The 144,179-nt window shown below is 44.7% G+C and overlaps 2 protein-coding genes across 3 annotated transcripts; both read left to right on the top strand.

The window, feature by feature from the left end:
- The first annotated feature begins 24,470 nt into the window (after positions 1-24,470).
- LOC119659979 lies at positions 24,471-104,399 on the top strand. Of its 2 annotated transcripts, XR_005250393.1 has the most exons (4): positions 24,471-24,705; positions 24,800-25,022; positions 35,731-35,856; positions 35,913-36,334. XR_005250393.1 is itself a non-coding variant. In XM_038068348.1 (3 exons), the coding sequence occupies exons 1-3, from the start codon at positions 24,668-24,670 to the stop codon at positions 104,297-104,299; spliced, it is 312 nt and encodes a 103-aa protein (XP_037924276.1). In that variant the 5' UTR covers positions 24,471-24,667; the 3' UTR covers positions 104,300-104,399. The 2 variants fall into 2 exon arrangements, 1 of the variants encoding a protein (XP_037924276.1); XM_038068348.1 differs by lacking the exons at positions 35,731-35,856; positions 35,913-36,334 and adding an exon at positions 104,275-104,399 and having other exon boundaries at positions 24,774-25,022.
- A 112-nt stretch (positions 104,400-104,511) lies between these two features.
- On the top strand, positions 104,512-105,008 carry LOC119660262 (chymotrypsin inhibitor-like). Its single transcript, XM_038068720.1, has 2 exons — positions 104,512-104,649; positions 104,719-105,008. Exons 1-2 carry the CDS (start codon positions 104,577-104,579, stop codon positions 104,925-104,927), a joined length of 282 nt encoding a protein of 93 aa, XP_037924648.1. The 5' UTR covers positions 104,512-104,576; the 3' UTR covers positions 104,928-105,008.
- Positions 105,009-144,179: the final 39,171 nt, after the last annotated feature.

Below are 144,179 nucleotides of genomic sequence, written 5' to 3'. Positions count from 1 at the left end.
GGCAGGCGGGCGGGCCGGAAATTTTCACGAATCTTAGACCTCTGATAAGGCTTAACGAAGACCCCCTGTGGCCAAAAGGAGGATTGGACGATAGCATCGAAGTCATGGGGGGGTCATGGGAACAGTTGTTTCGGTGGCGAGGCGAGGTCCAATAGGTGCCGCTCGGACGACATGAGGTCGGAAGGGCCTGCGGTTCAGCGGTGGCGGGCGTCGATGATACACAGATTGCATAGGGATCCATCCTAGGGCCGGGTCTCTGGAACGCTTCCTAATATAGTCTGCTGAGAATCGATATGCCCTAAGAGTCGCGTCTGTTCGGTAATGCAGACGGCGTTGCGGCACTTGTTGCTGGACGTACTATTGAATAGGCGCAAAGCAGACATGGCATATTGATGTGACGGGTAAGCGGATGGATGACTGATCATGGTTCAGCCTTGCGCTGGAAAAAAATCGACAACAGAAAACAATTTTAAATCTTCTGCATAGAAAAGGCTAGGATTGGTAAACAAGAAAGGAAGGTCATTAACGAAAAATGAGAACAGAAATGGAAAGAGACCCTTGGGTTACTCCTGGTGACGGAAAAATGGAGACTGGATGCAATCGTTGAAGAAAACACGATTTACTCTACCATCTAGGTAAGATCCTAACCATGAGAGAATACTTGTCGAAAATCCATTCGATCGCAATCTGGCGAGAAGCAAGGAGTGGTCAATGGAATCGAAAGGTCTGTGGAAGTCAGTATGGATTTTATGGACGTCTCTTGAAGATAGAGTTCTGCTGGCTTCATGCTGGATGCTCTATATTACGAAAGGTGTAGCAATTCGAGTTGCTCTGAACCGAGGGAAGTTGTTACGCTTTTGACCCCGATGGACCTCTTGAGCTTATCAGCCGGGGGTTCCACGATACTTCATAATAAGATTTTGGTCCACCAGATATGGTACATATATATATGTAACCACAGATTTCGGTTGTACTATGTATGTAGGGTGATGAAGATATCAAAATCATACTTGGGGATTTTAACAGCCAAATTGGGACGGAGTCTGAATTCATGCTATACGTTGACTCCCATAGTTTTCATACAGATACCAATGATTACCGACTGTGGATTATTAAAATAGCAGTGTCCCCTAAACTGGTTGCTGGAAATGTTCGTCCACAAACAAACATGGACCTCTCCAGACGGGATCACTTTCTAGCAAATTGTCCATGTGTTGATCTTTCAGCCTTGATGAATGTCAGAACATGTAGGGGAATAACAACACCACCTAGAATCCCCTCTGACAATTAGATGAGAGATAAAACTGAAGCCATCCAGAATACAGCCCTCTGTAACACCTCTAAGTGGGAAATGGATGTCGTAATAACCGCAGTCGACAGTGGCCCTGGAGATGTAGCATCAACAAATGATCTTTGCATATAGCCAAAAATATACTTGCCTCCAGCTGCAAGAAAAGTTGGAACGGTTTTTTTTTTTGTCGATGAATGTAAGCCGAGTAATGTTGCATTCTCAAAGAACGTGGGCACGCGCAGAGACATATCACGAACTCCGTCGAGCGGAGAAGCGACTTCACAGGCGGAACAGAGAACGAACAGGTCTGTGAACTCGAAGAGTACAGGGAGCAACCGCACCAGGCTCGCAAGTTTTACCAACAAATCAACAGGATGAAGTCCTATACACCTCGATGGTGCCTGATGACTGGTAATGGGGCATTATCTGTCCCATACATAAAAAGTGAGATATTACGTAGTGCAGCAATTATAGAGGTATCACGTTGCTGAGTTCCATCTATAAGATATTCTCCGCTAGTATGATCATTTTCTAGACTATTCAACATCAACAACGGTCTAAGACAAGTGGGTGTCCTATCATGCGTCCCCTTTAACTTGGCCCTGAAGAAAGTGATCCGTGATGATGGGGCAAGTGCGAGGGACATCGTCCTCTTTAAGTCCACCTACCTACTGGCCTATGCTGACGATATTGAAATCATGGGAAGAACAACTGAGACGTAGAAACTACCTTCATCCAGTGAAGGCCTTGCCTTACCTTCTAGGAGGGGTTCTTTTTTCATTTGGTCTAAGATCAGCCAAAATGCAAGCAATGAACCCAGATGAGGCTGAAGGCTACCCGTACATATGTATAAGCTAGATAAGTTAGCAAAATTTTAAATGTGCTGTTGTACTTAGGGAAAGAGGTCGCAAGGTGCATTTGGGCAGTACAGTAGGATGGAAATCATCTTTGGGGCTTCTATGGGCCAAACACCTTTGGGGGTGGTCGAAGTTGCAGGGGTCAGGTCTTCTCAGGGTGGCTAAATGGGTTGCTCCAGAACGATGTGAAAAGCCCTGGTTCTAGTCCTTAATGACACAGTTTCTAGTCCTATAAATAGGTGAGACCAAATTGTCGAGTACTACACCTACGCGCGGGTTGATAGATATTTCGCAAGAACTGCATTGGGAAGCATATGGACATAAAGAGTGAGCGTTTTTATTCTGTTTATTACAGAGTTCTCCAGTTTACTTGCTTACTTTTCCTATTTTATCATTCGAATAGCAATTCGCCATCCGCTAGCAACAGTAATGAAATGTAAACTATGTAAGCCTTCACAAAGAAAAACATTCAACGATTCTTCCGGTAAACTTGTGTGGATATTTTGGAAGCGCTTGGATGCAACCAAATTGAATTGCCCACTTATGCCGCTGGTATCTTTATCATAAAGTGCAGCACAAGATTTCATGCATAAGACTAAACCATTTTAATTTCAATCCATCCAATAAGATCCACCGTTAAGTCAACAACAAATCTACTTCATGCTAGAGCGAAAAGTCCGGTCCACAAACAACTAAATCCAAATTTTCCTAACTACGTTCAAATTAAAAATGGAAACATCAGTTAAATATTTCAGTTTTTGGCTTTCATCCATTTCGAAACAGTTAACTTCGCCGATTGTCTAATGGAGAAGCTAAACAATAACGGAAACGACTAAGACAATACTTCTTCCGAAAAGATACTAATAAGAAAGATGTACATGCAGAGGCGATGTATCTTGTTTATTATAAATGTTGTCTAGATGTTGTGAAGATTCCACCTGGTCATGGAAATAGGGAAATGGAAGAAGAAAGAGAATCTTTCATTCATAAAGTTTTATGAATGGAGTATCTTATTGAGCTGGGTTGGGTCCAGTTTTGATTAATTTAGCACATGAATCTTATATAAAGAGTTACCCATAATTAACGAAAATGTTAATGGGATAAAGCCAGTTTTTCTTTCCAGCTGTTCAAAATACATAGAATAGCAACAAAATGCTCTTATACTGAACAATTTAGAGCAATGGCCTAACAGATGTAGCGAGTTGAACGGAATGTCAGTGAAAACACATCTTATTGCCCATTTGTGTAGGCACTGTTATTATCGCGTTGAAAGTTTCAGAATTTACATTCAGTACATTGATTCTTCCTGCCTTTTTAGGGTTATGCAGGCCCTACTTTGGAATCGTGGAAAGATAAAACTTCGAAATCCTCCTCCCCTTAACTTCGCAAATTTGACTTTTTGACGATCTTTTACCGAAACTTAGTTACGAATCAAATATTTCTCAACAATGGCGGTAGTGGAGATAACGCCCTATTGCGTCCCTTTCAGTGTTAACTATTATATAATATATTGATCAGTCTAAACGTAATAGAAATTTTAGGGTGTTTTCTACTTCTAGGCCTTGTATCTGATATTAACTGTTCTCGCAGGTGAGTTTCCTTACTTTTTTTTTTTTTTTGTGCGTACACGGAGGTGGAAAATCTTAGAAAGATACGTTCGCCGCCCGAACGCCGGAACTACAGCGGGCGCGTGTATTCACACCCACTAAAAACCACCCCCGGTCTCTCCAGGCCCAGCCCCGCGGGACCACCATTAAGGTAAGGTATTACCTTTGCGGGGTAGGTTTGCCCTTAGGCACTCATCCTTCTCCTTCACACCCACTAAAAACCACCCCCGGTCTCTCCAGGCCCAGCCCCGCGGGACCACCATTAAGGTAAGGTATTACCTTTGCGGGGTAGGTTTGCCCTTAGGCACTCATCCTTCTCCTATTTGCAGCTTTCCTCCTTCTTTGTTCCTTCAGCAACTCCTCCTGCATTTGGATGATTGCGGAGCCAACCGCAAGCTACTTCTCCTCGGACTCCAGCATCTCAGTAACCAAGCTCTCCGGGATCCCGCTCCTGCCCAGCACCTGGTTTAAGTTCCTTTTCTCCATCGCAAATCGTGGGCAGTGAAACATCACATGCTCTGGATCCTCCGGTATGCCATCGCATCTGGAACAGTTCGGAGAATCATCCAACCCAAAGCGGTGCAGATACTGCCTGTAACAACCACCGTGTCCCGTGAGGAACTGGGTAATGTGGTAGTTGGTCTCCCCATGTTTTCGCTCAACCCACACCCTAATGTTGGGAATGAGCCTGTGCGTCCACCGACCTTTCGTAGACTCGTCCCATCTGCGTTGCCAGAGATCAAGCGACTCTGACCTTGCCGCATTTTTACCCTGTGCATGTCCCGCCATACGTCTTGCATTGTACAGAACACTCATTTCTCTCATCATGCCTGCCACCACCAATACTGCCTCATCTGATGTGGTTCTAAAAGCACTGCAAACCCTCAAAGCCATCCGCCAGTAAACCGAGTTCACCTGCTTCCGTCTCTGAGAGTTTGCAAGTGCCTCCGCCCACACAGGCGACGAGTAGAGCAGGATGGAGGGCACCACTCCGGCTAGCACCAACCTTCGGCAATGTTTCGGTCCACCGATATTTGGCAACATTTTTACAAGTGCCGTGGTGGCACCGGCTGCCTCTACATACTCTAGGTGTTCCCTAAAACTTTATTGGGTGTCAATTATTACCCCCAGGTATTTAATAGCCGGCTTTCATACGACCGTATGTCCACCATCCACCATCCGTCCCGTACCAGAGAGTCCTCTCTGAGAGGTAGTTTTCCACCAAATTCGTTAAGTATCCGGGGACACCTATGTCAGCCAACGCCCCTTTAATTCTATTCCAGTTGGCCGAGTTGAATGCGTTTTTGACATCCAAAGCCACTACGGCACAGCAGCCGCCAGAAATCAGTGCACCTTTTGCCAGGTTTACCACCATGCCAATTGCGTCTACCGTAGAGTGGGCGCGTCGGAAACCAACCTGGCGTTCCGACAAACTATTGCTGGCTTCGACGATGGGTTGGAGTCTTTTGTAGATGACTCTCTCCACCATCTTCCCCGTTGTATCCAACAGGCAGATAGGACGATACGACGCTGGGTTTCCAGGTGGCTTGTCAGGCTTCGGAAGCAACACCAACTTTTGCTGTTTCCACTGGACAGGGAATATTCCTTCTTTTAGGCACGCCTCGAAGGTGTTGGCGAAAAGGTCGGATCTAGTCTTCACTGCCAGTTTCAAAGCTCGGTTGGGGATGCCATCCAGACCTGGGGCCTTGTTGTCACCGAACCTACCAGATATTTCCCGCAGTTCCTCCACAGTTACAGGCGGTATTATGAGGTCATTTAGCTGGACAAAAATTTGCCTTCCCCTATTTTCGTGGTGAGGGAAGAGAGCGGTAACAATCTGTTTCAGGAGGCGCGGACAGGTCACCTGGGGTTATTTACGCAGCCTTTTCATCACCAGTCTGTCAGCCTCGCCCCAAGGGTTTATGTCGGCATGGTCGCACAGCTGTTTGAAGCAGTTCTTTTTGCTCCTGGCTTCCTTTAGGCGGCCACGCAAATGCTTGTGCGCCTCCTCTCGACCGTCGCCACCGGGTTTTCCCTTGAGCCTCTGGCAAAACCTCCTTGCCCGAAAATATGCGGCTCGCAAACTTGCGATTTCGTTGTTCCACCAGTAGTTGGGTTGCCTACTGGGGAGCAATCGCCTTCTGGGCATAGTAGCATCGCATGCTTTCGTCACCTATCGAGTGATCTGGGTGGCTTTCTCTCCAGCCGTACCATTCAGGGATATGTCGGATTTGAGCACCGCGGAAAACGTGTCCCCCTCGAAAGCTTTCACTGTCCAGCCAAGCATACCACCCGGTATTCTGCGAAAACTCTTTTTCGAGCTCGATCCGCCCTTGATGTCTATGCAGATTGCCTGGCGGTCGCTGTGAGTATAGTCCTCACTGACATGCCAAGCGATTCTACTGGTTAAAGTGACACTCACGTATGTCAGGTCCACTGTAGGCCCCAGGCCCCTTCCCCGGAAAGTGTACGAAGACCCAACATTCGCCAGTACCATGTCCAGCTCCGCGAATGCTTCGAGGAGAACACGTCCCCTAACATTAGTTATCCGGCTGCCCCATTCAAGAGCCCACGCATTGAAATCGCCTCCTATTGTGATCGGCCAACGTCCTCTTGCATCCAAAACAAGAGCAGCAAGCATCCGCTCATACTCGACGAGTGTAGCGCTGGGTGGAGCATAGCAGCTGTAGATGTGGATGCCCTTAACCTTCGCTCTGATGAAGCCCTCCTCCGGGTGCTCCATTATTTCCTCGAAGGCTTGTTTTCCACAAGTCCACAGCGCTGTTTGGCCCGTTTGGTCTTTGGCCCAAACGCTACCACCATGGTTTCGGTATGGTTCACTTAGTATGGACACATCGATGTTTTTCTCGCGGATGGTTTGCGCGAGTAGATCCGGCGCCGCTTCGCAGTAGACAATTTGGGTCAGCTCCGCAGTCCTTGCTGATATGGCCTTCCACTCCGCATCTCCTGCATTGCTTTGACTTGTCATTTGGGTTAGTGCATGCCTTCGCAATGTGCCCAAGGCCAAGGCATCTAAAGCACCGTTTTAACGCCACCTGTTCCCTAAGGCGACACATAACCCAGCCTATTCTCACTCTCCCTGCTATTAACAGTTTGAGTGCGTTCTCCACTGGTAGGCTGATGATGGCGGTTTGTGTTGCCCCCATAGCCTTTCCTTAGCGTTTTCACCACTGACTCTTGTAGTCCGGCAAGATCGAACTGTTTCTCCAACGCTTCGCGAACCTCTTCCTTCGTCGTGATTTCATCTATATCTTTGCAGATTATAGTGATCTGCGGCCTGCTAGCTCTTATGTCGGTTTCCTGCCCTAAAGTCTTCCCGATGTGGCTTAAGAATTTGTCAGCGGTTACCTTGGATTTCTTAAGTTCCAACATAAGATCTCCCTTCTGGGACCGTCTAATGCGGCTGACGTTGTCTCCCAAATTGGTGAGTTCGAGGTCTGCCTTCACTTTCCTGAGAATGCCGGCGTATGACTCTTCGCCCCGTTTGGAAATGAAAATCACCTCCGGTCTAATCTTCCTCCGATAAATTCTTTTCCGCGGTTTTACCTTCCTCCAAGCTTCCGTCTCCGCCTTTGAAGGTTCGATCCCTTTTCCCGGGGTAGCCACTGCAATATTTTCACTAGCAGCTTTAGACGTACTTTTCATGAACTCCGCCTTTTTGGGAGTTGAGTCCATTTTGCTTTTCGGGGATTGCTGGCCTGTTGAGTCATTCAGCTTCTTACGCAGCCTCGTCCCCGGTTTTTCCCCTTTTGTGTTTTGATCCGGCGTTACTTGAGTTGCCTGGTTCACTTTTCCAATTGGCGACTTCCCTACTCGTTCATCCTGGGCCTTGCCATACGTCAAACGGGTGCCTCTTATCATGGCCCTTATATTTTGGTGAATGTTCCTGCGCTCCTTTATAAACTCACACAGCTCCATGATTTTTTTACCGAGGGCAGTAAAGGCAGCTCCAGACTGATCATTGCCCAAAACATCGCTCGGGTGAATCGGCGTCAGCGATTCTTCCTCATCGAAGGCTCCCGCTATATGCTTCCCACTGGGGGTAGCGATCGTGGGGGCTTGTGCCCGTGTGGGAGGGGATCTGCGAAAAATCGAGCTCGTTCTGAACGGGTCCGTCACTGGAGCCAGTTCAATTTCCTCCCGTACGCTTGTAACATTGGATGCCATAGTAGCCAAGGTTCCCACTACTGAGGCACTGCGGTCGTTGGATATCGACGGCCGGGAGCTCGCTTGCTCACTCCCAAAAACCGCTGGTACTGGGTTTCCGAAGTCCTGCACCGTAACTTTATCCTTCTTCTGTTCCTCCATGTTTGGCTTTATTTCTGGGTATCCTTCCCATAGCCAATTTTTATCCACGGGTGGGCGTTTACTTTCCACCTACCCGGCCTGCGCATAAACATGCCCATACACGCACATCTCCGGATGCGTGCATGTGCATGGCCATGACACATTCGCCGAGCATTCCCTTATCCGAAGGGACGCGGATGATGGGAGATTTGGCAACTCCACACAGGAGTTTCCTTACTTTGGACAGGTCCCAGATACTCTTCCCATAAAATCTCCACACAATATCCATAGATATTCAAAGCTTCGACAGGAGGTCGTTGAACCAGCTGTAACCTTTTAAGCTTGCATTGCTCTTAAACCCAAATTAGAAAATATATATTCAGTGTGTCTTTAAGAGTTCCTGACTGAAGACTTCATTGCTGCCAAGGTTTAATTGGAAGCAAGGAGGAGAGAACTCAGGAGGCAGCGATGGCATGGGAATACTTCCCAGGGAACGACATTCCGATTCCTCTGAAATTAGTCGTTAGATTGGTGAAGTTCTGCAAGAGGATTGCGTTTTCATTTTTCCTTAATTGCGATGTCAGCGCCCATAATAAGATCTGGGAAGTAGTGACACCAACCGAAGGGGTGGTACCTTCTTGAATTTATTTTTAAGAAGGAGGTCCTAGGCATAACTCTAGGTAATACTCCATCAATGGACTGGTCAAGAATTGTATGAACTGTATATGTCAGATGACAGAATAATAAAACCCAACATTGCGGGCAACTCTAAAATAGAAAGAATAGTTAGGAATCCCAGAAGAACAGATTGGGACTATTATATAAGACACCTAAGTGTTACTATGGCTCATCTTCTGGGCGGTGATATCAGCAGGTGGGTCGATCAACACGCTCTGCAGAAGTGGCGATAACACATATCCTTTCATGCAGCATTACGTTGCTTCTGTTGTCAGGCAGTAATCAAGACTTACTTCACTATTATCAATCAGTGGGTAAGCATCACATAGTTCACTTATCATCTTTTTTCTGAGGACATTGCAAAGTTGATAAAGTTGATAAACCAGTAGCTTATTCCAAACTACAATTTTACAACTTACTGCCTTCATCAATACAAAGCTACTTTGTTTTTGGAAAAACGAACAGCCAAGGCCTTGCATCTTGTATTCGGTTTTCCGAGCTTCGTCTATTGTCTTTGAAACGGAAAAATGAAGAGCAGACTCGCAGGACTTTGCGCGTTGATAAGCATTCATTTAGTGGGTGAAATTTAAGCATTTTTCTTCATTTGCAGCTGTGATACCTAACAAGTCCTTCCAAATATTTCAGCGAGAATGATGTTAATCAGTCTGAACTTCTATGGGTTTATGTAGTGCTCCCTGAAGACCATCTTCATTTTTTGCCAAGAAGTGAGCACGTAGCTAAGTAGCAATCCAAAAATCCATTTCCATTTTAACAAATTCCAATTTGTATTTAATAACAGTTCTCTAATACTGCAAGCGAATATTAACCGGCCAAAATGTACGTTAAACCTTCTACTCCAATCGGCTTCGTGAATCGTTGGAAGTTGTCCCTCCAGAGTAGACTTGACAGTAGATGGCCGGATGCCAGTCCTTTGGCGAACCAATCTGTCAGCTTCCTCATTGCTAGCGATGTTTGAGTGCCCTGGCACCCACACAAGGAATGTTTCGTTCAGTCGGCCAAGTTTCAACAGCACCTGATGGTGACGCCACACCAACTGACTTGATATGTCGTTGGTATTTAGTGCTGATAACGCTGTCTGATTGACGGAACAGATTCGAATGGTGCGACCCCGTTATTTTTGTCGCAAACATTCTTATGCTGCTAATAAAATGTAGTATACGAGTATCTCCGTCTGGGTTATTGTTGCCATTTTTCCGAGAGTTCAGGCTAGTTCCATTATCGGATTTTCATCTCTGCTGCCGATCGTCCTTCCACGGCTAACCTGTCGGTAAGGATTAAGTCTGTAATCCGAAAACACTCGTGGCTATTGACAATCAAATCCGGAATGACGTGATATGATCGGCAGGCATCATAACCACATGATTTTATCAAGGTATTTCCAAATGGTCGTATGATTGGCCGCGTTTCCAAGTGTCAATGGTATCAAGCCTCTATCCGCCGTTAGCTTTTTTCGGTTTTACCTTCAAATGAGTGGAAGAGGATAGAATTATGATAGCTTATATTGCCCCGGTCGTCGTAGTATTCATTGCTTCAGAAATACTTAGGCAACTGAGCCTCTGAATTCGTGCCAGCAGCTTGCTGGACTTAGCAAAGTTCAGTCTCGTCACCAGGCGATTCATGTAGACTTCAAAATGGGTTTTATTATGGATGTATACTTTCAATAAATCCATTTTAGTGAAAGTTATCAGGTCTTAACTACCACAGTTCTACAGCACCAAAGCAATCTGAAGGAATTCTGATATTGTTCCTGGATATGGTGCTTTCATAATAGCTCAGAGTGGAAATGTATTCCTAGATATTGTTTGCACCAGCTAAATTTCTACCCCAGATAAGGTGGATGACGTTCCAAGTCAAGATAATTAGTCTAGTCTTTCTAGCGTTCCCGTGAACTTGTTACGGGGGCGCAGACTCTGGATTACCTGACCAGTTGCATTCAGGCTAGATCATCCACAAATGCTTGTGCAAAGGCCTTTGTGTCTCCAGGAGTCACAGCAATTTGTCCATCCATATGCGCAGTCCGTAAAACATAGTGCTTTTTACTCTTTCCAGTGATACTATAATACTTTACACGCCAGAGTCCAATCTTTTGGTTGAGGGCTGTATGCACCCGTTGGCCCTGAGATGAGATTTTGGATGCCGTTCGGGAGGTGCACTTTAAGCAAATGGTTTGCCATTTCTTCGTCGTTTTCTGTGCCCCTTCTGCTCTGTAAACGTAAATAATCCAGCTGTTGGTGAAGCTCTTTGACATGGATACGAGACAGTTAGCCTCTTCACAAATCGCTTATTGGAACTTATGCTATTTTTTAGAGCTTTCTGAAGTTTTTTATACCGATTCCAGCTAACGACTGAATCAGATTTTAGAGCTCGATTAAGGAGCGCCCTTGTCGTTTTCCCTTGTTTTGCTAAATCACGCTTTGGCGTCTTAAGTGAACAGCTCTATTCGAAAGCTTCTCTCATGCTTACTGTGATCATTTGGGTTGTCTCTTTAATTTCAGCAATAGATTTGATGCACCTCCCTCTAATCCTAGCTAATATAATAACAATAATCGTTGGATATTGGATCAGGGCATTGAAGTGTGTTAGAGCATTTCATTCAAGACCGTAACGGTATACTAGAGTAAACTGTAGGTGGTAATGTGGTCAGCATTGCGATCGCCCGAGATTGTTACCCTGATTTGACTCAGGTACTCATTCACAGTTGATTCGACTGGTATCCGACATCCAATCACGATAACAAATCCCTCTGCCACCAGTGAAAATTGAATAGCAATCTTCCGCTACGACATCCCAGCGCTCCAACCACTTGAGACATCCGGTAGTTAAGATTCTCAGATCTATTTGGTACACTCTCCAATCTATCTTCGGCGGATTCCGAAATAGAGTGGTAGGAAGTAGATCCATGCCCAATACGAAATCAATGTTCCTGTGATCAGAGAGTATGATAGCGTTTGATACTCTCTACTCCCCGACAAGATCCGTAATGTTACGGAGTACCATCGTAACCCGTTGAAGAAAGCGTGTTTATTGTTTATTCTAGATGCTCTGATAGTCTCGATCCACTCGAGTTGACTTGGAACTTCACAAGCATATATGGTGGACGTTAATAACACATCCTGGTGTGGCGGCACATCGGAGACGCGATACTGAGCGTCGCTGCATTGAACGGCCGTGGAATCAGCTGACGGCCAGACAGGAGACCGAGGCGAGAGATGTCAGAAAAAAAAACTCTCGAGTGAGTCAAATACAGAGAAGAAAAATAAAGTAAGAAAAAAAAATATTATAAAAACGGATGCTTTTTTATTTTGCATTTGGCGAAAACGTATCCGAAGTAGTGGTGACCCCAAAGTGATCGCTTAAGTCGATGGTGCCAACACTGGCCGACGCGGTCACAAAGTTGGCTGCGACGGTTGGTACTTTGCCTTCGGAAAGTAGATCTCGATCGCAATTACGATCGGGGTTTGCTACCTGAAATGGGTGTTCGGGTAGTCGCACACCGGGACCCTCATCGGCCTCGACGATTTGCTGGTATCACCGTAAATACGGAGCTGCAGCAACTAAATGCACCATCGGATGCACGTTTAAAAACAACAAACGACTAGGCTCGCTGGGTGCCTCGGCGACGGCTACCCGAAGCGCAGTACCACGTGGCTTTTCGTTCTGGCGAACATTAGCATCCCCACATTAGGCGCAGACTTCTTGTGTCACTATGGGCTACTGGCAGACTTGCAGAACAAGGCTTTGATAGACTCCGCAACTTCATGACCGTCATCATGGAAAATTTCTACCTGCCAAAATGACACTCTTTCGATAATTTTCGAGAACGTTGCCAACCACCGCATTCGCCCATTCCTTAGAAAGTACCGTAACATTTCTACGGAAAGTAGTTCCTCTTAGCCGGTTAAGCACAATGTGCAGTACCACATCAACGCTAAGGGCTCTCCAATCTTCTCAAAATTGCGTCCAGTTTCGCCCCCAGATGCTTGCTGTTGCGAAGAAAGAGTTTGAAGACTTGATGAACCAGGATATCTGCGACAATCCAATAGCTCCTGGTCCTCTCCACATCATTCGGACCCTAAGCCAAACGGGGTGTGGCGGTCATGTGGACCAGTTCCAGACCGATATCCCATTCCACTCATCCATGATCGCCCTACTAACTGCCGTGTTTTTACGACCTTGGATCTAGCCAAAACGTACAGCCAAATCCCTGTCGCTCCTGAAGACATTGCGAAGGCGGCTATCTGCACACCGTTCGGACGCTTCGAGTTTACTAAGATGACTTTCGGCTTGTGCAACGCTGCGCAAACTTTCCAGAGGTTCATCCACTCTGTATTACAAAACTTGAACTTTTTTTTCGGTCGCTTCCTCTTCAGACTCTGAGCACTTGCAACATATCGAATGCATTTTTCAAAGTCTATTTGAGTTTGTCTTATCCTAAACGTTGAGAAAGGTAACACTGCTGGCATTTCCTCAGCCAGATGCACTCTTAGCTGTGTTCGTCGATGCCTCAGATACAGCGGTAGGAACCGTTCTTCACCAACGGGTGAATCAAATCTGGCAACCGTTGAGCTTCTTTTCAAAACAGCTCAACCATGCTCGATGCAATTGTAGCGCTTTCCATCATGAGCTGCTCGCCGCATACCTCGCTGTAAAATACTTTTGTTTCTCCCTTGAGGGCAGGCCGTTCACTGTGTTCACGGACCACAACCCCTTACTTTCGTGCTTAGAAAAAAGCCCGACAAAACATCTCCTCGCCAACTTCGGCATTTACCAGTTTATTTCTGATATCTAACACGTGCCTGGAAAAGACAATGTTGCTGCAGACGCTTAGTCTCGAATCTCAAAGGTCATAGTCCCCACCGCGGTCGACTGTACGGCAATCTCCGAGGCACAAGAAGACGGCACAAAGCTTCAAAGCGTGAAGTCAAACTCCAAATACAAATTCAAGGGGTTTCCTATTTTCGGTTCAAATTCTTATTTACTTTGCGAGATCTCAGATAAGGGAGCCAGGCCATTCATTCCGGCCGATTTTCGCAGGAAAGTATTTAAAGCAATAAACGATCTTATGCATCCAGGCATTAGGATGACAAACCGGTTAGTCACTGATAAATACTTCTGGCAGTCCACAACAAGGACGTAAACTCTTGGGCCAGACAGTGCATCATGTGCCAGATATGCAAGGTCAACAAGCACGTTCGAAAGAAAGTAGGTGTATTCCCAAGGTCAACCAAGCAATTCCACACTATGCACCTAGACATCATCGGTCCTTTTCGAGATTCGCACGGACTCAAGTATTGCCTCACAATTATCGACAGGTTTTCGCGGTGGCCTGAAGCAATATCTCTGTCTGACATAATGGCACAATAATGTGCCGAGGCCCTCTGGCGGAGAGTAAATTCTGCGTTTTGATGCTCCAGCCGTTGTTATCACGGACTAGGAAATGCAATTCGAATCTACTCTTTTTGCGGTGTTGGCTTCAAACGGTATAGGACTACTGCATACCATCCACAGTCCAATGGTATACTGGAACTTTTGCACCGGACGCTGAAGGCCACATTAATGGCTCGCGACGGTGCGTCGTCCTCGCGGTCCTTGCCTTTCGTCCTCCTCGGCCTCCGTGCATTCCAACAAGAGGAATTCACGGCTAGCCCCGTGGGGATGGTGTACGGAGAGAATCTGCGCCTTCCTGCCCACCCTGTGCTTAGCATCAGAGCAGGGTTAGGCGACTCTGGAATGCTGCGTCTGGTCATGGAGCGGTTTCGAAGCTGCGAACGACTCCACCTTCCCGGCACGGGGCAAAGGAGGTCAACACCCCCAGGAACCCCGAGACGGTCCCCATTAGAGTGGACGTTCCTTGGAGGCCGCTGCATCCACCATACGAGGGCCTCTTTAGAGTTCTGGATCGAGGTGAGCACTCGTTCAAGCTGGACGTCCGATGTGGGGCAAGTGGGTGTCCTTGTCGAGGCTGAAGGATTTTAACGAGCCAGCGGCCGCTTGGAAAAATTGCTCGAGAAGCGTCAGATTCGCTCAGTGGCCCCCATCGCGAGATCGTGCCGACCGTTTACTTCGCTTAACAAGCGTGGTCTCAGTTGGGGCGGCGCAAACCTGAGCGACACCTTGAATTCACCTCTGGCGCCGCATGAACGACCGTGGAAACAGCTGACGGCCTGACATGAAACCGAGGCGGGAGATATCCGAAAAGAAAGAAACTCTCGAGTGAGTCAGATACGGGGAGGAAAAATAAAGTAAAAAAAAAATATATATAATAAAAACGGATTTTCCAGCTGTCTGAATATCTGGGTGGTTAGATCACAAGGCTATCGTACGGAAGGTCGCGGTTCAAATCTCACTGGATGCGGTGGATTTGTGTCATGCTTTGACGTCGGATACTAGTCGACTCAGCTGTGAATGAGAACCTGAGTCAAATCAGGGTAATAATCTCGGGCGAGCGCAATGCTGATCACATTGCTTCCTACAGTGTACTGTAGTGTACCGTTACGGTTTTGAATGAAGTGCTCTAACAGACTTCAAGGCCCTGATCCAATATGGATTGTTGCGCCAGCGATTGTTATTATTATTTTGCATTTTGCAAAACGTATCCCAAACTGTTATTACCCCCATGCCTTTGCTTTTTGCATATTAGATAGCTTTGATGAATATTCCACTGGGAACTTTGTCGATGTCATAAAGGGAATAAACAGAGTCCCAAAAAATCTCCTTTACCCTATGATAACATTCTATGGTTAGTTTGACTGTTGTGGTGTCGCAATTAAATAGATCGTTAACCAAGATAATTTAGAGGTCTTTTGAACCACAATGCAGGAGCACGGTCTATCACTTTCGTTGGCATGTCTCAAGTTCACATGTCGACCCCTTACTTCCCCACAAAAAACCAGTGGTTCTTGTATGAGGTACATAAATGTCTTACTGCTATTGATTCGACGACTGGTAAATGCAGTGACCGCTTTACAATGCTGCAAATTTATTTAAGAGGTATGTTACTTCATCTACGCTTCAAATGGAGTTTATTCCTGATCCCCGTTAACATCCGATTCAGGAATGCCGATAGTAAGGACAGTTCCCCGCCTATTGGCTCATTTTCCTGCTTTGTTACCCAGAGGTTCTTTCGGACATCAAGTTGGTCCCTGACCTCAATATCGTTATGCTCCTCCCCTGGAAGTCAGAGAAAGAACTTTTTGAGCGATGACAGTTCAGATAACTTCTTCAGGGTTAATTGTGTAACCTCCTACATATCGTTGTGGGAACTTTCAGCTAGGTGGAGTTTCCTCCTAAGTTCGTACTACGAGGTATCGTAACCGGATGGATTGGGGTCGTCATACAACACCCATCCATCGGTTTCGGTAGCCTTGATTGCAAATGAAAGCTTAGCCGTTACCTGCTGAGCCCTCTGTACAGTTTTTTGGGCCGAAGATTTGGGGTTGTCAGAAGGCCGCTGGCGCTTTGGATGTGCCCTTACTTGCAAACACCCCGTAAGATCCTTTTCCCTCAGCTTTGCACTTCAGCAGATGGCGCCTACTGGAGCCCGTGGTCAGGAATACTGATCGAGGGGGACAGCTTCGGCTCGTCCGGTAGGGACTGGGTTCCAATTGGGTTAGTTCCTACTTGTGGTGAATCTAAATCCAGACTCAGGTCAGCTCAAGGCTAGTTGAAACGCAAAGTCGCCTGGTACTTAGAGTTTACCTTTTACGGCCACAGATTAACCCCTGTCACCATTTACCCCTCGCCACCTTGCCTTGGAGTTTTGATTACCGCTTAGCTTCATGTCCCTCACCACGACACGGTAGGTAATCAAATAGGTAGTTGATTTTAGGAAAGGTTAGCTTAGGTTTGCCGCCAAATTGTTCTAAAAGTCGGTAATGAATTTGAAACAACATCATGCAAGGCATGCTTGGTTAAAATACATACTATCCTTGTTGATTTACTTTTGTGGGGAATGTTTGTATATCTGCAAGATTATCAATGGACCTATCGGCAACAAGCGTAGAACACAAACTCATTTCAGAAACGAAACCATGTAGTTATTGGTATGCAGATGGGAAGAGTTCTCGAAGGGTCGCTGAACGTACAAGCTTATGCGTCATATTAGCTAATGGATTGCGAGGAGTCGCAGATAACTTCTTTCTTATATACATAATTGGTTGCAAGTCACTCAGGCTACGGATAGTATCTGTACCAGAGCTGTGAACAGAGGCACGCCCCAGGGTGGTGCCATCTCATCGGTGCTCTGGTTAATAGTAATGGACAAAATTTTACGTACATTGGACAGCAGCGGGGTGAAGGTGGTGGCGTATGCCGACGACTTGGTGATATTAGTATCAGGGATGTTTCTGTCCATTATGAGCGACATCATGGAAGGAGCGTTGCGAAAGGTGTGCCTGTGGGCCGCAAGATGCGGACTAAGCATAAACCCAACCAAAACACAACTGATGCTATTCACCACCAAGACAAGGATACCTGAATTCCATCTACCACGGCTGATTGAACAAAGATTGGTTCTTTCCTCTAATGTAAAGTATCTGGGTGTAATCCTGGATCCTAAGCTAAATTGGAGGTTGAACATAGAACTGAGGGTTAAGAAGGCCTGTATAGCCTTCTATGCCTGTAAGAGAACCTTTGCGAAGAAATGCGGTCTCCGGCCGAGGATGGTTCTCTGGATGTACACCGCTGTAGTGCGTCCGATCCTGACGTATGGATCTATTGTATGGTGGCAGGCTTTGAAGAAGAAATACAATAGAACGAAGCTTAAGAGGATTCAAAGAACCGCGTGTGCAGGTGCTACGGGGGCTCTGCAGTCCTGCCTGGCAGATGCTCTCAATGTACTCCTGCATCTCCTCCCCCTAGACCTCCACATTAAATATGTTGCAGCGTACAGTGCTGTCAGACTACGTGAGTCCGGATGCTGGACAGCGAAGTCCTACGGCCACAGCAATATTCTAGATGAAATACCTCGAGAAATCTGGGCATCCCCCACGGACTATGTCACACGCAAGCTGAACTTCACGAGAAACTTTGCTGTGGACCTTCCAACCAGGGCAAAGTGGAAGACCGGCGGCGTGTTGCAAGACTATGACACGGTATTCTTTACGGACGGATCAAAGATGGCCTATGGAGTCGGCGCGGGGGTTTTCTCGAATACACACGGTGTATCCAAGTCGTATGGTCTCCCAGGTTTCACCAGTGTATTCCAGGCGGAAGTACTGGCGATATTGGAAGTCTGTCGATGGCTGGAGTGTGATTCGAGCCCCAAGCGTAACATAGCCATTTTGACCGACAGCCAAGCGGCCATCAAGGCCTTGTACTCAACGACGACATCTTCCAGGTTGGTGGGTCAGTGCAGAGACACGCTCAACTATCTGGGCGGCACGCTCAAGATCACTCTCCTCTGGGTTCCCGGGCATAGGAACATAGAGGGGAATGAGCGGGCTGACGGATTGGCCAGGCAAGGCTCTGCTCTTGGCAGTCCCTCGGGGAATACAGTCGGTGTTCCGCTGCCGGCTGTCGGGGGCCGAGTCTACTCGCACTACCTAGCAGCCGCGGGACTAAGATGGCGAAGGCTTACAAGCTGTGCCAAATCAAGGAGAATTTGGCCCGCTTATAACATAGCCCGATCACGAGAGCTCCTGTGCCAGACGCGTGCAAATGCATTCAAGATTACGGCGGTCTGCACGGGGCACTGGCCCATAGGGGACCATGCCGCTAGGCTCGGCTTACCCTACAACTCGCATTGCCGAAGCTGCGGAGAAGGAAGGGAAACCCTCATGCACTTTCTCTGCGATTGCCCAGCTCTGGCTCGAGTCAGGCTGCGGACACTGGGTAAACCATTCTTTGGGGACCTCAGTGAGATTTCTAGCTGCAGGGTCGGAGAGCTGCTTTCCTTCGTGAATGCTACGTGCTGGCTCTGAAGATCCGAGCCAGCTGGACTCTGCTTCCCTGTTGCGATAACAACAGTCACGGTCTTAGGAGTTTGTGGCATCAAAACGGCGCACCAAAGCGCTAATTGGGCTCCTCGGAGTGGCCACTGATACCTACCTACCCTATCATCTGTACCGAAATGGCTAAGTTGGGCTAGTAAATCGGAAGACCCAGGACGGGTGTCGTTTCAATGCTGGAGGATTGTCGCTGGAGGAGACGATGGAGGTGAAAGTGAGGGAGTTCCTGAAAACTAAGGTTGTTTTTTGTTTTATGGGAGAGAACTGGAGTCAAGCCCACTCCAGTTAGGGCACCATTGTAGGTCTTCGAGTTAATAAAAATTCTCCAGAGCTCGTCACCATGCCTTCATTTTTTCTTTCAGTTTCTTTCAGTTTTTTCAGAATTTAAGGAATTTTTCCGGCTGAGTTTTGGAAAGGATCTCTCCAGAAATTAATGGCTGGATCAATTTTTGTCTTCTCGTGCAATTTTCCCAGAGTACAATTTTCTTTGCAATCCATTTTGCTTTGAAATTGAATGCAACAATGAATAGACATTAGCATATTCAATTGTTCATAATTATAGTAGAAACCCAACTATTTCAAAAGATTTCCATTTTAGTGACATCCGGCCTTCCTACAAATTTAGTTGTTACTGTCTTACCTATAAATCTTTCGTTGTTTCAGATTTTACTTTCAATGATTCACTGAATAAATGATTTCTGGTTTGTGGAGTGCATATTGAGCGGAAAAGGTGATGCGTTTTGTGTAGGCCAATTCGTTTGTGTTAGATGAAAATGAAATAATAAATCCCATCTTGCATTTATATTTTGTTAACGAAAATGTCAAAGACCAAGTAACCAGGTTAGACCGCATAGGGTGGTGCAGTTTATCTACTAGATACTTCATACTTCCGAACAAAATCCAATGATTTCGGTTACTTTTTGAACCAAAATTGATGTACAATGGAAGCCTTCCTCTGGCTCAACTAAGCTCATTTTCATTGTAAAGTTCTTAAATAGTCGAGTTGGCTTCGAGGGGCTAGAAACTCACCCATCCTGTACTCCATTCGAAGCAAAATCGGTAATCTCATCACCATATGCTACCTGGATAAATCAACATTACAATCGCATATCCGATTCGCTATCGCGTGGAGTTTTCAGTTTTCAGTTTTCGATCATGGGCGTAACTGCAGCTCCGAGCGCAGATATTATTGAAAATGGCAAAGAAAGCGTTAAATCTGAACATCGCAATTTAAATGCCATTCTTCCACGGAATCGGGCAATTGATGAACATAGTGAATGCAAATGGCATTCGATTCGGCCACAAACAAAATCAACGCTCAAATATATGAAAATTGCCTGGGATTTTGGCGAAAAAGTTGGCGAAAAGATGGTCACAAAGAAAGGTAAAAGTGCCTGATCATGGAGGTATGGACGAGTAGATCGTGGAACCATGGAAATCGATTGACAATCGCTAGATTGCCTTTTTTTAGGCGGTCAAATGGTCTTTGCCGAATTTTGTTACTAAATTCATTTCACTTCCTTAAGATGTGGCCATTCTTCGTAATTGCAATGATATGGAAAATAAAAGTTGGCCAAATAACCCATTTCGGGGTAATAACGTACGACAAGCATAACTAAAGAAATGGTTGTTTATTAAAGATATAATATTAGATGCTTTCAATTTAGACCAAGGTGGTTTCGTTCTACTTTCCAAGGAAAAGTGTGTAAACGAAAGATTGGTGATTGAATGAACTTGTGCATTGTGGGTTTAGACCCTCCTTAACTATTGTGGCTGGGATATTATTTTTTAAGGTTTTTCCTAAAACAACTGTCTAACTGTCTGTTGGTTTAGATCTATCGGCCGGATCGTAGTCTCTTTTGAAGAAATTCTAAAGTGATACGCATCAGGTATCTGGGGGCTCCTAATTTGCTTTCTACGAACAATTAAACGTAGTTAAGGGGCTTCCCAAAAGTGACATTGGGATGGTGATGGAATTTCTGTAACTTCCATCGCTTAGTTATTGGTGGCACATTGTTCGAGCACAGAGCCTGCCATAAAGTCAGCTGAGTTTCAACAGACCGATGCTGTACGAACTATCAGATCGATCACTTCGCGATCAGTGGTATATTTAGGAGTTGTCTAATGGTCGCTTATGTTCGCTTGCGTCTTGCATTAGTTAACGTTAATGATAGACTTTGCTATTTGGTAACGTTTATTTATCACACGTTGCAGAAGGCCAGACTATACAGACTGGAGGTACTCAAACAACTGACTTGTTTCTTACATTCTAATCTCTTAAATAGGATTATCTATGTCTAATGAGTAGATAGGGAAAAATACATAACACATTTCCCTATGACCCATGATCCTAATTATTTTATTATTAGTATGGAAAATACACAACCTTCTTGGAAGAAGGGTCGTTTGTGATCATCCTCTCATCACGTGATGACTTACAACATAAGATACACAAGCACACAGCAGATAAACGTTGCTGTGTTGTCGTTAACATGTGTTTCGGCATCCTTCTTGGAAGAAAGGTCGTTTGTCATCATCTTCTCATCACGTGATGACTCATTCACCACTTCTCATACGGTTGGAGAGCTGCGACCCCAAGTTCAACATCGACCGCTAGTATGGTGCAGCTGTCACTCGAAAATGGGAGCGCTATCTTGCTGATCGAGCGGCAGCTATATTGAGTAACCCGCCTGAGAATATCAATGAGCATTGGGCGGCCATTAAAAATGCTCTTTTCTTGGGTGCTACAAGGGTCGTCGATCATGTCCCGACGGGGCGTCATAAGATCTGGCTGAGTGGGGAATCTTGGAAGTGGATCGATAAACGGAAGGGGTTTAAGGCTGTACTGAACACTGCGAGCGATAATGGGTCGTCACGCATTGAAAATCTGATATTGAGCGAAATCACTAGAAATTTAGCATAGGATGCGCCGGGACAAGAGAGAATTTTCTATTGTTCTGGTCAGGAAAGCGGAAGATGCCGCTGAATGCAATGATTTTGCATCACGTCGCAAATTTTTCGATGGTCCTGTTAAGGATCTTAACGGTCGACTTCTCATCCACGATACGAACAACTGGAGAGTTGGAAAGAATACTTCACCCCGGTTTTTAATCGTATCACATCCGGTGAAGTTCGTCTTCTTGTGGATGAAGTGGCTAGTCACCGTAACACGTGAATACGGATTGTTTCTGCAAGTAGAAGAGAAGTCATTCCGGCGATTCATGCACTCAAACGGACTAAAACCGCTGAGCTTCACGGTCTTCCCGCAGAGTTATTTATCGCTGCACCTGCAATTACTGCAGATCTGCTACTTTCACTCGTATAGAAATCTTGGTAATCCCAGACCCCAGACCCAAAGAAGGGAATCCGTGAAAATTTGAAGAGTATCTGCCTGCTCCCTGGCGTTGCAAAGATAACAACTGAAATAATTCTGGAACGCATCAAAGAACATCTTGAAGACTTGATCGACGAAGAACAGGCTGGTTTCCTCCCAGGATCATTCTGCATTAACCGCATCAACACCCTATGAATCATTTTGAAACAGTGCACGGAGTTTCGATTTTCATTTAAATAGCGTGAACAGAGAGTGTATCTGGAGTGCTCTTTTATCAGAGCGACGTATAATTGCGAAAAATGTTACGTTTTGCACAGAAGCAAAATTTCGGCGGATTTTGTGGTGCAAAGTGGAGTCCACCTGTCACCAATAATATTTCTTCTTGCTATCGTTGACATTCTTCATGCTGCTTTGTCCGGAGGACATGGAGGAATTCAATGGATGACGATAACTCTCCTCACACACCTCGACTACGCTGATGACATCTGTTTTCTCACTCACCGGGTCATGGACATTGGCCGAAAGTATATCGATTTGGAAAGAAGGAAGAACACCATCTGACTGGCAAGAAAGTACCACAGTTCAAATATGGAAAAAGAGAGGTAGTCCAGAAGAATGTTCGAATTACCGTCCGATCCGATTACTTTCTCATACCATGAAGATTTTTAAACGCATTCTTCACAACCGTATTTGCGAAATCGTTGAAATAACCGTCAATAAAGCCGGATTTGTCAAAAACTGCGGAATTACTGATGCAATACACGCTGCGCGGTAAATCATGGAGAAACACCGTGAGAAGCATCGTCCTCTTTACATTGCATTTCTGGATCTGGAGAAAACGTTTGACCGTATACCACACGAACTCATCTGGTATGAGTTACGACAACACTTATTGCCAGAAGAACTCGTGCGCTGTGTTCAATTGCTCTACCACGATCCGAAAAGTAAAGTTCGAAGTATGGCGGGTGTATCAAAACCGCTTCGTGTCTCTATGGGTGTTCATCAAGGAAGCGCCCTCTCACCACTCCTTTTTGTTCTTGTTATGGACACCGTTACACGGGACATCTAACGTCCTGCGCCCTACACACTGCTTTATGCAGATGATGTTTTCCTAGCATCAGATAGCAAAAATAATCTCGAGCAACTTGTCCAAAAATGGAATGATCAACTCATGCAACACGGTCTCAGATTGAACCTAAACAAAACTGAATTTTTGAAGACCGATTCCCATAAACCAGGCACAATCACCGTCAGCGGCAGTGATCTGCCCAGAACTGAGCAATTTAAATACCTAGGGTCAATGCTATCAGTCAATGGAGAACTACGTTATGAAGTTGCTTCACGCATTAACGCAACCTGGATGAAGTGGGGTTTCACAGCTGGTCTTCTTTGTGACCGACGTATCAACGAATGTCTTAAATCTAAAATTTACCGCAATGTCCTGTCACTCTCTATGGTTCTGAGTGTTGGCCAATTATAAAAGACAATGAACGGCGCCTTACGGTAATGGAGACGAAGATGTTATATTGGACTAGTGGCGTCACACGTTTTGATCACATCCGAAATGAGGATATCCGCGATCGTTATGGGGTTGCACCGATCGTGAAAAAGTTGCGAGAGAGGCGTCTTCGATGGTATGGTCATGTAATTCGTGCTAACGAGAATTCACTTGGCAAGATTGGTGTAAACATCGAAGTCGATGGTAAACGACCAAAAAGCAGGCCGAAACAACGGTGGCTTGGCACGCCGGATGGCGATTTAAAAGCCTCAAAATTGCACAAAGATTAGGTATTCGATAAAGTCAAATGGCGAAACCTATCACGACGAGCCGACCCCACTTGTGAACGGGAAAAAGGCTGAAGAAAAAGAAGAAGAAGAAGCATGGATTCTGCCGACGGCCCGACACGTTAACAGCACTAGATCCGCTTTCGCTGCCCTGTCTAAAGATGAATTTGAGGGTTTTCTTTAATAGTGTTCTTTTTGTGCTGTTATGTGGGAGTAGCATATGAAAATTACCTCCGCTGTTATTCAAAGGCTCCAACCTTTCGTCAATACCTGTCTGTTTCGTAACATCGGAATACGCTGGTCTGATACTATATCAAACGAAAACCTTGGTCGGCACACAGGCCGGCACTCGTACGCACTGTTATCGGGAGAAAAAGTAGCAGTGGATAGGTCACACATTAAGGAGGGGTGACAATTGCATTGCTAGCTACGCCATGCAGTGACCGACACGTGGTTTGTTTTAAAGGCATTTGGCGCAAAACAGTAGAGAAGGAGTGCATGAGTCTCAGGAAATCATGAAGCGTACTTCAGGTAACCGCGAACGACGGCGCGTAGGTGTCGTTGACGTGCTATACCCCACTAAGGGGTAAATTGATACTATTCACCGATATTATTTGTCAAACTTTTATTGTTTTTGTCAAATTCAATATTGTTATTTTTTTTGTGAAATGTCACTTTCTGCTCTTTTATAATTTTTTGTGCCTTTTTAAATTTCCTTTTATATACGAGATAAACTGAAATTTCCTACATCAGCGTCACAGCATCCTGCATCACCGCCGCAACCCAACACATCACTGCTAACAAAGATCTGGGACTCCCCTGGGTGTTTCGATCCCCCAATGTTGAACATATTGTCAAGAAGGCCTGCAATTTTTTGGTGGGTTGTGTGTTTCTCTCTAGTAACTTCTCAATTTTCAGCGTGAAATCTTCGATGGTCCTTATCAGCTACCCATTCCCTCTTTCCTTTTCAGTTTTGTCCTTTTCTACATCCACAGCCTCTCTAGCTTTTCGGGCCAAGGCACAAGCAAAATCTGGATGTCGTTCGGCCTTGAAGTGGACGCTGATCCAGCGTTCAACCAAGCGTCGAATGGGGAGGAGAAGGAAGAACTATAAACATAACATCTACTTGACTTTGGGCTGGAAATTCCCACTTTTCTGCTCCACGGACGAAGATGACTTATGGTTTCATACCAGGTATTGTACCGAGCCTAATTGTTTCGCAATTCGCACTAATAGTACCTAAACTCCAGCATAAGCCAAGATTCTGATAACTCGGAAATATGATACTATCGATACTTCGATCTTCCTCTGCACCTGAATACACCTGGGCTCCTTTTAAAAACTGTAAGCCCACTTTGCGGCCAAAAACGCTTAACTTCCATTTTGTACCGTGTCTTGCTTCTTATCGTTTTGAGGTTTGAAGTTGAAATCTACCAAGCCTCCAATCCAAAATAAACGAGAAAACTCATGGACCGTTTATTTGCCAGTCAATTGATTGATGACCTCTGACAGTTCTGTCCTACATTCATTACTCCCTCAGTAGTGGCATCGGAGTTTCGAAAGGTCCGATTGCTAAAAGTTGGGCGAGAATGCCAGGGATATAGGCTGGAAATTCTGAATCTAATTGTTGTAAGATTGTGCGATTCGATAAGGATTTAGGGGAGAAGGATGCATGCATTGCAGGCGATTTTATGAAAATTACATTGGGACCATAATATAGGGCTTGCAGGGCAACTTTTACTAGTGTAGAGCCTGCCCTAGCTTTAGACTAATTTCCGCTGAATGTATATTTAAGTAGGTCGGCCTCATTGCGTTCAACAGTTCCTGAATTCGCCCCAAAAATATCCAATATTTGATGGTGGTCTTCTATGGATGGTGTACAACTATCTTTTAGCATTCTGGACTTAGTCATCCATCATCCATGTCTTCAATCGATCTGAGTATACCTTATAGTCGAAGCAACCGGGTTGTTGACCCGGCAATATTGTCTGGATCCTTACTTGGGCTTCCGATTTTTCAAAAAAATCTTTCCTGTCCGTTTTCAATATACATTTTTATTTTATAATGTTCTTTATATGAACAAATTATAGTTCAAAAAGCCCACGGACCCTCTTCCCGCCCAACCGGACCGAGGGGCGACCAACCTAAGGATGGGCTGAAGGCAACATCCAAAGGCCCGCATCACAGCGATGATGCGTTTTAACGCAAAGTGTGTGCGACCATGCGAAAATGTATTACTACATCCCGATTGTCGCAAACACTTCAGCCAATGACGCGGAGGTTCTACACTACAGAGACATGGATCTTATATTGAAGACAGTGCGGATCAAGACTGAAACCCATTAGGTCAGATTGTCACTGGACAGGACTTTTCGGACTATAGCACAGGTTGCAAGGATACCCGCTTTTTGCATCTCCATGTATAGTCCAGCCCTAAGATCGAGCGTTTTCAGCGCTTTATGTAAGTTCTGCGGGACTAATCCCGTCGCTGAAATTACTACTGGGACTACTTCGATCTTTTTTAGTCTCCAAGTTTGCTTCATATCGTCTGCCAAGGGGCCGTAGTTCCGGATTTTTTCGTGCTGTTTTTCAACAGTGTTCCGGTCCAACGGTACGGCTACATCGATTATAAAGCACGCTCGTTCTTCCTTCAGAAGCAGAACTAGATCGGGTCTGTTATGATTAACACTGTGGTCGGTGGCAATAGTGTGATCCCACAGTAGTTTGACCCGATCATTTTCCAAGATTCTCTGCGGAGTATACTTATAGTAAGGATGGTAGGTTGCCACTAAGTTATACTTCAACGCAAGGTTTTGATGGAGAATCTTGCAGACGGAGTTATGACGATTGGTGGACTCGGTACCGCTCAACATCCTGCACGCAGATGTTATGTGCTGGATGGTCTCCTCTTCACAGTTGCATAACCTACAACTGGAGTTGGTGATTGAGGAGTCGTGAAGAATGTACCGTTTATAATTTTTTGTTGGGAGCGAAGCATCCTGAACTGAAGTTAGGAATGCTTCGGTCTCATAGAAAAGTACACCATTTGTCAACCATTTGTTGGAGGCTTCGATGTCAATGCCTGACAACAACAAATTTTTGATATGACCTCCGTGAATGGGTTTCTCTTTCCACATGTCGATCTTCTGTTGGACTGAAGTAACATTCGACATGGGATCCCATTCTCTGCTTCTCAAGTTCAAAGGAGATAATTTATTATCTGCCATGACGGTAGCCTGATGTATTTGGCTAGAGGATTGTTTCTCATAGAAAAACTCACGAAGAGAATGTACTTGATTGTAGTGCAACGTTTTTAAATCAAGTACCCCCCTTCCTCCCTGATGACGTGAGATAGTAATCCTCAATTTTTCGGCAGCTCTGTTATGCATGTTGTTGTTTGCAAGAACTACCCTTACCCGTCTATTGACAGTTTCTAAATCAGTATTACTCCACTGTATCACACCGAAAGTGTATAGAAGGACGGGAATGGCGAAGGTGTTGAATGCCATGATTTTATTTTTCCCGTACAGTTCAGTTTTAAGGACAAGATCCAGACACCGTTCAAATTCCCCCAGCAACTTAGATTTGATTATTGCCACAGCAGGTGTTGTTGCTTGGAATATGCCGAGGTATTTGTAGACGTCGTCCGAATCCATGCCTTCAATTCGGATGTTATTTTGGCTGTATCCTTCGTTGTCGGTGTGTTTTCCCCGAACAATTGTTTTTATACGCCATTTCTCCAAACCCAACTGCATGCCGATATCCCTGCTGAACTGGATGGTGATGTCCAGCAAGGAGCGAAGTTGGTTCTCGTCTTTGGCATACAATGTGATGTCGTCAATGTACATTAAATGGCTTAATGTACATTTCGACAATATGCCATGCTTGACTTGGAACCCGTATTTGCTTTCATGCAAAAGATGGGATAGCGGATTCAAAGCCAAACAAAACCACAGTGGGCTTAGAGAGTCGCCTTGGAAAATGCCACGCCTGATTGGTATCTCTCCTGATGTTTGCGAAGATACCGATAGCTTCGTGCTCCAATTCTTCATTACTGTTCTCAGTAGAAGAACGACATTCGGGTTGATTTTATACAAGCGTAACACTTGTAGTAACCACGAATGTGATATGGAGTCAAAGGCTGATTTATAATCGATGTAGGCTGTCGAGATGTTTCGTTTTTGGTGGACAGCCTGCTTTACGGCTACCGTATAGATTATAAGCTGTTCTTTGCAGCCTCGGGAGCCTTTTGCGCATCCTTTTTGCTCCTCAGCTATCAATTTATGAACATCAAGATGTTTTGAGAAGTTCGCGCCCAGAACTGAAGTGAAGACCTTGTAGATGGTAGGAAGACAAGTAATTGGTCGACATTTTGAAGGGCAAGAGACACCCTGTTTCTTGGGGATGAGGAAAGTTATCCCCTTGAACAAATTATAAATATGTAGTATATGTATATAGTTGAATCTATATTTTATTATCGAATGAAACGTCTATGACTCACTAGGTGATTCACGTGAGCCATGGCATAGCGTCCGTTATGGTATATCTTGGTACATCGAAAAGTTTCACCTCACATATTAACCCTCAATTAAATGTCCCAATTCTCTAGAAGTCACCACCACAGTAACATTTTAATTGATTCGACAAATCTAAAACTGTCAAACGGAATTACCACTTCTTCGGAATTGGCTTAATTAAATCAGTTCATCTTTCAAATTGATTCGCTAGACAGAGTTCAACAATTATTGACACAGCTCAGAACATTGTCATTCTTGTTCTCATTGCCATTTGTCGTTTGCTATTTAATTTATTTTGTCATCTGAGAAAAAATCTAAAGAATTATTGCAGATTTCTCACAATCAACAAATGGATCAGTTGATTAGGTCGACAGCTAATTGAAATTAGATGGCGGAATTTGCTGTACACGTAGGTGGATGTTTGCTCGTGGTGTAATTCAGAAGTTTGGATTGTTACAGCTTGGACTAATTGTGATAGATACAACTGGTTGACAGATATAAGGAGGGAAAGAAAAATGTCATATTAATTACGGATTACCTAATTCCAATTTTTGACTGGTTCATTATAATGACAGCAGAATTTTGCCGGCATAGGTAACTCATAGTCTTTAGTTCTTCCGGAATGGCATTTTTCAACTTACCATAGCATATACCCTTCTGTTATTGTTGTAAAAAGCTTCACTATTTTCCCTATTAATCAATAAATACGCTTTTTGCCACTCTAGGTTGCGGAATGTTACTTCATGATTTCGAAGATGCCTTCTCTAAATTTTTCAATACATACTGAGAATGTAGTAAATCTACCAAACTGCAAGAGGTGCGTACTTTGGTGAGGTCAACATTAATTCCAATAGCTGTACTGTACTTGCAAATAATGGGACAATCTCAGGGATGGAAATTGTGTTTCATTTTAGAAAATAACTACGCTAACTCCTTGCGAACTTGATTTGCTGTTATAAGGCTTCACAGAGTAACACGCATAAAACTAGAAAATAAGATACTTCCAAGTGGTCCCCCTTCTAAATGCTAACCACTTTCACCAAAGCTTAACTTCTATAATGAGACGAACATCAATATGCCTTTAGAACATCAAACAGCTTCCGAGGATTCTTCCATTTCATTTGTGGAGAGTCTGTCGTAGACTCAAAGTGGAAAAACACCATTCAAGTGTGTGGAGGTTCAAAGTTATGATATTCTCACTTTCGAATGAAAGAAGCTTAATGACAATTTGACACAAGTTTGTCGAATACTGAAAAGATGATTGAAGTGTGAAGTACCTGCAAAGAAATATCTTCTTCTTTTTCTTTGGCATGTGTTCCGTTCAGAAGCGAGGTCCGCTCGTCGCGATCGGTTGGGCCATTCTGTTCAGCCAAAGGCCTGGTCTGGATGCAGCCGCTAGGCTTTCAAATTCCCATCCAGTGTTACAAGCCACAATTGCTTCGGTCTTTTGGTCGCTTACTATCCACTTCAATGTTCAAACCTATCTCGGTAGGTGAACTCTCGTTAACGCGAATTACGTGACCTCGCTCGCAATTTTTCCACGATTGGTGGAACTCCATATCGATCGCGGGTGCCTGTATTTCGGATGTGTATAAGTCGCTCACTTGTGGTGTTTAAATGAACTACGGAGAAAATCTCTACAGCTCGCAAGAAATTCTCAGGACTCGAGGGCATTCTGAAGTTGGGCTTACAAATCTAGGTCTAAAATATATCAAGTTCATCAGGCATTCGATATCTCCATATCATGATGCTTATTCTCTCACAGAGGTGGATTAAATTGGCAGTAGATTAAAATGGTGTTACATGGAGAATGCAAAATGACAGAGGTGGTTTGCAGGCCCGATGATGAAGTCAACGTCGATGAATCCCAGGCTAACAACACCTTCTTCATAACAAATTTGGAACTGCAAGGAGACTTTCAACAGGTCAAAAACGATTGCTTTTAACGTCTCTGCGAAGTGAAGCGAAAAATACCCTCATGTGCTCAAGATTGTGAACGAAATAGTCCTGATACTATTTCCTCAACACTAGGACAATATATTTCCGGCGGTAAAACTAATTGTTGGGGGCGAACCAACAGTAGTTGATAATGAAGTTCTGGAAAATATGATTCTACCAAGAGCGGTCAAAAGCCCGTTAAAACAAGAAGGAAGAATGAGCTACTATTGTCCGAGTCGTCTCAGGAAGTAGGTAGGGAAATTCTATTCCATCTTAATTAGTAACTGAACTGTTTGGATATCAAAAACTCTTTTAAACTACTCCTCGCTTGCCGTAAAAAGGTGATTCAAAGAATAGAGATTTGTAGGCTAGCGAAAATTTCGTTCGATTTTCTTTCTGCGTAGATCGGCAGGAGGTCCATAAGCAACGCGAGGCCGCTAAGAAAAGTCATTTGAAAAAGCGAGAGGAGCTGCTTCAATCAGTTCTGCTAAGATGCCGACATAATCCTTCGGGGTGGGGCTTACAAGGTGGTAATGAGAACGTCACATACGCAAACGGTGGCCCAATTCAATGGGGATGTGGTACCTCTAATTGCTGGGGAGGAACTGGCGAAAATATGTGGTAAAATTGGCGACAGCAAGGCTTCAGGTTTGGATGGTATCCCTAACAACACTTTGAAACTTATAGTGAAGACTAGACCCGACCCTTCGAGCCGTGTTTAAAGGAAGGAATATTTCATGCTCAATGGAAAAAGGAAAAGAAACAAGTCGGGAAACCGGAAGCTGGGCGCTTCAGGTATGAAAGGTTTTGTTTGCTTCTTCTGTGAGTATATTTAAGTGTAGAACTATTCCCTTTGTACGTAGCCCGTAATGTATTTGCATTTAGCATGTCTGACTACCCATATGAATGTGATATTGATATTGAGTTGCAGTCAATTTACAGAGGAGAGTCAACGTTGAGCTACTGTAACTTTGTTAGTAATAGCGTGATTTTGATGAAACTTGGGGATAATATGCTTCATATTATATTTTATACTACTACTAACTCTGGGATAAACTTAAGAGGGATTTTACTCAATTTCCCCAAAAATATGGTAATATACTATTATTAACTTAATTTGAATAGACATCGATATGGAGAGTATTTTGAGGCCTGGGCACCATATAGAGGCAGCTTCATGATTTTTTTTAGATTTTTCGGTTTGGCTGTTTCTGAGAATGGGTCCGTTAAAGAAATCATCACTTTCCACCCCTCCCACTCCCCGCCTTTTTAATAAATCTCAAAACTAAGACCGGTCTCAAAGAGTACTGGTCGGGACCTTTCATCTGATATCCCACATGACTACATTCGGTGAAAAAAAATTTTACACTCCCCTTGTACATGTATGGGGACCCCCCACAAAAATTCAACCTAGAAGGATACCAGTCAGTGCATGTCTGGGGGTCCACAGTTCCTACCTTCTCACCAAATTTCGTGTCAATCGATATAGCCATTTCTGAGAAAAGTGCCTGTGCCAGACAGACAGACTTTCCCCCAGCAAGAGGAGAGCACCGACACATTCCAACCACCTCAGAAAGTGACGGCAATCCCGCCAGTCACCAGAGATGAGCTGCTGGAGATCTGCCGTAGAGTAGGAGACAATAAAGCGCCGGGCCTGGACGGAGTACCGAATAAGGGCCTTAAGCTTGCAGTGAAATCCAGGCCGGACATGTTCGCTGAGTTGTTCGAAGCGTGCATGTCCGAAGGGATATTTCCAGCGCTATGGAAGCGACAGAAGTAGGTACTGCTGCCTAAGCCTGGTAAACCTCCAGGTGAACCATCTTCATACCGACCCATATGTCTTTTGGACACGGTGGGGAAAATGTTAGAGCTGGTAATCTATAATAGATTACTCCCGGTTGTTGAGAGCCAAGGCGGCCTCTCAGATCGGCAGCATGGGTTCCGAAAAGCCAGATCAACCATTGATGCCATCAAATTGGTTACTGGCTTGGCCGAATGTGCAATCCACGGAAAGGGTAGTACCAGCAAATATTGCGTGGTAGTAACCCTGGACGTAAAAAATGCATTCAATCCGGCCAATTTGAATCTAGTACGCAAATCCCTAGCGAAGGTTGGTATTCCCGCCTATCTCGCTGCTATCGTCGACAGTTACTTAACTGAAAGGAGGCTCTGGTATGACACCGATGACGGACCCCAGGAGTACGTTGTTTCCGCGGGTGTACCGCAGGGCTCTGTATTGGGCCCACTACTGTGGAACATCATGTACAACGATGTATTTAATCACCCCCTTCCGGAGGAATCCACATAGCCGACATAGCACTGGTTGTTGTCGCAAAGCATCTCGAAGATGCTGAGTTTTATTCAAGCGAGGCAATCAGTGCTGTCAAATACTGGCTACAGAGCCCTGGAGGTTTGCGGAGGAAAAATCATCACTAAGCGCCGGAAGAGAAATTACGCCTGCGTTAGAATCGGGAATCATATCATCACTTCCAAGCCAACCATCAAATACTTGGGGGTGGTGATAGATAGGAAGCTTAGCTATAAGCAATACGTACAGTATGTTTGTGATAAATCATCTACTGCTAGTATGGCCCTGGCGAGAATGATGCCAAACGTGGGAGGGCCACGTTATACCTCTGGGTTGCTTATAGCCAGGGTGGTGACCTCAGTCATGCTGTATGCGACCCCAGTTTGGAGCGAGGCGAATGTCAGTTAATATTAGCAAACTGAATGCAGTCTACAGGAGGACAGCTCTGAGGGTATGCTCTGCGTTCAGGACTGTCTCAGATGATGCAGCATTCGTCATCTCTGGAATGATGCCGATGGACATCTTGGCAGATGAGATGGCGAATATATACCATGCGAAGCCAAGCTCTCCCTTATTGCAGACGAAGAACGCTGAGAGGGAGAGATCCATAAATAGATGGCAAGAGCGGTGCGAACGCTCGGGAAAGGGTCGGTGGACTCACAGGCTCATTCTTATCATCAAGGAATGGTTGGAGAGACGACACGGTGAGATTAATTATAATCTCACCCAGTTTCTCACGGGACATGGAGGATATCTCCAATACCTTCACAGGTTTAAATTGGAGACCTCACCCGACTGTCCAAATTGTGATGGAGTCCCTGAGGACTCAGAGCATGTATTCTTCCACTGTCCGAGATTTGTGGAAGAAAGGAGGAATCTAGAGGAGACTCTAGGAGAGGTGCTGGTACTAGAAAATCTGGTGCCGAAAATGGTAGCACATCAAGAGAATTGGGATGCGGTTAACTCCATGATCGCATCTATTCAAGATAAATTGCGAAAGGCAGAGGAAAGGAGAAAAGCGCGTTCACGTGTGCCGCGTATAGAAGAAATGGGATTAAGCTAGAGTGAGCTGACTCCGCCCCGTGATGTAATACCTTATGGTGGTTCCGCGGGGCAGGGAGGGAGTTGGGGGTGGTTTTAGTCGGTAAAAATCTCGCACGCTGGTGTGTCCAGACCAGTGTCATTTGAAGATTTCCACCTCCTCAAAAAAAAAGACAGGCAGACATTGAACCGATTTTAATAAGGTTTTGTTTTGCAAACAAAACCTTAAAAAAGGAAAAGCTTCCCAAACTCAATTCGGTTTACTAGCTGATAACTTTTAGGGTTTGCAGCACTTTTAGAACTACATCGAATGAGCCAATATTCGCAGTGGATGAAACACTATTTGTATTGTTTTTGGCTAGATGATTCACCGAATTGTGTGGCGCATCGGAGGATCCAGAGACTTCGAAAACTATAATTGCGGTGCTTCCAAGGTCGAATTAGAATTGGCTTACATTTTGTTCTGCGATCCTAGAGGTGCCATATGAACTGCTGAAGGATGTGAGGGGAAGGAAACCCCAAAGCACCAGAAGCACATGGTGCTTTGAGGTTTTTGAGGTCCTTCACATAATCCAAACAGAAAACTTTCACACCAGAAGATCCGGATTTTCCCGACTTGCTTTTGAGTGTGTTGGCAGGTGTTTCCAATTCACACCTGGAGGCCTCTGGAAAAAGAGGTAACACGATGCTAGTTCTGGAGGTCGTATTGACTGTGAAGAGGGATCGCTGCTACTTTGCTACTTTGCCTTTGTAACATTGAACTCAATAATACTTTATAGTGTACATTACGAAATTCAATTCCTATTTTGAAATTACATACAAAATGCATGCATTTGAGGTAACTTGTAATTGATGAAAATTATTGTTCCCGATCTACCACACAAAATTTAGTGAAAAGAAAGCGTATAATGCAATTATCAAGCCAAAAAAGATTTCGTTTCTTACATCTTTAGTGGGTAATGACCATAAAATTTAATTATTTCCACCATTATCTGCGCTAAATGGAATGCGGTCTATTGTATGTACATTTGAGTGCTACAATCAGTTACCCAAAAATGTAAGAGAAATTCCGAATGCATTTCATAGGATTTCCACTCTATTTCTTGGTTTATGCAAATGTGCAATTCTCCCAGCACGTTAATTAACACTCTTCAAGATATTTGGTAATAACATGGGTGAAGCTTTCCAAATCTTTACCCGCGACAGATCGGCCCGCAAAAGCTTGATATGGCTTCAATTATATTGTTAGTGTCCCAATTATTGTTCAGGTAATGATAGATGAAGTCAGAAATTGAACCTTTTCATGGCTTGGAAACAAAGCCGCCGGCTTGTGGGATTTTATAAAAACTTAATGCGTGCACTAATTGAATTTTTCACTTTTTTAAGGCCCCAAACCTTGAAAATTATCTGATCAAAACTAGCGTTGAGGAAGCGCCTTATCTGATTTGAATTTTCTAAAAGAGCGAACTATCTTTTTTATAGGCAAGCATTTCATTTAATTATTTTAGTTTAGTATGTTTTTATATGCATACATATGTGATATAGTTAAATTGTTTTATATGTGGGAAATTAATCTTCCAACGGAAATTACATTCGAAGGTATCCGGAGTTGACTAACTTGGTTGTGGCTTGAATTCCCTCTAATATCCGAAGAGGTGCGAAACTTATTAATCTTTCATCGGATTCCTCAAAATGGAAGTCATCAGATTCCTTTGATTCTCGAAAGAACTCGCGTTTATGGACAGAAATCAAGTCTGGATTATGCCATTACTCTTTAAACTCTAACAAATGATCAACAAACCATTCCAATCACTCACCGATTATTAGCCTCATTAATTTTCATTTGTGAGTTCTAATATTTCATCTTAAAAATTAAGTAATAGTAATTCCACCGAAAGCAACATTCTTTATTAAAACATTTCAAAAATAAATCTTTTAGCGATAATTCATCATTACAAAATGATTTTATGACGAATTACCACATTCTTAGCTATAAATGGCTTTTAGGTTTGGGCATCAAAGCCGTTTAATTGCCAATTATTTTATAGGACTATGTTTTGCCTTCGGTTGAATAATTGAAGAATGGGAATTTCTATAGGTCGGTGTGTGTAGACCGGACTAGACATGGCTACCAGCTGATGGCATGTTTATGCTACAGCCCATGGGAGTAATTGATGCCTGCCAAGGTTGAATTATGGACTCTGAAGGAGCAGGGAATCGGAAGGTTGATGTAGTTCGTTTTGGTGCCCAATTCTAGTTAATCTGATGCTTCCATTTTAGATCTTCCAGGACTTTAATAAAGATGTACACTCCCTCCTATCACCAAATAGATCATAGCAATATCAGGGAAATGCTAACCCCCATGGGTACTCAGCATAGATGCGCCTTCAGCATTCTGGTCGTCAGCTTTTTTATGACACCTGTGCCCACCTTGGAGCTTGTATTTTTCAAATCCCGTGAAGAACGACGGAACGAATCAACCAATGAACGAGCCAACCGTCGAAGAACAATCTGCGGAAAAAGCGGAGTCGAATCATCATCACATTTAATTGTCCGTCATTGGGATTCCTTCGCCATTAAGGCTACGTCGCGTAACACGAAAGTGTCGCTACTTTTTTTCCGTCATGTACTTGTGCAAGGAGCGACAATAATCCTCTAGTCATCCTGTGATCGTTGAACTTTTTGCCGGGAAATTGCTTTCTGATGGAAATTTTATTGTCATGGTGAGAAAATAAATCTTTTTACGCGGAATTTCTTCAAGGGTTTCTTCTAAGTTGCAGATGACGATTGGAACCGTAAAGTGTCAATGGACATTAAAGGAAATGCTTGCCAACTGTGGAAAATATTTCATTGGATTTTACATTGAAAATTTTTCTCGGCCGATTGAGATATAATGATAAGATTGTGGCTGGCTCTATTTGAAAGCCTAGTCGCAATCACTGGAGTTATCGTTTTGAAATATTGAAATATGCGGTTGGCCATTAAGGAGATTATTGGGGTTGTTTTTTGTGACTACATGCTTAGATAGTTGTAGGTATTTTTCTGAGAGATTCATGAAAGTGGGAATTTTAGAACTTGGCACCCTTTGAGGATGTTGAAGTAGTTAATTCCCACACTATGGTGAATATCGCCCAGCCTATCTTAGCCATAATGAAGAAACCCCAACATTGCGGCGGAACCTACCAATTCGATGCATCTAAAAATTGTCTGCGGTCCTGGCTACTCCATGTCTTCTGTTCTACCACAGATAATGCACTTATAAACTTTGAGGACAGGACCATTCTCAACCCCACCGCAATCTGTTCAACCGGATTTTATCCACCACCAGCAGTCTCTTGGCTAGAGGGTTAGGACGGGAAGCTAGCTTTCCTTTGTACTTCGCTACCTGGAATGACATCTCGTCTGTTACTGTTGCAACTTTAAGGTCTCTGTGGATACTTTCATTTTTCATATACCAAGAAACACCGGTCAAAGATGGAGCATAAAACCGCCTGCTGAACCAATACCAGAATCTCGACTGCCCGTGGTGATCGCTGGGAGTTACTTCTTAATGAAAAACTGCAGACAGAGAAGATGAAAGCGACTCTCTCGTGGCTAAAAACGGGACAAATTGCACGAATTGGTCTTTGAAGTTGGGGGTTGGGTATGCCTGACAAGCCTACACCAGACAGGATGGATTTTACAATGACAAAAACCCGGCAACGAAAATGGAATATCGATTTGCCCATTTTCTCATGCAATGTACAGACCGAATGTCGGTCAGCAGCTGGCAGATACCCGATCCCAATATGAGGCTAATGTAACAGCGTTGAAAGAGATGCGTTGTACAGGGTTCCCTGTTCCCTGGAGAAGGGCCACTACAACATATATTATAGCGGCTATCCAGTAAATCATTTCTTCGGAATAGGTTTCCTAGTTAGTCAAAAAATGAAACTTGGTGTTATCGGCTTTGAAAACATAAGCGGAAGGCTATACACTCCGCATTTGTGAAGTAAATTTCGAAATACAAATTTACTTTCATGCCCCTACTGAAGAGACTGCAGAGTCGGAGATATCTTCTACGAGGCAGTTGAGCGGACCCTCGAAGCCTGTCCCAAGTATACAACCAACCAAGTCCATGACCATACATACAACCAAATCGACCACATATTGATTGAACGCCGCCACCTCTCGACCGTGTTGAATGTCAGGACATGTAGGGGGTCAATATAGACTCGGATTACTGTCTTATTGGCATAGTGCTCCGGGCTCGAGTAACATCCTCTCTGATAATCTGGTGAGCGTGAATACAGAAGGCATCCACAACAAAGCCTTCCGTAACACTGGCCATTATCATATAATTGGCCCCAGTCGTAGAAAAAGTTAAACTGCTGGTTCCACAATGAATGTAACCTAACAACAGAATGGAAGAATGCTGCATTCCGGACAATGCTGCACTTTCAAAGGAAGCGGGCACGAGTAGGGGCTAATCTTGAATTCCGTCAAGTGGAGAAGCGACTTTACAAACAGAAAAGAAAGCCTGAGAAAACTAACAGATCCGTGAACTTGGGAAGTACAGCAGCCGCACCAGTCGCGCAAGTTTTACCAACAAGTGAACAGGATGATCCCTTATACATCTCGATGCTCATCCTGCCGAGACATAAAGGGAAATCTGATTTCCAACAGAACGGGCATATTGGAGCGATGGATTGAGTACTTTGATGAGCTACTGAACAACCAGAACATCGGCGAGTTGGAGGTCCCCCCAACTGAAGACGTCGGACAAATGCTGCCACCACCAAGTACAGGAGAAACAGTCCGTGGAATTCATCAGCTTCAAAATCATAAGTCGCCAGGAGCCGATGGAATTACAGCCGAATTGGTTAAATATTGAGGCGACCAGTTACACCAAGTGGTTCATCAAGTTGTGCTCAAGGTATGGGACAACGAATGAATGCCTGACGATTGGCAACGAGGCATTATGTCTCTCATACATAAAAAGGGAGATATTACACAGTGCAGCAATTATAGAGGTATCACGTTGCTGAGTACCATCTATAAGATACTCTCCGCTCTCTCGGTAGGTCGGGTAACCCCATACGTAAAGAAAATAATCGGCCTATACCAAAGAGACTTGACTCCAGGCAAATCGGCAACAGATCAGATTTTCTTTGTGCGGGAAGTGATGGAAAAACGGCCGGAACATGGTCATCAGTTGCACCATATTTCCAATGACTTAAACGCCGCCTATGGTAGCACAGCCAGAGTAAAACTGTTCACGCCATGAGAGAATTCGGTACCCCAACGAAATTGATAAGACAGGCGTGGCCAAATAAAAGCAGCAGGATCACTCTCGATACCATTGAACATCAACAATAGTCTACGACAAGAGGATGCTCTGTCATGCGTCCGCTTTAACCTGGCCCTGGAAAAAGTGATCCGCTATGCAGATGTTAATTCAAGCGGCTCCATCCTCTTCAAGCCCACCCAACTGTTGGTCTATGCTTGGAAGAACAACCCGAGATGCACAGTCTACCATTATTCACATCGAGTAGGCGGCGCGAGATCTCGGGTTCCACATTAATGAAGGCAAGACGGATTACATTGGGGCAAATTCAGCGCAAAAAACCAAAGAACGAACAACATCGAGTCGCATTGGCCAAACGAGAACAATGAAGATAGGAAGGTACACCTTTAAGACCATTGATAATTTCTCCTATCTAGTGTCGAGAATCACAACCAATAACAGCTACGATGATGAAATCCGCCAGGATTGTTGGCTACCAACAGAGCCTATTTCACCTTACAAAAACTGTTCCGGTCGAAACGTCTCACCATAGGGTCAGAGCTCTTTCTGTACAAGACAATCCCCATATATTCCTTGGAGGCCTGGATCCTTAGCAAAAAAAATTGCGAAGTCTTGGCCACGCTCGAGTGAAGAGTCCTCCGAAGAATTTTTTGCCCCTTAAATGAGGACAGATGATTCCATAGCCTCTATAACGATGAAATTTGTGATTGATACCAGGACCAGGTCTGGTTGTATGGATGAGGATGATCCAACCCAGAAAGTCCATAAGGGCAAAATCTATAATAGGAAAAGAAACCGAGGTCGACCCTGCGTCTGATGGAGCGATGGCCATACCCCAGGACGTCAGTTGGCTTTTAGGAATATGCAATTGGTGCAGCCCTAGATCAGATACGGTGACGTGCACGATGAATGTCATAGCTGAATTCCGCAAGTCCATATTGTATTATGTATATTATTGTACATTATTAGGGTTGTAGAGCAGGTGCTTCTAGTCGAGTCAAAGCTCGGAGTTTTTTTAGAAGCCAACACATATTTTTTGTGTTCGATTTCATTTGCATTGCCTTCATTTCAATATGTTTTCTTCTTTAACTCATTCTGTTGAGGGATTATTTCACCATTGATTGCGACATTAACGCAGTTTTGTTGGTTCGGGTTGACAGCATTTGGTGTCGTTTTCAATTTGTCTTATGTGGATTTTGATACAACCTGGAGATCGGTTGACGTTGAGGTTATTACGTTAAAATCAATTGGTAAATCCGAGGTATAAATAAGGTAAAGTATTGCTACAAGGATACTGCCTTAAGAGACTCCAGTTTGGATGTTGTACTCGGGAGACATGAAGCTTTCGTATTTTGCCCTGAATTTGCGTTTCAAGAGAAAAGATTCCAAACTTTCATGAAACTCTACTGGAAGCAGCCTCTTTATTTTAAAAATCAGACCTCCGTGCAATACTTTGACTTGCGCCTGATCCAAAAAGACGGCCGAACATTACTTTCAATCCTCCAACACACTTCATATGTCAGAGATGATCCTGTGAACTTGTTCGATTGCTTCATACTTCTCCCGGAAACCAAACTGGTGCTGAAGAATTACAAGTAATTTGTTTTCTACTGGGTATTGTGTTTGAAAGTAGAAGGTTTTTGAACGCATCCTAGAGGATGGGGGGACTATAGAGGGACTATGGGGCCATAGGATGTAGCTTGCGTTTGGTCCTTCCTCCTCGTTCGTCTACCTCACGTAAGCGATTGCGATACTTGGAAGTTCTTTCAACATTTTTCTTGTGAATATAGTTTTCTCAGCTTGCGCTTTTCATATACCAGCTGTAGTATGCAATGCGGTGTACTAATTTTTGGAAGGTCATTATTTCGTTGTAATGGGGCATTGTCTACTTCACCTCTTGCTTTTAAAGGGAGTGTTGATTTGTAGATTCGGAAAATCAATTAGTTCGTTGATTCGGTTGATAATTTCCTTGTATCGCTTGTTATAAGAGGTACTGCCACCAGTGAAATTTGAACCGCGACCTTGCGTACGACATCCTTGAGCTCTAATCACTCAGCAATCTGGACACTGACCGCGATAGCGTTGATAAATCTCCAAGCCCTGTTCCTGCGACCATTTCCTGGATCCGTTTGCCTCTGTATCTGGGTGAGGCATGCCCCATTCAAACGCGCTGCCGTTGAAGCCACACCCTACCAGAATCTGCCTAGCATCTTCTAGAGTATCAAGAATGTGCAGAAAGCACAGCATCGCTTCAGCCGGTGTTACATAAACGTTAAAAACGTTATCTCAACGCGCCGAATCTAGAAAAAGCCACCTCCTCGGCCTCGTCAAGAACCCAAAGTCCACAATCTAGTTGGCAACGATACCAGGTTAGTCGAGATCCCATGAAGCAAGGTCCTCGTTCCGATATTGTTCACTAATTAGCACTAGATCAAATTTTACCTCCGTGGTGAACTGCGCTAGCAATTCATGAGACGTTACCCTCCAATACATTGTAATTTATAAGATGCGGATCATGTTAGCAGCATTCTAGCTCCTTGCAGCCCCGCTCTAAATACTGGATATGCCCTGGAACCCGCAGATGCTCTTACCAGACGCGCTACGATTCTTGCAAAGAACTCAATTCTGTTTTTCATTGCAAGTTTCCCTTTAGCTTAGCTGACCCTTTATGCGCCGTCCTGCCCTCCCGACCAGATGCCCGGCAGGTTGCAGACGTGTATCAATAGTTAAAGCACCTGTAAAACTTGGTGGGGCATTCGTATCCTACATACTATCCATTCAACTTAGACTTCGGGAACTTCAGCAGCAGCAATTTTTTTGGCTTCTGCTATAGCAGTAGCCATTGGCTAGTTTTGCACATTCACGCTTAATGGACTCGTCCACTCAGACCTTTAGGTTAGAAACCAGAGCTTTCTCTTCTAGTATTCACTTGACCACCTCATAGACTATAATCTTCTTAGTTGTTGTCGAGCGTAATTCAAGGAGGACTCCATCATCTTTCTATTTTCGGGTTTGATTTTATAACGGATCTCGCTGAGATCTTCCGCAAATGGATGCCTTCAAATCGTTTCATGAACTGGCTCAGCTCTCTGCTGGGTCTAGCCCTTCTCAATTGTTTCGTCTCTCTTTCTCTGTTGATCCATCAGCCAGAGGCCTTAATCTGTCTTCATTTCCTGGTCTTTTCCTCTGTTGATCCACCATTCGTAACCGACTTGACTTTGGACAGACGATTTTGTAAAGCCGTGGGCTGTTTTTCCCTTTTGACCTTTTTTGCCTGTTTTTTTAGGTCCTTCCCCTCCCTCAGACACGTCTTCATTATTTCGCTTTTTTCCAGTTCGCCTTGAAATGATTGCCTGTGATCTGTTTGGCGTTACGGTGTTCTCAGCAGGAAGTGCGGTTGTTCCTACTTTTCGCGCTTTTTCTGCTGTGATCTACATTTACTTTGTAGAACGTTTATCACGGTTTTACGTCTTTGCTGACATTTTTCTAGAAGACTGTTACCGCGAGTTTGCTGATTAGCCTTTCCTTTTTGGCTCTTGCAAAGACAGTGGACTGCCCTATTACTTGGCATATGTTCGACTCCAACTGCTCACTTTTGGGTATTTTCTCTAGGCTTTTGTTTCGGAACAGGAACATTAAGGAGTACCGAAGGTGCTATCCCTGCACTACCAGCCATATTGCTTTGTTTGGCTGTGCTTATCCCGATGTTCTGTGTATTCCGAGTGTTTCGTCCGTTGCTGTCTGCTTCGTTGGGCGTTCCGATTAGCGTCGTATTTTCGTACTGCGCCCAAACGCAGCCCACCTTTTCTTCCTCCCTACTATTTTATTAATTTTATCAATTTTATAATTTTGGTTCTGCATGAAAATCGTGTTCAAGGGATGGACCGCAATAATCAGGAACGGTTGGAGAAACCTCCTACCCCATTTCCCTGTACAAGACAATTATCTCGCCAGTCCTCATGTATTCCTCGGAGAGTTCGGTTCTTAGCAAGAAAAATTGCGAACTCTTGGTCGCGTTCGAGAGAAGAATCCTTTGAAGAATTTTTGGCTCCCTACATGAGGATGGACGATTCCGTAGCCTACATAACGACGAAGCCTATGAGCGATACCATGACCGTCAAGTTGTGGATAGAATCCGGCTCAATAGGTTACGGTGGGCGGCTCACTTAATCCGTATGGTTGAGGATGATCCAGCCCGTCTATAAGGGCAATATCTATGGTTGAAAAAGAAGACGAGGCAGACCCTGCCTGAGATGGAGCGATGGTGTAGGTCAGAACGCCAGAGAGCTTTTAGGGATATCGAATTGGTGGACCTCGTGGTAAAACCGGGATGTCTAGTGTTCCTTATTAAGGCAGGCCTAGACCAGATACCGGTTGTTGCGCCGTTGATGATGATGATAATTTCCCTGAGGCTTGATCTACGCTTCAACTGTTCTCGGAACTCATAGACGGACCAGCCCACGTTTGGGCGACGTGGTCTGCTAACACCAGTTTAATGCGCACTACCCGAGAAGTCTCCCGGGGGGCTGGCTTCTGATACAAGTCACAATTACCACCTTGACAAACCAATATGCCCATCACTATATCGACGTCGGCAGAGAGCTATCGACGGCTCCGCAGTCTTCCAGTGTGCCCCGACGTGTACCGGCCAGGTAGGGGGTCAGAATCACCATACATACTCGAGACTCTCGAGAACGTTACTCCTCGTATCGTGAGCGATCCAGTAAGGATCGCAGATGGCCCCTGAAGGTAATGGGAAGAATGGTTGTGTTCAGCGAAAGTATTGAGGTTGATAACGCTTAAATCTTTTTCGTAAGTACACATTTTGGCCTTCTGGATTTTGTCACTATTGATGTTTAATGATTTATCCCCGAAGGACCTTATTTGGTAAACATATTGCCGTGGTGTAATTGCTTGAATTCAGTTTCGAATATTAAATTCATAATGATTAGCTTTTGAATATTAATCAAATGTTACTTTTAAGGAACATCTAGTCAACTGGAAGGACTCATACTCCTAACTTTCCGACGCTATTTTTTAAGCGTCCTAGACGGTCCTTACTTCTAACCATTCAAATTATCGTTAATGCTACCCAACGTGCAAAACATCACGTGATATGCAAACTGTCTAATTATGAATAAGCAAAAAAGTCAGTCATTGTCCCAATACCTGTTTGAATTCGTGGAATACCGCGAAAATGATGAATGAGTGAGTAGAACCTACCACTTCCTTCCACGCCATTGTAATTGACGATGCGTACGATTCTGGAGCATCCCGAATTCATTCATGAGATGTTGCGAACAATACAATCGTACACAGAAACGTGGATGGGTTTTTTAGCTCCGGGCGGTTGTGCGGTTTTTTGAAGAGAACAATACCTGTGTGCGGATTTGTGCGGAAAGCCTTCCATGTTTACGTGCCCGACATGCTATACTTCTTCGAAATCACATTACGCATTTTGAAGCTACCTTTTGTTTTCCTTTGCCTGGCATTCAGAGGGCAAAAAATAGTCGCGAGACGAGCCTTCTCGCCACAAAAAGATGGAGATGTTAGCAATAAATTGCTGTGAATAGGCTGCTATTAGACATGTTTGTAGAGATGAACGCCCTGATCAGGATGAATAGTGGAGATGTCTCTATGGATGAAAGGGCTGAGCCATTTGTGTGGTTATTTTATTTCATCTATTAAGCGAAGGATATGTTGGAAGGAAGTGTGCTTTTTGAAATTATTTGATATGACTAGGACCGCTCCTATAATATATGGGTCGCTCTAAGCATCCCAGACACTACACAGAAAGGTGCAGGCGTTTAGGAGGCAATAATTATCACCTTCTCCACAATCTTAGCTCTGATTGCGAATGGAGATACAATCGATGAACATACGAGTAATTGTAATATGATTGTGTTAGTGAGTCTTCTGCAGGGAGGTAGGGTACCAACATTTTAGCTTCAGGTACATCAAGGGTTCTTAGACTTTGAACGTACCTCTCTTTTTATTGAATTCACTTGATCGAAATGATTCCGCAAAACGGCAAACCTGACCTCGCTCTTTCAAATGTGTCGTATTTATGTTCATCAAGCCTGTGAATGTTTGCATGAGTGCGTACCGTACAAAGAAACAGCGGCCATTATGGTTTTAACGGTCCTGCCGGTGACACAGGAAAAGATGGTAGTTTCAACGTCCAGAGTAGCGACCATTTACACTATCAAGTGCTAGACATATTGGGGTATGAAACAGAAGGGGTCAATTAGTCGATTTTGAAACTAGCCCACTTTTCCATATCAGTTGAAAGATAGGGGCACTAAAACCCAAAGCACGTCTCTCTCCCAGAATCTAGCCAACCAAAAAATCTGAAAAAATTACGAAAATTATTCTAAATATTTCCTTCAATTTGTATGGATTGAAAACTACAAATTTTAAATATACCTGTAAGACAGTCACTTGGGCTTAAATCTGGTGACCTAGGTGGATGGATATGGTCAGGGAACGAGACCTGTTACACTTTTCGGGGCGTACATTTAGAGCCCTCACTCCCCTATTTTTCACCAATATTAGAAACAACATCAGTTTGGAAAAGTACTAATCGGGTCCTTTCATTTGACACCCTACATGACCATATTCGGTGAACAAAACTTTACACTCCCCTTTTGCATGTATTGGGAGCCTCCCTTCAAATTCAACACAAAATGGCGCCAGGGATTCACAGACTACACCATCTCACCAAATTTCGTGATAATTGATTTAGCCGGAAAAGAGGTCGTGGTCATAAAATCATCAAATGAGCTGACATATGGGGAAATTTTGCGGAAAGTGAAGGCAGACAGATTTCTCCTTGACCGTGATCCGGATAAGAAACACGCAGAAAAGCGATTTGCCTTAGGCATGGGGAGAGTAATTTCCACGAAGTTCATGAGAAAATCGAATGATCAATGGCCAAAGTAGCGGAGGTAAACGTGAGTCAGGACTCAACGTTGATTGAATGCAAGGACCTAGATGAGATGAATATGAAAGCGAAGGTCTGCGAGACCTTAAAGACTCAACTCGCGCTAGATAATGCATATGGTGGCACCACAAAAATCTTACCATCCGAAGTAGCGAAAAAGGCTATTGCTGTTGGAAAAACTCGCAAAATGCAGGAAGCCATATATTGCTTGAAGTATTCTCACGTCTGAATGTCGTCCTGGCAAATACTGGCGGCGTCAATACTTTCTTGACACGACATATGGGATGGATAGACCTTACGGTTGTTAGCGACACATTATCTAAGGATCTCCAATGCCAGATGAGCAAGCACATGTATAGAAACTATCAGGCTATCATCTTCCAGACCGAGCGTAGGAAAGGCGCAAAACGAATCATAAAAGTTGCAGTAGCAGGTTCGATATCCAAGAAATTTGACAAGCAAATGTTCGAGATAATACTTCGGCAAGCCGTGATTCCTTTGTGAAACCCAGAAGGAAAAATTACGAAAGTTGTTCAAAAGATGGCATGTGATGTTTTCATGCTACACCGCGCTGTACTCACGAAACGAATGCCAAACTTCTGATGGAATGCCGAAATTGAAGAACTTCGTAAAGTTTACCTTAATGCCAAGAGACACAACCAACGAAACAGGAATCGGCCTGAGTCTGAAGAGCTGCACTGTCGATATAAAAAGGCGGGGAAAGAAGTGCAAGCAGCCATCTCTAGGAAGCAAGGAAGCGGACTTCGACCCATTGTGAGGTGCATACAAGACAGTCATGGCATTAATCAAGGGTAAGTGCTCACCACCGATCACCAACTCTAACTTGTTACAAGACATCATTAGTACTCTCTTCCCACAAGTTTCTGGTGAATCGAAGCCTTTGGGTGATGCTTCGTCCTAAAGGCCTCTATGCCTGTTAAACGGCATCGGCAAACTTTTCGAACGGGTCACCTAAAATAGGCTTGTACCGATCACAGAAAGGAACGGTGGTCTCTCAGATAGGTGGGTTGGATTCCGAAAGACAAGATCTACTGCAAAATAGAGCAAAATAATAGCGGCTTTAGACAAATTATGCGATCCTAAATATTTGCTGCAGGAGAGGCTATTGCGTTATGACTTCGAGGATGGACCGAAGATGTGTAGAATAACTTGCGAGGTTCCACAAGGATTATAAAGCAGCAGAAAACCGAGGTAGTTTTATCACCAAGCGAAGGATTGGCCACAGCCTACGCTTAAATACATAGGAGTGACAGCGGTGAAAAATGGATACAGTAGGGGGGAAATAGACAGAATATTACGTAAAAAGCAAAATAGAATAAATAGTGACCAGCTCAGAATACTCTACAAACAACAAAGAAGGGATAATGCTCCTATCAGAGCGAGCATTGCATTTTCATCGCTAACGGGCAAAATAAGGAATATGCTCTCAAAACACAACATCGAAACAGTAAGCACAAGTGCTAACAGATAACTGAGGACTAAGCTAGCTTCAACTAAAGATAAATTGAAACAAGTCGGGAAACCGGAAGCTTGGCGCTTCAGGTATAAAAGGTTTTGTGTTTCCCTATGTGAGGAGCATAACGTAGTTCTCCATTGACTTATAGCATTGACCCGAGATATTGAAATCGTTCAGTTCTGGGCAGGTTACTGCCACTGCCAGAACTGAGCGAATAAAATATCTCCAAGGGCAGGTTACCGACATTGCCAAAACTCAGCGATTTAAATATCTCGAGGGGCAGGTTACTGCCATTGCCAGAACTCAGCGATTTAAATATCTCGAGTCAATGCTATCTGGCAATGGAGAACTGCGTAATGAAATTATTTCACACATTAACGCAACCTGGATGAAGTGACATTCCCCAACTGGTGTTCTTTGTGATCGACTTATCAGCACACGTCCCAAATTTAAAATTTACTCCAATGCCGTCCGTCTGCCGCTCTCTATAGTTCTGAGTATTGGCCGACTATAAAGGTCAATGAACAGCGTCTTGCGGTAATGGGGACGAAGATATTGCATTGCACTGGTGGCGTGACACGTCTTGATTACGTCTGAAATGAGAATACCCGCGATCGAACGGGTTTGCACCGATCGTGGAAAAACTGCAAGAGAGGCGTTTTCGATTGTGTGGTCACGTAATTCACACTAACGAGAATTCAACAACCAGTATTGGTCACAACATCGAAAGCAATGGTAAGCAACCACAAAGCCGGCCAAAACAATGGTGGCTTCATATGCTGGATGGGGATTTAAAGGTCTCAAGATTAGGCATTTGATAAAATAAAATGACGAAACCGATCACCACAGGCCGACCCCGCTTGTGAACTGATGGCTGAACAAAAAGAAAAAGATGTGAGGAGCGACGAATGCATGGCAGCTCCGTGTAATATAGCTAAAAATTCCATTGTCCTCTATTTTCTAGAAAGCGATTTAAATAAATCATTTGATGGAAAGTCCTGTGTTGATAATGGTCAACCTCATGCGCCTCACACCCTGAGTTTAATATTATTAGCAAATGCCAACAATTTAACCAACATCAAATATAAACAAGTCGGGAAACCGGAAGCTGGACGCTTCAGGTACGAAAGGTTTTGTGTATTTCTTAGTACGTGGCATGTAATATATGCATATATTACGTGAGAATATCCACTTTCGGATGATATTGACATTCACAGTCTTGAATTTGCAAAGAAGCGACAACTTTGACGTATTATAACTTTGTTAGTAATAGTGCGATTTCCACCAAACTTGGTAAGATCATGCTCTATGTTATACTCTATATTGCTGCGAAATTTTGTGGTCCTAGCATGAACTTAAGGGGGGCTTTGAAGCGAATTACTGAAAATTATAGTAATATACTATTATTAACTTTATTTGTGCAGATATCAGTCTGGAAGGTATTTCGGAGCCCAGGCACCATATAGTGGCAGCCTCTTGATTTTTTTCAGATTTTTCGGTTGAGTGATTTCTGAGAATGGCCCCGTAAAGGAATGGTCACTTTCAACTCCCCGCACTCAACACCTTTCCAACAAATGTCAAAACTAAGACCAGCTTCGAAAAGTACTAACCGAGACCTTTAATTTGATACCCCACATGACTATATTTGATGAAAAAAAAATGTACACCCCCCTTTTGCATGTATGGGGACCCCCCCTGAAATTCGTTGTAAAAGGATGTAATTCACTGTATGCGTGAGCGTTCACAGTTCCCATCTTTCCACCAAATTTGGTGTCAATCGCTGCAACCGTCCCCGAGAAAAATGCGTGTGACGGACAGACAGACAGACAGTAAACCGATTTTAATAAGGTTTTATGTTTACACAAAACCCTAAACAGGGCTAGGGAGAATTAGATTCTTCTTGAATGGAATTTTAATATTTCACTCGAATTTCAATTATTCTCGTTAATTATGACGTCAGCATCTTATTTGTATGGCTTAGGATGCTGTTAATTAGCACGAAGTTGATAAGTTTGAACTGCTATAACTTTCCCACTAATAGTTGGATTTTCATGAAACCTGGCATGTGTATGCACGAGGCTGTCCTCTATGTCGGTGCAAAATTTAGTACACTTAGCATGAACTTAAGGGGAGTTTTTTAATCTATTTCTAAAAGTTGGTAATATACTATTAGTAAATTTTTTGAGCAGATACCGGAATAGGACATCTCTCGAAGATTAGATTTCACATAAGTGTTTTACACAAAATCTTAAAAAGTGCTGCAGATAAGTAGATTCTTCATAAATGCGACTTTAATATTTCACGCGAATGTCAATTATTCCGGGTAATTATGACGTCAGCATTTGATTTGCATGGCTTTGGAAGCAGTAAATTCGCGCGAAATTGCTAAGTTTGAACTGCTATAACTTTGGCGTTAAGTACCTGATTTCCATGAAATTTAGCACATATATACGAAATATTGTCCCCTATGCTGGTAAAAAATTTGGAAGTCTTAGGATGAATTTAAGGGGGTTTTTCAGTAAATTTCTAAAAAGTAGTAATATACTATTAGTAAGTTTATTTGGGCAGATATTGAAATGGGACATATTTTGAGGCCTAGATTTTATCTAGGCCCACCACCCCGATTTTTTTCGGATTTTTAGGTTGGGTAGTTTCCGAAAATGAGTCCTGTCTCACTTCAAATGCGTACATTTTGACTCCTTACTCACGCACTTTGCAATTTATGCCAAAACTAATGTCAGTTTCGGAAAGTACAAATCGAGACCTTTCATTTGATACCCTATACAACTATATCCGGTGAAAAAAAATTTTGAATCCCCCCTTTGCATGTATGGGGAGCCCCCCTTTAAACTCCACCTGAATTTATGCCACTCGCTGTATGCGTGGGATTTCATAGTTCCCATCTGTCCACCAAATTTCGTTCGGATCGGTTTAGCCATTTTGGAGAAAAATGCGTGTGACAGACAGACAGACAGACAGACAGACAGACAGACAGACAGACATTGAATCGATTTTAATAAGGTTTTGTTTTACACAAAACCTTAAAAAGAAGAGATGAGTGGAATCTATAATGTCAACTGCCCAGAATGTGAAAAAATATACATTGGGCAGACTAAAAAACTTGTGATTCGAGGACCACCTAAAAGAGTACAACAAACGAAAAACCGACGATCCTCGAAACATCAAGTCTATGGTTGTAAGGCATATGGTGGAAGAGGGACATGCCCTAACGATGGACAATGTGGATGTTATAAAGCGGGTGCGGAAATCCCATCCCTTAGATGCAGCAGAAAGCATATACATCATCAACGAAGGGAGCCAGGTAACCTTAAATCACGACGAAGGAAACTGTGCATCGACCCTGGTGAAAAAGCTATGCCGCAAGTAATAAATATAAAAAATAGAGAGATGTGGGAAATATGGGTAGGATCAATAAATTAAGCATAACGTAAAATAGAGGTAAAAAGCTTCGATATAAAAAAAGGTAGCTTAAGATAGATTAACTAATTAGGTACTAGCACTGAGGAAGGAGTCACGTGGTCTCCGAAATGATTGCATGCGGAAAAAAATACAATACAATACAATACAATACAGGATAAGGAAGAAAACCTAGTTCTTTTTCAACTTATATACCAACTGTAAAAAAAAAACTTTGACACTAATTTCAACTTATATAAGCTTCAGTTGTTGTTCCGACGACTGATAAGTGCAGTCGCCGCTTTACAATGCAGCAAATTTATTTGGGAACTCGACGGGTGGTGCCAACGTAACGCTTGACGTCAGAAACGCCTTCAATTCCGTAAGATGGAAAGACATTCTAGGCACTAGAGGGTCAAAGGTGAATGGAAGTCACGTCAGGGGTAGCACAGGGATCCATCCTAGGGCCGGACCTCTGGAATGCTACCTAAGACAGTCTGCTTAAACTTGACATGCCAGAAGAGTCGCGCCTGGTCGGCTATGCAGATGATGTCGCAGCGCTTGTTGATGGATGACTACTCATGGTTTCAACCTTGCACTGGAAAAAACCGAAGTAGTCATCCTGACTAAAAACAGAATTCCGACCCTGCGTCCCATATCGTTCGGCGAGTCGATCATCGAGTCAAAATCAGCGGTAAAGTACCTCGGGTTGACTCTTGACTCAAAGATGAACTTTTCTGAGCAAATCCAAGCAGCAGCGAACAAGGCTGCGGCTAGAGTTTCGGCGTTAAGTAGGCCAATGGCAAACATTGGAGGTCCTACGTTTAGTAGGCGACGTCTCCTAATGAGCTCAACGCAATCTCTCCTGCTCTACGGCGCAGAGGTATGGACTGGCGCTCTTAAAAAGGAGGTATATCGTAAACGCCTCACACAAGTACAGAGACGGGGAGCTTTACGGGTGGAGTCTGCGTACCGCACTGTCTCTGAACTGGCCGTGATGGTGATCGCGGGAGTTATCCCCGTTGCCTTTCTTGCTAGGGAGCGTCAGAGCATATACAAGCGCAAGGAAGGTGGTTGCTTGCGAAGAACGGCAACACACTCTAGAGAAGTGGCAGCTCTCTTGGCAAAATGAAACTAGAGGCAGATGGACTGCGCGGCTCATCGGCAACTTAGGTGCGTGGCTGAATCGGAAGCATGGTGAGACTGACTATTTCCTTACCCAATTTTTAAGTGAGCATGGAGGTTTTCAGTCTTACCTGCACAAGATTGGGAAGGCGCGTTCTCCGGATTGTGTGTTTTGGAATGGAGTTGTGGACGACGCCCACCACACTTTTTTTCTTGTGGAAGGTGGGATGGGGTTCGTCAGCAGCTCTATTCAAACACAGGGGATCTTTCTCCAGACAACATTGTGGAAGAGATGCTGAGGACTGCTGACAGGTGGAACCGTGTTGCCCATTATGTTCGGGCCCTTCTCGTTGCTAAGAAGATAGAACTCGACCGGTGGAGGAGCCGGATGGCAGGGGGTTCCTTGAACTGACAGTTCCCTTTCTCCTCTCCCCTCCCGTTGGTGAAAGGAATTCCCTGATTTGAAGGCTCCGCAAAGCGGGAGAGTTCAGCGACTAGCCCGAAGTAATGTGACAAACGGTTCCAGGCTAGCTCTCTGACAATGGGGAGGTGTTTAGTTGGTACTCCGACGACGTACCGAATCGGGAGTCCAACACTGTGTGCGTAAATAGATTCACCTACCCTTCCCCAAAAAAAAAAAAAAATTTATTTGGGAAATGTGGCACCTCATTTACATTTCAGATGAAGGTGCCGAGGGCTGCACGTCCCCTTCAATGGTTCTAGGAGCCGACACTTGTAGCGTGACAGCCCGATTTTTCCCGAACCTTTGTAATATCGGGTTCGGGAACGCCGATAGTGAGAAAACTTCCCGGGCTTTCCGCTCTCTCTCCTGTTTTGCTGCCTAGCAGCATCCGGGTGGAACTGTTGAGGTTATTCTGCACGCCAAATTTTTCCAGAACCCCAGCACCATTCCGTTCTTCTTCTGGAAGCCAGAGAAAGCACTTTTGTAACGATGGTAGCTCAGAGACTCTTTTCAAGTTTAGTCGCGCACTCCCCCACATAGGGAGGGAGGAGCAGTACTGCCTGAACCACTCATTCGTGTCTTCGTCGGCAAAGTTTAGCTGCAACATTTTACGGTATATATCTACCTTAATGCCTTGCGAGGATGCAGTGCTTACAGCTAGGAGGAGTTTCCTCCTAAGTTGTTCGCACTGCTCAGTATCGTAACTGGATGGATTAGAGTCGTCATACAAGACCCGTCTATCGGCTTCGATAGCCTTGGCTGCAAATGGAAGCCTAGCCGTGGCCGGCTGAGCCCTCCTTGCCGCCTTTTGTGTCGAAGAGTTAGAATTGTCCGAGGACCGCAGCCGCTTCAGTTTCCCTTTAGTCTTGGCACAGCTTTTGGGTTGTGCGTTGCCCAGAGGCTGTTTGCTGTGCCCCTGTGACCATTTAGCCCTCGGCGCGGTAGTCACACCTTGGCTTGGGGTTTTGATTACCGCTTGGCTTCAGATGTCACCTCTCGTTTCCTGGAGGATCTTCTTTACTGAGCTCCCTCACCACGACAAGGTAGGTAATCGTCGAGGGAGAGTCTTACACCTTAATCCTTTCTCTTTTAGATGAAGCTCATTAAATATTGTATGTGGCTTTATACTTGTATATCTCTCGTTATTTGTTTATGTAGAGAATTGGTTCACTTTTTAAAGGTTTTGTATGATGCGCTCCATATACATGCGAAAAGAAAGGTACAACATTTTTTTTTCACAGAATATGGCCATGTGCAAAGTCTAATAAAAGGGCTCGATTAATACTTTTCGAAACTGGTCCCATATTTGATGAGTGAAATGTAGGGGAGTGAGGACGCAAAATATGACACTCAAAAAGTGTGACAGGTCTCGTTCTCAGAACCTATCCAACCGAAAAATCGGAAGTCTTAAATTCAGTGGCAATGGGAAAAGGGATAACATAAGGCATAACTGTGGGAAGTTTGAGGGAAATCCAACTATTATCAACAAAGGTATGGAAAATATACACTCAAAGTTTTTCACATAAGATGAACACGAAACCTTTATTCCGACTTGTTTTGTTTAAGGGGGTCATCCCGTGTGAAGGCCGTTTTTTTGCCTTTTTTTGAAAAATTATTTTGAAGGACTGGATAAAGATAGAACCGTGATTTTTTCACCATATATTGATATCTCTAGTATATGTGATAAGTTTTTCAGCTTGATTTCGTAGCTAATTTTTGGAATAGGTGGTAATTTATGCACCCATCTCCAAAAAAAGGTATTTTTCTGCTGCTACGCTGGAGGGCGCTGTGTTCATCTGAGGGAAAACAAGTAAACGGCATTTTAATGTGGACAATTTTCCACGGTCCGCAAACTAGAATAATTAGAAAATATTAAAAGGTAAGTTTTTGGTGGACTTTTAAACTTAATTTTTTGGATTTTGGTGTTTTTTTACGGCTTTTTTATGAATAAAAAAATACTACCCCTCCGATTGAATAATTGCAGTTTAGGAGCGAAAGTCCAGATCAATGCATTTAACGACTCATTGTTATTCTGGGTCTCTGCTCCTAAACATCTGTTCAAGAGATCATCTCGTCACAAATCTTCGTAGATTGGTTTGATGACTGTTTGAACTTCTTCAGTCAAAGGTGCCTTTTCGTGGTGGAAACTATCCAGTTCTCCTTTAGCTTCCGCTTTGCGCCATTTGCACCAATTGTTCTCGCCTGCTGGACAATTTTGATACTGAGGATTTTCGTCTGTAGAACATTTATGGAAGAAAGTTTCCCAAATTTCTTGCTTCATTCCTTCTATCGAATTTGCTTGTCGACGAATAGCCAGCCCAGAAAATGTAGTGAGGTCCTTATCAGTAAGTTTTCCAGCCCCTTTTCCACCAATGCCTTTGTGATGCTTCTAAGCCGCGTTCCCATTCTTTTCTCGACATGTCCTTCGTATTCCTTTCTTACTACTACGTATACAGAAATTTGCAGAAATACCGGAGAAAACTCCAGCAAAATCCAATATACAATATACAAAACTTGTCGCAATTGGAACATCCATATTCATGCTTGCTTAAAGTTTCTTTACTGATGTTGATGCGAAGTCCTTTTTCTTCTCTGATAACTATCGATTCCCATGAAATACTCGTTTTTTAGTGCGAGTATGACGTTGAACGTTAAAGCGATCTCCCTTCGTACGATCCATTTAAAAAAATCACTGAACACACAAACAGCACAATACTTACAGCAAAATATAACTGAGTATAACTTGAACGCCTTTCAGTACTCACTCTAGACTGGATTATCCTTTTTATTCCAAACAGCAAATAAGTTAAGACAATTGGTTGGTTTTCCATTTTTTTATATTTATACCTGTGTTCGAATTTATAAGGCTCAGGTAAAAAACTAACCGGTAAAAAAAGATTCGATGCTCTTTCTCATCGAGTACTCTAGCCGCGGCTGCGAACTCCTTACCTGTTTAACCCTATAATTTCTGAAGGACTCGGAATATCGGAAAATCCCTTTGCCCACATATTCTCCACTATATATAGATACAATTCATGCAAAAAAAAAATCGATTTCTCCAACCCGACACACGGGATGACCCCCTTAAGGATTGATATGTCCTGAATACGTGTCCACTTGATATCGAACCGGATTAACCAGCTCCAGTTACACCTACCGATATCTTTAAATCCCGCTTGAAATGCATTTTGAAAGTTAGTTTTCAATCTCCAAAATTAATTTAATTGAAGACTAAACTTCTCTTCTTCTTGCATGATTGAAATTTTTATTCGGTGACTTTCAACTACATCATCAGCTTGAGAGTGTAATTTGAATTTGTGAGTAAAATTCAAATTTGGTTTGACGTAACCTCTGGAACCCTAGCGGCCTTTAAAGTGGGTGAAATAGTTTTCTAGGTCGAAATGGTCACTACCAGATGATTCACATCATCGACACGTCATCGGAATGCATAATGCTTATTTATTATACAATTACTCGGTACTTGGGATTGCACCCCGGGCTCCACTTCTGAATTTCAATGATTTTTTCCAGAGCTCCTAGAATGGCCTACACCTGGCCCATTTGAGGCCACACGATCGATTGCCAGTGCCATGCAACACGTTCGATAGCCATCAAAACAAACAACGAAGTGCACTGGTTCCCACCGACTCTTACATATGGATTGGATGTGACTGTACTGAGACACTGTTGTTCCCGTTAATTCGTGGTATACCACTTGGTTTTGGGCCCCCATCTATTGACTCCTCATTGGATCTTTCGTTTGGTTTTTGCGCTCTTACTGCCGCGACATGACACTTAGCATGCAAATTAAGTGAAAACTACATTGTCTTCCCCCTGGGTCTTCAGAAATGAGCGGCGATCTTGAGCTTCATTCCAAATATGCCGGTGGAATATTATTGCAGTCACAGCCATTGTGGTATTCCTGGGTTTGTTTGCTTTCAGAATGCCGTGAAGATGGAATGGAGGCAATTGCACACTTGATTACCCACAAATCATGTATACAGTCATGCGGATGAGAAAGTTGCTAGAAAGGATGGCGAAGGAGGGATGTCACCAGCAACCGTGATTAATTGGTCAAATTGTGGGCGGCAATGGTTAGAATGTTGCAAGGTATAATACGTCTTAGACTAGGGCGAGGAATCACTACGAACACTACGCTGGCTGTTGTAAATTTGAGCTTCAGTTACCCATTAGCAAAGGGTTTCAAAGATATCTTTTCAGGGATTTATTTCTGACCTCTTAGCTGTGGAGCATGGAATCTTGATACCATCAATGGCACTCTGGGCTCGGCTATTCATTGAATAATGTAGCTAAAGTGCATCATCGTTCATCCGATCCAATAGATTTCTGAGCGATCTACTTAAAGAGTGATATCCTGAATGACAGGTTAGTAGGAATTTTGCTTCCGAACCTCTTCCATTGAAAACCGGGAAGTCCATAGATCAAAGTGGGCCCCAATCATGGTAACACTCCATCCGAATTCCAAGGATCCAAAATATATTCAAAATGAAGTCATAACAATTTCTACCCCTCAAACTGATTTAAACTTATTATGCCTGCCCCCATTACAACTTTGTACACTATCCGCGATGAATACTCAAATAATGGGAAAATGCCGCAAATATGGTCTTCTGCTGATTGCCAAGTTACAATAGTCTCACATGCATAAGTGGCCCAAGTTGCATTTCTGTCTGCATACCCGTCCACCTGTGACAAGTTTTCGCTGATGGGCTTCTAAATCAGGAGTGATGCCCATCTTTTATGGTTGCTTCACCGGCAGACCATTATCGTTCTCATCGGTAGCGGCGACAATTGAATTTCTGGGCTCTTTAGCTTCCACCATGGCTGCTTGAGAAGACTTCGAGCCGGCGAACTGGTATCCAATGCTCAAGACGCTGATGGTATTTAAAGTGGCAGACGGTAAAGTGCACCACATGGACAATTCCATAAATGATTAGTAGAAAGCGCCACTTCCAATTCCTTTGATGGAAGTTCTTAATGTGGCAAGAAAACGTTTAGGAATTCGTATGTGGTGAAGAAGTGATTGCATACGATTGACAACTGACGGGATTTGATGAGGCTCTTCAAAATTACTCAATTTAATGGATATGGAAACTGTAGTGAGCATTTGTGTGTTTTATGGATAATACGATGATGAATGAAGATGTAATATCTATAATGAAGGCAGAAAGTGCGCGGTAGCTAGAATCCAATGACTAGAGTTTTGTTCGCAGGAAGAACTAATGTCTACAGAAGCGGAGTTGTACCAAATGTAGGTAGTAATCAGTGGTAGAGTAAGGACTTTTACAACGGTGAAGATTGACTGATAATGAAATGTGTGCATACCAACTTCAATGCAGATTTACGGAAATCTCTCCCTTCATTCTACTCTACCTGTCACTCTGTGGTGCTACTAGTCCTGATCGGAGATTGATTGCCTTGGCCCCCACCGCAAGAAAAGTGGGAAGCGCTGGTTCGACGATGAATGTAAGCTAGCAACGGAACGGAAGAATGCTGTACACCGACCAATGTTCAATTCCCAAAGAACGTGAGCAACGCCAGAGACTTATCACGAACTCCGTCGAGAGAGAAGCAACTTCACAGACGGAAAAAGAAAGCGTGGGAGAACCAACAGGTCTGTGAACTCGAAAAATACAGGGAACAACCGCACCAGGCACGGTAGGCGTAAGTTTTACCAATAAGTCAGCAGGATGAACCGTCACATACCTCGATGCTCACCCTGCCGAAACAAAGAGGGAAATCTGAATTCCGACAGCAAATTGGAGGAATGGGTTGGGTTGGGTTGGGGCATCAAAGTAGCCCTCGAGAAAGTGATCCGTGATATTGAGGTAAATGCGAGAGGTACGATTCTCTTTAAGTCCACCCAACTGCTGACCTATGCTATCGACGATATCGACATCATGGGAAGAACGAACCGAGACGTACAAACTGCCTGCGGCGCGAGATCTTGGGCTGCATATCAATCAAGGCAAGACAAAGTATATAATGGCAACGTCAGCACCAAAAACCAACCAACCAATAACATCAAACCGCACTGGTCAAACCGGAAGAATAAAGATAGGAGAATACAACTTTGAGACCGTTAATAATTTCTCCTATCTAGGGTCGAAAATCACAACCGATAACAGCTATGATGATGAAATCCGCGCTCGGTTGTTGGCAGCCAACAGAGCCTATTTCAACTTACAAAAACTGTTCCGCTCGAAACGTCTTACATAGGATCAAAGCTCTTACTGTACAATGATCTTGCCAGTCCTCAAGTATTCCTCGGAAACTTGGGTTCTTAGCATGAAAAATTGCGAACTCTTGGCCGCGTTCGAGAGAAGAATCCTCCGAAGCATTTTTGGCCCCCTACATGAGGATGGACGATTCCGTAGCCTACATAACGACGAAATCTATGAGTGATAAGACGACCCCGTCGGGTTGTAGATAAACTCTAGCTGAACAGGGTGCATTGGGCGGGTCACCTAACCCGTACGGATGAGGATGATCCAGCTGGAAAAGTCTATAAGGGCAATATCCATGGTAAAATGTGCGGTGGAACACGGAGATCGCTGCCTTGAGATCCTCTTGTCTCCGAGCGAGGAGACTTTCCCACAGGACAAGGGGAAGGCCGGAGCACCAGGAGCGTGAGGAGGAATACAGGGATCTGCGAAGCAACCTTAAGAAGGCCATTCGGAGAAGCAAGCGGGAATGCTACCAGAAGCTCTGCATGGAGGCTAATACGAATCCGTGGGGTACAGCCTACCAAAATTGTAATGAAGAAGATCCGCGGGCGAAAATCACCTCAGGTGACATGCCCACGGCTCTTGTTGCAAATAATTGCAACTCTTTTCTCGCAGCAGGAGCAGGATGAAAGAGAACCCCAACTGGCAGCTCAGCAGGACGTCTTCTCGATCCCTGATGTTACCGAAGAGGAACTTTGGGAAATCTGCAGACGTATTGGGGTCAGCAAGGCTCCGGGATTGGACGGAATTCCGAACAGGGCTCTGAAGGTGGCGATCAAGGCTAGACCAAGGTGGTTCGCAAGCACATTCGAATCATGCATGGCGGAAGGAGTGTTTCCCGCCCAGTGGAAGAAGCAGAAGCTGGTCTTGCTACCGAAGCCCCGAAAACCACCCGGCGTGCCCTCTTCATATCGCCCTATTTGTCTCTTAGACACCATGGGGAAGATGTTGGAGAGGGTGATATACAACAGGCTGCTCCCGTTCATCGAGCTTGCGGGTGGTCTTTCAGAGCGGCAATATGGGTTTCGGCGAGCCCGTTCTACGGTCGATGCAGCAGCAAAGGTCGTGGAATTGGCTCGAAATGCAATGGCCATGGGCAAATGCTGTGCTTTGGTGACGCTGGACGTCAAAAATGCTTTTAACTTAGCCTACTGGGGCTGGATTAAGGGCGCTTTGGCCAAACTGGGTGTTCCTAGCTACTTGGCTCGGCTCATCGAGAGTTACTTTTCGGACGGACTTCTCTGGTACGAGACGGACGACGGGCCGAAGGAGTACATTGTGACAGCAGATGTGCCTCAAGGTTCTGTATTGGGACCGCTGCTGTGGAACATAATGTACAACGGAGTGCTTGGCCTTCGCGTGCCGGAGGAGACAACGCTGATTGGTTTTGCGGACGACTTGGCGGTAGTTGCAATTGCAAAGCATCCCGAGGACGTGGAGCTTTATGCAAATGAAGCCGTTCATACCATTAAGTTATGGTTACGAATGGCAAACCTGGTGGAAGAGATGTTGAAGTCGGAGGAAAACTGGATGGCGGTAAATGAGGCAGTAGCCGTGGTGCAGACAAAACTCCTGGAGTTGGATCGAGCTCGGAAGGCGGCGCGACGTAGACGTGACATGGACGAGCTGGTATAGCGAACCAGAGCCTCCCCCGCGAAGTAATACTTCACAGTGATCCCGTGGGGAGGGGCGGGGTTTTAGTGGGTGTGAATCCCACACACTGCTGCAACGTGGCGCAGCAGCGTCTTTCTAAGATTTCCACCTCCATCCATAAAAAAAAAAAAAAATGATAAAATGTGCAATGCTGACCACATTGCCTCGAACAGGGTACTGTAATCCTATAGTGTACCGGTACGGTATTGAATGAAGTGCTCTAATACACTTCAAGGCCCTGATCCAATTGGATTTTTGCGCCAACAATTATTATTATTATCTATGGTAGAAAAGGAAGACGTGGTAGATCCTGCTCAGATGGGGCGGAGGTGTAAACACAAAACCTTATTAAAATCGGTTTACTGTCTGTCTGTCTGCCTGTCTGTCTGTCCGTCTGTCTGTCTGTCTGTCTGCCTGTCTGTCTGTCTGTCCGTCACACGCATTTTTCTCGGAGACGGTTGCAGCGATTGACACCAAATTTGGTGGCAAGCTGGGAACTGTGAACGCTCACGCATACAGTGAATTACATCCTTTTACCTTGAATTTAAGGGGGGTCCCCATACATGCAAATGAGGGGTGTAAATTTTTTTTCATCAAATATAGTCATGTGGGGTATCAAATTAAAGGTCTAGGTCAGTACTTTTCGAAGCTGGTCTTAGTTTTTACATTTGTTGGAAAGGTGGGGAGTGCGGGTAGTTGAAAGTGACCATTCCTTTACGGGGGCCATTCTCAGAAACTGTCAAACCGCAAAATCTGAAAAAAATCAAGAGGCTGCCACTATATGGTGCCTGGGCTCCGAAATACCTTCCATGCCGATATCTGTTTAAATAAAGTTAATAATAATATATTACTCCAATTTTTTGTAATTGGTTAAAAACCCCCCTTAAGTTCATCCTAGTACCATGAAATTGCAGTGATATAGGCTATAGTATAGAGCATGATCTTACCAAGTTTGGTGGAAATCGCACTATTACTAACAAAGTTATAATACCTCAAACTTGTTGCTTCTTTGAAAATTGAAGACTATGAATGTCAATATCACTCGAAAGTGGATACTCTCACATAATATATGGATATATTACGTGCTACGTACTAAGAAATACACAAAACCTTTCGTACCTGAAGCGTCCAGCTTCCGGTTTCCCAACTTGTTTGATATTCGGAGTCGTTCAGAAATTACAGTGTTCATCATCATCATCAACGGCGCAACCGGTCTAGGCCTGCCTTAATAAGGAACTCCAGACATCCCGGTTTTGCGCCGAGGTCCACCAATTCGATATCCCTAAAAGCTGTTTGGCGTCCTGGCTATGTTTCCATCTGAGGCAGAGTCTGCCTCGTCTTCTTTTTCTGCCATAGACATTGTCTTTATAGACTTTTCGGGTTGGATCATCCTCATGCATACGGATTAAGTGACCCGCCCACCGCAATCTATTGAGCCGGCGGGAGATTTCGATGGGAGGGAAGATCATGGTCTTGTACAGTAAGAGCTTTGATCCTATGTGAGACGTTTCGAGCGGAACAGTTTTGATAAGCTGAAATAGGCTCCGTTGGCTGCCAACAACCGAGCGCGGATTTCGTCTTCGTAGCTGTTATCGGTTGTGATTTTCGACCATAGATAGGAGAAATTATCAACGGTCTCAAAGTTGTAGTCTGCTATCTTTGTTTTTCCCGTTTGAACAGTGCGGTTTGGTGTTGTTGGTTGGTTGGTTTTTGGTGTAGACATTGCCACCACATATTTTGTCTTGCCTTCATTGATGTGCAGTCAAGATCTCGCCCCGATTACTGCCTGCTCGATCTGGATGAAGGCAGTTTGTACGTTTCGGGTGGTTCTTCCCATGATGTCGATATCGTCAGCATAGGTCAGCAGTTGAATGACTTAAAGAGAATCGTACCTTTCGCATTTACCTCAATATCACGGATCACTTTCCCGAGGGCCAGGTTAAAGAGGACGCATGATAGGGCATCTCCTTGTCGTAGACCGCTGTTGACGACGAATGGTCTTGAGAGTGATCCTGCGGCTTTTATCTGGCCTCGCACATTGGTCAATTCGCTCATGGCCGTGTAGAGTTTTACCCTGTCTACGCTATTATGGGCGGCTTTAAAGTCGATGAAAAGATGGTGCTACTAACGGCGATATTCTAACAGTTTTTCCATCGTTTGCGACACAGAAAAAATCTGATCTCTTTGGTATGAGCCAATGATGTTTTGGGTATAAGGGGCTGTCCGAACTAGCAAGATAGTGAAGAATATATTATAGATGGTACTCAGCAACGTGATACCTCTATAATTGCTAAACTGTGTGATATCTCCCTTTTTATGTATGAGACAGATAATGCCTATTTGCCAGTCGTCAGGCATTGATTCGCTTTCCAACTCATTGAGTATAAGTTGATGAACCGTTAGGTGAAATTGTTCGCCTCAATATTTAACCAATTCGGTTGTAATTCCATCTGCTCCTGGCGATTTATGATTTTTAAGCCGATGAATTGCACGGACCGCTTCTTCTGTACTTGGTGGTGGCAGTATTTGTTTGTCGTCTTTAATTAGCGGGACCTCTAACTCACCGATGTTCTGGTTGTTCAGCAGTTCATCAAAGTATTCAACCCATCGCTCCAATATGTCCATTCTATCGAAAATCAGATTTCCCTCTTTGTCTCGGCAGGATGAACATCGAAGTGTGTAAGGCTTCATCCTGCTGACTTGTTGGTAAAACTTGCGCGCCTGGTGGGGTTCCTTCCTGGATTATTGCAGTCAGAAGTCGGCTCCCGGGCGAAGAGAGCGTGCCAACTCAACTCAATATCGTCCCCTGCTTCCACTTGGCTTTCCAGAGTTCAAAAGCATACTGTCGCAAATCAGAGTGGAGAGGGCCCCACCATCTTATCCTGTTTAGATGCAGAATGTCAAGCTTATATCGGTGGAATTCTCGCACGAGTTGAAGAATGCGAGCATTCTGGGGATCCTCGCTATCGTTATCGAGGAACGTGCGCGCATCCTACAAACCAATAATAATCTGTTTTTGATAGGTTGAAGTCTTCAGGGGAGATCAGTCCTTTCCCACGGGGCTGCGGTAACAGTAGAGTTTGAAAAATGTTCAAGTGGCTAGGCTATCAATTTGCTAGCTGGCGCTTACCAGGGAAGGCTTTTAGAGTATTTTTAAGCCCTAACTCACGGGTTGTTTTTGGCATTCTGACGATTCAAAAAGGATTCCAGTTTTTGACAATTTGATGCTCGTTGATGTTTGACCAAGGAATTCCACTAACTCTTAATGGTAGTGTGGCCACTTTGATTAACCTATTAGTTTCTGTTTTTAAGGATTGGTCATCACGCTGTAGCTTTGTCACTTTGAATGTTCAAGGCAATAATCAACTATACTGGGTGTCCACGTTTCTTCACCATTTTCCGTTGGATGTTCACTAATAGTCGGCGTGAGGGTGCCATATCAACCAGTTAGGTATTAATTCTCTCTTCTGTCTGCATTGGGAACTTCAAATATGCACCGTAAGTTGACGTCTCTCCTGGTATTGCTTTGTTGGATATTATTCTAGCTTGCCTCCTTTATCTGATAGATAGCTGTTATGCAATATATGAATGCCAGCAAAGTAAGTCGCTGGTTGCATTCTCCCTTGGGTTATTCATCATTACTACTGCACAGGGTCAGAAAGAGGAGGATTCGACTGCAGAGCTGAAGTTGCTTTTTCATGGATGCATCCTGCCTCTAATAGTATCTTGTAGTGTCGAAAATGCAAGCCGAAAGACATATTATCCTGAAACCTTCCTGTCTTGCCATTATTCTGACTGTCTTCCTCCGCGTTACGTGCGGTGTATTCGGAACCTACTACCCGAAACCAAACAAAAGTTATCCAGGCTTTTAGCTTTAGTGACTCTTCGATAAGATTAATATCTTCAGCGTCTTATAAATAACTTTTCTCTTATATTATGTGCAAAATTCAAAGACACCAAATTCATCAAATTATTTTCAGGATTATTTTAATCCACGCTCGTTCGTTAATATGCGCGAATGAATGTTATACAAATGTAGGAATGCTTTCTGTGCGCACGCTATTATCAATGCCTGTATTACAATCCTTCCATACAAACGAGGTATTCTTGTAAGCAATATGTCTGCAGCGAAACGAAGGCTCAGCTCCTAAGAGCAAGCCATTAGTCGTGTACGCAATAAATAAATTAATCTTGAGCAGCAGATCTTTGTGTTTCGTACACCACGAACCTGGCGTTTCGCATTTGCGCAAGTTGAGGAATGTCTTGGCTTACTTTATTCCATTTTCTTCTTCCTGGGATGAATATCATTTTCATGCAGAAAAGTTCTATCTGAGGGTTTCGGATTTAGCCAGGAAGCATCGAAAATTCTGTAGGACCGAAAATCGACTAGCTGAGAACTATGTCCCAAAATCTGGCCTCATTCCCGGCTGTTACGGGGATAGTATCTTCCGTGAAATAGAAGAGAGTAGAAAACGCTATTAATTCAGGAGGCGAGCCAGCTGAGCGATCCTGGTTGAATCGAGCATAGATCGACTCGCAGGAAATTCCACTCAGTATCCCTGTTTCAATCACATTCCAGACGCATGCTTCATACACTTGTCGATGCCTTATTCAGTGCATGTCATTCGGTGGCATGCAATCTTGTATGCACCTACGATTTCGCTAACTTGATCCAAATTATGTATGTATGTAAGTTACGTGGAACAAATCTGATTGTCCGTGAAATAAATTTGCATACATGAAAGAAATCTTCCTTCTGCTCTACGTGGTCGCGTACGTGATGATGGCTTAATTTGGAGATAAGCTGGGATTATTGGATTAAGGATTTCACTTAGTTTCGTATTCGTGTTGAATTCGGATTGGGTTAGTTAAGCTCTCACTCGTATGTGCGAATGCAAAATAGTCAGTATCGTGCTCTGTTTGGTATCTGAGTTATACGTACGGTTTCGGGCTTGAGAGAAACGTACATAAATCTATGTATACAAAGGATATAACGACTTTTCTCCAAATAATGCATTTATTCCCATGAGTTTAATACAAACAACGAGACGAAGTTTTCTCTTGGCCAAAGATAGATTTCGATCTTATTCTAAAATTGACAGTTGTTATCGAATTGTGTATCTGTGGCCATTACTAGTTATTAGATGCTTGTTCGATAGGCAAGGATTTCTTTGAAAGGAGTTGCAATTTATGCCTGAAACATTAAATAAGGTTCCAGAAAATAGTCAACACTCTCACTTATTCCTCGGAAGTTGGATTATGGCTGCTTTCAAAATATTCAAATAGGGTGTCTCAATGAAGCTTTTTGAGGCACAACTATGTGTATTTTCTGCTAATGGAATCTCCCAACAAAGAAAAGATGGTCCTTTCCCGCCATTCTTGGGAGATGTGAAGAGTCCCAGGTTTTGTAGTGGCCGCGGCTTCGCGATTGGAGCGGAATTTCATTCGCGTTTTTCGGTGTTAATTTACTCAATGTGGTGAAAGGGTAGTATAGGTCTAGGGCGAAACATGGATTGGTACCCACGATGGAGCATAAAACCTGAGAAACGCCTGCTGAACCAACACCAGCAGCTCTACTACCAAACCCTATCTCCACCTTCACGTAGTAACCGCTGAGAGCTCTTTCTTAACGAAAAACTGCAGACGGAGAAGGATGAAGGCGAGTCCCCGCGCCTAAAAACCGGACAAATTGTATCAACTGGTCCTCCAGGTTGGGGGTTGGGTAGGGCTGACAACCCTACACGGAAAACAATTTGTTACTAAGCCATAAAAGAAGCCTTGGACTGGACGGATAACACAACGACGAACCCTGCAAGGACAATGGAATAACGATTTGCGCATTTTCTCATGGAACGTGCGCTCCCTGTACAGAGATGAAGCTGCCAAACAGCTAGTCGATATCTTGTTCCATTAAAGGGCTGATGCAACAGTGTTACATTATTCGGAAACTCTCACTTCCTAACCATTAAGCGCCGTAAAAAACAGGTTAGCGGCTGGATAGGGCTGACAACCCTATACGGAAAACTGAAATTATGAAGCCTGCAACTTCCAGCACGTATGCAGAATGGTGTACTTCTGCATGGTTTGAACCAGACTGTGCGAAAGTCCCAGGACATCGAAGAAAGCCGTGAGTGACTTAGCTACAATACCTGTAGCTGACAATATTATGGGAACTACAACCAACCGTTCGAGACGCCAAATTTCTCTGATTTTCCGAGCCAGTGGCTTATAGTTCAGCTTCTTCCCCACGTATTTCCGTTCGAACTATCAAGTACTGCTTGCGGCTCAAATCGGTAAACCGGACACGTTCCCGTGATCAGCCCATGCTTGTATGCAAGGTTTTAATGGAAAACCTTATATATCGCATTATGCCTGGTAATGTATTGCACCGGTGCGATAACAGTACAGCCAGAAATGAGACGGTCCAACGTCTCTAACGCCGAACCACACATTCTGCACTGGTCGTTCTCCACTCGTTCTTTCATGATGAGCTTTTTATTAGCTCGCGAGGCGACCACGCAGTCCGTCTCAGCAAAGAGCTCCCCAGCACATAGCCATCTGCTCGACAAACGCAAATCGACAAATGGCTGTCAAAGACAATTCACGTGTCGACCGTGCATTGCCTTCCACTTCCATTTATCGATCCGCTCTCGGTCCAATTTCATCCCACTCAGAGGATTGAAAGATCGATCCTTCAAGTTAAGTGGAGTCAGCCCACAGTCTGCCTTGCAGACAGCCGCATGCAAGGGACTCGCCTGCTCTTTGCTGTAAAAATAAGCGCGCAGCAAGTCGACTTGGCGATGATGTTGCGCCATCATGTCAACCACACCCCTATTTTCGATGTCACGAGGCAGGTTCATCCGCTCCACGGCAGACTTTGGGTGATGCATTCGGAATTTGGACATAGTTGTCCGTATCCGCCGGATTGGTCTCCGTCCACGGCAATATTTCAAATGCATAAGCCAGTGGAGCGATAGCGAATATGTTCAATGCGCTTATTTTATTCTTCCCCGAGAGATGCGATTTCAACACCAACTTTACACGTCGCGGGAATTCGGACAACAGAGCATCCTTAAGATCACCAACCGGAGCATGAGTTCCTTGCAGAATTCTTAGGTACTTGTAGAAGTCTGCCTCGGTCATAGCTTCGAAGACCTTTGCGGATGGCTTTTATTCGACACTTGTCTAATCCAAACTCCATCGGAATATGAAGGCTAAACATGTCTATTATTCACAACAGACTTCTAAGATGGTCGTCAGTACCAGCATACAGTATGATGTAATCAAAGCACTTGAAGTCTGTCAGTTCATACTTAGCACAGCCATATTTAATTGCAAAACCATGCCCTCTAGCATCATTGAGTAGCCATGAAAGGGACTTCAGTGCCATGCAAAACCAAAGGGGACTCAACGAATCCAACTGGCAGATGGTATTAGCACCCTCAGATATACGCACTGATAAGGTGGTATGCCACCCTTCCATGACTGTCGCCAAACATTTTTATAAGTTTCGGATCTATGCGATACAGATGTCGGACATCGATTAGCCAGGTATGCGGAACGCTATCGAAAGCCTTGGCGTTATCGATATAGAAACTAAAGAAGTTTCTTTGGCCTCTAGTTGCTTGTCCTGCAACCTCTTGACCCAACTCGGCAGTCCTTCTGCTCCTTGGACAGAATGTTTTTGGTCTCGAGGTGCGTATTGACCCTTCCACTAATAATGGACGTTATGAATTTGTAGAGGGTTGGTAAGCATGTAATCGATCTTGTGTATGTGGGGTCCTGCACCGTGTCCTTCTTAGGAATGAAGTAGTTAATCCCCGCAGTGAGGACGGGTGGAAATTCCTCCGACCAACTCATGACCTGATTTAAGCTGTATGCCAACCGACTGTGTATGCTGGTGAATTTCTTATACCAGAAATTCTGCACCCGATGCAGAACTGGGCCACTCCAGTTCTTCGAGTTGCTTATGAGTCGTCGAACTTCCTCTTCGGTAACTTCCGCGAAATTTAAGCTAGGCGTATTGGCATGGCGGGTGTCTTCGGCGGTGCTCCACTCAGCATGCTCAGCATGAATCATTGACAGGCAGCCCAAGATCTGCTCTTCAATGCCGACCCTTCGGAAAGATTGTCAATAGCCCAGAAGATGGATTCAGACGGGTAAAGGTGGGCGGCATTAACATGTATAGCTGCCTCACGGTAGATAAATTCATACTAATGGTCGAAAAACTTGTTACCGAAGCGAGTCGCCACAACCCAATTATAATAGCTGGCGACATTAACGCTTGGACCGAAGATTGGGGTAGTCGCGAAACAAACGCAAACACCGGCCGAGTTAATACTTTTCGAAGGCGGGAAATGGGTTCGGGAGCAGACCTTACGTTTGTTAGCCACGCAATTTCCAAGGATCTGAATCGATGAGAGAGCGAGGAATACACGCACAGTGGCCATTAGGCTGTTGTCCTCCAGGTAGAGTACAGGACAAGAGAAGATATACTAAGAACACTGCAGTAATTCGAAGCAATACTTACAATACTAACTTAGTACTCTTTTCCCACAAGTCCCAAATGAATCGAACCTACCAACTGTTCAGATAGATAGATGTAGATCCCGATGAAATTCCCGAGGTAACCACAGACGAGGCTCTTGATGCCACCAAGAAGATTGCTGAACATAAAACTACAGGTTTAGACGGCGTCCCAAATAAGGCGTTGCTCGTGACAGGCAAGACAGTCCCAAATTGGCTAGCACAAATATTCACAGCGTGCTTCAAAGAAGGGTGCTAATTCCGAAGCCAAATAAGCATTTGGGCGATCCTATGACAGGCTTATACTCGTGAAATAAAGGGAGGGTGGCCTCTCGGACAGGCAATTCAGATTCCGAAAGGCGAGATCTACTGCAAATGCGATCACTACGGTGACGAAAATTGCAGAGGCAGCAATGGTCGGTACTTTTGATATGAAAAATGCTTTTAATTATGCAGACTGATGTAAAATAATTAAGGCTTTAGCGAAATTTGTATTACCAGACCCCTAGTGCGCATCGTCATAGAGGTTTTCCGCGGGAGGCTATTGTGTTACGATTTGGACTGTTGACCGTAGACACTCCCGACAACCTGTGGGATTCCACAAGGATCGGTCCTCGGCCTTCTTCTGTGGGTAATAATGTATGATGGAATTTTTAGGTTGCAGCTCCTCAAAGGGGTGATCGTTATTTATTTCGCAGATGATATCATTGTGACTATCGTGGCACAAGACATCAAAAAGGTCGAGATTTTGATAAACGAAGCAATTTGAGAAATTAGATCCTGGCTGGAAGACACTGGTCTGGCGCTCGCTGAGCGTGAAACGAAGGGAGTTCTATCACCAAACGTCAACGTCAACGTTCGCGAAAAAACCATACATTCGCAATCAGCGCTCAAACATCTAGGAGTCTTGACAGACCAAAAAGTTAATCTTCAAGCTACATCTTGAAAGTTTAGCGACAAAAACTTTTGGAATTACAGCATTAATGGCGAAAATGTTACCGAATATTGTTCGAGGCGAAGCTGCCGGCTCCTTATCTCCAGAGTTGATATTGATTTTGCTTTATGCAGTCTGAGCCTGGGAAATAGGAAAGAGATTGTATGCCCATACCGATTAAGTACACTACATTGTGCGCCTACGGTACAACATTTGACGAAGCAGCATGGGTGATAGCAGGCATGGTCCCCATCGACATTTTGGCGAACGAAGGTCAAGTCCCAACATACGCAATCGTCAGCAGTTGGCACGAAGTGAAGTAATACTGAAGTGACATAATTGGAAGATTCTCTTAAAGAACATTGGATTTACAGGATTACAGCAGATATCGCAAACTGGATTAAACGACGCCATGTAATCCAATTCCTAAGTGGACATGGAGGGAATCGCGCATATCTTTACCACTTTGGGCGTGGCGCCTCCCCATATTGCCCGACATGTATGATTCATGAACATGTGGAACACGTAGTTTTTAACTGTCTGAGTTACGCCGCACACAGGGCGAAGGTAGAAATTATCGCCGGGGCGTTGTTACCCGAGAATATCGTGGATCACATGCGAGCATCTGAAACATCTTGAAGGGCGGTAGCAAAACTAATAAAGGTACTGAAATTATTTAATTTGGAAATTAAATAATAAAGTGCGTATTTCAATATAAATATGGTGTTTGAAAACTGCTGCTCGTCAAGGGGTCCTAATTTCACTACAAAACCTTAGATACCTTTCATCTAAACAAAATTTTCAGAAAAACACGAGGACCCCGGATCGCGGATCCATATATAGGATCCTCGAAATGCTTTTACGACAGAGGGATTCATTCGAGGAGATGGGGATTCATTCGGTCTTCGTCCCATTCACAAACGAGGTCGGCTTGTCCTGATCGCTTGGCCCATTTTATTTGGTCAAAGACCTGATCTGGATGCAGTCGCGAGACCTTCAAATCAAGATCTAGCGTATCCACCGTTCTTTCGACTGGCCTTTTCGCCGCGGTCTTTTCTGCTTGTCGTAAGAGACCACTAAAAGGAATAGACATTTTTGCGGTATCAACCTGCTACTTTTGAAACTTTATTCCTAGCGAAACGTCAATCACGCCTCGGATATGGACTGACCTCACTGCAACGACCTTTGGCTATCGAAAACAGACTATCATTGGATTTTGGTTCTCATAATGCTCGGTTTCTACAACTTGAGTTGGATATTCTGGGCCTAAGTGAAGTAAAACGGTGGGATTCTGAACCCTCTTGCCATACTAATGGCAATGTGCTTTTGTACTCTGGAAAGCATAGTGGTAGCAGATGGGTTGCTTCTAACGGCTACCGCAAGACGCGATCTTTTGACATGGGAGGTGGTTTCTGACAGACTCATAACTGCAAAATTCCGGTCCAGGTTAAGGAGCATCACAATTGTATAATGCTATGCACCAACGGAGAATTCCGATATGGTAGAGAAGAATGCTTTCTACGAGGAATTAAATGCAGTTAAGGGAACACTTCCTACAGGTGACACTCTGATCGTGATTGGTGATTTAAATGCCAAAGTAAGATTTAACAACACCCTGCACGGACATGTCGCCTTCAGCCACTCAGGATGACTGTTTGACTACCTTAATGTAAAAAAGTTCATTATAACTTACCTCCTTCATACTCTTTCACCTTGGCTGCTCGGCGCTAGAAAGTGGTCATTTTCATCCCTCGTGGTTCTTAAAACCCCATAAGTTGTACCCCATAAAATTTCATGCTAGCTTTCGAACTTAAGACCTCAAAAAGACTTATGTGTATAACCACATTATTATTCGGACCCAGAGCACCACCCACAGAGTCACTACATATTTAATTTTTATTATGATTTGAAATAACGATTTCAGTGGGATTACAAACTACGAGCAGCAACTACTTGCGAAGCATGTTGCACTACACACAAAATTCAGGGCAATAAGAAACTACCCTTATATAGCTTGGAAAGTGCTGGGAAATAAATCATTTTTTATTGCTCCATGCTCGCCTCCGCAACTAGACGAGTACTAAATCATCAAGAGCTTACCCAAACTATTTCACGCTATAAAGTTGCAAACATTTATTCAGCAAAGTTTGCCATGGAGCAATGACTCTTCAAAACTTGCTCCGTTCACGATAACTTTCCGGGGAAAGAGTAGCTAATAATGCTGAAAAATTGACAAAATTTCTTAATTAATTTGGTTTGTAGCCTTTTGGAGAGACTCCCCAAAGAAGTGACTCCAAGTAAAGTTTTGCTTGCTGAGATCCGGAAACAATTAAGTTTGTTCGGAACTTCGGCGAAGATATATATATGGAAGGAAGGAAAGTTATTGTCCGTGTCTACGGTTTTGGTTTTCTTAAAACTTTTCAGACTTAATTTTGGATGATTTATTGGCTACAAAGTGTGGTCTTTTAGTTTGGGATGATGGGATGAAAACAGAATATGCACTATTGTGCATTCATCTTGCTTAAGTGAAATACGCGGGTTTATTGTTTCAGTTTATATCAGTTTCCTTTACGATAACAAAGTTTGAAATAATTTATTAATCTCATTTAAATAAAGCAAGTTGGAAAGCAGCAATCCAATTGGATCAGGGCCTTGGAGTGTGTTCGAGTACCTCATCCAAGATCGTAACGGTACGGTACAGTGCACTGTAGGAGACAATGAGGTCAGCACTGTACTCGCCCGAGATTATTACCCTGATTTGACTCTGGTACTTATTCACAGCCTAGTCGACTGGTGTCCGACGTCATCATGATACAAATCCCACTACCACCAGTGAGATTTGAACCGCGACCTTCCGAAGATGCAGTGGGTAGTTCACGTCACTCCGCCCCCAGCTAAAAATGAGCGGTTCAGCAAAGGAATCTGGGGCGTGATTCCGTAAATGGTGTTACCTGGCGAACCTGACGCTTCGCGCACAATTTTTTGGAGCGCCCCCGGTTTCACGAAAGGTTTCAGTCTCGACAAGGAGCCCCTGGGGGTGTCGACCACCGGCGTCATATGTCGGGAAGGTGGAGTCGGCCGCAGTTTCGAAACCGCGTCCCTGAGTAGACACAGCTTGCTGAAGTCGCTTAACCCTGCTCTGATATCCAGCACAGAGTCGGCACATGATTGTGCAGTAATGTCAGTCAGTGATATTGCTTCAGGTCACCGCGCAAACCTGTCAATGATTGTGTGGGGCAATACTTGTAACCGTAGGAGTCTCGCAAAGGGCGAATGATGCCGAAGTGGAGGGTGTGGAAGAGCCTGGTCGACCGAGGGAATACGCCCACTTCCTCCTACAGCCTCAGTAGATCATGCAATCTCGCGTGAGTCTTTCGTTTTGGGCCCAGACAAATAAGCGGTGAGGATCGCTTGGGAATGAGCGGCCTTGGGCAGGAAACGACGATAGAACATGCCCACGAACCTTCGCAAATTCCTCACCGTGATTGGCAGGGGAAAGTTTTTGGTCACTCCAACCTTGTCTGGGTCTGGTTCGATTCCGTCGGGCGTGATCACGTGGCCGAGAAATTTCATCTGATTTTATAGGAATTTGCAATTGTCAATGTTAAAAACGAGCCCGGCTTCATCGGATCGTCGTTTAGTTTAGTCAGCGCAACCTTTGCTAATTAAGTGAAATGGTTGAGCTACGCATAGTTTTATGTACTTCGAATTGCTTAGTTACCCTCTTAATTCTTTTAATAACCGTTGTGTTACTATTCTGTGAATTTGCGCAAAAATGCTTTTTTTGGGGTAGAAAGGTGAAATGCATTTACGGCCAAAGATTCCTGTCTCAGACAGACTATCAGCTAAACCATCTCTTTCTCTTTTTCAGCTTAGAAATGCCTTGAGGGTAAAGTATCACTCAGCTCCACGTGTCCTCGCTCTACATGGTTTCACGAACCTGGGTCAGCACAACGACTTCGGCTTTCTCCAGAGCTAAGGAGAATCCATATTCAGCCATCCATCTGCTTACCCGCCGCATCACTATTCATAGTATGCGCTGAGCTTGTTGAACTGTGCGTACGGTAACCAATGTCGAAGCATCATCCGCATCCCAGATGGGATTCATCAGGCATCTCGAGTCGTAGAAGACTTCCAAAGGTCCGGATTAAAGATAGATCTCTAAACTGCACCCGATGTTACCTTCATTCTGCGTTGCCCTTCCCAGGTCTCGTGGAGTTGGGTCCCTTAACATAAACAATAGATAGTCTGGAGTAGGAAAATTAACAGAAAAGGAGTAGCTTTCTCCAAACTACAAACTCCATAAGCAATTGTTGAAGTCTGAGGCGGTTCGTTCGTAGGCTTGCCGTTTCAGTCGTCTACCAGTGCACGAGTAGTTTCCGGCGACACAGTTTCCTTTTGGGAGCCGATGCATTACAAGCTAGTCTTTCAGTCTACACCTGGGCCTTTACTGTTGTACCTGTTTTGAGACAGCTTCGATAACTTTTGCAATGTCGATTTTCCCGATGTTCCATTATGTAAGTTTTTGCCGGATGGCAGAACATTAGGAAGGGGCGTTTGTCACTTCGTAGGAAATGTACTGGTGACCACTGGCCGTAAAATCTTCCAGTACCTTCCATCGTTGACCACTGATACTAAGGACTCCGTAGCAAAAGTTAAGTCAAGGATACCGGCCTCGCAACTAGGGCATCGGAATGTCGAAGTGCAGCCATCTCCAAAATCTGTGTGCTGTGAGAATCTGGCTGAGGCATACCTCACTCAAGGGCTTTGGTGTTAAAATCTCCTTTGACTTGAATTCTCCCTTCCGTGTTTCTAGCCTCTTCCAAAAAGCTTCCATATATTCGTTCGGTGTGAGGCAAACGCTGAAAAGCGTCACTTCCGCACAATGAACCTAAATCAAGTCCTCCCTTCGACTGCACTCGCAAGTTACCTCTCACACAGATGGCAACAGTGCCAGATATATCGGCTTTCCATGAAGGTGAGCGCTAATCTCGGTACTGCTTGCTGAGGAGCATCGAGTCAGCTCTTCTGTCTACCAGGCTGTGATGAGTTCCACTCCTATTCATGTTTGCTTGCAGGATCTGGATCATTGTGCTTGACTTTTCCTTTCTATAATTCTTCTTTGAAGACCGGGCAGAGCTCTGAACCAGGTATATGAGCCACATTTTCTTTTTGCAGACCGCGGTCCTTGTAAAGGACACAGTGTTTTACCGACTCCCAAGTCTTTGTTTTGTGCTCTAGTTAACCATATTTGTAATGTAAAGGGCTTCTGTCGTACCCTTTGTAAGCCTCTGATATGTGCCCGTATGTCCAGTACCTAAAATAGCGGAGTGGAATTGCTCTTTGCCTTATTCGGCGAATAACAAGTTGGATCACTATCTTCTCAGGGGCAGTGACAATGGTCAATGCTTGTCTTCTTGTGGTGACCGATGAAACTCCCACCTTAAGGGTGCTCACATCTAGATTATTATTTTTTATCATTTCCTCCACCTCTTCCGCATTAGTGAGACAATCCAGACCGGTTCTAATAATCAAGGATGTACATAAGTTTTAGGCTGAAAACCACTGCTTTCGTGCCTAAAATTCTCTGGACTGTCTCGCAGAAAATACTCTGCTTATCGGTCCTCGACCCAAGCTCGAGAAGTATATCGCCGGTTCGAACCCCCCGGATAGATTTAACATATACTCCGGCGTCTTCTGGTTTGGCATTGTTGCGGACTTCTTGAAGAACTCCCGCGAAAGATCTTCCCTCGCTCGGCTGGATGATAATGGTCTCTGACCGTGGTTTGCCCCTTTTCTTTTTATTTGGAGCTGCTGTTGCCGTCGTAGTCGAGCTCGACTTTGTTACAGTGGAGCCACTGCCGTCGCTACTTAGCTTAGGTTGCTGTTACTGAGTTTTCTCCTTTCGATGCTGCTTTGTTACCACCTCGCAGAATTCTTTAAGTCCAGATCCATGCTGCTTTCCCTTCGCCCCCTTTTATCAATTGTTTGTTTCTCCTCAGGCGAGCTGGGGGCACTGCGTTTCACGCAAATAGGAGCTGAACTAGCGATGAACTTTTTCTTTAGCTTCTCTTCGGCTGTCTTCCCGGAGTTTCGCTGGTACGCAATCCAGTAGTTCTTCTATCTTCAGTATGCCATTTTTGATATTTACGGAAAAATTTCACTGGAAGATGGCAGCAGCCTTCATTTTCCGTAATACTACAACGCACTTTTTGAGTAGCCTTCCTTTCCCTACTCTTGTATTTCGGATCAGATCCTTCCTCTCCGGTGAGATGACTTGCATTTCCGCCTGGTTGAAGAGTTCGTCACCCTTTATTCTCGATAAAGGGGTGTCACGCAGCTCGGAGTTTGCCATTTTTTCTCGTGGTCCGTTCTTCGATTTCGAATTCGATGGCGTCTCTCCTTTTTAGCCGCCAGGATCCGTAGCCTCTACGATGTCACTACCCTTTTCACTTCCAGGTGCCTTCACTGCTGGGACAGTGAACCTTTCTACTTGTCCATCGTAATTTTTCGCTTCTTGAAAAGGGATTTATAGTGGAATCTCCCATATTATTCCGCAGAAGCGGTGAGCGTGGTGTATTGTTGCTCTTTCTAAAATTTTAGATTATTGCGGGTTGTGTCGTCGTGTTTGTTGTTGCTGTTGTTGTTGTTGGTGTTCTCATTTGGGTCCCAGTTGAAAGCCGCTATTTCCCCTGGAAAGTACAGTCACCTTAAATGATCCCCGTGTTTGCTATGGGACCAAGAAGGTCACGCGCGGATTGGTGCAAATCCTTATGAGATTTAGTGTTCAGAGCCGGTATTAGACGCTAGTCAGTCTCAATTGAGCCAGCACTGCCAACTTAACGGTGTCATAGTTTTGGAAGTACTTGGAGCCCTGCTAAGGTTACTATCGGGACGGAGATAGCTGTAATATTAACCTGAAAGCCGTTTCCCGAATCGCTTGCCAAATCATGAATCAATGCCATGCCGACTTGGTTCGGAAGTAACAAAGATCGTTGCCAACTAGCAACTTGGGTCTGTCTGTCGGAACTCCTGTGTCTCCGAACAAAAATGCTTAGTAGCATCTAATTATCTAAAAAAAGTGAAGTGACGGCGGCTTTACGGTTTCTTACCAGGACAGAGGCAAATCGTCAGACGCTGCCTCACCTCTGCCCTGGGAGCAGCGTGACCGTAGCGGCTCGCAGATGTTGAATGCTCCTTTATATAATTCGTAAAACACGACATGCCTACGAATTATATTGAGCGCAAATCCGCCTTGCTGACCAAAGCTGGCCATGGCTGAAATATTCGTTTTGAGAATGAAGAGGGGTCCTAAGTCCGCATCAACTTAATGCAGGACCGGACCAATTGAGGAGCAACTTACTCCTTCTTTTCTGGTCCACGGACCCCTCGCTGGGCCTGCACCCAAACTTTTTTAAAAAAAGTGAAGTGACGGCGGCTTTAGGCTAAAGGAGCATTCAACATCTGCGAGCCGCTACGGTCACGCTGCTCCCAGGGCAGAGGTGAGGCAGCGTCTGACGATTTGCCTCTGTCCTGGTAAGAAACCGTAAAGCCGCCGTCACTTCACTTTTTTTAAAAAAGTTTGGGTGCAGGCCCAGCGAGGGGTCCGTGGACCAGAAAAGAAGGAGTAAGTTGCTCCTCAATTGGTCCGGTCCTGCATTAAGTTGATGCGGACTTAGGACCCCTCTTCATTCTCAAAACGAATCTAATTATCTATTAACACCTGATTTGGAATGGAATTTAGAATTTTTGGATGCTTGACTTATCTTTAGTAAAGCATATATTCTCAAGTGTTCAAATGACCCGAGTCATTTAGATTCTTCTTTTTCTTCAGCCTTTGTCACGTTCACAAGCGGGGCCGGCTCGTCGTGATCGGTTTCGCCATTTGACTCTATCGAATGCCTGATCTGGGTGCAATCTCGAAGCTTTCAAATCCCCATCTAGCGTATCAAGCCACCATTCTTTAGGTCTGCCTTTTGGTCGTTTACCATTGACTTCGATGTTCAGACCAATCTTGGCAAGTGAATTCTCGTTTGCACGAATTGCGTGACCACACCATCGAAGACGCCTCTCTCGCAACTTTTCTACGATCGGTACAACCCCACTACGATCGCGGGTATCCTCAGTTCGGATGTGATCTAAACGTGTGACGCCACTAGTTCAACGTAGCATCTTCGTCTCCATTACCGCAAGACGCCGTTCATTGTCTTTTATAGTCGGCCAACACTCAGAACCATAGAGACCGACTGGACGGACGACATTGCGGTAAATTTTAGATTTGAGACGATCGTTGATCGTTGTGGAACGCCACTTCATCGAGTTTGCGTTAATGCGTGAAACAATTTCATAAGGCAGTTCTCCATTGGCTGATAGCGTTGACACGAGGTATTTAAATTGCTCAGTTCTGGGCAGATCATTGCCGCTGACTGTGATTGTGCCTGTTTCATGGGGATCGGTCGTCAAAAATTCAGTTTTGTTTAAATTCAATCTGAGATCGTGTTGCATGAGGCGATCATTCCATTTTTGAACAAGTTGCTCGAGATCATTTTTGCTATCAGATGCTAGGAAAACACCATCTGCATAAAGCAGTGTGTAGGGCGCTGGACGTTGGATATCCCGTGTGACGGTGTCCATAACAAGAACAAAGAGGAGTGTTGAGAGGGCACTTCCTTGATGAACACCAACAGAGACACGAAGCGAAGGTTTGATACACCCGCCATACTTCGAACTTTACTGTTCGGATCGTGGTAGAGCAATTGAACCCAGCGCACAAGTTCTTCTGGCACGAAGTGTTGTCGTAAAGCATACCAGATGAGTTCGTGTGGTACACGGTGAAACGCTTTCGCTAGATCGAGTAATGCAATGCAAAGAGGGCGATGCTTCTCACGGTCTTTCTCCATGAGTAACTGCACAGCGTGTATTGTGTCAGTAGTTCCGCAGTTCTTGACAATTCCGGCTTGATTCATCGTTATTTCAACGATTTCGCGAATACGGTTGTGAAGAATGCATTCAAAAATCTTCATGGTATGTGAAAGTAACTGGATCGGACGGTAATTTGAACATTCTGGTGGGTTACCTTTCCTTTTCTATATTGGAACAGTGGTAGTTGCTTGCCAGTCAGATGGTGTTCTTCCTTCCTGAATAACCCGATTAAAGAATTCACTGAGCCACAGTGTTGGGTCCCAGCTCTTCGCTTTCCAGAGCTCAGATGCGATGTCGTCAGGTCCTGTTGCTTTCCCCGATTTCATTTGTTTTATTGCCTCCTCGACTTCAGTTCCGCCGACAGGTGGAACTGGTCCAAATGTCGGCAATAATTGTGGAAGTGGAGGATGAGCAAATTCTTCAGTCGAAATCTGCTGGAAGTATTCTTGCCATCTATCCGTTGCGGCTCGACGGTTGGTAAGCAAAGTACCGTTCTTGTCATTAACACAACAGAAGTGTTCGATATCCTGTGTACGTTCATTACGGCTTTTAGCAAGCCGATACAGATCTCTCTCACCATCCTGAGTGTCCAGTTTATCGTAAAGATTTTTGAAATGGGACAGCTTTCTTTGCTTCCCGGTTGGCATTCTTAAAAATTTGCCAATTAGCAGGCGTTTCATCGTCGAGAAATTTGTGGTAGAGGCGTTTCTTTTCACGGACCTTCACTTCAACATCATCATTTCAAAGCCAAGTATCTCGGTTGATGTACCACTTATCCGGCTTGGTGATCCCGAGGGTTGCAGAGGCCGCTTTGTGGATCGTGTCTTTCATTTGGTTCCATGATTCTTCCACATTCTTAATGGTCGGCAATCGTATGAGTGAGACCGTTTCTTCTTTCTTCTCACCAAATCGCCACCATTTAATGCGCGGCGGGCCAGTGCGTTCCTCACGCTGTTTTATCGGTGGCTGAATTCGCAGGACGGCATTCAAAGGCCGATGTTGAGGTGCGATGGTCTCATAGGGAACGACTTTGCAATCAGTGACAGTGGTAAAATGCTGGCGTTTTATGAGAATATAATCGATTTGCGTTTTACTGTTCCCACTATAAAATGTGGGAAGATGAGACAATCGTTTGATGAACCATGTGTTCATAAGTACAAGGTCATGGGTGTCCGTAAAATCGATTATACGCTCGCCACTCTCATTGCCTTTTCATCCACATAACCATTAAGTTCGCCGGCAATGGTCATCAGGCACGTGACAAGTCTTTTCACCGAGAAGTTGCCAGAAGGAATCTTTCTCGGCATCAGGTCGACCTGTCTGTGGTGCATACGCGGTGAAGAAGTGAATAGTGCGATCAGCTGATATAATGGTGAGCTTCATCAGCCGATCATCAAATCGTTCGACTTCTTTAATGGCATCACGGAAACCCTCTGAGATGGCAATGCCAACACCATATTGAGTGTGTGGGTTACCAAAATACAGAAGTTTGTTGCTATTTTTACCGCATTCGCGTTCAATGTCGCAGCTTTTGGCACCAGACCATCGGGTTTCTTGCAGAGCGCAGATATCAGTGCGCCTTTTCCGAAGGGCTCTTGCGAGTTCCTCCGTCTTTCCAGTTAGGGTACCAACATTTAGCGTGCAGACACGTATTTGTTTTGTTCGTTGTGTGCGGACTAACTTGCCTACATCCTGACGCCGTCCATGCGTCAAAAACCCTTGCCTATTTTTTGACAGGACCGGGGCCCGTCCTGCCACATCGACTGAGGTGGACGCCCTAGCATTTTTCCGAGGCTTGTGACTCAATCCGATCATCATGTTTGTAACGACATTGTATGCATTTTCTTGGTCGACCTCGCGGGGCCTGTCACCAAGAGAGATCAGGTAGGATTTAGCATAGTAGAATAACTCCAACTGTACTCTATTTATCTCTTTCCCTGATCTCAGCATTTTATTTTTTTTTACTGAGGATAGTACAGAGTACGTTGCCTCAAACCTTCTTCCTTTACCTGGGCTTGGGACCAGCGTACTATGTTAATAGCATGGCGGAGTTCGAGTCATTTAGATTGAAATTGTCAAAAGGAAATATAGTTCTTCTACGCGGCTTAGATATGAATAAAGGCGTGCGCACAGTAAACGTATTCTACTGTCTCTACGAAGGATTACATACTTTTTTGAAAAGCGCATATTAATTAAGATTTTTTTGGGCCATAATTAATGTGGCTAATTGAGCTTGAGCGCTAGAACCCCCCTAACAGCGAACCAAGCAAAAATGTAGATACTTTATTCACAATTTGCTGCGTAATGGAAAAAAGTAGCATCGAAAACAGCAGCATCCTTGGTTTTTATCAAATACTCGTTCATACAAACTTGATATGTGGATCGTGGCAGCTGTTTATTCGAGCAGAATATTTCTTTTGCTGAGTCTTATCCATTACTACCTTGGAATGTCATGTATATTGAGGTTAATATGCAAAAAACCTGTACGATGTATCTTTTAAGAGTTGCGTCCGCGATTTATTAGATTTATTGGTAAATGAGCGTTTAACGTGAAACATGAAATTCTGCCGCGTGCCCAATTCGTCAATTTCGATTAATCCATCTCGTTGGTATTGAAAATGTTCGTGAGGGTCTTCAATATTGATGGCACCGATCAGTGAGATTGATGGTCATCAAAGAGGGCTTTCGTCCCGCTGACTTTCATCTTTTTACCAAGAACCACACACCGGGAATTCTACAATATCTTCTAATGATATTGTCATAATTTAATTGACGAGAAGTCTTTCGGTGATGCATCTGATTACTTTTGAGTAATGGCCGGCTGCTGTGATTTGGATTATCTTGTCTTGAAGCGCGGAGTGAAGATAGAAGATATCGTACGATTACATCTAAGCCTCACATTTGTTCTATGCAAATCAAGTGCCATTAGGTTCCATAGCTCTATTTGTCACGACTAATTATAGCTAGTGGCATTTCAATTTAATTAGCATACTCACATTCAGTGAGGTAAACAGATATTATAAAATAATTTGTTGAGGATAACATCTCTAGCGAAAGTAACTTACGGAAGATGCTGGAGCCTCAGTCAATGAGCAACTTTAGTGGAATGCATCTAATTTGGATGGGGAAACATGAGTCCAATATTAGCTTATGCCTGTTAAGACACAAAAGGTCGTAGTGAATTTCTACAAATAGGCACTCATTGGATACATGTGAATTTATTGGTATTTCGCTCTTCTGAGTAGTTTTGCTAAAAAAAAATAATTATAAAATGAAATGCGCATGCGACGTGATTTTATCGTAGTAGAATTAATCTGTGAGCGAATATGGAACTATCTTTCAGTAGTTTGAATGCCCTCGATTGTGCCAGTGCTTTATTTTTCTTAGGTTTGTTATCTATTTGCTGTGTCAAGCTGCAGAAGTGTGTGGGGTTTAAAGGACCTCCAATTTCTCTTTCTTTTTGCACAAAGCATTATTTGGCGGGGAGGGCTACGTTATGAGCACTTCGCCTTACCAAGTTTCGTCAGAATCCTCCTCACTATATGTCAAGCGAACCACTTCGTTTACAAATAATCTGCGACTGTATTTTGGGCCTCCAATGTTAGGCACTATAGAACACTTTCATACATGCACAGTCCAGGTATCCATTGAAATTGACCTCCAGGCATTTGATAATCGGCTTTAAAATAATGGTGTGACCGCCAACCCGAATACAATCGTATTCCATTTCCTACGGTTGATAATGAAGGTCACTTCCTTCTTTTGTGCGACTAGGTCAAGCTATACCACTTCTAGCCAGATTTTGATGACGCTTATGGTTTTATCAGCGTACACTGTAACATCTTTAATTTGTTTCATGATGACGGCACAACGCAACAATTCACTGGTGAAATCGATTTTAGTAACCTCCTTCAGCAGTGGACCGCAACACCAAACACTGGATCTTCTGGCGAGAAGGCGCTTAGATCCTTCATCTACAATGGCTTCCTACATCAGGGATGGTCCAACCAGTTCTGTATCTCTGATTCAGCTAGTTGCTGCCTATCTAGCCTCTGATCTTCTCCCGGTCCACCGCGTCTTTAACGGGGCAATATCCGTGGTCTCCTCAGCAGGTCACGAATCAAGTCACAGCCGTCCAACATTTTGCTATCGTTCTTGCTGCCAACAAAACTTTACTTACGCCGCTATTTTATGCCCTGGTATTTCATTGAGCCGTACTAGTGGCCCCGGGTTAAAAATGGCCTCTTCATTAAAACGGCTGTTTATCTCTGGGCTAGCATTCGCTACTTCTACAGACGAGGCACTGGAGTGTATTAAGTAAAATTTGGTTCTCTTTCACCATTGCCCTGTGTCAAACTGACAAAAGACAGTAACCTCACCGAATGATAGCGTTTTTCAAGGTCACTTATTCTCGCGAATTGGGCGTAATCGGCAATCCTTCTTTCTGGACTGAAAATGTGTTCATCAGTCGCATTCTCGCGAATTGGGCGTAATCGGCAATCCTTCTTTCTGGACTGAAAATGTGTTCATCAGTCGCAAAAATTTGCAGGTAAATTTCAGTACAACCCGCCAGCTTCGCCCATCAATGATCAATGCTTACGATACGTCCGAGAGGTGCCCGAGTAAGTAGTTCTGACCCCCTGACTGGCAGTATACCTGCGTCCTAGGTAGTAGCCTCGAGAAAGCCTCTTGGTGAGGAGCCAACCGCGAATGACCTTTACACGTCGGGACACACTGGGAGTCTCCGAAGCCGTTGACAACTCCCTGTCGACGTCAATAGGGTGATGTGAGCGTAGCTCTGCCAAGGTGGTAGTTGTGACGTGTATCAGGAGCCAGCCCCTTCGGGACCCTGGACGGGTAGTCTGCATTGAACTGGTGTTAGTAGACGGCGTTCTACCGGCCGAGCGCTGATTCGTCCGTGAATTCCGGGATCAGCTAAGCGTAGTTCCTGACTATTGCGGCTCGCTCCCTTGCGCACGATGCGCTAGTTAGTTTTCCATGGAGAATATTCATAAATTTATAAAAAAATCGACGAAACAGCAGGGAGGGAGGAAAAGCTGAGTGCGTTTGGGCGGAGCACAAAAATGCGTCGTTCACCGCAGCGATCAGCGCATGAGGCAGTTCCTCCAGAGGAACGTCACCACAGGTGTTAAAAACGGACTGATGAAACTGGGAGAACTATTGGACCGCATCTCCTTCTATAGGGGAACGTACAGAGCAGCGGAAGACGATTGGAGAGCAGAAACAGCCGCACTCCCCTCTGAAAACGCTGCTTGCGTGAAACGGACCGTAAATAGCCCACTGCAAAGCCAACTTGGGAAAATGGGAAAACTGGGGAAATTGGACGAGGTGCCTGAAGGAGACTTTATCAAAATAGTTTCCAGGGCCCAAAAAAAGAAGATGAAGAAGGAAAAAAAGAAAAAAACTGACTACGCTGCCAGAGACACGTCTGTCCAAAGACAAGGAGGCTGCCAACGAAAAGCGTGGAGCAGAAAAGACTAGGAAACGAAGAAGGACTAGACCGTCAGTTCTGCTCATTAAATCGACGAAGGGCAAGACATTTGCGGAAGTCCTTAGTGAAATCCGCTACAGGATGAAACCCGAAGACAACGGAGCAGAGGTGTCTTCGATTTGGAAAACGAGGAGTAGCGGAGTTCTCGTCAAACTGGGCCCAAAGACGATTAACAAGAGTACATTCTGCGAAGCGGTCAAGGGGTTATTGGAGGAGAAGGCTCTTGTTTCCAGCCTAGAGCCTATGTGCTCGCTCGAAATCCGGGATCTTGACTGCCTCACAGAAAAGTCGAAGTAGATGAGGCGATAAAGCGTGAATGTCCAGAGGTAACCAATGCCCGGGTAGGTATCATCTCTGTAAATACTCGAGGCCAAAAAATCGCCGTGGTTGAAGTCCCCGGGCAATATGCGAGGAAACTCTTTAGCAGCGGGAGAATCAAAATCGGATGGGTAGTATGCAGGGTCCGAATGTCTGGACTATGGACACACATCAGCAGCTTGCAAGGGACCGGACAGGAGGACAGCATGCCGGAGATGCGGCGGTTATCAAAAGAAGACTTGCAATGAAAGCGAGAGTTGCGTTCTCTGCAGGGATCGTGGCGTGTCGCATACACTGCGGGCTCGGGACGGTGTTCAATCTTCAGGGCGGAATTGGAAAGGGCTTGGGTGTGAACGACATGATCCGCATTTTCCAAATTCACATGCACCGGAGTGCACCCGCGCACAGTTCGCTGCGGATGTAAATGCTGATCTAGTGCTAATTAGCGAGGAATACCGAAAAAAGGACCCGTCCTCATGAAATCTCCGCTTATCAGGCACCGCTTCTATTTGGGTTCGAGACGACGTTCGACTCGTGAGGGGACGGGTTTGTCAAGATCCGATGTTTAGGATAACATTTTTTAAGTGTTTACCTAACGCTGAACGAGACGATGACGGACTTTCGATGCCGGTGTACGGGCATGCCTCAGTCAGACGCCAGAGGGAAATGGATTCTGAAAATGGTGGCGAGAACCGGGCTCGTAGTTTTAAACACTGGATCCATGCCAACGTTTCGGCGCCTAGGCTGTGTAGGAAACATTCCTGACATCACTTTCGCACCAGAATCTCTGGCATCATTGGTGGACGGGTGGCGAATCCTAGAAGACTTCTCGGCAAGTAATCGCTACTACATCGCGTTCGAACTGGTTGACGCTAATTGCCGGCGAGCACCAACGCGACGCTCCACCTGTCTGTGGATTGTCACGAGGGAGAACATCGGGAAGTTCGTCGAAGGTCTTGGACTAGGCGAGGCCGCGCTGGAGGGCGCTCCGGACGGTGCTAGTGTCGCAGCTGACACCGTCGTAAATTCAGTGATGAACCTGATAACGGCGATGTGTGAGGCTTCCATGCTCCGGAGGGGCTCTAGGCGTGAAAAGGCTTCTATGTACTGATGGACGGCAAAAAATTGCTGACCTACGGAGGGAGTGTTATAAGCTCCGCCGTATGACACAACGTTTGTACGCCAACCAGGAGGTAAGCGTCATAAATGCACAGTATAGATCAGTAAAAAGCAGACCCCGCAGCGCGATAAATAGAAGCAAAGCTCGTGACTGGCAGAACCTTGTCAAGGTGAATGAGGACCCGTGGGGACTTGGCGATAAGCGTGTCACCCGGAAAATTGGGCTACACCTCTTAGCACTTACATGGTAAGTACCGCATTGTTCCCCAGACATCCCGTACGGGTTGATGGCAATAGCGTGGAAATTGTCGAGGATTGCCCCATTTTCACAATGAGAGAGCTCGAAGAAGCGATTCTCCATATGAAAAACAAGAAGGCGCCAGTTCCTGATGGCATCTCGACGGAAGTTTTCAAACTGGTGTTCCACCAACGGCCAGAGTTGCTGCTTGAGGCGTTCAACGCTTGCTTGAAGGAGGGCATTTTTCATTGTCGTCGGGAAGTGGCCAGACTCGTGCTGATCAACAAGGGTGGAGGAGAGCCGGAGCTCCCGTCTGCATAGTAGTGGACTCGCTGAAACAATTCGCGCTGGCGGGAACTTATCCCCAAGGTAGTTCGGGTTCAGAACAGACAGGTCTACAGTGGATGCTCTTATGGATGTCGTAGATGCGATTTATCTAGCCGAGGCACACAACCACCGTAAGATGGATAGATATGCTAGACACATTAAAAAACTCATTTTACGTGCCAAGCTATCTCTTGCGGATATTGAGGGATTAACTCAAGGACCGCTCCCTGCTCTATGAGACGCTAAGGGACCAAAGGAGGATGGAAATCACGTCAGCAGTAGCACAGGGATCCATCCTAGTGTCGAACCTCTGGAACGCTTCCTATGATAGTTTGCTGACACTCGATATGCCCGAAGAGTCGTGCCTGTTGAACAGGCGCAAAGCAGACTTGGCATATTGATGCGACGGGTAAGCGGATGGATGAAGCAGCCTTGTGCTGGAAAAAAACCGAAGTAGTCTTCTTGACCAGAAGGAGAATCCCGACCCTGCGTTCCATATCGGTCGGTGAGTTGACTATACAGTCTGCTCGGCTCGAAGATGAGCTGCGGACAGGGCTGCAGCTGAAATCGCGGCCTTGAGTCGGATAATGACGAATGTTGGGGCCCTATATCTACTAGGAGACGTTTCCTTATGGGAGTAACGTAGTCGGTTCTGCTCTATGGCGCTGAGGTATGGGCTGATGCCCTTGGCAAGGAGGTGCATCGTAAGTGCAGAGGCGGGGAGCTTTGCAAGTGGCGTCTGCTTATCGCACCGTCTCCGAACCGGCTGTGATGGTGATCTCGGGGGTAATCCCCGTTGCCTTTCTTGACAAGGAGCGCAAAGCTATTTACCGCCGTAAGGGTGAAAACTTAGGAGAGGTGGTTGCTTGTGAAGAACGACAACGCACCCTTACCGGGTGGCAACTTTCATGGCAAAATGAGCCAAGGGGCAGATGGACTGCCCGGCTCATCGACAAATTAGACCCGTGGTTGAACTGAACGCACGGTGAGATTGATTACTTCCTTATCCAACTTCTAGATGTTTGCAGTCTTACCTGCACAGGATTGGGAAGCGCGATCACCTGATCGTATTTTCTGCAATGGAGTGGCGGACGACGCTGGATACACCTTTTTCTCTTACTAGAGGTGGGACGGCTTTCGTCAGTAGCTTTATGCAGGCACAGGGGAGCTCTCCCCAGACAACATTGTCATAGAAATGCTGAAGAGCGCTGCCAGCTGGAATCGTATTGCGCATTATGTTCGGGCTCTTCTTATTGCGAAGAAGATTGAACTCGACTGGCGGAGGGATCGGACGGTAAGAGATTCCCTGAACTGACTACTCCCTTCCTCCACTCTCTTCCCGTTGGTGAAAGAAATTCCCTGACTTGAAGGCTTCCAAAGCCGGGAGAGCTAGCCCGAAGTAATGTGTCAAACGGTATTCTCTGATGACAGGGAGGTGTTTAGTTGGTAGTCCGACAGCGTAATGTTGCGGGAGTCCAACACTCTGTGCATAAACGCATTCACCTATCCTACTCCCAAAAAAAAAACCTATTGTGTTGTTGTCAGGGTATTGGATCTACTGAAAGTATATCTACTAATTTTTGCCTCTAATGATGTAAATGCTTTTGGAGTCCCCGGATCAATAATTCTATGGATTTGCTTTTATTTGGTGCTTCCTTCTACTTGTGAAGGAAATTTGCGAGAAACAAGTTCGTCTTCATTGAGAGGAACTTTTTATTTTTTTTATTATTTTAATTCATTTCTGGACGATGGCATGTCAAGAAGAGGAACCCCAAAGTCCGTGCCTCCTAAAGAGATGAGGCAGGGAAGACATTAATAGAGGATGCAATCCACTATCGTGTATCTGGCTTCTTGGTCGCGGCTCTTGGGTCTCTACTTTCTTAGCTAGACGCGAGCGATTGGTACACTATTTTTTTCCACGTGCATTGGGTTAAGGACACGTGAAATCTTCTTAAATGGAACATGAGGAATAGAAGTATCTAAAGGATCCACATTCTCGAGCCTGACTAGAACAGAGGCATACAAGCGCATGTCAAGCCCTTCAATGAAGTGGAGTTTCAGTATTTGCGGAAGGACCTTCACGATCAATTTCGCTATTTGTTTAGGGTTTTGGGATAGCTTTCCCCTCTTGGATAGTTATTTCGCTATGGCCCAATCGATGTAAGTCATTTTAATATTTTCCGCTTCATTCTGTAATATTAATAGTTAATAGTCAATACGTGAATGCAAACATATAATTATTTGGATATTATTGCTATTTTTTTAGCGTTTCCCGTGCCGCTTTATCCTTTACTACAGAGTTAGTCCCCTAATTGGAACATGGAATTGATGGCGACAACTAAGTGTTTTGGATTGGAATCAAACAATTCCTACGGAAATTTACATATTGGTTTTTTTCCCACAAAAAGAAAAGCCTCAAATACCTTACAATGCTTAAAGGAATGTCACAGGTTCTCAGAACTTCCATCTGAAGACACGTAAAGAGCCAGCCATTCTTTAAGAATAATTGTGATGCATGCAACTAATCTCAATGTGACATCTGGCTGAGATCGAGGTACGACCTTCACTTTTACCTCAAGCCCAAATGCAAGCCGTCACATCCAATTTAAGCCAACTGCACCAGTACAGTTCAACCGTTTCAGCAATCAATTCAAGCTGAAGATTTTCCTGCACTTGCATTGCAGGCGAGGTTGTTAAGAGCAGCTACAGAAGCAGCTGCTGCAACTTTAAATTTGTTATGGTCGCACTGTCCATCACACGAGCGCACTTTGCCTCCCTACCTTTTTGATGGTTGGATGTATACCAAAAGGAGTCGATTGGCCGGCCAACCTGCCACTTGGAGAACCTGGAGAACCTGCAGCTCTGTTCAACTAAAACAATGGGAAATTGCACAACATCTTTCGATAGTACACGCATGCACAATTTAGTCGCCAATTTAATGCATTCCGACTATACAATACGACGATAACCTCTTGGCAATCGGCAACCTTAAGTATTGAGCATATTCTGTTGAGTATCTTTTTATTGGCTTTCAAGGCGAATTGAGAATAGAAAAGAGGTTTGATGCCTAGATAACCCCTCAGAGGTTGTTTCGACTTCTTCGTTGGAAAATACTTGTACAAATCAGCATGAAGATAAGTTGGTGCAACAAAGGAATATTAAGTATCTTTATGACGACTACCACCTTGTCTTTAACTGTATGGAAGCATCAAAGTTCCTGATCAAGTTGTTGAAGCACTTCCCTAGTTGCTCCTGGAAATCAGCTGAAGTCTCCCCATATGCGCTCACCCTCAGCTTATGCTTAAGATTTCACAGTACCTCTTGCATCTCCAATGCTCTCTGAACAATTGAAACCAAAGTGATTCGTGATTAGTTTTTCCTAAGGGAAAAAACCATTGCACTCGTTATGTCGCACATTTTATACAGAAAATCGTTTTCCAATAAAATACATTTGCAATGCAATAAAGTACCTTGTAGGAAAAAATGTGCAATATTGTAGGTCATGGTCAGATTACTCTAGATTCCATGCCTATTTATATCTCCGGACCGGCGTTGAAATGAATTCGAGATATTTGTATGCAACCTAAAATAATGATTCGCAAGTTATTGGCGATAACTTCATGCAATAAGTCAACAGGTTCTTATAATAAGAGTAATATCTCCATTGAGGTTGGATTGCAGATTAGGAAAGAGAATGCTTATGTGAGTGAGCATGTAAAACACACTTCAAGCCTCAGAATAGAAATGAGTAGAAAAAAATCGATTCAAGCGATGGAATTTTCAGAAAACTTGATTGCTCCTCAAGTTTTGATGCATATGAAAAGATAGACGAAGACTCACCAGAAGCTATCTGGTAGCATGGAAACCAGAATAAGCCCCCGAGGGCATATACTTCAGAAGAATTTCCGGGGGATGTGTTCTCGACTTTGTAATTTGCGGTTGGTCCCCTTGACGGAGTTTAATGGGGTTTGTGCGTATGCCCACATCCCCGGTAGGGCTCCTTGTGAGTTCAAGCGCGTAGTTGCTCTGTACCCTTTAGCACGGGTAAAGGTTTTAGGTAGACATCGCATCCACCAGTATGAAGGCTGAGGGTCAAGCAGTGCACTGGAGGATAGACTGACGCGGAACATAGTTACCTGAGGCCAACCTACCTCTATCTGAAGTCGAACTGTCTCTCCTCTAGGGCTATGCGTGGCTTTTCAGGGGCCAAGCCTCTCGTTTGCCAAGACCCTTAGTGAGTGGTGATAGCCACGCCCTGTACGAGGTGACTTTACTATTAACCAAACGCTACGGATCTAGAGTGGGAAAGAAGCTAGACGTTTCAGGTATAAAAGGTTTTGTGTATTTCAGCACATAATATATGCATATACTCACTTTCAAGTGATATTGACATTCAAAGTCTTGAATTTGCACTGAAGCGACAGCTTTGACCTATTATCACTTTGTTAGTAACAAATAGATTTTCACAAAATTTGGTAAGATCATGCTCTATGATGTAGCTTACATCACTGTAAAATTTCGTGATTCTAGGGTGGACCTAAGGGGGGTTTTCCTGCCAATTACTAAAAATTGTATAAATGTACTATTATTAACTTTACTTGAACAGGTATCGGTATGGAGGGTATTTCGGAGCCTAGACTTTTCTATTCTGGCAGCCCCCTGATTTTGTTCAGATTTTTCGGTTAGGTAGTTTCTGAGAATAGGTTCGTTAAAAAATGGTTACTTTCAACCCAACGCACTCCCCACCTTTCCAACCAATGCCAAAACTAAGACCGGCTTTGAAAAGTGCTAACTGTGACCTTTAATTTGATACCCCACATGACTATATTTGATGAAAAAAATTGACATCCCCCTTTTGCATGTATGGAGACCCCTCCTTAAATTCGACGTAAAAGGATGCAATTCACTATATGCGTGAGCGTTCACAGTTCCCATCTTTCTGCCAAATTTGGTGTCAATTGCTTTAACCGTTTCCGCGTGTGACGGACAGACAGACGGACAGACAGAGAGACAGTAAATCGATTTTAATTTGTGTAAACACAAAACCTTAAAAAGGAACGAAAACCAATAAAGCAGGGCCTTGTACCGCACATAAACTGGTTAATCAGGCGGAGGCACATCTCCGAAATACTGAGAGCCAGGTAATTACACCAAAGAAGGGAGAAGTTGGGACGTGAAGCAGTGGATCCAAGGTTAACATTGGTGGGAATACCGGGTGAAAAGCATACCGAAGTCCCCGAAGAAGTCTCGAAAGCCATAGAGGTGGAAAGGACTGGATTAACCAAGGAAGTAGACCTGCTGCCCAGTGAACAGCAGAAACTGGACGACCTAGACTTAGGACTCCTAGGGCTCAGGGTGGACAACGACGGGCAGGAAAGCGCCATGTCGGAGGTGGAGGGCGATAGTCCGACAGTGGAGAAGACCTCCAAACAATAACGGAGCCAATAGCCAGCACTAAGACAGCCCAGATGACTGGTTTTCCGTTCACTGTGATCGCGAAGAGCAGCATGGTTTTGAGAGTAGCTTCACTGCCTCCAACCTGCTGCCAAATGTCTAAATTGACGGTAGGGAGAGTATACTATCTAGCCTTCGATACTATAAATCACAAGACCATTTTGTCCAAAATTAGCATTCTCAGCGTTCCTATATCGCTTGTATCATGGCTTACCTCTGACCTTTCTAGCAGTTCATGCCGCTCCGCCACGGCTTCTTCTCTAATCAAGTCAAAGACATTCGCTTTCAATCTAGAAAAATTGGCAATCGGAGCCATCCTTCCTTGCTACTATATGGCACTATTACAGATTTTGTATTTTTGCCAATTTTTTACGACCCGGGGGTCGTGGAAATGTTCAATTTTCCTCGATTTTGGTGAGTCCCTCGGGCCGTCGTTATTCCGCTATATCTTGCGTTTCCGACATCGTAGAGTGAAAATTCTTGCATTTCCTGAATCTGGGCCGCCTCCCCGTTCGAACGAGGTATCGCTCGAAGAAATCCGTCGATTTTGCATTTTTGCCAATTTTTACGACCCGGGGGTCGTGGAAATTTTCAATTTTCCTCGATTTTGGTGAGTCGCTCGGGCCGTCGTTTTTCCGCTATATCTTGCGTTTCCGACATCGTAGAGTGAAAATTCTTGCATTTCCTGAATCTGGGCCGCCTCCCCGTTCGAACGAGGTATCGCTCGAAGAAATCCGTCGATTTTGCATTTTTGCCAATTTTTACGACCCGGGGGTCGTGGAAATTTTCAATTTTCCTCGATTTTGGTGAGTCCCTCGGGCCGTCGTTTTTCCGCTATATCTTGCGTTTCCGACATCGTAGAATGAAAATTCTTGCATTTCCTGAATCTGGGCCGCCTCCCCGTTCGAACGAGGTATCGCTCGAAGAAATCCGTCGATTTTGCATTTTTGCCAATTTTTGACCCGGGGGTCGTGGAAATTTTCAATTTTCCTCGACTTTGGTGAGTCCCTCGGGCCGTCGTTTTTCCGCTATATCTTGCGTTTCCGACATCGTAGAGTGAAAATTCTTGCATTTGCTGAATCTGGGCCGCCTCCCCGTTCGAACGAGGTATCGCTCGAAGAAATCCGTCGATTTTGCATTTTTGCCAATTTTTACGACCCGGGGGTCGTGGAAATTTTCAATTTTCCTCGATTTTGGTGAGTCCCTCGGGCCGTCGTTTTTCCGCTATATCTTGCGTTTCCGACATCGTAGAGTGAAAATTCTTGCATTTCCTGAATCTGGGCCGCCTCCCCGTTCGAACGAGGTATCGCTCGAAGAAATCCGTCGATTTTGCATTTTTGCCAACTTTTACGACCCGGGGGTCGTGGAAATTTTCAATTTTCCTCGATTTTGGTGAGTCCCTCGCGCCGCCGTTTTTCCGCTATATCTTGCGTTTCCGACATCGTAGAGTGAAAATTCTTGCATTTCCTGAATCTGGGCCGCCTCCCCGTTCGAACGAGGTATCGCTCGAAGAAATCCGTCGATTTTGCATTTTTGCCAATTTTTACGACCCGGGGGTCGTGGAAATTTTCAATTTTCCTCGATTTTGGTGAGTCCCTCGGGCCGTCGTTTTTCCGCTATATCTTGCGTTTCCGACATCGTAGAGTGAAAATTCTTGCATTTCCTGAATCTGGGCCGCCTCCCCGTTCGAACGAGGTATCGCTCGAAGAAATCCGTCGATTTTGCATTTTTGCCAATTTTTACGACCCGGGGGTCGTGGAAATTTTCAATTTTCCTCGATTTTGGTGAGTCCCTCGGGCCGTCGTTTTTCCGCTATATCTTGCGTTTCCGACATCGTAGAGTGAAAATTCTTGCATTTCCTGAATCTGGGCCGCCTCCCCGTTCGAACGAGGTATCGCTCGAAGAAATCCGTCGATTTTGCATTTTTGCCAATTTTTACGACCCGGGGGTCGTGGAAATTTTCAATTTTCCTCGATTTTGGTGAGTCCCTCGGGCCGTCGTTTTTCCGCTATATCTTGCGTTTCCGACATCGTAGAGTGAAAATTCTTGCATTTCCTGAATCTGGGCCGCCTCCCCGTTCGAACGAGGTATCGCTCGAAGAAATCCGTCGATTTTGCATTTTTGCCAATTTTTACGACCCGGGGGTCGTGGAAATTTTCAATTTTCCTCGATTTTGGTGAGTCCCTCGGGCCGTCGTTTTTCCGCTATATCTTGCGTTTCCGACATCGTAGAGTGAAAATTCTTGCATTTCCTGAATCTGGGCCGCCTCCCCGTTCGAACGAGGTATCGCTCGAAGAAATCCGTCGATTTTGCATTTTTGCCAATTTTTACGACCCGGGGGTCGTGGAAATTTTCAATTTTCCTCGATTTTGGTGAGTCCCTCGGGCCGTCGTTTTTCCGCTATATCTTGCGTTTCCGACATCGTAGAGTGAAAATTCTTGCATTTCCTGAATCTGGGCCGCCTCCCCGTTCGAACGAGGTATCGCTCGAAGAAATCCGTCGATTTTGCATTTTTGCCAATTTTTACGACCCGGGGGTCGTGGAAATTTTCAATTTTCCTCGATTTTGGTGAGTCCCTCGGGCCGTCGTTTTTCCGCTATATCTTGCGTTTCCGACATCGTAGAGTGAAAATTCTTGCATTTCCTGAATCTGGGCCGCCTCCCCGTTCGAACGAGGTATCGCTCGAAGAAATCCGTCGATTTTGCATTTTTGCCAATTTTTACGACCCGGGGGTCGTGGAAATTTTCAATTTTCCTCGATTTTGGTGAGTCCCTCGGGCCGTCGTTTTTCCGCTATATCTTGCGTTTCCGACATCGTAGAGTGAAAATTCTTGCATTTCCTGAATCTGGGCCGCCTCCCCGTTCGAACGAGGTATCGCTCGAAGAAATCCGTCGATTTTGCATTTTTGCCAATTTTTACGACCCGGGGGTCGTGGAAATTTTCAATTTTCCTCGATTTTGGTGAGTCCCTCGGGCCGTCGTTTTTCCGCTATATCTTGCGTTTCCGACATCGTAGAGTGAAAATTCTTGCATTTCCTGAATCTGGGCCGCCTCCCCGTTCGAACGAGGTATCGCTCGAAGAAATCCGTCGATTTTGCATTTTTGCCAATTTTTACGACCCGGGGGTCGTGGAAATTTTCAATTTTCCTCGATTTTGGTGAGTCCCTCGGGCCGTCGTTTTTCCGCTATATCTTGCGTTTCCGACATCGTAGAGTGAAAATTCTTGCATTTCCTGAATCTGGGCCGCCTCCCCGTTCGAACGAGGTATCGCTCGAAGAAATCCGTCGATTTTGCATTTTTGCCAATTTTTACGACCCGGGGGTCGTGGAAATTTTCAATTTTCCTCGATTTTGGTGAGTCCCTCGGGCCGTCGTTTTTCCGCTATATCTTGCGTTTCCGACATCGTAGAGTGAAAATTCTTGCATTTCCTGAATCTGGGCCGCCTCCCCGTTCGAACGAGGTATCGCTCGAAGAAATCCGTCGATTTTGCATTTTTGCCAATTTTTACGACCCGGGGGTCGTGGAAATTTTCAATTTTCCTCGATTTTGGTGAGTCCCTCGGGCCGTCGTTTTTCCGCTATATCTTGCGTTTCCGACATCGTAGAGTGAAAATTCTTGCATTTCCTGAATCTGGGCCGCCTCCCCGTTCGAACGAGGTATCGCTCGAAGAAATCCGTCGATTTTGCATTTTTGCCAATTTTTACGACCCGGGGGTCGTGGAAATTTTCAATTTTCCTCGATTTTGGTGAGTCCCTCGGGCCGTCGTTTTTCCGCTATATCTTGCGTTTCCGACATCGTAGAGTGAAAATTCTTGCATTTCCTGAATCTGGGCCGCCTCCCCGTTCGAACGAGGTATCGCTCGAAGAAATCCGTCGATTTTGCATTTTTGCCAATTTTTACGACCCGGGGGTCGTGGAAATTTTCAATTTTCCTCGATTTTGGTGAGTCCCTCGGGCCGTCGTTTTTCCGCTATATCTTGCGTTTCCGACATCGTAGAGTGAAAATTCTTGCATTTCCTGAATCTGGGCCGCCTCCCCGTTCGAACGAGGTATCGCTCGAAGAAATCCGTCGATTTTGCATTTTTGCCAATTTTTACGACCCGGGGGTCGTGGAAATTTTCAATTTTCCTCGATTTTGGTGAGTCCCTCGGGCCGTCGTTTTTCCGCTATATCTTGCGTTTCCGACATCGTAGAATGAAAATTCTTGCATTTCCTGAATCTGGGCCGCCTCCCCGTTCGAACGAGGTATCGCTCGAAGAAATCCGTCGATTTTGCATTTTTGCCAATTTTTACGACCCGGGGGTCGTGGAAATTTTCAATTTTCCTCGATTTTGGTGAGTCCCTCGGGCCGTCGTTTTTCCGCTATATCTTGCGTTTCCGACATCGTAGAGTGAAAATTCTTGCATTTCCTGAATCTGGGCCGCCTCCCCGTTCGAACGAGGTATCGCTCGAAGAAATCCGTCGATTTTGCATTTTTGCCAATTTTTACGACCCGGGGGTCGTGGAAATTTTCAATTTTCCTCGATTTTGGTGAGTCCCTCGGGCCGTCGTTTTTCCGCTATATCTTGCGTTTCCGACATCGTAGAGTGAAAATTCTTGCATTTCCTGAATCTGGGCCGCCTCCCCGTTCGAACGAGGTATCGCTCGAAGAAATCCGTCGATTTTGCATTTTTGCCAATTTTTACGACCCGGGGGTCGTGGAAATTTTCAATTTTCCTCGATTTTGGTGAGTCCCTCGGGCCGTCGTTTTTCCGCTATATCTTGCGTTTCCGACATCGTAGAGTGAAAATTCTTGCATTTCCTGAATCTGGGCCGCCTCCCCGTTCGAACGAGGTATCGCTCGAAGAAATCCGTCGATTTTGCATTTTTGCCAATTTTTACGACCCGGGGGTCGTGGAAATTTTCAATTTTCCTCGATTTTGGTGAGTCCCTCGGGCCGTCGTTTTTCCGCTATATCTTGCGTTTCCGACATCGTAGAAGTGAAAATTCTTGCATTTCCTGAATCTGGGCCGCCTCCCCGTTCGAACGAGGTATCGCTCGAAGAAATCCGTCGATTTTGCATTTTTGCCAATTTTTACGACCCGGGGGTCGTGGAAATTTTCAATTTTCCTCGATTTTGGTGAGTCCCTCGGGCCGTCGTTTTTCCGCTATATCTTGCGTTTCCGACATCGTAGAATGAAAATTCTTGCATTTCCTGAATCTGGGCCGCCTCCCCGTTCGAACGAGGTATCGCTCGAAGAAATCCGTCGATTTTGCATTTTTGCCAATTTTTACGACCCGGGGGTCGTGGAAATTTTCAATTTTCCTCGATTTTGGTGAGTCCCTCGGGCCGTCGTTTTTCCGCTATATCTTGCGTTTCCGACATCGTAGAGTGAAAATTCTTGCATTTCCTGAATCTGGGCCGCCTCCCCGTTCGAACGAGGTATCGCTCGAAGAAATCCGTCGATTTTGCATTTTTGCCAATTTTTACGACCCGGGGGTCGTGGAAATTTTCAATTTTCCTCGATTTTGGTGAGTCCCTCGGGTCCGTCGTTTTTCCGCTATATCTTGCGTTTCCGACATCGTAGAAGTGAAAATTCTTACATTTCCTGAATCTGGGCCGCCTCCCCGTTCGAACGAGATATCGCTCGAAGAAATCCGTCGATTTTGCATTTTTGCCAATTTTTACGACCCGGGGGTCGTGGAAATTTTCAATTTTCCTCGATTTTGGTGAGTCCCTCGGGCCGTCGTTTTTCCGCTATATCTTGCGTTTCCGACATCGTAGAGTGAAAATTCTTGCATTTGCCTGAATCTGGACCGCCTCCCCGTTCGAACGAGGTATCGCTCGAAGAAATCCGTCGATTTTGCATTTTTGCCAATTTTTACGACCCGGGGGTCGTGGAAATTTTCAATTTTCCTCGATTTTGGTGAGTCCCTCGGGCCGTCGTTTTTCCGCTATATCTTGCGTTTCCGACATCGTAGAGTGAAAATTCTTGCATTTCCTGAATCTGGACCGGCTCCCCGTTCGAACGAGGTATCGCTCGAAGAAATCCGTCGATTTTGCTTTTTTGCCAATTTTTACGACCCGGGGGTCGTGGAAATTTTCAATTTTCCTCGATTTTGGTGAGTCCCTCGGGCCGCCGTTTTTCTGCTATATCTTGCGTTTCCGACATCGTAGAATGAAAATTCTTACATTTCCTGAATCTGGGCCGCCTCCCCGTTCGAACGAGGTATCGCTCGAAGAAATCCGTCGATTTTGCATTTTTGCCAATTTTTACGACCCGGGGGTCGTGGAAATTTTCAATTTTCCTCGATTTTGGTGAGTCCCTCGGGCCGTCGTTTTTCCGCTATATCTTACGTTTCCGACATCGTAGAGTGAAAATTCTTGCATTTCCTGAATCTGGGCCGCCTCCCCGTTCGAACGAGGTATCGCTCGAAGAAATCCGTCGATTTTGCATTTTTGCCAATTTTTACGACCCGGGGGTCGTGGAAATTTTCAATTTTCCTCGATTTTGGTGAGTCCCTCGGGCCGTCGTTTTTCCGCTATATCTTGCGTTTCCGACATCGTAGAGTGAAAATTCTTGCATTTCCTGAATCTGGGCCGCCTCCCCGTTCGAACGAGGTATCGCTCGAAGAAATCCGTCGATTTTGCATTTTTGCCAATTTTTACGACCCGGGGGTCGTGGAAATTTTCAATTTTCCTCGATTTTGGTGAGTCCCTCGGGCCGTCGTTTTTCCGCTATATCTTGCGTTTCCGACATCGTAGAGTGAACATTCTTGCATTTCCTGAATCTGGGCCGCCTCCCCGTTCGAACGAGGTATCGCTCGAAGAAATCCGTCGATTTAGCATTTTTGCCAATTTTTACGACCCGGGGGTCGTGGAAATTTTCAATTTTCCTCGATTTTGGTGAGTCCCTCGGGCCGTCGTTTTTCCGCTATATCTTGCGTTTCCGACATCGTAGAGTGAAAATTCTTGCATTTCCTGAATCTGGGCCGCCTCCCCGTTCGAACGAGGTATCGCTCGAAGAAATCCGTCGATTTTGCATTTTTGCCAATTTTTACGACCCGGGGGTCGTGGAAATTTTCAATTTTCCTCGATTTTGGTGAGTCCCTCGGGCCGTCGTTTTTCCGCTATATCTTGCGTTTCCGACATCGTAGAGTGAAAATTCTTGCATTTCCTGAATCTGGGCCGCCTCCCCGTTCGAACGAGGTATCGCTCGAAGAAATCCGTCGATTTTGCATTTTTGCCAATTTTTACGACCCGGGGGTCGTGGAAATTTTCAATTTTCCTCGATTTTGGTGAGTCCCTCGGGCCGTCGTTTTTCCGCTATATCTTGCGTTTCCGACATCGTAGAAGTGAAAATTCTTGCATTTCCTGAATCTGGGCCGCCTCCCCGTTCGAACGAGGTATCGCTCGAAGAAATCCGTCGATTTTGCATTTTTGCCAATTTTTACGACCCGGGGGTCGTGGAAATTTTCAATTTTCCTCGATTTTGGTGAGTCCCTCGGGCCGTCGTTTTTCCGCTATATCTTGCGTTTCCGACATCGTAGAAGTGAAAATTCTTGCATTTCCTGAATCTGGGCCGCCTCCCCGTTCGAACGAGGTATCGCTCGAAGAAATCCGTCGATTTTGCATTTTTGCCAATTTTTACGACCCGGGGGTCGTGGAAATTTTCAATTTTCCTCGATTTTGGTGAGTCCCTCGGGCCGTCGTTTTTTCCGCTATATCTTGCGTTTCCGACATCGTAGAGTGAAAATTCTTGCATTTCCTGAATCTGGGCCGCCTCCCCGTTCGAACGAGGTATCGCTCGAAGAAATCCGTCGATTTTGCATTTTTGCCAATTTTTACGACCCGGGGGTCGTGGAAATTTTCAATTTTCCTCGATTTTGGTGAGTCCCTCGGGCCGTCGTTTTTCCGCTATATCTTGCGTTTCCGACATCGTAGAATGAAAATTCTTGCATTTCCTGAATCTGGGCCGCCTCCCCGTTCGAACGAGATATCGCTCGAAGAAATCCGTCGATTTTGCATTTTTGCCAATTTTTACGACCCGGGGGTCGTGGAAATTTTCAATTTTCCTCGATTTTGGTGAGTCCCTCGGGCCGTCGTTTTTCCGCTATATCTTGCGTTTCCGACATCGTAGAGTGAAAATTCTTGCATTTCCTGAATCTGGGCCGCCTCCCCGTTCGAACGAGGTATCGCTCGAAGAAATCCGTCGATTTTGCATTTTTGCCAATTTTTACGACCCGGGGGTCGTGGAAATTTTCAATTTTCCTCGATTTTGGTGAGTCCCTCGGGCCGTCGTTTTTCCGCTATATCTTGCGTTTCCGACATCGTAGAGTGAAAATTCTTGCATTTCCTGAATCTGGGCCGCCTCCCCGTTCGAACGAGGTATCGCTCGAAGAAATCCGTCGATTTTGCATTTTTGCCAATTTTTACGACCCGGGGGTCGTGGAAATTTTCAATTTTCCTCGATTTTGGTGAGTCCCTCGGGCCGCCGTTTTTCCTGCTATATCTTGCGTTTCCGACATCGTAGAATGAAAATTCTTGCATTTCCTGAATCTGGGCCGCCTCCCCGTTCGAACGAGGTATCGCTCGAAGAAATCCGTCGATTTTGCATTTTTGCCAATTTTTACGACCCGGGGGTCGTGGAAATTTTCAATTTTCCTCGATTTTGGTGAGTCCCTCGGGCCGTCCTTTTTCCGCTATATCTTGCGTTTCCGACATCGTAGAGTGAAAATTCTTGCATTTCCTGAATCTGGCCCGCCTCCCCGTTCGAACGAGGTATCGCTCGAAGAAATCCGTAGATTTTGCATTTTTGCCAATTTTTACGACCCGGGGGTCGTGGAAATTTTCAATTTTCCTCGATTTTGGTGAGTCCCTCGGGCCGTCGTTTTTCCGCTATATCTTGCGTTTCCGACATCGTAGAGTGAAAATTCTTGCATTTCCTGAATCTGGGCCGCCTCCCCGTTCGAACGAGGTATCGCTCGAAGAAATCCGTCGATTTTGCATTTTTGCCAATTTTTACGACCCGGGGGTCGTGGAAATTTTCAATTTTCCTCGATTTTGGTGAGTCCCTCGGGCCGTCGTTTTTCCGCTATATCTTGCGTTTCCGACATCGTAGAGTGAAAATTCTTGCATTTCCTGAATCTGGGCCGCCTCCCCGTTCGAACGAGGTATCGCTCGAAGAAATCCGTCGATTTTGCATTTTTGCCAATTTTTACGACCCGGGGGTCGTGGAAATTTTCAATTTTCCTCGATTTTGGTGAGTCCCTCGGGCCGTCGTTTTTCCGCTATATCTTGCGTTTCCGACATCGTAGAGTGAAAATTCTTGCATTTCCTGAATCTGGGCCGCCTCCCCGTTCGAACGAGGTATCGCTCGAAGAAATCCGTCGATTTTGCATTTTTGCCAATCTTTACGACCCGGGGGGTCGTGGAAATTTTCAATTTTCCCCGATTTTGGTGAGTCCCTCGGGCCGTCGTTTTTCCGCTATATCTTGCGTTTCCGACATCATAGAGTGAAAATTCTTGCATTTCCTGAATCTGGGCCGCCTCCCCGTTCGAACGAGGTATCGCTCGAAGAAATCCGTCGATTTTGCATTTTTGCCAATTTTTACGACCCGGGGGTCGTGGAAATTTTCAATTTTCCTCGATTTTGGTGAGTCCCTCGGGCCGTCGTTTTTCCGCTATATCTTGCGTTTCCGACATCGTAGAGTGAAAATTCTTGCATTTCCTGAATCTGGGCCGCCTGCCCGTTCGAACGAGGTATCGCTCGAAGAAATCCGTCGATTTTGCATTTTTGCCAATTTTTACGACCCGAGGGTCGTGGAAATTTTCAATTTTCCCCCGATTTTGGTGAGTCCCTCGGGCCATCGTTTTTCCGCTATATCTTGCGTTTCCGACATCGTAGAGTGAAAATTCTTGCATTTCCTGAATCTGGGCCGCCTCCCCGTTCGAACGAGGTATCGCTCGAAGAAATCCGTCGATTTTGCATTTTTGCCAATTTTTACGACCCGGGGGTCGTGGAAATTTTCAATTTTCCCCGATATTGGTGAGTCCCTCTGGCCGTCGTTCTTCCGCTATGTGTTGCGTTTCCGACATCGTAGAGTGAAAATTCTTGCATTTCCTGAATCTGGGCCGCCTCCCCGTTCGAACGAGGTATCGCTCGAAGAAATCCGTCGATTTTGCATTTTTCGCCAATTTTTACGACCCGGGGGTCGTGGAAATTTTCAATTTTCCTCGATTTTGGTGAGTCTCTCGGGCCGTCGTTTTTCCGCTATATCTTGCGTTTCCGACATCGTAGAGTGAAAATTCTTGCATTTCCTGAATCTGGGCCGCCTCCCCGTTCGAACGAGGTATCGCTCGAAGAAATCCGTCGATTTTGCATTTTTGCCAATTTTTACGACCCGGGGGTCGTGGAAATTTTCAATTTTCCTCGATTTTGGTGAGTCCCTCGGGCCGTCGTTTTTCCGCTATATCTTGCGTTTCCGACATCGTAGAGTGAACATTCTTGCATTTCCTGAATCTGGGCCGCCTCCCCGTTCGAACGAGGTATCGCTCGAAGAAATCCGTCGATTTTGCATTTTTGCCAATTTTTACGACCCGGGGGTCGTGGAAATTTTCAATTTTCCCCGATATTGGTGAGTCCCTCTGGCCGTCGTTCTTCCGCTATGTGTTGCGTTTCCGACATCGTAGAGTGAAAATTCTTGCATTTCCCGAATCTGGGCCGCCTCCCCGTTCGAACGAGGTATCGCTCGAAGAAATCCCTCGATTTTCCATTTTTGCCAATTTTTACGACCCGGGGGTCGTGGAAATTTTCAATTTTCCTCGCTTTTGGTGAGTCCCTCGGGCCGTCGTTTTTCCACTATGTCTTGTGTTTCCGACATCGTAGAGTGAAAATTCTTGCATTTCCCGAATCTGGGCCGCCTCCCCGTTCGAACGAGGTATCGCTCGAAGAAATCCCTCGATTTTCCATTTTTGCCAATTTTTACGACCCGGGGGTCGTGAAAATTTTAATTTTCCTCGATTTTGGTGAGTCCCTCGGGCCGTCGTTTTTCCGCTATATCTTACGTTTCCGACATCGTAGAGTGAAAAGTCTTGCATTTCCTGATAATAACTAACGAAGAAGGTGATCAGTGTAGAGAGTAGATATCCGTAGGGTTGTTGATTACCAGGCGAAAGTAACAGTCGATAGGCACACATTTCGGAGGGGTGACTACTCCATATATAAACTCTTATGTAGCTGGGCAACTATTTTGAGTGAAATGTGAAAACACATAGTCTGTTCGGGAGTTCTTTCTTAATGGAAAACTGCAGATTGGGTGGGGGGGATAAACTGTACCAGCTGGTCCTTCAGTTTGGGGTTGGTTAGGGTTAACAACCTTATACGAAAGGTCAGCCATTACGCAGCCGCAAAGGAGTCTCGGATTCGACCGATAACGCAATAACGGACTCGGGAAAGTCAAAGTACTAACGATTTGCGCATTTTCTGATGGAATGTGCATTGCCTGTACAAAAGAGAAACTGCCAAACAGCAAGTCCTACTCTGCCGCAATATAAGGTTGATGTCACCGCATTACAAGAGATGTACTGGACTGGAACGCGTTTCTTGGCGAAGAGTCAGCATACCATAACGGCGATCCAGTAAACCAAGTGCTGGAGTAGGTTGTCTAGTTAGTCAAAAAATGAAACCTTTTATTATTGGCTTAGAAAACGTAAAGGAACAACTGTATACTTTGGGTTTGCATGGCAAATTTCGAAATACCACCCTCAATAATGTGGTGTGAACATTATTGAGGATGGTATTTGACTAGAGGCAGAGGAGGCTCTGCAAAGTTAGTCAAGGATTCATTCTACGAGTTAGAACTCTCGAAACCCCAGGTATGATTTCTTTGGAAGGCTTTAACAGCCAGGCGGGGATGGAGCCCCTAGGTCCATTGCCTCCACCATAGCTTACATAAAATTACCAATGGTAACAAACTATGGATTGGCCAATTAGCAATGTCACACTAAATAGTTGTTGGAAATATTTGGTTTGCGCGATTTACGTCATATTCAAGCCTATACTACTGGACATTTTAAGGATCTAGAATGAACTTAAGGGGGTTTGCAGTAAATTTTCAAAATATAATAATTTACTATTATTAAATTTATTTGAGCAGATATCTTAACGGCGAGTATTCGGAGCCTAGATACCTTATTTTTTTCAATTTTTTCGGTTTCTGAGCAGTTTTTGAGAATGGGTCCTTGAAGTAATTGACCATTTCCGGACCCACACACTTTGCAATCAGTATCTGCTTCTGCTGATCCAGACCTCTCATTTGATACCCCACTTGACTATATTCGGTGAAAGAAAATGTACACCCCTCTTTCGCATGTATGGGGAGACCCCAACCCTCCCTTAAGCTGAAGATAGAACTATGTTACTCAGTGCATGCAAAGGGATCCACAGTTCCCACCTTTTCCACCAAATTTCGTATCAAGCTGTCTGAGGAATTGAGTGTGACAGACAGACGGTAAACCGATTTTAATGAAGCCAATATGACCAATATAGCGTGAACCAGGACAAGAGTCGCCGTTCCAACGCTCTCCAGATCTGTCCCCTAGACCTTGTTTCCTTATTTTTTTGTTACTTTCGCGTCTCTCTGATGACATTATGTAATGCAAGTTCATTCTATTTATTTTCCTCTTTCTCTTCTTTCTAGTCAAGAAACTGCTGACCAGGATTAGTAGCCGAAACAAGGGCGGTAGACAGAAACTCCGCGCCCGGGATGAACATTATTATTTTCCCAACAGAAAAGTAATATGTACTTCGCAAGGCATAAATGGATGAACAACTGAATAAATTGAGTAAATTAACTGATTAATAGTAAATATTATATAATTGCCATCTCTTCAGATAATTGCTATTCACTGAGGTTTTTTTTTTATATAAATAAGACCTTCATTCAGATCAGGTGGTTAGTACCTATCTGAAATTAAAACGACGAAGTGATAATCAACTGAAATGAAATTCTTAATAGCGTTCACGATATTACTATTCGCAGCTCTGATTGCTCCAAGTACAGATGCTTCCCCAGGTGCGATTCTAGATATTTCATTAAATAAATATACACTAATTGTCTTTATTAATCACTTTATTCATCGAGATTGCGCTGAAAACGAAGTTTACACAACTTGCGGTAACGTAGGATGCCAACCGACTTGTGCTATGTCACTGAAAGGAACGAAATGTATAGGAATCATTGGAAGGTGTGGCCACGGTTGCTATTGTAAGGACGGTTACGTACGATTATCGAGCGAAGGTGGCAGATGTGTCCTTATTGCAGATTGTGCTCAATATGATAGTTCTAATTAGGCTGTACTTTGTAGATATTGGGAAGAGCATGATCAGTTCAATATTAAAAATATGTTTCTTTAGCACATATGGAAAAAATAATCTTAAAATTTTAAGCATTCGTCCAAACCGGTGTTCTCGTACGAAACGGTGGCGATTCGCAATCCACATCAAGCGGCTCAACTCACTAGTATCTGGTCGTCGCGATCTAAGAGAAAGTACGTTAATTTTATCGGTTGGTTCAGATAGATAAAGCTTAATAAGATCTTGTTTAGAAAATTGAGAGAGTTCAGAGGCCATTGACTTGGCGGCGGATCTGACCAATTGGGAAGCAGCTTACTCTCTGTCCTTTGTCCTTTGTCGCGCCGTCTACTAGTATAAGACCTGGTCGAAAGCACATGCCGGTGATCACAAGTTCCTTATCCCATCCCTCACACATCTCCATGACAATGAATTCCAAAATTATTTCTTGCTTCTCATGGATGAGTATGTGCTCAGCAGTATGGCCACTCAAATGCTCTTTACCGCATTAGTATAGTTAATGGCGGGTCTTCTGGTTCCTGAAAATTCCACTTTCTTGGGCTCAGCTTTAGGTTTCTTGGGAGCATTTCTCTCTTTCGTACTTATTTCCGCTGCTCCCCGCTTTACTGGCATTGATGCTGAATGCTTTCGTCTATCCTGAGCTTTCTTGAGGGCCTCGTATGTTTTCAGGCCGCCCTTCATATAGCGCAGATACCATTTGGCACTTGCGCTACTCAGGCTTGTCTCCTTCCCGACGTCTGATATGGTGAACTCAGAAGTACTCGCTCTAGATCCGTAGCGTTTTGTTAACAGTAGGGTCGCTTGTACAGGGTCAGGTTGTCACCACCCACTCACGATCTTCGTAAACGGCTATTAAAGCTACCATATATCAACTCCAGAGAGAGAAAGGATTGCTTGACCCCCGTTGTCCGTTGTGCTATGAGGCAAATTTTACCTCAACACACTCGCCAGTGACGCACATAAGACCAGCTGTCCCGCTAAGACAGTCAAATCATCAAGGGATGTACCATGGTGGAACAGGAACCTGGCCAGAATGAGAACAGAGGTACGAAAACGCTTCAACTGGGCAAAAGAAACCGGGGACTGGCAGAGGTACAGAAATGCCCTGACTGCGTATGGCAACGCCATCAGGAAAGCAAAACGGAACAGCTTCAGGGAATCCTGCGAAGGGATCGAGCAGATCACTGAAGCAAACAGGCTTTACAAAGCTGTCGCCAAAGACGGGGCAATATCCTCTGTCTGTTTGAAGAAGGAAAATGGGACGTTTACCGAGAATGAGGAGGACAGGGTACACCCGCTTCCCAAAACTTATTTCACGGGGTTCTACCCCACAGCCGCAGGCAACAACATTCTGCTGGACACCCCGACAACGAATAGGAAGGAAAAGGTGAAGAAAGGAGAACTGGAAACTAGCAAAAGAGGTATGCTCAGAAGCTAGGCTAAGGTGGGCAGTAGAAACTTTTAAACCACTGAAATCACCGGAAGTATGGCATTTTCCAAGCACTAACCCAGAGAGGCCTGGGAATCATCTTAGAGTCTCTTCTGAGGTTGCTAAGAGGCAGAATAGCCCTGGGAAATGTACCAAGGGCATGGAGATGGACAAAAGTAGTCTTTATCACGAAAGCGGGTAAAAAGGGTCCTTTTCACCCTAAATCTCTCAGACCAATTTGCCTAACATCGTTCGTACTCAGAACGGGGGATTAGGTCATATTCAGCTATATTAGAACTAACGTTCTAAAGCGTAATCCCCTACATCAGTGTCAACACACTTACCGGGCAGGACGGTCAACTGAAACTGCTCTATATCAGCTAGCGGATTTACTACGGGATGCCATAGAAACAAAAGAAATAGCATTGTGTGCGCTTTTGGAGGTCCAAGGAGCATTCGACAACACATCGCACACAGAGATACAAGATACCCTGAGCCACAAGGGAGTGGGAAACCCCCGGGCTTTCTGGATGGACAAAATGCAAGAGAGTGGCAAATGGAAGTATTGTCATGAATACTACTCCAGGTTGTCCACAGGGCGGGGTACTATCGCCGGTGAGGTGGATGTGCTAACAAATACTGAAATACAGGTCCGACATGGTTTTAATCTGGAGGGGCAAATATAAAGACACCCTATGTGACACTGGATTCAGGGTTACTAGTACCTGGTGCAGAAAGGTGGGACTGCGCGATCAATCCGGCCAAAACCACCATAGTACCACTCACTAGCAGACGTAAGCTTGATCATCAGAAAGCCATAAGTTTACATGACATGGAAGTGCAACAAGAAACATAGGTAAAATATTTGGGAATTACGGCAGACCAAAAATTACTCTGGAATATACATGCCGGAAACACTTGTCGGAAAGCCACGAGGGCTCTGATGATTTGTAGGTCAATAGCACGAAAAAAATGGAGTTGCAGCCCGAAGATACTACTTTGGATATACACTGCAATAGTAAGGTCAATGATTACCTATGGGGCGGTAATCTGGGCAGAAAGAACTGAACTCAGCACACAAGCCAGGGAGCTCCACTAACTCCAAAGACTGCTTGCGTGTGTATCAGTGGGGTAATGAGGACATGCCCAACAGCATCCCTGGAGATCCATCTGGGATTAACTCTCCATCTGCATATACAGATGCAGGAAGGGAGGGCAATATTCAGGATGGCCAGGACTATCAGTGAGGCAGGGAGCTGTCTAAGTCGAAGGCAAATTGATATTTTTTCTGGGCGGTATTCTGAATTGCTGATGGCAACGAGGTTTCACTTTGATAAGAAGTCTGAAAAACGTTCGAGTAACAAGGCAAACTGGGAGAGTGTGGCTGGCACATGTGGCTTAAATCAGCAACTGATTACTTGGTATACTGACGGATCCCTCACCGCAGAGAGAGTGGGTGCCAGTGTCATTGATGCGAGAAAAATGTACTTGGAGTCAATTGGTAGGTACACTAGCATATTCCAGGCAAAAATATACGTCATAGACAGATGTGCCTGCTTTAATCTCCAACAGAGCTACAAGGGGCAGAACATTACTATTTTCACCGACCGCCAAGCATCGATCAAGGAACTTAGGTCCAACCAGGTGAACTCTAAACTGGTATCGGAATGCCTTGAGAGACTGAATACGCTAGTCTTGTCCAAAATGGTCTAAATACTCTGGGTACCAGGCCATGTTGGGTTGGAAGGCAATGAGGCAGAGGACGGTGCAACGTTTCCTTAGCAGAATAATAATTATTTGTTTTGGAGTCTTTTAATGATCTAGGTATCGAAGATGGCATTGTGATGTTGATGTTTTTCTCGTGAAAGAAGACCAACAAATTAGATGAGGCGCCTTTTGACCTTGATCTGCTTTCCTAGGGGGACCGTTCGTCTGCGTCAAACCGTTAACCTTCATTTCCTATAAAAGCTTGTTAGTGGCATCAACTACATTCCCTTACGTTTTCCCTTATCCAAGGTCATGCGCCCTGATCCTCAAATGCTATTATGTGGTACCTATCTTCTGGAAGGAATCGAAAATGAGGACATATTCGCCTTCGCCATTCTGGAGATGCTCGGTGGTCAGCTCTAACAGTCTGACTGCATCGTTGCGAGTTAGCGTACCCAATCCGTCAGTAGCGGTACCCTTAAATGACGCCTAGTCCATTGCCGAAGGGTTTTTTAATGTTTGCTCCGTCGGATAGCTATTCTTGGTTCCCTATCAACAGAGGCTCCTTGGTTTTGTGTGGAGTTGCCAAATCTCCCATCAGGGGCGTCCCTTCGTCCGGATAAATAAATGCTCGGCGAATGTGTCATGGCCATGCACATGCACGCATCCGGAGATGTGCGTGTATGGGCATGTTTATGCGCAGGCCGGGTAGGTGGGAGGTAAACGTCCACCCGTGGATAAAAATTGGCAATGGGAAGGATACCCAGAAATAAAACCAAACATGGAGGAGCAGAAGAAGAATGAAGTTACGGTGCAGGGCTTCGGAAACTCAGTACCGGCGGTTTTTGGGAGTGAGCAAGCGGGCTCCCGGCCGTCGATATCCAACGACCGCAGTGCCTCAGTAGTGGGAACCTTGGCTACTGTGGCATCTAATGTTACAAGCGTACGGGAGGAACTTGAACTGGCTCCAGTGATGGACCCGTTCAGAAGGAGCTCGATTTTTCGCAGATCCCCTCCCACACGGGCACAAGCCACCACGATCGCTACCCCCAGTGGGAAGCGTATAGCGGGAGTCTTCGATGAGGAAGAATCACTGACGCCGATTCACCCGAGCGATGTTTTGGGCAATGGTCAATGGAAGCTGCCAGTGAAAATACTGCAGTGGCTACCTCGAGAAAAGGGATCGAACCTTCAAAGGCGGATGCGGAAGCTTGGAGGAAGGTAGAACCGCGGAAAAGAATTTATCAGAGGAAGATTAGACCGGAGATGATTTTCATTTCCAAACGGGGCGAAGGGTCATACGCCGACATTCTCAGGAAAGTGAAGCCAGACCCCGAACTCACCAATTTGGGAGACAACGTCAACCGCATTAGACGGTCCCAGAAGGGAGATCTTATGTTGGAACTTAAGAAATCCAAGGATGTAACCGCGGACAAATTCTTAAGCCAAATCGGGAAGACTTTAGGGCAGGAAGCCGACATAAGAGCTAGCAGGCCGGAAATCACTATAATCTGCAAAGATATAGATGAAATCACGACGAAGGAGGAGGTTCGCGAAGCGTTGGAGAAACAGTTCGATCTTGCCGGACTACAAGAGTCAGTGGTGAAAACGCTAAGGAAAACCTATGGGGGAACACAAACCGCCATCATCAGCCTACCAGTGGAGAGCGCACTCAAACTGTTAGCAGCAGGGAGAGAGAGAATAGGCTGGGTTATGTGTCACCTTAGGGAACAGGTGGCGTTAAAACGGTGCTTTAGATGCCTTGGCTTTGGTCACATTGCGAAGGCATGCACTAACCCAAATGACAAGTCAAAGCAATGCAGGAGATGCGGAGTGGAAGGCCATATCAGCAAGGACTGCGGAGCTGACCCAAATTGTCTACTGTGCAAAGGAAAGGAGGGTGTGGACCATCGGCACATTGCGGGCAGCAGCAGGTGCCCGGAATACAGGAGAGCCCTTAGCACAAATCGCAGATGAGGTTAATACAAATCAAGTCAGTGAGGACTATACTCACAGCGACCACCAGGCAATCTGCATAGAGATCAAGGGCGGATCGAGCTCGAAGAAGAGTTTTCGCAGAATGCCGGGTGGTATGCTTGGCTGGGCAGTGAAAGCTTTCGAAGGGGACACGCAAATAGGCAAATTTTTGTCCAGCTAAATGACGGCATAATACCGCCTGTAACTGTGGAGGAGCTGCGGGAAATATGTAGTAGGTTCGGTGACAACAAGGCCCCAGGTTTGGATAGCATCCCCAACCGAGCTTTGAAACTGGCAGTGAAGACTAGGCCCGACCTTTTCGCCAACACCTTCGAGGCGTGCCTAAAAGAGGGAATATTCCCTGCCCAGTGGAAAAAGCAAAAGTTGGTGTTGCTTCCGAAGCCTGGCAAGCCACCTGGAAACCCAGCGTCGTATCGTCCTATCTGCCTGTTGGATACAATGGGGAAGATGATGGAGAGAGTCATCTACAACAGACTCCTGCCCATCGTCGAAGCCAGCAATGGTTTGTCGGAACGCCAGTTTGATTTCCGACGCGCCCACTCTACGGTGGACGCAATTGACATGGTGGTAAACCTGGCAAAAGGTGCACTGGTGCCGTGGTGGCATTGGATGTCAAAAACGCATTCAACTCGGCGAACTGGAATAGAATTAAAGGGGCGTTGGCTGACATAGGTGTCCCCGGATACTTAGCGAATTTGGTGGGAAACTACCTCTCAGAGAGGACTCTCTGGTACGGGACGGATGAGGGCCCCAAAGAGTACATTGTCATGGCGGGGTACCACAAGGATCGGTACTTAGTCCCCTGTTGTGGAATATCATGTATAATGGGGTGCTTGCTCTTCCCGTCCCAGAGGGGACTACGATTGTCGGCTTTGCTGATGACCTAGCTGTGGTTGTAGCAGCAAAACACCCAGAAGATGTGGAGGTTTACGCAACGGAAACAGTGAGAGCGGTAAAGTCCTGGCTAGAATAGGCCGGGCTGACCTTGGCGGACGCGAAAACGGAAGCGGTCTTAATAACGAACCGCAGAAAAAATAACACTGTAAAAGTGGAGGTCGGTGGACATACGGTCGTATCAAAGCCGACTATCAAATACCTGAGGGTAATAATTGACACCAAATTGAGTTTTAGGGAACACCTAGAGTATGCATGCTAAAAGGCAGCCAGTGCCACCACGGCACTTGCAAAAATGTTGCGAAATATTAGTGGACCGAAACGTTGCCGGAGGTTGGTGCTAGCCGGAGTGGTGCACTCCATCCTGCTCTACTCGTCGCCTGTGTGGGCAGAGGCGCTTGCAAACTCTCAGAGACGGAAGCAGGTGAACTCGGCTCACCGGCGGATGGCTTTGAGGGTTTGCAGTGCTTTTAGAACCACATCAGATGAGGCAGTATTGGTGGTGGCAGGCATGATCCCGGTTGATATTCTGGCCAAAGAAATGAGTGTCCTGTACAATGCAAGACATATGGAGGGGCATGCACAGCGTAGAAATGCGGCAAGGTAAAAGTCGCTTGATCTCTGGCAACGCAGATGGTCGAGTCTACGAAAGGTCGGTGGACGCACAGGCTCATTCCCAACATTAGGGTGTGGCTTGAGCGAAAACATGGGGAGACCAACTACCTAGTTCCTCACGGGACACGGTGGTTGCTACATGCAGTATCTGCACCGCTTTGGGTTGGATGATTCTCCGAACTGTCCCAGATGCGATGGCATACCGGAGGATCCAGAGCATGTGACGTTTCACTGCCCACGATTTGCGATGGAGAGAAGGAGCTTAAACCAGGTGCTGGGCAGGAGCGGGACCCCGGAGAGCTTGGTTACTGAGATGCTGGAGTCCGAGGAGAAGTGGCTTGCGGTTGGCTCCGCTCATCCAAATGCAGAAGGAGTTGCTGAAGGAATAAAGAAGGAGGAAAGCTGCAAATAGGAGAAGGATGAGTGCCCAGAGCAAACCTACCCCGCGAAGTAATACCTCAATGGTGGTCCCGCGGGGCTGGGGCTGGAGAGACCGGGGGTGGTTTTTAGTGGGTATGAATCCCACATGCGCCCGCTGTAGTTCGCCGTTCGGGCGGCGGAGCACAAAAAAAAGAGGCTCCTTGGTAGTTGAGCCCTTTCGGCAGAGGTCATGTGAGGTTTTACTCAATTAAGCAACTTCAACCTGAAGCAAAATGGCACCAGGGCATTCATTTTAAACGCAGGGAATGAAGAGGAAAATAGCAATATAACCGAATATTTCTTTTAATAATTGTAATTCATTAGGAAATTGAGATTCAAAGGATCCATGACGCCAACTACAATCTTTATTTAATTTCGCTGTAAATTGAGCTCAAATTTTAATAGAGTAGTGGAAAGTGGTAGTCGGAACTCGATTATATCTGATACTAAATACGCACAGAAGGCATATATACAGATTCGCTAACTGACCTTGATTACAGTTTCTGTGATTCCCTTTCGTTAAATTTCACTTCAGCCTGGTCGATCCGTTAAGGATTAAACTCCTAAGGACTATCCCATTACTTTTGATATGTTCTTGGCGTTAAATGCTTGTTTCTACATTCTGAATCAGAAGTCGTATAAATGTTGTATTGTAATGGATATGATTCGCGACGACATGCATGTGGAACCCATCCGATTGCATTTCAGTCCCCATATGCGTCAGAGTCGTGCCAGACGAGGGAAACTTTATTGTATCTAATTTGCTCTAAATAATCACGTCATGAACGTAGCATGAAATCGAGTTGCTCGCCTGTAAAATAATCGTTTTTGTTTTCGCGAATCTCAACACCTTCAACGCTGGGACGTGTGTGAAAAACCTTTAGCATGAACGAATGTTTCCATGTCCATCTGACGTTGTGGTCGGAATGCAATTATGCTGGGAGATGAATGATGGCCTTTTAGGAGATATGGCCTGTAATGAAATGAAAAGGAAATTCATCTTCGGAAAGTCAGTTGCTACTTGGCTACACAGCTTGCTGGAAAAGGAGGGTTGTCTCCTCCACTAGGCCTGCATTCTTCTGGGAGTCTGACTACAGTATGAGTCCAGATTGGAGACACTTTTCCCATCTTCTATATTTGCCGTTAAGAAGATCAAAGTGCTTGCAGCTCAACAATGCATACAGATTTCCGATGAACTATCTTTTTCCTACAGAGCATCCTTCTTTCATCACCTTGGCTTCAGGAAAATTATGACCCTTAGCTGACAACCTAAGTTTTGAAAAACCGTACAAGGTAGTGATCTATTCTCCAAAGTTTGTGCACCCGACAACACTCGCTCTTCACCTCGAAAGCTGGGGAGAAATGGTAGACCGGATAATTATCGTTTTTGTTGTAAAAGCCGACGGCCATTTGGGAAATTACTGACCATCATCATTATCATCTGCACAGACTTTGTGCTTCAGCGGCTAAAGTAGCGGATCTAGACGGGGGCAGCCGCCAAGCAAGTTCTCACAGTTTGCGTTGCGATTTCGATGCACAACCGATTCAAGATTCATCTGGAGGTAGACGATGCTGATGCCAAGATAGAGCTAAGAGCACTCGCTGATGCAGACCGCCCAGCCACTGCAGTCATTGCGTTACTCACCTACCGATCATCCTCCACATATAATTAGCGAATATCATCGTTGGCCTCTTTCTCTATTTTGAAGGCTTTCAACCATTTCGGATGTCTAGTTGGAGGATGAGGCCGCAATCAGGAGAATCAGGTCGCATTTGATCGATTAGTTTGGATTTGCCTTGTACTATTAGACATGGATCGGAACATGAGAATGGGGGTTCTGTTAGTAGTCAAGCGGAAACCTGTGATTTTCCTTTGATTGCAGCAGACATGCATAGAAGGCAGTAGTTGGTTCCGCTGGGGCAAGCCTACTTCGATGATAACCCTTCGCCACGCTCAGCCGTGAAATGGATGCCTATATATGTATGTACATAGCATTTAGACATGGCAATCGATTGTAACAATTATTTGGCTTCAGATTGATGACAGAGTGGCAGACAACAATTCGGAGCCGAAATCTTGAATTACACTTTTTCGTAAGCAATGGTAATTTTAGCAAAACGGATTCGAATAGGGTGTGTGTTTTGTATTTCTACTGGTTTGTGTGTAATTTTGGTGGTAGCTGAAAAACCAAACAATAATTTCGATGATTCGGATGCCGTAGGGCAATTGAATGAAATCTTGTGTTGCTTGCGATATTTTAATATTAGGATATTAGCAAGCCAATGGTTTCTTCCCCTTGGAAATTGATATATATCCACCAAAAAATTTTCATGCGATCCCATTTAGAACCCAAAAAATTGACCCGCAGAAGTTAAGGATGTTGTTGTTCAGCTATTTCCCCTGGGAAAAGTAATCTGGGTCAACTGTATTCCGAAGCTTTACTGCCTGCTTTACAGCACTTCGGAGAGGGACTGACCTAATGGGGAAGACCTTTGGTTGTCGATTGGTTTCTAGCATGTACGCACGTTCCTCGGCGTATCGAGAGTCCCCTGAATGCTCACTTTCTCTCGAGCAAGAACTTCAGCGATGTAAGCAGGAAATTGTAGGCCTAAGCGAAGTGAGATGGTGGGACTCTAATCAGTACCCCTGTCCTGTTTGCGGCACTGAGCTGTTGGAGGCTGTAAAGATACCGACGGCTATCCCGAGGCGCGATCCAATGAGCTGGGAGCTTATTGGTTGCTAAATTCCAATCCAGGTTAAGGAGCATGACAATTATACAGTGCTATAAGTCAACTTTCTAAGAGCAATTACATGCAGTTCAGGAGAGGCTTCCAAAGGTGACATTGTGATCGTGACGGGCAAACACGATCTCCGCCACGTGGATTTTTTCAGTTTTCTTCCACATTGTTCGAGGTTGCCATAATGTCAGTTGGATTTCAACTGACTGACACATTTTGCGATCAGCCGTAGATTTAGGAATTGTCTTCTGTGTGCGTAATAAGAGAGACCCTGACATTGGCCTTGAAAGGGATCCTTATCTAATGGTCGCTTGCCTTCACTTGCGTGTTGCGTTCGCCGATTCCCGCGAGGTCGAGGAACTGTGACTCCCTAAGCTCAATATCATCATGTCGCTCAATAGTGGGAGAGCTATCTCGCTGATCGGAGAGCAGAGAATGTCAATGCCCCAAATTAGTGTCACAAAATTTGGCTGACTGCGGAATCATGGGAGCGGATTGATGAACGTAAGGGCTTGAAGGCTGCAAGTGTTGGTGAGCGTGAAACACTTGTGCTCCGACATCATGCGATTTCCCGGCAAGTTTATCGTAAAGTACATCTTGACAAAAGGAAATTTATTATTGCGCTGACCAGGGAAGCAGAAATTGCCGCATATCGCAAAGATTTCAGAACCGTATACCGCATCACGGAAGCATTTGCATTTGGTCGCAAATCTTTCAAATATTTCTGAGAAGGACAACAACCGTTGAGTGTCGATCCGCAATTGTGAACAGCTGAAAATGTGAAAGGAACATTTCACTATGGTTCTTAACCGTATCACATTCGGTGAAGTTCAGCGTCTTGTGCATGAAGCGGTCAGCCACCGCAACAGGCGGATACAGACTGCTTCTGTAAGCGAAAAAGAGAATAATTTTGGGCCTTCTACGTAATCAATCGGAGTAAAGCCTTTAGACTGTATGGTCTCTTAGCGGAGGTATTTGTCGCTGCAACTGCAGTTACTGCAAATCTGCTGCTTCAACTCTTACAGAAATCTTGGGAATGCGAGACCTTTCCCAGAAAGTGGAAAAATAGGAAGTTCGCTAAGATTACAAAGAACGGCACATGTTTTGAATGTGGCAATTGGAGCAGTATCTGCGTCCTCCACGCCGTCCTGAACATTATAGCTAAAATCATCCAGGAACGTATGAAACAATGTTTGGAACAGTGTGCGGAGTTTAGATCTTCGCTTCACCTGCTCTTCATTGATATCGAGAAAGTTTTCGCTAGCCTAAAGAAAGAGTGTATCTGTAGTCCTCTACGCAGGTGGGGCATTCCGGAGAAACTAATAGAGTGACACATTATGGCGCAAAATGTCACGCCGAGGTAAAATCTCACCGCTATTATTCCTTCTTTTTATTAGTGAGGTTCCTGCTGCTATATCCGGAAGACACGGAGGAGTTCAATGGGTTAGGATATGTTTCCTCAAACAACACAACTACGTGGATAACATATATTTGCTCTCTCACCAGGTCATGGCTTCGAATTGGAAAGAGACGCAGGTAGAGTCAGACTGAAGATACACACCAATCAGTCTGACGGGTCATCGTACTCTCTGCATCTTCATAATGTGTAAGGTGTCAAAGGCACTGATTAATTTTTAAGGTTCTGTGTAAAACAAAACCTTATTGAAATCGGTTTATTGTCGGTCCTTGTCTGTCTGCCTGACTGTCACTTAAACCAATTATCTCAGAAATGGCTACTTCTATTGATACAAAATTTGGTAGATGGACGACGCCTGAATTCCACTGCATGCATTGAGTAACTTAGATCTACGTCGAGTTTTGTACATGCAAAAAGAGGGTGTAAATTTTTTTCCAACTAGCGCAGTTTCATGGGTATTAAATGAAACGCCTGGAAAACCGCTTTCCGAAACAGATATTCGTTTTGACATTGGTTGCAAAATGGGTGAGTGCGGGGGTCCGAAGAAGGTCAGTTATTTTAAGGACCCGTTCTCAGAAACCACCCAACCCAAATATCTGTAAACAAATATGATAGTCCATGCATATGGAATATAGGCCCTGAAATACTCTTCATACCGATACCTGTTTAAATAAAGTAAATAATACTATGTGTCGCGATGGCCCAAGTGGTTAGAGCGCTGGGCTGTCGTAACGGAAGGTCATGGTTCAAATCCCATTGGTGGCAGAGGGATTTGTTATGGTGACTGGATGTCGGATATCAGTCGACTCAGCTGTGAATGAGCACCTGAGTCAAATCAACGTAATAATCTGTGGCGAGCGCAATGTTGACCACATTGCCTGCTACACTGTACTGTAGTGTTCTGTTATGGTCTTTAAAGAAGTCCTCTAACACACTTCAAGGCCCTGATTCAATATGGATTGTTGCACCAACGATTATTATTATTTCCCGAGTTGTCACAATCTCGGCAGATGCCGGATTTTAACCAATACTAGCACTAAGTGGCAAGTATCAGCAGCTCAGACAATCCTACCTACTTAGAAAATAAAGGGGCGCTGGTGGTGGTGGCCGGTGGTAGGCTATTGAGAGAATCCGTCGAGAATTCCTGGCCACATCGAGCACGTCTGCAGACTGATATGTTCCTGCATAGTTTGAACCAGACTGTGTGAGAATCCTAGAACATCAAGGGAAGCTGTGACGGATTTTGACACAATACCTATAGCTGGCAATGTTATGGGAACTACAACCACCCGCTCGAAACGTCAAATTTCTTTGATTTTCCGAGCCACTGGCTCATAGTTCATCTTCATCTCCACGTACTTCCGTTCAATGTTGCTATTATGGTGGATAGCAACATCAATAATATACGAGGCGGGACCCGGCTTATCAACTAACAGCATGTCAGGCTTGTTGTATGGTGCATGGCGATTACTTAGAATTTGCCGGTTCCAACACATACTGCAAGCAGAACCATCACGTACTGTCTGCGGTTCATACTGGTAAACCGGACATGTTTCCGTGATTAGACCATGTTTGTATGCAAGGTTTTGATGAATCACTTTACATACAGGATTATGCCTGTTCGTGTATTGCATCGGTGCCATTGCAGTACAGCCAGAAGTGAGATGGTCCAATGTCTCTAACGTCGAACCACACATTCTGCACTGGTCGTTCTCCATTCGCTCTTTCATTATAAGCTTTTTATAAGCTTGGGTGGCGACCACACTGTCCTGAATAACATACATATCCGCAACTGGACTTTTCCACAATGGTTTTTGTCTACGGTAATATTTAGAATGCGTAAGCCAGTAAAGGGATAGCGAATACATTTAATGCGCTCATTTTATTCATCCCGAGAGAAACGATTTCAGTTGCAGCATTACAAATTGTAGGAATTCGGACAGAAGAACATCCTTCAGATCACTAACTAGAACATAGGTTCCTTGCAGAATTTCTAGGTATGTGCAGAAGTCTGTCTCGGTCATAGCTTGGATATGGAGGTCACTAACGCTATGTCCGTCACCAACGCTATGTATCTAATCTAGGTACTAGCACTCAGGAAGGAGGCACGTGGTCTCCAAAACGATCGAATGCGGGGAAAAAATAAAAATACTTACTTATATACCAACTGTAAAAAAAAACATGGACACTAATTTCAACTTAGTTCTTCCACCTTTCCAGCTTTTAGGGATATCGAATTGGTGGACCTCGGCGCAAAACCGGGGTTTCTGGAGTTCCTTACAAGCATATTTGCATATTTGGTGCATTTTTGTCACAAGTCTGACTCGATTATACTAAGGAAATATTTTCATAGCAACTTTTACACTAGAAAAACTAAAACAAGTCGTGGACGCTTCAGATATGAAAGGTTTTGTGTATTTTTTCCCATTAGTACGTAGCACGTAATAAGCGCATATGTTATGTGAGAATATTCACTTTTGGATGGTATTGACATTCAAAATCGAGAATTTCCAAAGAAGTGACTATTTGAACTATTATAATTTCGTCAGTAATTATGCGATTTCCACCAAACTTGAATTCCGCAAATGTGGAAAACAAGGCCATTTGGCAGGACTGCAACGGAATGCTTAAGTGCGTGTTCTGCGTGAAAGCAAAAAGTAGTGGCATCGCCCACATTGCAGGAAGCAGTAAATGCCCAGTGTTCAGAAAGGCGTTCATAAATAAGGCCAAATGAAGTTTATGCGACTCAACCTGAATCACTGTCGAGCGGCCCAAGACCTACTTTCCCAAAGCGTATTCGAAAACAACGTCGACGTTGCCATTGTATCCGAACAATACGAAAATCTGCATAGCGGAGTATGGATAGCAGACAAAACCAGTAAGGCGGCGATACGGGGCTACGGAAGTCAAGCTATAGTAGATACGAAAAAACATCCAAAGGACGGGTTTAACCGTGCCAAGATTGAAGGGATATACATCTATAGCTGTTACGCACCACTGAGTCTGACATTAGAGGAAGTCACGTCATTGCTGGAGAAACTATTCTTCAATGCAAGTCGCTACAATCCCAAAGTAAGAGCCGGCGACATCAACGCATGGGCAGAAGAATGGGGTAGCAGAGAAACCAACGCAAGAGGACGAATATTGCTGGAGACATTCTCGCGTTTGAACGTGGTACTTACCAACTCTGGGGATGCCAACACATTTCGAAGGGGAAAATTGCAATCGGTGGTACTCTAATCAGAGATTTACAGTTTCACAGGTCGTGGAAAATTGCAGTGGGCATGCGATGCTCCTAATTTTTGGTGGAATTCAGAAATTGAGGAATGCCGGAAAAAGTGCCTCAAAGCTAGGAGACGCCCCCAGCGCAGAAGAAACCGACCTGAGTTCGAGGAGCTACGCGTGCAATATAAAAATGCGAAGAAAAAATTGCAAGCAGCTATTGCAAAGAGCAAATCCCAACATTTTAAGCGGATGTGTACTGAAGCTGACTCTGACCCATGGGATGGCGCATACAGGTCGGTGATGTCATCACTAAAAGGCGAGCGCTCCCCACCGATGACTTGTCAAGAGATGTTGCAGAATATAGTGAACGCTCTGTTCCCAGTAGATGTGAACTGTATAAGTCTTCCTGCAGTAGATTTAAACCCCGATGAAGTTCCGGTAGTGGTAAATGAGGAGGTTCTAGATGCAGCGAAAAGATTGACTGGAAAAAAGAGTCCAGGACCGGATGGAATTCCTAATATTGCGCTGAAAGTAGCAGCCAGGACAGCGCCAGGTATGTTTGCCCAAGTTTTCACGGCTTGCCTTAGGGAAGGAGAATTCCCCGAGCAATGGAAGCTACAAAAACTCATACTCATTCCGCAGGTAGGTAAACCATGTTGTGACCCCTCTTTAAATAGACCGATATGTCTGGTCTATACCATTGGCAAACTTTTTGAACGAGTAATATACAACATACTGCTTGCTGTTGCGGAAAAGGAAGCAGGTCTTTCCGACAAACAATTCGCATTTCGTAAGGCAAAATCAACTGTCGACGTAATCAGCATGGTGACTGGTTTGACTCAGGCTGCAATACAAGAAGGAGAATGCTGCGCAGTAATAACCACCGACGTAAAAAATACGTTTATTAACTTATTGAGGCACTCGACGAGTTACAGGCCCCGAAGTACATTGTACGTATTGTGGTTGAGTTTCTCCTTGGGAGAAGACTTTACTGCGACTCACACGATAGGCTAAAAATATTCCCGATAATGCGGTGGGCCACAGGGCTCTGTCCTGGATCCCTTGCTGTGGCTAGTTATGTATGATGGAGTGTTGACGCTAGGCCTTCCGTACAACGTGACAACTATTGGCTTCGCCGATGATATCGGAATAACAGTGGTTGCAAAGCATCAAGGCGAGATCGAGATCTATGCAAAAAAAGCGATATGGGAGATCAATTCCTGGTTGAGAAATTCCGGCCTTTCACTTGCTGAACATAAAACAGAAGTAGTTCTCATTAGCAAGAGAAGAAAGAACACAACTGTGAGAATCAAAGTTGAAAAAAAAAAACAATTTATTCCCAACCATCGCTCAAATACTTTGGAGTAATTATTGACAGAAGACTCAACTTCAAAAGATAGATTGAGTACGCCGCAACTAAAGCGTCTTCCATCGGTGCAACGATCTCGAGGATACTACCGAACATTACTGGGCCAAGACAAAGTCGACATCTTCTGCTTTCTAGAGTAGTCAGCTCGGTGCTACTCTACGTAGCTCTAGTTTGGGCAACAAAGTGAACTGCCGAAATTTTGGAATGGCGTATCGGCTAAGTGCTCTCCGAAGCAGCACATGTACTAGCAGGGATGATCCCCGTAGACATCTTGGCGAGTGAAGGCCAGCGACTCTTCGACAAAACGTATGTAGCTGGGGAGTCTAGCGCATTTCGACGGCAGCTGGCACGGTGGGAATCTTTTGAAGGGTGACAAAAACGATGTGACGAGTCACAAACTGGTTTTTGGACATACCGCATCATTCCGGATATTCGGAGATGGTTTGAACGAAGCCATGGGGAATTAAGCTACGAGTTAACACAATTCTTAAGTGGACATGGATGTTATCGTGCTTACGACTGGTCACGACGAATCACCATGCTGCCCAAGATGTGGTAACGTGGCTGAGAATGCGGAGTATGTCATATTTGATTGCCCCAGGTTCACCGCGCACAGAACAAGAATGGAAGCGGTCGCAGACAGGCGTTTAACACCCGAAAACATTGTAGAGTTCATGCTGGAGTCAACGGATGCCTGGAACCAGGTTGCAAAGGAACTGCAAGCTATTCGCCAACAGCTTAAGCAGGAAGAACTACGACGAAAACAAGGAAGGAAAAGAACCATAATGAGCCCCAGTTAAAAGCTGATCCAGCCCCGCGACGCAATACTTTATAGGAGTTCGGTGGGGAGAGTGGAATGAGAAGGAGGTGGTTTTAGTTAGTAGAAATCTTTTGAACCTTTTCACCTTCCAACACCGAAAAAAAAGGCAAACAGACAGACAGTAAAGCGGTTTTTAATAAGGTTTTGTCTTACACAAAATAGTAATTCGTGCAGCAAATGAAATAAATATAGAAATAAATCTTGCCATTGCCTTTGTTTGGCTTTTAATCTATTTTCCGAAAAAAGTCCATTTTATGAAAAAGTCTCTCTGACAGATGTCCTGAAAAGCTATTGTGCAGTAAATTAAGTCGTTCAAACCCCTTGGTATTGACATTCTCAATTTACATCTTATTCAAATTTGATGCGATCTTGAAGTTATTCCAATTACCGAAAAATCATGATCGTGATATTGACAAATGAAAATGTCACAGACCCACCAGGAACACTTCTTGAGTGGTCGAAACAAGTCGTAATAATGAAGATACGAATAAATCTGCTGACGAATGCATACGTACAAGAACGCATGTATTCCTGTTGTTGTGACGAAAATACTTCACCTGTCCGAAACAACGTGCGTCCATTCCCAGTTCTCTCAATGGCTGTCGTACCTGTTCTGGTCTTGCGTGTAGTAAGATATCTAGAACAGAAGACGCAGGTGATCGATCCACTTGGGCAAAAATTCGATTAATTACTCGATTAGATCGGCAGATTTCGAGCCCAACTTATTACCATGATAAAACCCAGCTCAGACATCAGTTTGCTCATGATGGCTTAGTTGTTTGAAAAAGTCAGTAAAGAGTGATTCTTGGAGTGTGTATGGTGGGGTCTCTGTGAATAGTAGCGAAGCAAAGTACCTTGACGAGCAGCAAAGTATCTTGACGAGCAGCAAGCACCCAAACTATCACCTAAGAGCGCTACCTGAAGTGGTGGATAATTTTAGCTCAATCAGTTTTCTATAAATTGGCTATTTTATGCTTTAGCTCATTTAATTCACTTAGTTATTCCCTTTGCGAGGAACTAGATTTTGCGGAAAAAATCGAACTAAATTTGTGCCAGGATTTCTAGCTACCGCGATAAATTCGCCACATGCAAACCTAAAAATCCAGGTTATTGGGAATCACATCTTGAATTTTTTCTTCTTTTTCAAGGAAATTTGTATTTTTCCAAAGCTGATAATTTCAATCGCCACTGTGCGAACGCTCAGAGTATATTTGCATAAAAATATGCGCCGGCCAAGCCGATATCCTCAGAAGAACATAATCATCTGCCTCACTGGAAAAATCCAATTGGTTAGCATGCCAGACACTGTGTTTGTTGTTGCTCTTAATTAGCGCATTAATTAAAATTCGCCAAAGGTGGAGCAGCAAATGAGGTCTATCTATTTTCTGGGATCGCTTATCTGAGATATTTCGGCATTTCGGTTTCCTTCTTGGCATCTTACGCCCTGACGTAATTTGAGCAATCTTTGCCTTTTTTACACAAGCATTCCGAAATTGTAATTAATTGAATGTGGTGCTATAATTTGTAACGGAAATCTACATAGAGTAGCCGCACAGAAGTGTCTTCAAAGGGGATTCGTACATTAATGCTATCATGTATTTATGGAAATTATTTGGTTTGTGGCTATTAGAAGATGGGATAGGCTTGTAAATATGGGGATTCCGATGTTCAAACTTACGGCTGTATACTTCCATGAAACTACCTAACACTAAGCTCAAAAACTCGATGAACCGATACTCTGGTCATAGGTTGTGATCACCGGTCATCAAAATTTGGTGGTCAAAGAGTAGTATAGGTCCCAAAGCGTAACGTGGATTGGTACCGACAATGGGTCATAAAACCTGGGAAACGCCTGCTGAACCAACGTCAACAGATCTACTACCAAACCCTATCTCCACCTCCATGTGGTGGCCGCTGTATAGGGAGAAAGATGAAGGCGAGTCTCCCACGCCTAAAAACTGGACAAATTATACCAACTGGTCCTCCAGTTTGGTGGCTAGGTAGGACTGACAACCCTACAGGGAAAACAACTTGTTACGAAGCCACAACAGGAGCCTCGGACTGGACTGATAACACAACGACGAACCCGGCAACGACAAAGGAATAACGATTTGTGCATTTCTCATGGAACGTGGAGCTGTACAAAGATGGAGCTGTCAAGCAGCTAGCCGATACCCTGTCCCAACATAGGCCTGATGTAACATCGTTAGAGGAGATGCGTCGGACAGGGACCGGTTTCCTAGAGAAGAGTCGCTGCACCATATTTTATAGCAGACATCCTGTAAACCATGTGTTCGGAGTATGTTTCTTAGTCAACCAAAAAATGAAACCGGCTTCGAGAAAAAATATAAATATAAGCCTTATTAACGTTCACGCCCCTACAGAGGAGACTGCAGAGTCGGAGAAGGATACCTTCTACGAGACGGATGAACGAATCCTCGAAGCCTGTCCCAGATATCATATCAAAATCATACTTGAGGATTTGAATAGATTTGAAGAGCTAACATTCAGGCGATACGTGGGCTCCAATAGCTTACATCAAAATACAAATGTTAACGGACTGCGGATTATTCAATTAGCAGTGTCACACGAAATGGTTGTTGCAAGTACCTGGTTTGCGCGAAAAGTGGTCCACAAACAAACGTGGGCCTCTTCAGACGCGACCACTTCCATCCAAATTGACCACGTGCTGATCGCACGCCGGCACCTCTCAGCCTTGATAAATCTGAAAACATATAAGGGGGGCCAATATAGACTCGGATCACTATCTTGTTGGGATGGTGCTCCCAGCTCAAATAACAACATCGCCTAGAATCCCCTCTGCCAATCAGGTGATAGTTTACACTGAAGCCATCCACAACACAGCCCTCCGCAACATCTATAAAAAGGAAATGGAAGCCGCAATAATCGCAGTCAACAGAGATCCTGGAGTTGAAGCATCAACAAATGATCTTCACAGTCATCTGAAGAACATCACAAAAAACGGCCACTAACATAATTGGCCCTAGCCGGAGGAAAATTTGGAACGGCTGGCTTGATGATGAATGTAAGCTAGCAACGGAACGGAAGAATCCCGCATACCGAGTAATGTTGCATTCGCAAAGGACGCAGGCACGCGTGGAGACTTATCAGGAACTCCGGCGAGCGAAGAGGCGACTTCACAGACGCAAAAAGGAACTCTGGGAGAACGAACAGGTCTGTGAGAAAAGTACAGGGAGCAGGCGCACCTGTCAGCAGCAAGAAGCCTTACACACCTCGATGCTCATCCTGTCAAGACAAAGAGGGAAATCTGATTTCCGGCAAAATGGGCATATTGGAGCGATTGGTTGAGTAGTTTGATGAAATACTGAACAACTAGAACACCGGTGAGTTGGAGTTCGTGCCAACTGAAGAGGACGGAGAAATACTGCCACCACTAAGTATAGAAGAAACAGTCCGTGCAATTTATCGCCTTAAAAATCGTAAGTCGCTTGGAGCCGATGGAATTACAGCCGAATTGGTTAAACATGGAGGCGATCAATTACTTCAATTACTCATCAACTTGTGCTCAAGTTGTAGGACAGCGAATCAATGTCTGACGACTGGCAACGAGGCATTATCTGTCTCATACATAAAAAGGGAGATATCACACAGTCTTCTTTTTCTTCAGCCTTTGTCCCGTTCACAAGCGGGGTCGGCTCGTCGTGATCGGCTTCGACATTTGGCTCTATCAAATGCCTGATCTGGGTGCAATCTCGAGGCTTTCAAATCCCCATCCAGCGTATCAAGCCACCGTTGCTTAGGTCTGCCTTTTGGTCGTTTACCATCGACTTCGATGTTCAGACCAATCTTGGCATGTGAATTCTCGTTTGCACGAATTGCGTGACCATACCATCGAAGACGCATCTCTCGCAACTTTTCCACGATCGCTGCAACCCCATAACGATCGCGGATATCCTCATTTCGGATGTGATCTAAACGTGTGACGCCACTAGTCCAACGCAGCATCTTCGTCTCCATTACGGCAAGGCGCCGTTCATTGTCTTTTATGGTCGGCTAACACTCAGAACCATAGAGAGCGACTGGACGGACGACATTGCGGTAAATTTTAGATTTAAGACGTTCGTTGATACGTCGATCACAAAGGACACCAGTTGTGGAACGCCACTTCATCCAGGTTGCCTTAATGCGTGAAGCAATTTCATAACGCAGTTCTCCATTGGCTGATAGCGTTGACCCGAGGTATTTAAATCGCTCAGTTCTGGGCAGATCACTGCCGCTGACAGTGATTGTGCCTGTTTCATGGGGATCGGTCGTCAAAAATTCAGTTTTGTTTAAATTCAATCTGAGACCGTGTTGCATGAGGCGATCATTCCATTTTTGAACAAGTTGCTCGAGATCATTTTTGCTATCAGATGCTAGGAAAACATCATCTGCATAAAGCAGTGTGTAGGGCGCTGGACGTTGGATATCCCGTGTGACGGTGTCCATAACAAGGGCAAAGAGGAGTGGTGAGAGGGCATTTCCTTGATGAACACCAACAGAGACACGAAGCGGTTTTGATACACCCGCCATACTTCGAACTTTACTTTTCGGATCGTGGTAGAGCAATTGAACCCAGCGCACGAGTTCTTCTGGCACGAAGTGTTGTCGTAAAGCATACCAGATGAGTTCGTGTGGTACACGGTCAAACGCTTTCTCTAGATCCAGAAAGGCAATGTAAAGAGGGCGATGCTTCTCACGGTGTTTCTCCATGAGTAACCGCGCAGCGTGTATTGCGTCAGTAGTTCCGCAGTTCTTGACAAATCCGGCTTGATTCACGGTTATTTCAACGATTTCACGAATACGGTTGTCAAGAAGGCGTTCAAAAATCTTCATGGTATGGAAAAGTAACCGGATCGGACGGTAATTTGAACATTCTGCTGGGCTACCTTTCTTTTTCCATATTGGAACAGTGGTACTTTCTTGCCAGTCAGATGGTGTTCTTCCTTCCTGAATAACCCGGTTAAAGAATTCACTGAGCCACAGTGTTGTGTCCCAGCTCTTTGCTTTCCAGAGCTCAGATGCGATGTCGTCAGGTCCTGTTGCTTTCCCCGATTTCATTTGTTTTATTGCCTCCTCGACTTCAGTTGTGCTGACTGGTAGAACTGCTCCAAATGTCGGCAATGATTGTGGAAGTGGAGGATGAGCAAATTCTTCAGTTGAAATCTGCTCGAAGTATTCTCGCCATCTATCCGTTGCGGCTCGACGGTTGGTAAGCAAAGTACCGTTCTTGTCATTATCACAACAGAAGTGTTCGATATCCTGTGTGCGTTCATCACGGTTTTTAGCAAGTCGATACAGATTTCTCTCGCCATCCCGAGTGTCCAGTTTATCGTAAAAATTTTTGAAATTGTTCGCTCGGGTGACAGCGACCGCTTTCTTTGCTTACCGGTTGGCATTCTTATAAATTTGCCAATTAGCAGGCGTTTTATCGTCGAGAAATTTGTGGTAGAGGCGTTTCTTTTCACGGACCTTCATTTCAACATCATCATTCCAAAGCCAAGTATCTCAGTTGATGTAGCGCTTACCCGGCTTGGTGACCCCGAGGGTTGCAGAGGCCGCTTTGTGGACCGTGTCTTTCATTTGGTTCCATGGTTCTTCCACATTCGTAATGGTTGGCAATCGTATGAGTGAGACCGTTTCTTCATTCTTCTCACCAAATCGCCACCATTTAATGCGCGGCGGGCCAGTGCGTTCCTCACGCTGTTTTATCGGTGGCTTAATTCGCAGGACGGCAATCAACGGCCGATGTTGAGGTGCGATGGTCTCATAGGGAACGACTTTGCAATCAGTGACAGTGGTAAAATGTTGGCGTCTTATGAGAATATAGTCGATTTGCGTTTTATTGTTCCCACTATAAAATGTGGGAAGATGAGACAATGGTTTGATGAACCATGTATTCATAAGTGCAAGGTCATGGGGCAAAATCGATTATACGCTCGCCACCTTCATTGCGCGCTCCGAACCCCTTTCCCCCATGGCACCTGTTACCGTCTGCCTTTTCACCCACATGACCATTAAGGTCGCCGACAATGATTATGTAATCGTGAGCAGGCACGTGACAAGTCTTTTCATCGAGAAGTTGCCAGAAGGCATCTTTCTCGGCATCAGGTCGACCTGTCTGTGGTGCATACGCGGTGAAGAAGTGAATAGTGCGATCAGCTGATATAATGGTGAGCTTCATCAGCCGATCATCAAATCGTTCGACTTCTTTAATGGCATTACGGAAACCCTCTGAGATGGCAATGCCAACACCATATTGAGTGTGTGGGTTACCAAAATAGCGAAGTTTGTAGCCATTTTTACCGCGTTCGCGTTCAATGTCGCAGCTTTTGGCACCAGACCATCGGGTTTCTTGCAGAGCGCAGATGTCAATGCACCTTTTCCGAAGGGCTCTTGCGAGTTCCTCCGTCTTTCCAGTTAGGGTACTAACATTTGGCGTGCAGACACGTATTTGTTTTGTTCGTTGTGTGCGGACTAACTTGCTTACGTCCTGACGGGATTTAGGATTTAGCATAGCAGAATAAGCAGAATAGCATAGCAGCATAGTAGAATAACTCCAACTATACTCTATTTATCTCTTTCCCTGGTTTCAGCATTTTATTTTTGTTTTTTACTGAGGATAGTACAGAGTACGTTGCCTCAAACCCTCCTCCTTTACCTGTGCTTGGGACCAGCATACTATGTTAATAGCATGGCGGAGTTTGAAGCATCAACAAATGATTTTCACAATCACCTGAAGAACACTATCATAAGTACGGCCACAAACATACTTGGCCCCAGCCGCAAAAAGAGTCAGAACGGATGAGTGTAAGCTAGGAACGGAATAAAAGTATGCTGCATACCGAGTAATGTTGCATTCTCAAACGACGCGTACACGCGCGGAGATTTATCACGAACTACGACGAGCGGAGAGGCAACTTCACAGCCGGAAAAGAAAGCCTGGCAGAAATAACAGGTCTGTAAGCGCGTGAAAATTGTACCAACAAGTTAGCAGGATGAACTCACCACGATGTTCATCTTGCCGAGACGAAGAGGGAAATCTGATTTCCGACAGAATGGGCATATTAGAGCGATGGGTTGAGTACTTTGATGAACTACTGAACAACCAGAATATCGGCGAGTTGAACTGAAGGCGACAGGCAACTGCCACCACCAAGTGTGGAAGAAACAGTCTGTGCAAATCATCGGCTTAAAAACCATAAGTTGCCAGGAACCGATGAAATTACATCCGAATTGGTTAAATATGGACGCGACCAATTACACCAAGTGGTTCATCAACTTATGCTCAAGGTGTGGGACAGCGAATCAATACTTGACGACTGCCAAAGAGGCATTATCTGTCTTATACATAAAAAGGGAGATATCACTCAGTGCAGCAATTATAGAGGTATCACGCTGCTGAGTACCATTTATAAGATATTCTCCGCTATCGTGCTAGGTTGGATAGCCCCATACGCCCAGAATATAATTAGCCCATCCCAAAGGAGCTTAACTCCAGGGAAATCAGCAACAGATCATATTTTCTCTCTGCGGCAAGCGATGGAAAAACTGTAGGAATATGGACATCAGTTGCCCCATCTCTTCATCGACTATAAAGCCGCCTATGATAGCATAGCCAGGGTAAAACTGTACACGGCCATGAGAGAATTCGGTATCCCAACGAAATTGATAAGACTGACCAGGCTGACCCTGACCAATGCGCGAAGCCAGATAAAAGCAGCAGGATCACTCTCAAGACCATTCGACATCAACAATGGTCTACGACAAGGGGATGCCCTATCATGCGTCATCTTTAACCTGGCCCTCGAGAAAGTGATCCGTGATGGTAAGGTAAATGCGAGGGGTACGATTTTCTTTAATACCATCCAATTACTGACCTATGCGGGCGATGTCGACGATATCGATCATGGCAAGAACAACCCGAGACGTACAAACTGTGTTTGTCCAGATCGAGCAGGCGGCGCAAGACAAAATATGTTATGGCAGCGTCAGCACCACAAAGCAACCAACCAACAACATCAAAACGTACTGGTCAAACGGGAAGAATAGAGATAAGAGACTACATCCTTGGGACCGTTGAAAATTTCTCCTACCTGGGGTCGAAAATCACGACCGATAACAGCGATGACGATGACATCCGCGCACGGTTGTTGGCAGCCAACAGAGCCTATTTCAGCTTACAAAAACTGTTCCGCTCGAAACGTCTCACCATAGGGTCAAAACTCTTCCTGTACAAGAATATGATCTTGCCAGTCCTTATGTATTCCTCGGAGACTTGGGTTCTTAACAAAAAACACTGGCCGCGTTTGAGAGAAAAATCTTCCGAAGAATTTTTGGCCCCCTACATGAGGATGTACAATTCCGTAGCCCACATAAACACGAAATCCATGAGTGATACCACGACCGTCCGGTTATGGATAAAGTCCGGCTCAACGGATTGCGGTAAGCGTGGATGATCCAGCCCGGAAACTCTATGAGGGCAACATCTATGGTAGAAAAAGAAGGTGGAGCGATGACGTAGGTCAGGACACCAGACAGCTTTTAGGGACATCGAATTTGTTGACCTCGGCGCAAAACTGGGGTGTCTGAAGTTCCTTATTAAGGCAGACCTAGACCGGATACTGGTTGTTGCGCCTTTGATGATGATGATGAGTTGTTGTTTAGGTTGCAATCTTTTGGTTGGACAAGTGTTTTGTTGTGTGCGTGGACTTTCTACTGTAACTCTTGCGGTCAAACCGTCGTTTTTTTAAATTTCATTTCCGGGTTTCATCTCGCGTTTTGGTAACTCGTGAGGCTTACACGAATCCTTGTGTTTGCGCAGATATTCTCGCGGTCCAGTGCGGACCAACGCACTGGTATATCTACGTTGATTTTGTAAAAATGACTTGAGGTGAAATGAGGTCGAGAGCGTGTCAACCGAGCACTTTGATGGATCTTCAGTATTTGCGGGCAGACCTTCACGGTCACTTAGCCAATATCTTTTAGGTTTTGGGATAGCTCTTCCCTCTAGGTCGTCTTTGGCCACTCAGGATGGTCGTTGATCATCCTATTTCCTTTGGTTTCATTGCAAGGTGGTGGAAAGCATATTTTCCTTTCAAGAGTTTACTGCGAGCAACCAACGCGAGAGGCATTAGATACCATTTTTCCCTGTACCGTGCACTGTCGTGATAGCTGAGTTGTTCTTAAGGAGCGTATCAGTCAGGATTGTCAGGATGAGACCTTTCTCTGATAAAATTAATGTATGAAGAAGGTAGCTTTGTGGGTGGTGTAACGTAGGAGCTAAACATAATTATTTGAACAAGACAGCATTTGCGTCTCATTGTGTTAATATCAAACTATTTTTGTTAATATCATGATGTCGGTTCATTCGTTTCCGATAGTCTCCACTTTTAATTAGAGTTTTTTCCGCTACTGCTATGGCTTACTTCACAGGCACCATTTATTATAATTAATGATTTTGAAAGGGGTGCATGGCACAATGGATATTATTCAGGTAACATTCCCATAATGCCAGGTATAAAATATCCTTTTTTTCTTAGCAAACAACTGATGCGTTATCTTTTCACTGATACCTACAAGTATCTCTGTACATTGTTGTGCTCATCCAATTTTTAGATCCGCGAAAGGACCAATCAGAAACTAGAAACCTTGCACAGTCAGAAAAACTTCGATTAGGTTTCTTGAAATAAATTGCTGTTGACATAATAATTAAAAGCCCCTCTGAGCAGTGCACTGTTGAGTAATCCATTAGTGTTCCCTGATGGCGGTCTGGCGAACTTTCACGGCGGCACAAAACCAGCACTTTGTACATCATCTGGCGAAAAATGAGTTTTTATTACCGCGAGACCGCAATTTTGCTTGCCATTACAACAAGCGTGTAATGCAACTTGGAGTGTAATCTAACAACAATCTAATCTGCGCAATGCATGGATACATCTTGTGTTTTGTACTGCGGTTAATTAACGCACCTAGATCTGAGCCTGGGATAGTGACTAGCCAACTGCACTAAACGCCGCTTGATGATATCATTATCGTTGCATGGCGTTTATCGCTGGCATCGCGGCCGCAGCCACTGCAAGCGCAACGATCAGGGGATAAAACCAAGGTGGACATAATGACAATCACCGCAAACATGTGTCATCGAGATAGTGGAAGGCAAATAGAAACGGGCCCTGAAAAAAGACCTTTTAAGTAAGCCAAGGATTTTCCTAAGATGCCCCGTGTACGTGGGCTTAGGCTCAATTTCTTTTTCATCATTTGCCCTTGGATGGCTTTTAAGAACGCTTGATTCCGTTACTCTTCAAGATATTTACTACCCTTCAATGCCCATTACTTAGGGGTAAAAATGCAACGTCCATCAGCAGTGTATGTCTCACCCGATAATCTCACTCGTACTTCTACTAAATTCCAACATATATGACCCATTTTATTCCAATGTTGAAACCTTTCCTACATGATAAACATCAACGTGACACTCCATTCTTCGATGGCGACTGAACATCCAGAAAGTCTAGCAGGCCAGGATCGATGGTACCCGGTCTAAATGTCTTTTTTATAGTCCACCAATTTGCCGGTGGATATTGTAAAATCCATTCTACGGAGACGTTTTCCGAGGAGTTCATGTTTCAATATTTGATATATTGGATTGGTGACGCTGTTCCCACGTTCGTGGAGTGGATTCCAAATGGTAGATTGCAGTCCGCCCATGTTATTGAACTTCGCTTCCTGAATGCATGGCGGACGCACGATTTTTGGTTGTCTTCTTATCAGTAATAGCCGAATGGCTCTTGGATTGATTTTATTTGTTTTTGATAAGAACTGACTGATTCGGATTAAAATAACTCGTAATACATGCATACATATATACAGCTCTTGCGTGTGTGGAAATGAATTTGTAACTAGAAATGCAAGCTATTTGCGGGCTAGCAATCTGCAAATTTTGAAACTTCATTACTACCGAAACGTCAACAACGCGGCTACGACTTTTGGCTGTCAAAAACGGACTATCATTGATTTCTGGAATCTGTACACCCTGTTCCACAACAATAGTGAGGTTCGTCAGAATGCTCGCTTTATCCAACTTGAGCAGGAATTCCAGACCGATATAAACTGGACATTCTGGGCCTAAGCGAAGTAAAATGGTGGGACACTGGAGAGTACTCCTCTCCTCCTCACAGCAATGTGCTTTTGTAATCTGAAGAGCCAAGTGGTAGCAGACGCGAATTCGGTGTTAGGCCGCTTTTAACACTACCATAAGACGCGCCTCTTGACCTGGGAGCCGGTTTGTAACAGATTGCCAGCTGCAAAATTCCAGTACAGGTTAAGCAGCATCACAATTGTAAAATGCTACGCACCAATGGAGAAGGACGCTTTCTACGAGCAATTAAACGCAGTTTAGGGGACACTTCCTAAAGGTGACATTATGATCATGATGGGTGATTGGAATGGCAATGTGGGATCCGGCAACAGCATTTTTCGAGCACCGAGCCTGGCATAAAGTCAGTTGGGTTTCAACTAACGACCACTTCACGATCAGCAGTAGATTTAGGAGTTGTCTTCTGGATATGCGTAACAAGAGAGGCGCTGACATCGGCCTTCAAAGGCATTAACATCTGATGGCCGCTTAGGTTCGCTTGTGTGTTGCTTCCGCTACTTCTCGCAAGGTTGGAGAGCTGCGAATACCTAAGTTCAAAATCGAACGCTTGTATGTCCCAGTTGCCGCTCGAGAGTTGGAGAGCTATCTTGTTGTTGGAACGGCAAATATACTGAGTAACCCGCCTGAAAATATCGAGGAACATTGGGCCGCAATCAAAAGTGTTCTTTTCTCGGGTGCTACACACGGACACGTTTAGAGTGGCGTGATAAAAACTGGCTACGTAATCGTGTAAGCGTATCGGTGAACGGATGAGGTTGAAGATTCTACTGACGGCTGCGATGGCGAGCATGGCACGCTTGAACTCTGATACCAAGTGAAATCTTGAAAAGTTTAGCGTAGCATACGCCATGGTAAGAGTGAATTCGCTATTGCACTGGTCAGAGAAGCGAAAGACGCCGCAAATCGGGACTGTATACTTCTTTAGAGCTTGCATGTGGCCGCAAATCTTTCGATCGTCCTGTGAAAGACGTCAACGGTCGACTCCTCATCCACGATGATGAGTAACTGAAGGGGTGGAAAGACCGCTTCATCATTGTTCTTAACCGTATCACATCCGGTGGGGCTTCTCCTCTTGTGAATGAGATGGCTAGCCACCGTAACATGCGCATGAGGGTTGTTGCTATAAGCAGAAAAAAAAACCATTTCGGTCATCAATGCTCCCAAGCGGAGTAAAGCCACCGGGCTTGACGATCTTTCTGCAGAGTTACTTGTGGCTGCACCAGCAGTTACTATTCGCATTGAAATCTTGGGAATCCGAGATCTTTGCCAGAGAGTGGGCGAAAGGGATGAACAATAAGAAAAGGAGACCCGTTTCACGTGTGGCATTTGGAAGGGTATCTAATCCTGGAACGCATCAAACAACATCTCGAAAACTTGATCGGTAGAGAGCAGACTGGTTTTCGCACTGGATCTATCTGCATTGACCACATTAGCAACCTATAGATGATTTTGGAACAGCGCACGGAGTTTAAATCTGCGCTCCACCTGCTCTTCATCGATTTCGAGAAAGATTTGGATAGGGTGAGCCGAGAGTGTACTTGGAGTGATCTACTCAGGAAAGGCATTCCGAGCGACATATGATGGTGCAAAATGTCACGTGCTGGACCGAGCTAAAATCTCAGAGGATTTTAAAGTTGAATTTGTCAGAGTTGCATCCTGTCATTAATATTATTTCTCCTTGTTATCGGTGACGTTCTTCATGCTGTCTTGTCCGGAGGAGGAATTCAATGGACGATGATTCCTTGCCCGCATTCGAGATTTGAAAATTTAAATTTTAAATTTCCACTTTTAGTCGTCAAGTTTCAGACACAGAAGGTAAAATTATTGTTGTGGTGCACTGGTCCCCGTTGCCACTCAATGTGGCGGGGGATTTTTTTTAGATGAGATTTGCAGGGTGATGACTGAAAGGAGACGTATGTTTCACTGCAAGGGGGCGGACTAATTTCCGTGCATTCGATTGAAGTTTTGTCGATATCCGAAAAAACGCGTCGCTAATGCGTAGAACTCTGCTTGAAGTAGTTCTCCAAATCTTGGGCCAGAAAGTTAGTCCTTTTCAAGGCCGAAAGGCGTGTTCGTGCAGCGTGAAGCTGGCTAATTGGCGAAGTGTTCACGCTATCATAGCGGAAGAAGCTTGGCACGACGTGAACATGTTGGGGGCGCCGAAAAAGACACAAATTGTTAATAATGGAGCAGCAACGGCGGTCGACAAACAGAGAGTTTATCATTCTTAATTGACAAATTCGTTTAAAGAGAAAAGCTAATATAATAATAATAATAATCGTTGGCGGAACAATCCATGTTGGATCAGGGCCTTGAAGTGTGTTAGAGCACTTCTCGCCCGAGACTATTACCCTGATTTAACTCAGGTACTCATTCACAGCTGAGTCGACTGGTATCCGACGTCAAATCACCTTACAAATTCCACTGCTACCAGTGAGATTTGAACCGCGACCTTCCGTACGACAGCCTTGCGCTCTAATCACTCAGCTATCCGGACACTGACCTATTATAACTTTGTTAATAATAGTGCGATTTCCACCAAACTTAGTAGAACCATGCTCATTATGATAACCTATATTGTTGCTAATATACGTATATAAATAAGACAATAATTATGTTTACCTAAGGAATAATCTTACTGAACTTACATTGTTTTTTTAGATATTTCACTAAATAAATCTGCCTGCGATTGTCTCTCAATAAGTCCATATTCTCAAGTTGATTTTTGTTCTAGCCTTGTCCAGGAAGGCGTCAGCCCTCCTGCTTATTTAGGGTTCCTCCTTTATGTTTGAAGCGGCAGGGGTTGAATATTTAGGTTGGAGTGGGCCGCCGTAGGGCCACCATGTCATCTGGCCCTCCATGAAGATAAAAAAAAAGACGAGCGCCAGTCGTCGCGTAGGTGCCAGAGTCAGCTCAAGGCTAGTCTTTCGCCGTCCATCCCGTGCGCGATATATTTCTTGGCGATTTTGTCCCCTCCCTTATTAGGCCATTTGGTAGTTTAGCTTCTTTTGTGAAGAAATTTTCGGTGGTGTCACGTCCCTATTAAAGTAGTTTACCCCGGTTGGGTTTACTTTTTTTTTAATTGAGCTAGTCGTGTGAGTAAAATCTCTGTGTCCTGGCAAGGGGATAATATTTGCGAACCAAGACCCTCGGCCCTCATCTCGCCGAACTGCTAGCATTCCGGTTAGTTGCAGCACGTACCGTCCGGTTCCATATATTATCTTGGGCAGTCGGTGCTCATGACTGCTATCCTATTAGAGGAGTTTGTTGGTTGATAGCCTTGGTGACCGTGTTGGTGCCAAGGTGATATAACGCCCTACTCTCATTGTAATAGAGTTGGTGCCGCACGTGGGGGTGAAATTTGTGCCCAGCTGCCTGAATAAAGGATGTAGAAAGAAGTAGAATAGACCTTGTCCATTCATTTGTCCATGCGAAGTTCGGGAGCTACACTTTTTAAATGTTTGCCGAGGAGTCAGCCGTGCCATCTGCCCATCGCTGGTGTGGGAGGGCCTAAGGTCTACGATTCCGATCAGATTCCTCACAAAATGTAGAGTTTCCTGGCCCTATCCTTTTATTTTCCTTATTAAATCTTTGAAATGAGTGATCTACTTGGTGGGCGGGGAGCCACTGACTTTCTTCTTCATGGGAGAATCTTTTTATGTAGACGGACGTGTCCTGGGAGTTTTGAAGGTCAGCGAATCCTGCGAACTTTTCGTATACTACTTTCTGTTGCATATCTTATATCGAAATTGTGAATCAAGTTTTGTTATCTCGCTCAGTCGGTGTTCACGACCGACCATTAGGGGAGTTTGGTTGGTTGGCAGCCTTGATAACCGAGTTAGTGGTAAGGTGATGCAACGCCATTCTCCCTTCATGACACATCTTTCCTTAAACACCTCGACTGCGCTTATGGCATTTCTTTGCTTTCTCACCGGATTATGGCCAAATGGCTCTGGAATTGGAAAAAACAGGCAAATAAAGATGGACTGAAGACAAACACCAACAAAACCAAGGTTTTCAGTCTAATGGATCATCGCACTCTCCCTATGCCTTAAAAGGCAGAGCATCGAAAGTGTCGATCAATTTGTATATATAGGCATGGTTTCTACCGACTGTGGCAACGTCCTCCGTCTAAAATTTGGAAATGCAGTTACCTCAAAACCAAGATTTAGTTGAAGCTGTTCTGTGCTAGTGTTTTTTCTGTGTTGCTATATGTGAGTAGCATATGGAAAGTGGTACCTTAGGTGAAAAAAAAATTACATTCCCTTTTGCATGTATGGGAAGCTCTCCTTTAAACTCTACCAAAGTTAATGTCACTGTATGCGTGGGATTTCAAATTCCCTATATGTCCACAAAATTTCATTTGAATCGTTATGGCAGTTTTGAAAAAAAGTGCGTGTGATCGACAGATAGACAGTGAATCGATTTTCACAAGGTTTAGTTTTACACAACACCTTAAAAGGGTAGATCGCTCACGGAACAGCCTCTTTGGAGTTGATATGCAGGAAGGGCCGCACACAAACTGGCCCAATATGAGATGACAAATCTCCGCGACATTAAGAGCTAGGTGATTGCACTCAAGAATGGAGAAGCTGGCAGATCAAGCGGCGGAGCCGAGGTCAACATCGGTTTACAGCGAACATCGCAACCAACAAAGGTTTCCGCTAAAAGAGCGGGGCCAAACAAGGGAACTTCTGAAGTCACCATATCAGACAGGCCTTTCAGTGGCGGAGGTGCAAAATTGTGTCTGTGCTATCTGAAGGAAGGCCTGAAATCAGAGAAAGCCCCTAAGAAGGCTCAGCGCAGACCTAAGCGTTCATTTGTCGAAGCCCAGAAAGTGACGAGCAGCGAAAATCGCAAGAGGTTTCTAAGGAACCTTAACCGGAGCCCATGAAGGGGAAATTTAGGGGCGGCAAGAGCGATGGCAGAAGCCAACAAACCTGTGGTTAGCTATGCTAATGTGGCAAAGTGCATTCAACTGGCCACACTGCCGGAAGTATTTCCTGAGCAAATACTTACTCGTAAGGAGCAGAAAATAATTGAGGACCTCATCATCATATATAATATATAAATAAGGAGCTCGTGTTCAGTGGCACACGCTTTCGACCACATCTTACATTGGTAAACCACGCGACGGGGTACTGGCTTAGGTCTATATACGGGTGGAACCCTTACCGAGGTCCCCGAAGAAATCACGGATGCCATAAGGACTGAAAGGGCAGGACCGAGTACAGAAGTGGCCATGAAGCCCACAGAAAAGGACAAACTAACAGTTGGGCTCAAGTACGATAACAAAATGCAAGGAAGTGCCATGTCGGATTAGAAGGACAATCATAGCCCGGGTAAACCTCCACGATACAAAAGCAGCACCTGAAATAATTCCAAAGGTGTACTGGGAGCAGATTTGCAGTCTATAAGGAGGAAGCATACAGGCAATTTTAGATTCCTCTTGTAAAGAACCAAGTGCTTGCATCATACTCAAAAGAATTTGGCCCTCTGAATGGGCAAAATGTTAAAGAGTAGACAAATAGAAGTACAGACAGTTATAGATTCTCTTGTCATGAATACTACTCAAGGATGTCTACAAGGTGGGGTATTATCACCGTTGATATGGAATATGGCAATTGAGTAACTGCTAGGAGAGCTAACAAACATTGGAATGCAGGTGCAGGGTTGCGCTGATAATATTGTTCAGAATCCAAACCGGACGGAGCCGCTAATAACTGGTGCGGGAAGGTGGGAGTGCACATAAATCCAGCTAGTGCACAAATCCAAGCGCAAGCTGGACTACCTGAAAACCATTAGATTACATAGTATGGAGGTACAATGAGCAACACAGGCCAAATATAATATGTGGGAATTACACTAGAGCCAAGACTACTCTGGAAGCCATATGTCGAAAACATATGTCGAAAAGGCTCAAGAGGGCTGATGACTCGCAGGTCCGTAGCGGGGAAAACTGGGGATACATTCGAAAATGTTGCACTGACGGAACTCAGCCAACAGCCAAGGAGTTACGCAAAATTCAAAGACTTTAAACCAGGTTGACGCCAAACTAGTATGGGAATGCATTGAGAGATTGAGTATGCTCGGCTCGCACAATAAGGTCTGGATATTCTGGGTTCCATGCCATGTTGGGTTGGAAGGTAATGAGGTAGCGAGCGAACTGACCAGGACGGGAGCACGGACGCCTCTACAAGGACTGGAATCCTATTATGAAAATGGAATTGGATTCATGGAAATGACATTCAACGGCTGAGGGAACTATACTGGGCGAACCTACCTGGAATGAAGAAGTCCAGGTTGCTTATGGGGGATACGGGCTCACTCGCTCAAAGGACTGTTTAAACTTCACCAATAGGGACCTCCGGATTATAGTGGGAATACTCAGTGCTCACTGCCGATTAAACTATCACCTAGAGAGCCAGGGATATCTATGGACATTACCTGCAGGTTCTGTGTGAAGTGTGATGAAGCCTTTATACACGTTTTGGGACAGTGTGTGCCACTTGTGCAAAATGGGTTGAGGCACCTGGGAGAATATTTTATACCAGATGCCAAGTTGAAATACTTGGAAAGTGTAATATATTAAATTCCTGACAGTTCTAGGTTTGCTTTACTGTAGTTAGTCACTATAACCAATAGCCACAATAATTCTTTTAGGACGCAGTGTAACTTCCCTTAACAGAATAATAATGGCTTTGAATGAGTACCTGAAACAAATCACGGGTGAAGAAGGTATTTTCCTAAACCTTTAGGTGTCACTTTTTAAAGAATATGCCTGATATCCGTGATGTTCTTTTATTCTAAGAGGAAGCTTTCCAAGAGGGGAATTAATATACCAATTCAAAAGCCGATTTATTGCTTAAGATTATACAAAAACAGGCGGAATGAATAGAATAGAATCAAAACCAATGGAATCTTCCCACATTAAGATATATAAAATTAGAAACTTTTCGAATGGGTCAATAGCCTATTTCCGGTCGAATAGAACTTCGCTATCATTAAAAAATGATTTTTTCACGAAGCATTCAGAAAAACCCTTCTGAAGGAAGTGATGTCAAAAATATTAAGATTCGTTCAATTTTAAAACATATCTTTCATTTACGAAAACGGATTGTAATCTTGATGTGTTTCTCAGAACATCTGTGTGAAAGATCCTACCTGTAAATCTAAAGTGTTCAGATTTTTTTCAGTCATTGATCCACTTGCCACTTCAGGGGAAATGCAAACGTAACTCTCACAGTCATCAATGTTTGGCTGTGACTTACTGATCAAGAAATTCATGAAAACCTACGAAAAATTATAGATTTCTCACAGTTTACCCTATCTTTATAATTTCTTAAACTACTAAAATCCTTCAAATTAATAATTTCAAAAATAATCAGTGCGAAAGCATCAATGATTTAACCGTCGACAAATTATGAGAAACAAATTAATTGGCTTGTTATTAATGAACCTGTTTCTTTGTAACCCCGCCCCAACTATCTTAGAATCTGAAACTAGTTTCGCTTTCAATCCAAACTGATTAAGCTCTTTTACGAGATTTTTTTCCGTATTTTATCGTATCTTAATCGTGAGCTGCGATACGTTCTTGGCCGAATTTTGATGAGAACGTGGGCAGCTTTTCGATATATTTTGGCAGTTTGAAACGGCTTTTGACTTTTCGGCAATAGATGGAGCTATATGTACCGTGGTAAGTGAGTGTGCCTGATGTTAGGTTCTTAGCTAGTCTCTGGATATGTATGTTTATATAATGCTTTCCCCCGGGTTTCCGAATCTATTATGTTGGGTACCCACCAACCTTTAAACTTTTTGCATTTTAGCAACTCTGGCGTGCCTAAATTTTGGGGGAATTTTTATTTCAAGGTATCATCTGAGTTCTAAACTGGTCTAGAGGTTTTGAAAAGAATTTTATGGAAGTTATATCTTTCGGTATAATTACGTTCAAAGGGGACGAATTTGAGTAATACGAAAACTCGTGATAACATTATTTTGTAGTTCATATTTATATGGAAATTATCCGTGATCCTATGTTCCAGATTTCCGTGGTTTGACTTGAAGGAGTGGTTGACAATGATTCGCGACAATATCTTTGATTTAACTGTAGCATATGACATTAACTCTATAGAGTAGGCTATAGTATAGTAATTCGGGAGCCATTTTTAAGGTTTTCTGGAATACACTGTTCAAATAAAGTTAATAACAGTATATTTTTATAGTTTTTCAAAAATTGTTGAGAACCTCCATTGCGTTCATTCTAGAATTATAAAAGGTGTGTTAATGGTAGGCCATTATATGGGGTATTATATGTGACATCATACTGGAAAGTTTGGCCGAAAATCTATTATTGTATACAAAAGTTATAGTAGCTTAAAATTGTATCTTACGATTGAATTTGAGCACCTGAAGATATAAAATATAGAGATTGAATATTAGTATCACATTAAAGATTCACTTTCGCGCATGGTCTTCAAAATGTAAAATCGTTAGATTTTGTGAGCAATGTCTCGTTCGAAAGGGAAGCCGAACCAGATTCAGGAAATGCAAGAATTTTTACTCTACGACATCGGGAGCGCGAGATATCGTTGAAAATCTATGGTCGGAGAGCCTAAGAAAAATCGAGGAAAATTCAAAATTTCCACGACCTCCGGGTCATAAAAACGATGAAAAATCCAAAACCGTCAGATTTCCGTTGGCGATACCTCGTCCGAAAGGGGAGGCGACTCTGATTCAGGAAATGCAAGAATTTTCACTCTACGACATCGAGAACGCGAGATATCGTAGAAAATCGATAGTCGGAGAGCCTAAGAAAAATCAAGGAAAATTGAAAATTTCCACGATCCCCGGGTCGTAAAATGACCAAAAACGCAAAATCATGGGATTCCTGAAAGTAACTCCGCCATGCTATTAACATAGTATGCTGGTCCCAAGCCCAGGTAAAGGAGGAGGGTTTGAGGCAACGTACTCTGTACTATCCTCAGTAAAACAAAAAATTAAATGCTGAGATCAGCGAAAGAGATAAATAGAGTATAGTTGGAGTTATTCTACTATCCTAAATCCTACCTGATCTATCTTGGTGACAGGCCCCGCGACAGGTCGACCAAGAAAATGCATAGAATGTCGTTACAAACATGATGATCGGATTGAGTCACAAGCCTCGGAGAAATGCTAGGGCGTCCACCTCAGTCGACGCGGCAGGACGGGCCCCGGTCCTGTCGAGAAATGGGCAAGGGTTCTTGACGCATTGACGGCGTCAGGACGTAAGCAAGTTAGTCCGCACACAACGAACAAAACAAATACGTGTCTGCACGCCAAATGTTGGTACCCTAACTGGAAAGACGGAGGAACTCGCAAGAGTCCTTCGGAAAAGGTGCATTGACATCTGCGCTCTGCAAGAAACCCGATGGTCTGGTGCCAAAAGCTGCGACATTGAACGCGAACGCGGTAAAAATGGCTACAAACTTCTCTATTTTGGTAACCCACACACTCAATATGGTGTTGGCATTGCCATCTCAGAGGGTTTCCGTAATGCCATTAAAGAAGTCGAACGATTTGATGATCGGCTGATGAAGCTCACCATTATATCAGCTGATCGCACTTTTCACTTTTTCACCGCGTATGCACCGCAGACAGGTCGACCTGATGCCGAGAAAGATGCCTTCTGGCAACTTCTCGATGAAAAGACTTGTCACGTGCCTGCTCACGATTACATAATCATTGCCGGTGACCTTAATGGTCATGTGGGTGAAAAGGCAGACGGTAACAGGTGCCATGGGGGAAAGGGGTTCGGAGCGCGCAATGAAGGTGGCGAGCGTATAATCGATTTTGCGGACACCCATGACCTTGTACTTATGAATACATGGTTCATCAAACCATTGTCTCATCTTCCCACATTTTATAGTGGGAACAATAAAACGCAAATCGACTATATTCTCATAAGACGCCAACATTTTACCACTGTCACTGATTGCAAAGTCGTTCCCTATGAGACCATCGCACCTCAACATCGGCCGTTGATTGCCGTCCTGCGAATTAAGCCACCGATAAAACAGCGTGAGGAACGCACTGGCCCGCCGCGCATTAAATGGTGGCGATTTGGTGAGAAGAAAGAAGAAACGGTCTCACTCATACGATTGCCAACCATTACGAATGTGGAAGAATCATGGAACCAAATGAAAGACACGATCCACAAAGCGGCCTCTGCAACCCTCGGGGTCACCAAGCCGGGTAAGCGGTACATCAACCGAGATACTTGGCTTTGGAATGATGATGTTGAAATGAAGGTCCGTGAAAAGAAACGCCTCTACCACAAATTTCTCGACGATAAAACGCCTGCTAATTGGCAAATTTATAAGAATGCCAACCGGGAAGCAAAGAAAGCGGTCGTTGTCACCCGAGCGAACCATTTCAAAAATCTTTACGATAAACTGGACACTCGGGATGGCGAGAGAGATCTGTATCGACTTGCTAAAAGTCGTGATGAACGCACACAGGATATCGAACACTTCTGTTGTGTTAATGACAAGAACGGTACTTTGCTTACCAACCGTCGAGCCGCAACGGATAGATGGCGAGAATACTTCGAGCAGATTTCAACTGAAGAATTTGCTCATCCTCCACTTCCACAATCATTGCCGACATTTGGAGCAGTTCCACCAGTCAGCGCAACTGAAGTCGAGGAGGCAATAAAACAAATGAAATCGGGGAATGCAGCATGACCTGACGACATCGCATCTGAGCTCTGGAAAGCGAAGAGCTGGGACCCAACACTGTGGCTTAGTGAATTCTTTAACCGGGTTATTCAGGAGGGAAGAACACCATCTGACTGGCAAGAAAGTACCACTGTTCCAATATGGAAAAAGAAAGGTAGCCCAGCAGAATGTTCAAATTACCGTCCGATCCGGTTACTTTCCCATACCATGAAGATTTTTGAACGCATTCTTGACAACCGTATTCGCGAAATCGTTGAAATAACCGTGAATCAAGCCGGATTTGTCAAGAACTGCGGAACTACTGATGCAATACACGCTGCGCGGTTACTCATGGAGAAACATCGTGAGAAGCATCGCCCTCTTTACATTGCTGCTGGATCTAGAGAAAGCGTTTGACCGTGTACCACACGAACTCATCTGGTATGCTTTACGACAACACTTCGCTCCAGAAGAACTCGTGCGCTGCGTTCAATTGCTCTACCACGATCCGAACAGTAAAGTTCGAAGTATGGCGGGTGTATCAAAACCGCTTCGTGTCTCTGTTGGTGTTCATCAAGGAAGTGCCCTCTCACCACTCCTCTTTGTCCTTGTTATGGACACCGTCACACGGGATATCCAACGTCCAGCGCCCTACACACTGCTTTATGCAGATGATGTTTTTCTAGCATTTGATAGCGAAAATGATCTCGAGCAACTTGTTCAAA

The sequence above is a fragment of the Hermetia illucens genome, chromosome 6 (assembly GCF_905115235.1).
Source record: "Hermetia illucens chromosome 6, iHerIll2.2.curated.20191125, whole genome shotgun sequence".
Lineage (NCBI taxonomy): Eukaryota > Metazoa > Arthropoda > Insecta > Diptera > Stratiomyidae > Hermetia > Hermetia illucens.
This window is presented reverse-complemented; position numbering and strand designations above follow the sequence as displayed.

Coding starts and splice junctions, on each gene's coding strand:
- LOC119659979 (XM_038068348.1), top strand. CDS start 24,668: ATGTTGAACATATTGTCAAGAAGGCCTGCAATTTTTTG. Junction 24,706..24,773: donor AGAAGGCCTGCAATTTTTTG/GTGGGTTGTGTG, acceptor GGTCCTTATCAG/CTACCCATTCCCTCTTTCCT. Junction 25,023..104,274: donor GACTTATGGTTTCATACCAG/GTATTGTACCGA, acceptor TCTTCTTTCTAG/TCAAGAAACTGCTGACCAGG.
- LOC119660262 (XM_038068720.1), top strand. CDS start 104,577: ATGAAATTCTTAATAGCGTTCACGATATTACTATTCGCAGCTCTGATT. Junction 104,650..104,718: donor AAGTACAGATGCTTCCCCAG/GTGCGATTCTAG, acceptor TTATTCATCGAG/ATTGCGCTGAAAACGAAGTT.